General features: G+C 34.3%; 10 protein-coding genes and 1 long non-coding RNA gene across 16 annotated transcripts in view; 7 read left to right on the top strand and 4 right to left on the bottom strand.

The window, feature by feature from the left end:
- Positions 1-318, top strand: part of LOC140183647 (protein MAIN-LIKE 1-like) — a 402-nt gene extending 84 nt beyond the window's left edge. Inside the window, exon 1 of the mRNA XM_072232111.1 lies at positions 1-318. This exon is cut by the window's left edge and continues 84 nt beyond it. Within this exon, the coding sequence (XP_072088212.1) occupies positions 1-318 (318 nt within the window).
- A 21,597-nt stretch (positions 319-21,915) lies between these two features.
- LOC112734263 (thaumatin-like protein) lies at positions 21,916-23,330 on the top strand. Its single transcript, XM_025783513.3, has 2 exons — positions 21,916-22,207; positions 22,351-23,330. The coding sequence occupies exons 1-2, from the start codon at positions 22,153-22,155 to the stop codon at positions 23,034-23,036; spliced, it is 741 nt and encodes a 246-aa protein (XP_025639298.1). The 5' UTR covers positions 21,916-22,152; the 3' UTR covers positions 23,037-23,330.
- A 4,295-nt stretch (positions 23,331-27,625) lies between these two features.
- On the top strand, positions 27,626-58,495 carry LOC112734261 (probable calcium-binding protein CML26). Of its 3 annotated transcripts, XM_029291797.2 has the most exons (3): positions 27,626-28,194; positions 33,786-33,860; positions 58,177-58,495. In XM_029291797.2, the coding sequence occupies exons 1-2, from the start codon at positions 27,693-27,695 to the stop codon at positions 33,830-33,832; spliced, it is 549 nt and encodes a 182-aa protein (XP_029147630.1). In that variant the 5' UTR covers positions 27,626-27,692; the 3' UTR covers positions 33,833-33,860; positions 58,177-58,495. The 3 variants fall into 3 exon arrangements, with proteins under 3 accessions (XP_029147630.1, XP_072084496.1, XP_025639296.1); XM_072228395.1 differs by lacking the exon at positions 33,786-33,860; XM_025783511.3 differs by lacking the exons at positions 33,786-33,860; positions 58,177-58,495 and adding an exon at positions 29,463-29,607.
- A 6,414-nt stretch (positions 58,496-64,909) lies between these two features.
- LOC112734259 (ras-related protein RABA6a) lies at positions 64,910-68,353 on the top strand. The gene is made up of 2 exons (XM_025783507.3): positions 64,910-65,516; positions 67,693-68,353. The coding sequence occupies exons 1-2, from the start codon at positions 65,299-65,301 to the stop codon at positions 68,141-68,143; spliced, it is 669 nt and encodes a 222-aa protein (XP_025639292.1). The 5' UTR covers positions 64,910-65,298; the 3' UTR covers positions 68,144-68,353.
- A 583-nt stretch (positions 68,354-68,936) lies between these two features.
- Positions 68,937-75,261, top strand: LOC112734256 (golgin candidate 2). The gene is made up of 10 exons (XM_025783504.3): positions 68,937-69,623; positions 69,811-70,908; positions 71,161-71,271; positions 71,454-71,513; positions 71,992-72,049; positions 72,644-72,696; positions 72,942-73,031; positions 73,894-74,019; positions 74,284-74,331; positions 74,416-75,261. Exons 1-10 carry the CDS (start codon positions 69,570-69,572, stop codon positions 74,791-74,793), a joined length of 2,076 nt encoding a protein of 691 aa, XP_025639289.1. The 5' UTR covers positions 68,937-69,569; the 3' UTR covers positions 74,794-75,261.
- Positions 75,262-75,831: 570 nt separating this feature from the next.
- LOC112734258 (uncharacterized) lies at positions 75,832-79,132 on the bottom strand. Of its 2 annotated transcripts, none has more exons than XM_025783505.3 (10): positions 78,472-79,132; positions 78,323-78,392; positions 78,182-78,249; positions 78,039-78,100; positions 77,888-77,969; positions 77,574-77,807; positions 77,144-77,272; positions 77,000-77,061; positions 76,806-76,922; positions 75,832-76,332 (listed from the first exon to the last, which is right to left on the bottom strand). In XM_025783505.3, exons 1-10 carry the CDS (start codon positions 78,520-78,522, stop codon positions 76,284-76,286), a joined length of 924 nt encoding a protein of 307 aa, XP_025639290.1. In that variant the 5' UTR covers positions 78,523-79,132; the 3' UTR covers positions 75,832-76,283. The 2 variants fall into 2 exon arrangements, with proteins under 2 accessions (XP_025639290.1, XP_025639291.1); XM_025783506.3 differs by having other exon boundaries at positions 75,832-76,326.
- Positions 79,133-79,416: 284 nt separating this feature from the next.
- LOC112734255 (peptidyl-prolyl cis-trans isomerase FKBP17-2, chloroplastic) lies at positions 79,417-81,444 on the bottom strand. Its single transcript, XM_025783503.3, has 2 exons — positions 80,050-81,444; positions 79,417-79,972 (listed from the first exon to the last, which is right to left on the bottom strand). The coding sequence occupies exons 1-2, from the start codon at positions 80,433-80,435 to the stop codon at positions 79,627-79,629; spliced, it is 732 nt and encodes a 243-aa protein (XP_025639288.1). The 5' UTR covers positions 80,436-81,444; the 3' UTR covers positions 79,417-79,626.
- Positions 81,445-81,849: 405 nt separating this feature from the next.
- Positions 81,850-82,634, bottom strand: LOC140182241 (uncharacterized). The gene is made up of 2 exons (XR_011877967.1): positions 82,518-82,634; positions 81,850-82,399 (listed from the first exon to the last, which is right to left on the bottom strand). It is a non-coding gene; the product is annotated as an uncharacterized lncRNA (long non-coding RNA).
- Positions 82,456-86,759, top strand: LOC112734254 (mitogen-activated protein kinase 9). 3 transcript variants are annotated; one of them, XM_025783501.2, is made up of 11 exons: positions 82,456-83,236; positions 83,399-83,807; positions 83,901-84,028; positions 84,113-84,172; positions 84,307-84,456; positions 84,573-84,728; positions 84,829-84,966; positions 85,056-85,129; positions 85,663-85,764; positions 85,981-86,191; positions 86,415-86,759. In XM_025783501.2, exons 1-11 carry the CDS (start codon positions 82,925-82,927, stop codon positions 86,487-86,489), a joined length of 1,815 nt encoding a protein of 604 aa, XP_025639286.1. In that variant the 5' UTR covers positions 82,456-82,924; the 3' UTR covers positions 86,490-86,759. The 3 variants fall into 3 exon arrangements, with proteins under 3 accessions (XP_025639286.1, XP_072084477.1, XP_072084481.1); XM_072228376.1 differs by having other exon boundaries at positions 82,485-83,236; positions 85,663-85,755; positions 85,972-86,191; XM_072228380.1 differs by having other exon boundaries at positions 82,485-83,236; positions 85,663-85,768; positions 85,985-86,191.
- Positions 86,760-88,286: 1,527 nt separating this feature from the next.
- On the bottom strand, positions 88,287-92,681 carry LOC114925010 (uncharacterized). The gene is made up of 4 exons (XM_029291282.1): positions 92,655-92,681; positions 92,438-92,573; positions 91,678-92,344; positions 88,287-88,308 (listed from the first exon to the last, which is right to left on the bottom strand). The coding sequence occupies exons 1-4, from the start codon at positions 92,679-92,681 to the stop codon at positions 88,287-88,289; spliced, it is 852 nt and encodes a 283-aa protein (XP_029147115.1).
- A 2,662-nt stretch (positions 92,682-95,343) lies between these two features.
- LOC112734253 (uncharacterized GPI-anchored protein At4g28100) lies at positions 95,344-97,290 on the top strand. The gene is made up of 2 exons (XM_025783500.3): positions 95,344-96,236; positions 96,710-97,290. Exons 1-2 carry the CDS (start codon positions 95,676-95,678, stop codon positions 97,064-97,066), a joined length of 918 nt encoding a protein of 305 aa, XP_025639285.1. The 5' UTR covers positions 95,344-95,675; the 3' UTR covers positions 97,067-97,290.
- Positions 97,291-121,186: the final 23,896 nt, after the last annotated feature.

Raw genomic sequence — 121,186 nt, 5'->3', positions numbered from 1 at the left:
GAGCCTGTCAGTGGAACTCTAAGGTCATGGAGCAAGTTTCACCAGAGAGATATATGGCAATGGTGCCAAGAACTTATTGGTGATGTTCCAGTCGGGCATATAGGGACAACAAAGTTCAACATAAAGTTGAAGTGGCTCAGAACTCGTCTTCAACAGATGCCGCTTGACTTACCAGATAATTCTCTAATTCAATATACCCATTGTTACATTCTGTATTTGTTGGGTGGCATACTACTGCCGGACAAGACCAACAACACCGTCCACATTCGTTATCTTCCTCTTTTGGCCGATTTTGATGCCATCAGTACCTATAGTTAGGGAAGTGCATGTCTTTGTTGGTTATATCGAGCCATGTGCTTGGCAACTGATTACAACGTCGAAGGTATGGCTGGCTGTCATACATTTTTAATGTCATGGATATATTATAGGCTATCGTTCTGGGAACCCGATGTGGTGGCGCTGTATAGTTTTCCATTAGCTACAAGGTGTGGTATCGTAAGGCATATCATGTTTAATGTTGTTACATCCTAAATTTTGCTTTATTGTTGTATATACACCTTATTTGTGCCTTATGATTTTTCATCAGGTGGGCAGGTAAGAAGGGACATAATGACTACGCTGAACAAAGCGGTTGGGTTTCGGGTACCACTTATGCTTCTCCACTGTCATCTTCAATCTCATCGTCATCAAAAGTGTCTACCATCCCATCAACATTACCTTGTGGGGATCCAACACGGTTGGAAGGGGAGGTCCGTGCATGATGATTTCCTATATTTTATCCTCGAGTCACAAAGGTGTTAAAGGTGGGACTATGAGTTCTAACAATTTCCTGAACGGGTATGACATCTGCCAACCCGAAATTTCTAGCCTGCTCCACATTATTAGAACTAGAGGAGCTTCCACCAACATCTTGGAGATTCACATACAGTTCCAACGAGTAGATACTTCCAATGCTGCGATGATAAGAAAATATCATCAAAACATGTTGGTCAGATTTTATCTGTATTTTCTGATATGTAAACGAGTTGGTAACTGCTACTAGCATCCTGTAAGTCAGCTTCGTGATTTCCTTCTTTCCAACCATACCAGTATTCATCAAAATCAAAACTTTCAGTTCCTGCAATGGTGTTTGGGACGGGATCATTATCCAGAGTGGATCGCCACAAACAAATGTAATGCCTTCATATGTATGAGAAATTTCTCTATTTGGATATATCATGACATAGATATTTTTCGAAGCCATAGACACAACAAACTACAAACTACCGTATTTTTTGAATGAAAGTGAAGAGATGGGAGAGAGATTTTAGAGGTAGAATACACCTAAGCATAACAATGAATTCCAAGTATGGTTGTACTCTGGCTACCACGGCCATTTATATAGCGAAATCCAGACACCATTTCACGAGTAGTACAACTGAGTTAATCCATTTCGTGTGGAGTACAACTGATTTGGGTCCAATTCGTGTTTGACCCCTAGGTTTACCATGTTGCTCAATTTCATGTGTACTGCAGGGGTAATGGTCCAACTCGTGTCCGCTGTCCATGAGAAGCCCATTTCGTGGGCGCCATACACTTATTGGGTTACCTACACTATTTCGTGGGCACCAACAATGATTTGGTGACTTTTTCCATTTCGTGTGCGCTTCATTAGATATGGTGCTGCACATTTTCGTTAACATTTTCAACCATACGTATTTAGAAAAATAATATTTTTTCTTTATTTATTTATATAAAAAAGCCCATTTCATCATAAGAAGACTCAAATAAAAAATTATAAATATTTATTCAAATTGTAGAACTCTCAACTTTACTGAGGATTAGATGTAAACATTATTAACTGAACAAATGTATTTCTTCTTAACATTATCTTTTTATATTTATCTTATTTATATTGTCTATATATCTTAAAAATTATTTTAAAAAATTAATCTAAAATACTTTTATACCTCAAAAGTCACTCTCTCAATATATTTTAACCTTTTTTTTCTTCTGAAAATACATTTATCTTACACTGCTTTCAAGTTAAAAAAACTTAATAAGCTTCTTTATATTTGTTTTTTTTTATAATAATTATAAATATGATTCAGCCTCATTTTTTGTGTATAGTCATCTCACATAACAAAAAATGAGAATCTAAAAAATTTGTTTGGGTTAATTTTTTTTAAAATATATTTTAAGTGATCTTTTTTACTATGAAATTTGTGACCATTGTTAAATTAAGGCTCCTTTAACAAAAATGCAAACTAAAATTCAAAGAATAATATAATAGATTGGAGGCTTTCATGAATTAATGCATTAAAAATCTCATTTATATCTAAATTCATTTTTAAGTGAAACAAAGATATTGTTACTCTAATCACCAAAAAAAGATAGTGTTAATCTCTTTTTTCAAAAAAGAAATTAAAATTAAAATTTTTGCTCTCTTATTAAGGATAAGTATTGTTTTGGTCTCTAATATTGAGGGTCAGAATCGAAACCGCCCTTAATATAATTTTTTTATCTATCCTTAAAGTTGCATTTCATTTTAAAATCGTCATTTCTAATAATTTTTTTTATAAAAGACGAAACTACCATTTTTTATAAATCGTTATTTTAAATTAAAAAATATATAATTAAAAAAAAAAGACATGAGGGGAGGGGAGAAAGGGAAAAAGACCGGGGGGAGGAAAAGGGGAAGGGGCGGGGAGGAGGGGGACGGCGCCGGTGAAGTTTGGAGCTGCCGTCACCGTCGCCGTTGCCATCGCGAGCCAGGGAGAGAGCTTCTGTTTCTGCACCACTACTCCTCACCGTCGCGTTCTCGCCGCTGCATCTTGCCGCCGCTCCTCGCCACCTCACCGCTTCTGCTTCTTGCTTCGGCCTTTGTTTCTGCTTCATCTTCTGGTTTGTCTTCTACTTTTTCTGGGTCTGCTTGAGTGCTTCTGCTTCGTTTTCTGCTTTTTTGCTTCTGCTTCTGTATCTTCTGCTTCGTCTTCTGCTTTCTGCTTCTGCTTCTGCATCTTCTGGGTCTGCTTTGGCTAATTTTGATTTGTTATTTTCTGATTTTATCGTTGTTGTGTGTTGATTTGTTGAATCTGAAATTAAATAATGGATTTGTTCATTATAACCCCTAATTCCCTAATTTTTATTGTTGGTTTTATTTTTGTTCTGATTTTTGGATTACTGTTACTTTTTTTGTTTTTGGATTTTTTGTTTCTTCCTAATTTTTTGTCTTGTTCTTGTATTTGATTTCTTAGTAATTAAATTTTTGGTCTTGTTCTTATATTTGGTTTCTGCACAAATCTCACATACGATAAGCATTTCGTCATCATCCAGAAGCTCTATGTACTCGGTTTTGGGGACAACAAAGACTGGTCCTTATGACGAAGGTGTTAATGAAGATGGAAGGCAAAGAACGGTTTTTGATGATGATGAGCCTTCGATGGTGCTTTGAGAAGTGATGAAGGAGGACATGATGGCCTCTTGTAACTGCAATCTATGAGCATACTTGTCATCGGATATAGGAACGAGGTTACCTTCTTCCTTCTGTAATTAAATTTATAAATTTTTTATTTTTATAATTGAAGATGGATTTGAGTATTTTTAATTATTGTAATCGGATGTTGTTAACTATATTTAAAAATTTAAAATTTTGAGTTTTGTTAATAGAAGAAGAATGTTCTTCTGGAAGAAGAAGAACAAAGAGAATTTGTTCTCCTGGAAGAAGAAGAAGAACAAGAAGAATGAAATGGTGGAAAAAATAGTATTTTTGTCATTTAGAAAAAAATTTTATTAGAAAGGACGATTTTAAAATGAAATGTAACATTAAGGACAATTCTAAATAAAAAATACTATTAGGGACGGTTTCGATTCTGACCCTCAACGTTAGGGATCAAAACAATACTTATCCCTATTATTGACGGTGTTATTTGTTCAATATGACTGAACGACTTTTTTTATTTAGTATTTATGACTAAACAACTTTGATCTATATTTTTTTTTAAAATTAAAAGTCAGACTCAAATTTGAGATTTTTAGATAAAAATAAAAAAATTATATCATTTGAACTATAACTTTTTAGAAAATTTGATCTATATGTTACTAAAGGCTGCACTTTAATTTATAATGAGCACTACTCGATTTAGCAGTGTTAAGATTTGGGGAAAAAAAATAAAAAAGAAAGAAGAAGAAAGAAAGAACATTGGGCTGCGAAAACATTGATTGGCAAATTGGCATGAACATGAGCTCGGTTAACAGCAATTGGGCCCATGGGACGTGGGAGTGCACTTCTTGCAGGCTTTATGCACCATTTTTTTTTTGGTGACGCTTTATGCACCATTTAGTTGCCCTCTAACTTAACCTTATATATTTTTTTTTTACAAAAAATATGAGACTCGAACCCGCAACCTTTTAATTGAGTATGGGAAGACTATGCTATTTAAACTATTACTCATTGACAACTTAACTTTATATTTGATTCTTCTAAATTTTAAATTTTTATTTTAGAGAATAAAATATAATTTTTCACTTTTGAATAATTTTTTTTTATATTTTTTGTCTAATCTATAAAATAAATAGTGAAAGATAACACTTTTCTCTTTAAAATAAAATTCAAATTTTAAAAGATTCAAATTCTATTTAATTAATTAAGAATCATGTCAATCATGATTATGTTAAGGTGTGTGCTATGGTACTTATATATATTTACCTAATTTACTAAAAAAAAGAAAAATTAATATTTAAATTAAAAAATATAAAAATAAATAATTTTTTAATATTTAAAACTTATCATAAAAAACAATTTTAATCATTTCAACACCAAAATTAGAAGCACCACAGAATTTGCCTTATGTTAAACACCCCATGTTTTAATTTCAATACGACAAAAATTCCAGTAGAATCTAATCTTCTGTTGAGTCTCTGCGTCGCAACTCAATATTCCTCCCACAAGTGGATCCTGATAACTGGAATATCCAACGAAAATCCAGTTGTGTGAAAAAAAAAAAAAAACCGCTCAATTCAATCATGCATCATCCCAGTTATATTTATTTTTCACTTAGATATGAACGAAATATAAGCGATTAAACCTCTACCACAAACTCAACCCAATTTAATAAAAGACAAGGTAGGTGTTACAAGATTTTTTTTTAAGTATGTGTTATTTGTTATAAACTGATACTTTAATCCAATTAGTGAAAAATTTACAATGACTCATGACACCACAAATCACACAAAATAGGTTTTCTTAATTTTTTTTAATTTTCTTATAAAATGTATTTTTTATTATTTAATATTTTTTATTATATATTTTTTAATTATACTTAAAAATATATATATATATATATATATATATATATATATATATATATAAATTTATATTTTATAAGAAAATAAAAAAATTAAAAAGATCTATTTTTTATAAAATTTTACTATACATTCAAGTTTTTTTTAATAACTAAGTCCAACTAATGCTACATATTCAAGTCTTTTTGACAACTAAGTCTAAAAAACCAGTTTCGTGAGAGCGTTTCTTCTTCTTGGCGTTTTTTCTTCTTCTTTATGCTCCTCCTCCTTCCTCTTCATGTAGTTGTTGTAATATGTATTTTTTTTTCTTTTCTTATTGGATTTTTTTTCTTCTTATGATGATGAGGAGGAAGAAGAGAAGGAGGAAGAGGACGATGATGCTATATAAAGACACCAAACTCTAGCCTACGATAAGAATCACACTGAATTTAAATCAAAATAACACTGAAATTTTAAATAGTGACACTAGAAAAAAACTGAACTCCAACACAAGTAAAGAAACATGAATCATATTGAATCTAACTCATGATAATATCGAAATTTAGAAAGGATGACACCAGAAAACTCATCAATATGGTTTAAATCGCATAAAAAACACTACAACTACATATAGATTTCAAATCCAAGCCTATAACAAGAATTATACTAAATTTAAAACAAAATAATACCTACTGTGGAATAAATAAATAAGAAAGAAGTAACAAATATAAAATAAAAATATAATTATATAACTCTAATAGTAATATTCACCACAATTATTATCACAATATAATTAATATATTTACTAATATTGAGAGAATAGTATAAGAGAGTGAAGAATGTTTTATTACTATCAGTTATGTGTATGTTACGTGAGGATTTGTCCTCTATTTATAGATACAGAAATTTAAACATTCAACCTTCATTAATTCTCAATTTGTATTGAGAAGTTAAGCTTTGAAAAGCTCAGCCGCCTACATTAATAGACATCCATTGTTATCATAACACTCCCCCTTGGATGTCTATTTAAAAATATGCCTCATTAAAACCTTACTAGAGGAAAACCCTGTAGAAAAAAACCTTAGTGAAGGAACAAGAGTACAATATCCTTTGTGATGGGGACTGCCTCATTAAAAATCTTGTTAAGAAAAACCCAATAGAAAAAAACCTGACTAAGGATAAAAGAGTACAGTCTCCCCCTCTTGTCGACATCATTTAATATCTCGAAATCGGCGCATCCCAATCTCATGCACCAATCTTTTAAAGGAGGATTTTGGGAGTGACTTTGTGAATAAATCTGCCAGATTGTCACTTAAGCGGATCTGTTGGATATCAATTGTCCCTTGATTTTGAAGATCATGAGGGAAGAAGAATTTGAGAGAAATATGCTTTGTTCTATCGCCTTTGATATATCCACCCTTAAATTGAGCAATGCATGCTGTATTATCTTCAAACAGGACAGTTGGAGCTATCTTATGATCCGTCAGTCCACATGATGATAGAATATATTGGATCAAACTCCTGAGCCAAAAACACTCGCGACTAGCTTCATGTATCGCTAGTATTTCAGCATGATTAGAGGATGTTGCTGCAATTGTCTATTTTGTGGACCTCCATGAGATCGCTGTACCACCATATGTGAATAGGTATCCTGTTTAAGATCTCCTTTTATGTGGATCAGACAAGTATCCAGCATCTGCATAGCCAACTAATAGTGACTTGGATACATAGGGATAAAACAATCCCATATCAACTGTTCCATAAAAATATCGAAAGATTTGTTTGATTCCACTCCAATGTCTTCTGGTTGGAGAGGAACTATACCTTGCTAGTAAGTTCACAGCAAATGATATATTGGGTCTTGTATTATTAGCAAGATACATTAGTGCTCCAATTGCACTGAGATATGGTACTTCAAGACCAAGGATATATTCATTTTCATCTTTAGGACAGAATTGATCATTTTCCACATTCAAAGATCTTACGATCATTGGGGTACTTAATGGATGTGACTTATCCATATAAAATCTCTTCAAGATCTTCTCTGTGTATGTTGTTTGATGAATAAATATCCCATTTTTTATATGCTCGATCTGCAGGCTGAGACAAAATTTAGTCCTTCCAAGATATTTCATCTCAAACTCTTCTTTTAGAGTTTTTATAATTGTTGGGATCTCTTCAGAAGTCCCAATGATATTTAAATCATCAACGTACACAGCAATATCCAGATGCAGATTTTTTTATGAAAACACATGGACAGATATCATTATTCTTGAATCTATTTTTGGCCAGATACTCAGTAAGACAATTATACCACATTTGTCCAGATTGCTTTAGACCATATAAAGATATTTACAATTTGACTGAGTATAACACTTTGGAATATTCATTGGATGGTTTAGATATCTTTAGTCCTTCAGGAACTTTATAGATATCCCAATCTAATGAGCCGTATAAATAGGCTGTTACCACATCCATTAAATGCATATGCAGTCTATGATATGCGGATAAACTGACCAAATAACGCAATGTTATTGCATCCACTACAGGGGAATATGTTTCCTCATAATCTATACCGGGCCTTTGTGAAAAACCTTGTGCCACAAGTCGGACTTTGTAGCGCACAACTTCATTTTTCTCATTTCGTTTTTTCACAAATACCCATCGGTATGCAACATATTTTACATCTTCAGGTGTACGGACTACAGGTCCAAAGACTTCACGTTTTGCAAGTGAGTCTAATTCAGCCTTCATGACTTCTTCCCATTTTGGCCAATCATTTCTTTATCGATATTCTTCGACTGATCTTGACTCAAGATCCTTACTTTCATGCATGATATTTAATGCCACATTATATGCAAATATTTCATTGATATTTGTCTTATTTCGATCCCATTTCTCTCTTGTAAAGACATAATTTATCAAGATCTCGTCATTTTCACAATTTTCATGTACCTGAACGTTTTCTATCGTTAAAATTATATCAGAATTTTGGACAACTGCAGGTGTCTTTACTGTGTCTTTTTCAACAGGAATAGTATTTGCCTCTTTTCTTTTACGATGATTTTTGTCTTTGGAACCGACAGGCCTATCACGCTTCTAGCGTGTATTTACTTCGGTGGTAATTTATCCAACTGGGACATCAATTTGAATTGGGACATTTTTCGCTGGTCTATAAGATTTGGTTATCCTCTTTGTATCGAAAAATGCATCAGGCAATTCATTTGCTATTCTTTGAAAATGTATAATCTTTTGAACTTCTAGTTCACATTGCCCTGATCGAGGATCTAAATGCATCAACGATAATGCATTCCAATTAAGTTCCTTTTCAGGAAGCTTATTCTCTCTCCCTAATGTTAGAAATTTTGATTCATCAAAATGACAATCCGCAAACCGGGTTTTAAATACATCTCCAGTTTGTATCTCAAGATACCTCACTATAGAGGGAGAATCATATCCAACATATATCCCCAATTTTCTTTGCGGTCCCATTTTGGTGCGATTAGGTGGTGCAATGGGAACATATATCGCACATCCGAATATTCTTAAATGGGAAACATTTGGCTGTTGGCCAAAAGCTAATTGCATAGGAGAGAACTAATGGTAACTCGTTGGCCTCAAACGAATAAGTGCTGCGACATGTAAAATAGCATGCCCCAAACCGAGGTCGGAAGATTTGTTCTCATAAGTAAGGGTCTAGCAATTAATTGGAGACGTTTAATAAGTGATTCTGCTAACCCATTTTGTGTGTGAACATGAGTTACTGGATGTTCAACACTTATTCCATTAACCATACAATAAGTATTAAAAGCTTGAGAAGTAAATTCACTAGCATTATCAAGACGAATTGCTTTGATTGGATTTTTTAAAAATTGTGCTTTTAATGGAATAATTTGAGCCAGTAATCTCGCAAACACCAGGTTGCGAGAAGACAATAAGCACACATGTGACCATCTCGAAGATGCGTCTATCAGGACCATAAAATATCTAAAAGATCCACATGGTGGATGAATAAGTCCACATATATCAGCTTGAATCCTTTCTAGGAATTCAGGGGACTCAAATCCAATCTTTACTGGTGATGGCCTTAAAATTAACTTCCCTTGAGAACATGCAACACAACAAAATTCACTAGATTTAAGAATCTTCTGGTTCTTTAGTGAATGTCCATGAGAGTTTTCAATAATTTTCCGCATCATGGTTGTTCCCGAATGACCTAATCGATCATGCCAAATTATGAATTCATTTGGGCTAGTAAACTTCTGGTTTACAATGGTTTACAATGGCATGTGATTCAATTGCACTAATTTTGGTATAATATAACCCAGATGAAAGTGAGGGCAACTTTTCTAATATAACCTTTTTATTTAAATCATGAGTTGTGATATATAAGTACTCATGATTTCCTTCATTTATAGTCTCAATATGATATCCATTTCGGCGAATATCTTTAAAGCTCAACAAGTTTCTTAGAGACTTGGTAGACAATAGTGCATTATTTATTATGAATTTTGTTCCTCTGGAAAACAAAATTATAATTTTTTCGGAGTCTTCAATCACATTGCCTGAGCCAATAATAGTATTAACGTATTCTTCTTTTGGTACAAGATGGGTAAAATATATATTGCTTTTGAGAATGATGTGCGAACTTGCACTATCCGCAAGGCAAACATCTTCACTATATGTCCTTGCCATTCTCTTCAAAGACAAATAATAATAAAATGAGTAGTATACACAGTTAAATTGAATACTTGATCGAAATTATTTTTCTAAGAAACACTGCACATAATGTCATATACTAAAATTTTATTTTAAAACTTGACACATTTAATGATTTCAAAATTCATAAATATTAATATTTCATTATTTATATACATCATATTTAAAACTTAAATACATAGAAAATAAAACTTAACAATAAGTTCTTTACATTATCTATTTACATGGATACTTAACAATTTCACATATTAAACTATTCCATCATTGATCAAATGACCAATATTTTTTTCAGGATCCTCAAAAAAATCAGATACATCACAATGAGTGGTGAAATTTTCAACAACATCATTTGAAACGAAATTTGATTCTTTTCCTTTGTCGTCCTTTTTCAAAGATGCTTGATAAAGATCGACTAGGTGCCTTGGGGTACGACAGGTACGTGACCAATGACCTTTTCCACCACAACGAAAACACTTATCCTCTGTTGATTTATTTTACCCAATATTTCTTTCTTTATCCCACTTCTGGTGAGATCCTCTCTTTTGAACATATTCATTTTCCTTCCATAATTTTTTTTGTTGCCAAAACCTTGCCATTTACCTATTCTAGGGTAATGATTTGCCGCATTTACTTCAGAAAATAGGGCGGCGCCAGCTGGGCGCGCTCCGTGATTCTTTAAGAGCAACTCATTGTTGCGTTCAGCAACAAGAAGGCAAAAAATTAATTCAGAATATTTTTTAAATCCTTTTTCTCGATACTGCTACTGTAGGAGCACATTCGAGGCATGAAAGGTCGAGAAAGTTTTCTCTAACATATCATTATCAGTTATCTTTTTCTCACATAATTTCATTCGTGAGGTGATTCGAATCATTGCTGAATTATATTCATTTATGGATTTAAAATCCTGTAGACGCAAGTGCGCCCATTCATATCGGGTTTGAGGAAGTATCACCGTCTTTTGATGATTGTACCTTTTTTCAAGGTCTTTCCAAAGATCTACAGGATCTTTTAATGTGAGATATTCATTTTTCAATCCTTCGTCAATATGACGACGAAGTAAAATCATGGCTTTGCTTTATCCTTTTGGGATGCATTATTTTCAGCCTTAATGGTATCTCCAAGATCCATTGAATCAAGATGGATTTCAGCATCTAATATCTATGATAAATAATTATTTCCAGATATATCAAGAGCATTAAATTCAAGATGAGAGAATTTCGACATAATAAAAATTTGTTACCTTGAGTCTTCCTAAATTTTGATCATAATTTCGTGCTGATAACGTGTTATGGAATAAATAAATAAGGAAGAGGTAATAAATATAAAATAAAAGTATAATTATATAACTCTAATAGTAATATTCATCACAATTATTATCACAATATAATTAATATATTTACTAATATTGTAGTAAAGAATATACGAGAGAGAGAATAGTATAAGAGAGTGAAGAATGTTTTATTACTAGCAGTTATGTGTATGTTACGTGAGGATTTGTCCTCTATAAAATAGATACAAAAATTCAAATATTCAACCTTCATTAATTCTCAATTTGTATTGAGAAGTTAAACTTTGAAAAGCTCAGCCGCCCACATTAATAGACATCCATTGTTATCATAACAATACCGACATTTTAAAATAATGACAAAAAAAAAAAAGAAAACTAAACTCAAAACAAACATAGAAACATGAATCACAATTAATCTAAATAATAATAATAATATCAAAACATGAAAATGATGATACAAAAAAATTTATAATATCGCTTAAATCACATAAAAAATACTATAATTATATAGAGATTCTAAATTCAGGTATATGACAAGAATCATAATGATGATAGAAAAGAAAAAAAAAACGAAAAAAAAAAATAAATGAAAAATAAGAGAGAAGAAGAGGAGTAGATGGCTTTGGTAGTAGTAACAACAATAATCAACGACGACAATAACAAAAACAAAAAAGATGAATAAAAAGGAGGAGAAGAAGAAGAAACAGCAGCTGATAGCAACATGCGGAAGAAGAAGACAAGAAAAAAAAGAAGAATACAATTTAGTTGGACTTAATTGGATAAACAATTTCATTATAGTTTTTTTTTTCTTTTTCATATAACATGCGATTGGAAGGTAGGCATTACGGTAGTATTTGGTGGAGAAATAGAGACGGAAAGACTAAGACGGAGAGACAGAGACTAAGGCTGCATTTGTTTACAGAGACAGGATATTGAGCCAAGGACACAGATATAAAATCGTGTTTGACATAAGAGACATGGACAGAGACAATGTGTCCAGGGATACTGAATTAATGTATTTTGTCCATCCTGACAGGAAGGACACAGAAACACTAACAAATGACACAACTTATTTTTCATTTTTTCTTTTATTATTCTTGTTAAATTTTTATAATTATATTTTTTATTATTATATTTTTTGTCTCAAAATTTTTGAATGAAAAAAAGAGAGAATAAATTAGATTTTTATAATTTGTTTTAGTTTATCACCAAACAGGATATAAGAACACAAAATTTTGTGTTTCTGTCCTTTATGTCTTGTTCTCAGTGTCTTATCTTGTCGTATTCTCAAAAATAAATGCAGCCTAGTATTAATGAGAGACAAAAATTGAAATAAGAATGAAATTCTAATTTAATTTGCACAAAAAATAAAATTAGAATTAATTAATTAAAATAAAGATATTTTAAGTATAAAATATTATTAAAATTTTGGTCTCCATTTCTAAAAATTATAGTCTCCTATATCCTTATTTTTTTAAAAATACTAAAATACTAAAATTTTAGAGACTCAATTTCTCAATCTCTATCTAAATATTTCAAAACTAACACTGCCTATAAGATGTTACAATAATAGTAAATGTATGGTTTGTTGTGATAAGGATTCTATCACACCTTACGTGGATGCCCATTTTCCATGAGGTGTAGTTTCTCAAGGATGACTTAGAAGACCACATTTAATATGAACTTGAAAAGCTTTCTCTTGTACGTGTATAAATAGAGGCTTAAGCCTCTGAATGGAAATACACTACAGCAATAACAAATATTCTCACCTTTCTCTTCTTTCATATATTATAAAGTCTATTTTCATTTCCATTTCTCTCTCTCTCTTTACAGTAATAAAACAAATGCAATTCTCTCTCCCTTTACTTTTAATACTTCTTTCTATCTTTACATATATATGCATATTACAACATATAATATTAATGTATATATACAAATTATTATTGAGCTAATTATATTAATGCTAGAGTCTTCTATTTACATATTTTATTTTATATTTACATCTTCCTTATTTATTTAGTTGTTTTACAACACGTTATCAGTACGAGACTCTGATCAAATTTTTAGGAAGACTCCAGGTAACAAATTTTTATTATGTCGAAACTCTTTAATCTTGAATATAATGCTCTTGATATATTTGGAAATAATCATTTATCATGAATATAGATGTTGAAATCCATCTTGATTCAATGGATCTTGAAGATACCATTGAGGCTGAAAATAATACATCCCAGAAGGATAAAAGTCAAGGCCATGATTTTCCTTCGTCGTCATCTTGACGTATGATTGAAAAATGAATATCCCACATTAAAAGATCCTGCAGATCTGTAAAAAGACCTTGAAGAAAGGTACAATCATGTGATACTTCCTCAAGCCCGATATGTTAGAGAAAATTTTCTCAACTTCCATGTCTCGAATGTGCTCCTGCAGCAGCAGTATCGAGAGAAAGGGTTTAAAAAATATTCTGAGTTAATTTCTTGCCTTCTTGTTGCTGAACACAACAATGAGTTGTTATTGAAAAATCATGAAGCGCGCCCAGCTGGCGCTGCCCCATTTCCTGAAGTAAATGTGGCAAATTACCCCAGAAGAAGTAAATGGCAAGATTTTAATAATAAGAAAAATTATGGAAGGAAAAAGAATTATGTTCAAAAGAGAGGATCTCACCAGAAGTGGGATAGAGAAAAGAATATCGGGTAGAATAAATCAACCGAGGAGAAGTGTTTCCGCTGTGGTGGAAAGGGCCATTGGTCTCGTACCTGTCGTACCCCAAGGCACCTAGTCGATCTTTACCAGGCATCTTTGAAAAAGAACGACAAAGAAAAGGAAACAAATTTTGTTTCAAATGATGCTGAGAACTCCACCACTCATTATGATGTATCTGATTTTTTTGAGGATCTTGAAGGAAATATTGGTCATTTGATCAATGATGGAATAGTTTGATATATGTATGTATTTGTTAAGTATTCAGGTGAATAATTTTACTGTGCATGTACTTCTACTCATTTTATTATTATCATTTGTTTTTTAAGAAAAATGGCAAGAACATATTCTGAAGATATTTGCCTTGCGGATAGTGCAAGTTCGCACACTATTCTCAAAAGTGATATATATTTTACCCATCTTGTGCCAAAAGAGGAATATGTTAATACTATTATTGGCTCAGACAATGTGATAGAAGGCTCCGGAAGAGCTATAATTTTGTTTCCTGGAGGAACAAAATTTATAATAAATAATGCACTATTATCTACCAAGTCTCTGAGAAACTTGTTGAGTTTCAAAGATATTCGCCGAAATGGATATCATGTTGAGACGATGAATGAGGGAAATCATGAGTATTTATGTATAACAACTCATGATTTAAATAAGAAAGTTATATTAGAAAAATTACCCTCACTTTCATCTGGGTTGTATTATACCAAGATTAGTGCAATTGAATCACATGCCACTGTAAACCAGAAGTTTACTAGCTCAAATGAGTTCATAACTTGGCACGACCGATTGGGTCATCCGGGAACAACCATGATGAGGAGAATTATTGAAAACTCTCATGGACATTCACTAAAGAACCAGAAGATTCTTAAATATAGTGAATTTTGTTGTGCTGCATGTTCTCAAGGGAAGTTAATTTTAAGGCCATCACCAGTAAAGATTGGATTTGAGTCCCCTGAATTCCTAGAAAGGATTCAAGGTGATATATATAAGACCTATTCATCCACCATGTGGATCTTTTAGATATTTTATGGTCCTAATAGACGCATCTTCGAGATGGTCACATGTGTGCTTATTATCTTCTCGCAACCTGGCGTTTGCGAGATTACTGGCTCAAATTATTCGATTAAAAGCACAATTTTCAGAAATCCAATCAAAGCAATTCGTCTTGATAATGCTGGTGAATTTACTTCCCAAGCTTTTGATGCTTATTGCATGGCTAATGGAATAAGTGTTGAGCATCCAGTAGCTTATGTTCACACACAAAATGGGTTAGCAGAATCACTTATTAAGCGCCTCCAATTAATTGCTAGACCCTTGCTTATGAGAACAAATCTCCCAACCTCGGTTTGGAGGCATGCAGTTTTACATGCCGCAGCACTTATTCGTTTGAGGCCAACGAGTTATCATCAATTCTCTCCTATGCAATTAACTTTTGGCCAGCAGCCAAATGTTTCCCATTTAAGAATATTTGGGTGTGCGATATATGTTCCCATTGCGCCACCTAATCGCACCAAAATGGGACCCCAAAGAAAATTGGGGATATATGTTGGATATGATTCTCCCTCTATAGTGAGGTATCTTGAGATACAAACTGGTGATGTGTTTAAAGCCCGGTTTGCAGATTGTCATTTTGATGAATCAAAATTTCCAACATTAGGGGGAGAGAATAAGTTTCCTGAAAAGGAACTTAATTGGAATGCATCATCGTTGATGCATTTAGATCCTCGATCAGCGCAATGTGAACTAGAAGTTCAAAAGATTATACATTTGCAAAGAATAGCAAATGAATTGCCTGATGCATTTTCCGATACAAAGAGGATAACCAAATCTTATATACCAGCGGAAAATGCCCCAATTCGAATTGATGTCCCAGTAGGACAAGTAGCCACTGAAGCAAATTCACGCCAGAAGCGTGGCAGGGCGGAAAATGCCCCAATTCGAATTGATGTCCCAGTTGGACAAACTGCCACTGAAGCAAATACACGCCAGAAGCGTGGCAGGCCTGTCGGTTCCAAAGATAAAAATCCTCGAAAGAGAAAAGAGGTAAATACGATTCCTGTTGAAAAAGACATAGTAAAGACACCTGCAGTTGTCCAAAATTCTGATATAACGCCAGAAGACGTTCAGGTACCTGAAAATTGTGAAAATGACGAGATCTCGATAAATTATGTCTTTACAGGAGAGAAATTGGACCGAAATAAGACAATTGTCAATGAAATATTTGCATACAATGTGGCATTAGATATCATGCATGAAAGTAAGGATCTTGAGCCAAGATCAGTCGAAGAATGTCGACAAAGAAATGATTGGCCAAAATGGGAAGCAGCCATGAAGGCTGAATTAGACTCACTTGCAAAACGTGAAGTCTTTGGACCTGTAGTCCGTACACCAGAAGATGTAAAACCTGTTGGATACAAATGGGTATTTGTGAGAAAACGAAATGAGAAAAATGAAGTTGTGCGCTACAAAGCCCGACTTGTGGCACAAGGTTTTTCACAAAGGCCCGGTATAGATTATGAAGAAACGTATTCCCCCGTAGTGGATGCGATAACATTGCGTTATTTGGTCAGCCTATCTGCATATCATAAACTGCATATGCATTTAATGGATGTGGTAACAGCCTATTTATACGGCTCATTAGATCGTGATATCTATATGAAAGTCCCTGAAGGACTAAAGATATCTAAACCATCCAATGAATATTCGCAAGGGTTATACTCAGTCAAATTGCAAAGATCTTTATATGGTCTAAAGCAATCTGGACGAATGTGGTATAATCGTCTTACTGAGTATCTGGCCATAAACGGATTCAAGAATGATGATATCTGCCCGTGTGTTTTCATAAAGAAATCTGCATCCGGATTCATTATAATTGCTGTGTACGTTGATGATTTAAATATCATTGGGACTCCTGAAAAGATTCCAACAATTATAAAAACTCTAAAAGAAGAGTTTGAGATGAAAGATCTTGGAAAGACTAAGTTTTGTCTCGGCCTACAGATCGAGCATATAAAAAGTGGGATCTTTATTCATCAAACAACATACACAGAAAAGATCTTGAAAAGATTTTACATGGATAAGTCACATCCATTAAGTACCCCAATGATTGTAAGATCTTTAGATGTGAAAAAGGATCAATTCCGTCCTAAAGAAGAAAATGAAGATATCCTTGGTCCTGAAGTACCATATCTTAGTGCCATTGGAGCGCTAATGTATCTTGCTAATAATACGCGACCTGACATATCATTCGCGGTGAATTTACTAGCAAGGTATAGTTCCTCTCCAACCAGAAGACATTGGAGTGGAATCAAACAAATTTTTCGATATCTTCATGGAACGGTTGATATGGGATTGTTTTATCCCTATGGATCCAAGTCACAACTAGTTGGCTATGCAGATGCCGGATACCTGTCTGATCCACATAAAGGGAGGTCTCAAACAGGATACCTATTCACATATGGTGGTACAGCTATATCATGGAGGTCCACGAAACAGACGATAGCAGCAACCTCCTCTAATCATACTGAAATACTGGCGATTCATGAAGCTAGTCGCGAGTGTTTTTGGCTGAGGAGTCTGATTCAATATATTCTGTCATCATGTGGACTAATTGATCATAAGATAGCTCCAACTGTCCTGTTTGAAGATAATACAGCATGCATTGCTCAACTTAAGGGTGGATACATCAAAGGTGATAGAACAAAGCATATTTCTCCCAAATTCTTCTTCACTCATGATCTTCAAAATCAAGGGACAATTGATGTCCAACAGATCCGTTCAAGTGACAATCTGGCAGATTTATTTACAAAGTCACTCCCAAAATCCTCCTTTGAAAGATTGGTACATAAGATTGGGATGCGCCGATTTCGAGACATTAAATGATGTCGGCAAGAGGGGGAGATTGTACTCTTTTTTCCTTGGTCAAGTTTTTTTTTCCCATTGGGTTTTTCTTGACAAGGTTTTTAATGAGGCAGCCCCATCATTAAAGGATATTGTACTCTTTTTCCTTCACTAAGGTTTTTTTCCCACTGGATTTTTCTTTAGTAAGGTTTTAACGAGGCAATAATCCTAAATGGTCATCCAAGGGGAGTGTTGTGATAAGGATTCTATCACACCTTACGTGGATGCCCATTTTCCATGAGGTGTAGTTTCTCAAGGATGACTTAGAAGACCACATTTAATATGAACTTGAAAAGCTTTCTCATGTACGTGTATAAATAGAGGCTTAAGCCTCTGAATGGAAATACACTACAGCAATAACAAATATTCTCACCTTTCTCTTCTTTCATATATTATAAAGTCTATTTTCATTTCCATTTCTCTCTCTCTCTTTACAGTAATAAAACAAATGCAATTCTCTCTCCCTTTACTTTTAATACTTCTTTCTATCTTTACATATATATACATATTACAACATATAATATTAATGTATATATACAAATTATTATTGAACTAATTATATTAATGCTAGAGTCTTCTATTTACATATTTTATTTTATATTTACATCTTCCTTATTTATTTAGTTGTTTTACAACATGGTTCTCAATTCTCATTGCCGTTGTGCTCTTTCTTCACGAACAATGCTCATCCTAGCCGTAAATAGTGCCACCTTTCTACCAATCCATCATTTCAGTTTGATAATGTTATGTGTACGCGCTCACCAGCGAGTGAGCTTCCTGATTTTACAACGCGAGACACGAGACTGTTCTTGGTTGGCATTTTATGCACTCTCAAAAAACTGATTCCAATTTCCATGTGAAGCATTCTGTTGCGCGTTTATACAAGAAGGAAAGCAAGCAAATAATTAGCTCATTGGTTAGCTTAGGTTAAATATTCAAATTCAGTAAAATTTTAAATAAAGTTGAAATTCGTGAATATAAAAAAATTTGAGAAGAACAATTTTTCATTTTTCTTTCTTAAAGTAAAAATTTTCAAACAAATAAAAATATCGACATTATTCTCTTTATTTCACCGTATGTGTTTTATTTTTGTTTCTAAACTTGTAAATATTTATTCTATGTATACTATTTAAGGTTTTGTATATTATATCCGTGATTTAATCTATAACCCTTTATGTGATTTTAAAATACTCAATAAGTAGTGTGGTATTAATTACCCTTTTTCATACAATATTAAGATATTTGTAATGTAGAAAACGGAAATGGAAATTGGCACCTTGTGTAAGAGTGGAGGGATGCAAAACCTATTCTCATCAGGTGCAGGTACAGGGAAATTTGAGGGGGCAGAAAAGATTCCATGGAATTATTGAGTGGTGACTCGTTATTGTTAATTTGTTATGATGTTTAAAAAATAGTATTTAATTTAATAAAAAATTAAAAATTAATATTTTATTTAAAAAAGATAAGAATAAATAATTTTTAAATATCTAAAATTTATTATAACACATAAGTTAGCAAAAATTAAATACCATAGAATTCACCCTCTTGAGATTTATGCGGAAATTGATATGCGTTGTTGGTGGAAGGGGGGAGTGTTTCCCAGTTTGCATTTTGGTTGGTGTGATAGTGGAGTGCGGCAGAGTGATTCTCTCGTGAATTGACCGTGAACAATGAAAGAGAACTGTGGGAAAAAAAAAAGAAACGAAGAGAAAAGATGATAAATAAATAGATAAAGATTTGGTTATTTGATATCTTAAAAATATATTTTAAGAATATAATAAAAAGAATATATCTAATATTTTTAAAATATTTTCTTAAAATATATATTAACAATGTACAATAAATACTTATAATCAATTATAATCGTACAATAATAAGGATTTGGCCAGATTTTTTTAAATAAATAAAATAAATATTTTAATTATGTATATACATATTTTTTTAAAGCATTTATGTATTTGCACAATATGTCTTATCTTGTTTATACTTTAAATGAGATAAATCACGCACACACATCAATGTATCACATTTATAAACACGTTATGACACGTGTACATTCAGATAAGGTACATTGACGTTTATAAATAGAATTCGTTATATTTTATTGATATTTTTGAATTTTCGGGACGTTATGACACGTAACCCGAACATCAATCGCTTGAATGCTAGTTGACACATTACGGGAGTTATCGACTTTGAGATTGGTGTTATCTTTTATTGTTCAAATTAATAATTATTTGCGATTTACTTAACTAATGAATAGACCGAATGATATTTAGGTAATATAGAGTAGGTTAGTTGACAAATAGAAATTAAGACATTTATAAGTATTTAAGTTTGTTCATAGTGAAGGCTAAACAACTAATAAGTTTGAGTTGATTTGTTAATTTAAAGTTTTTAGTAGTTACTTTTATTGTTTTGAATTTGGGAAGGATTTTTAAGTACTTTTTTTTTATGCTTTTTATTATGTTGTGATGTTTATCTGAGTTGCACTTTATATTTTTTAAAATAGTTTTGAATATGCTAGAGAAGTTAGTTTAAAGTTTTGTACTTATAATTTTTTTTTTAAACAAAGGCCTCGCCTTTTATTGCTTAGGCGGATTAGTCACACACTTGCACCTCCGAACTCCATCGTCGTTTATCTGAGGGAAGTTGGGTTTGGCGACACGGTGCAGCTCAGGGACTCTGTGTTTGACAACTTTCTGATCACTGCATTTGTGGAGCGGTGGCGTCCGGAGACCCACACTTTTCACCTGTCATGGGGTGAGTGCACCATCACCCTACAAGATGTTGTATACCACCTTGGGAGAGTCAGTCGGTGGGTGCCTGCGTGACTTCCAGACTTGGCACTAACGACCAACATGGAAGTACGTGGAGGAGCTCTTAGGTGCCAAACCGCCCCTTCCAGTGCAGCAGGGTGTGCAGAGGAAGTAGTCGTTTAGCATCAAGATGACCTGACTCAGGAACCAAGTTCGGCACATGCTAGCGACTCCTATTGTACGATTCCTCCCAATCACCATATATATATATACACACACACACACGACAACTTAAATTGATAGCTCAGGGACCAAGGGTTTGCTGATATTTTTATAGATATTTAATTTTTGTCCTATTATATCTTGTTTATTGTGTAAACGAGTTGAATTGTCACTTATCTCGTTTACATATGCATTACCCGTCTTTTCGCATGTGTCACGTTTACAAATGTGATATATTGAGGGGTGTGTCTTATCTTGTTTACACGGTAAACAAGAGACTGTAAATGAGATAAGACACATTGTGTAAATACACAAATACTCTAAAAAATATGTATATGCGTAATTAAAATATTTATTTTATTTATTTAAAAAAAATTCGAATTTAGTCTCTAGGACTGTGTTTGTTTATGAGAACAGAACAAGATAAAACACTAAAAATAAAACATAAAAGTCAGAAACATAAAATTTAATGTTCTTATATTCTATTTGATGATAAAATAGAACAAATTATAAAAGTCTAATTTATTTTTATGTTTTTTCATTTAAAAAATTTTAAAAAAATAATAAAAAATATAATTATAAAAAATTAATAAAAAATAAAAAAATAAATTATATTTTTATTAATATTTTTATATTTTTTATCAGAATAAATATAAAATATATTAATTTAATATTTCTAAATATCATGTCTCTTACTATATATACGGTTTTATATTTTTATATATCTTTCCAATATCCCATTTCTATAAACAAACGTTGCCTAATGGAATTTGTTGCTATGCTCATTTACTTGTTCCAACATGCGGACAACTATGTCCTTCACCACCGGCTCTCTGACAATCCCTCCCTCTGGACCTGAGCGGCTGACCCCTCAACAATGTCACTCCCACACTTTTTAAACCAATAAACGCTATTACATCCCGTATAAGATAGTAAAATGAAGTAGATAGATATTATTCTCAAACAACGGAGTGATAGCGGTAAGGCGGTAACATGTATGTGGGGTTGAGAAAAGAAGCTTTTACAGCAAATAGAAGTTGATTTTAACACTTCAATTTCAAAATCAATATTACTACTTTATTAGTGACTACAGTATATATGAGTATGGCCCGCATTCCAAGAAAATGAATGAAACGGAATTATTCCTTCAGTCGATGTGAATTTTGCCCAACCCTCGTGATTTAGCTCGGTTTATTTGTGGTAATGTGGTTATCATTGCGGCATAAGTCCATATAATACCATTGCAAGGCCTGGACTGCAACTCATTCTGCTCTCTTTTAACTAACATCAATGGCCTCAATACTGAGACTCCTCTTCGTTTTCCTCTTCGTCTTCCACATTTCAGGTATCTACCCTCCTTTCTCTCCATTACAATGCCGCTTTCATGCTTACATTTTAAGGAGCATTTTATACACTATTATACTTGAAACTAAAGAACAGTGTATGTGACTGGTTTTTTGCTTGTTTGTTGTTCATGCCAACTAACAGTGCTCAAGGCTTCAGGGGCATCAATAATATTCTACAACAAGTGCCCCCACCCAGTGTGGCCCGGCATCCAGCCCAGCTCAGGAAAGCCCGTTCTGGCCCGCGGGGGCTTCAAACTCCCACCAAACAAGGCCTACTCCCTCCAACTCCCTGCTCTCTGGTCGGGCCGCTTCTGGGGCCGCCACGGCTGCGCCTTCGACGGCTCCGGACGGGGCCGCTGCGCCACCGGCGACTGCGGCGGGTCCCTGTTCTGCAACGGCATCGGCGGAACTCCGCCGGCGACCCTAGCAGAGTTCACGCTGGGAAACGAGCAGGATTTCTACGACGTGAGCCTGGTGGACGGTTACAACCTTCCAATCTCGATCACACCGTTCAAGGGATCTGGAAAGTGCAGCTACGCTGGGTGCGTGAGCGACCTCAACATGATGTGCCCCGTGGGACTGCAGGTGCGCTCACGCGACAAGAAGCGCGTGGTGGCCTGCAAGAGTGCCTGCTCCGCCTTCAACTCCCCTCGCTACTGCTGCACGGGTACCTATGGAAGCCCACAGGCCTGCAAGCCCACTGCCTACTCCAGGATCTTCAAGACCGCATGCCCAAAGGCCTACTCCTACGCTTACGACGACCCCACCAGCATCGCCACTTGCACTCGCGCTAACTACTTGCTCACTTTCTGCCCTCGCCGCCGCTGATCTCAAGCTCACTACTCCTTAATTCCTTACTAGTTAATACTTAATAGTTACTACTATTCTCTTTGGCCTAGCTCTTTCTACTATTACCATTATTATCATCATTATCATTATCATTATTATGTCATAACAATTTGCATTTGCATTAGTACTACCCAATACTACCCAATACTCTCTTATTTCGTTACTTTAGTACGTTAATGTGTACTAGCTAAGTCTTCTGTATTAATTCATATTACAATTACTACTACCGCGTGCCTGCGTGTGATCTGCTTGGTTTGTCAGGTGTTTTGCTTCCATTGTTGTCATTTATGGCCATGTTTTTATCTTGGAGTAAAAAAGTAGGTTATTTCATACTAGCAAGTAGCAAGCGCTTGTTAGATACATTTCTCATCGCTAATGGGTTTGCGGATTTGTCTACTATTCCAATTCCACTGAGCAATCAATTCGTCTATTTGGTTTCCAGCCTGATATTGATATACTGTACACCCTAAAAAGCATATTCGCCACACAACCAATGAGAAATTGGATTCACAAACGTCACTCTCTTTTTTAAGTAATCCTTGTCTGTTTAGACCTTGGACAATAGTCTATATTTTTTTTTTGGTGACGGACAATAGTCTATATTGCTTCATATGATGTTTATCTTGCCTTCCTTTGCAATGAAATTAGACAATGAAACAATTACATATTTCCCCGCCCATCCCCAATTTTATAGGAATTTGCGTGTGAACTACTATATTTAATATTTTACTTTAAACACCATTTAACTTGTTTCCATATAGTTTGAAGGGAAAAGGGAGGGGAGGAAGGGGTTGACAGGGTGGATAGCAGTAGAACGTCCGAAAAAGCTTGTCCTGTTTGGTTAACGTTGGAAATTCTTTATAGTTTTTCATGGACTATTCTTTATTTTCCTTTTGCATGATTTTCTTCCTATTTTTGCTGCGCTAAGTCGCTAACATTATTGATTATCTACATGCTCGTTTTCCTTTTCGAAAGATGCAATAAAATTTGAATGAACAAAGATTAGAAGGGGAAAAAAAATAGTTAATTATTAACGGGAATTTTTTTTTTCTCAATTTCTAGAAAACAAGGAAATACAACTATACAAGCATGTCTTACTACTACGGTATTACCTAAGCTATTGATTGTTTTTCTTTTTTTTTTTCTTTCTTTTTGTGTTCATCACAACTTTTGTTTTGGGCTGAAGTACTCCCAAGTTTCATAACAAAAAGAAACATAGGCCAATACAGTCAAAGCCCATCATAGTCCTACAGTTTTTGGTGCCAACTCTCTGGATTTTGGGTATTGATCCCAGGCCCATCTATTGGGGATTTTGTAACATCATAGCACTTTTACTAAGAAGGGACACACGGACTAGGACTAAAAACAAAAGAAGAGAAAGGTCAAAAGATGTGCCTAGCATTAGAAATAAAATTGGGCCTGTTAGGTTGAGTCCCAAAGATAAAAAGATTTCCATGAAAAAAAAAAAGATAAAGATGCGGATGCAGATCCATATGTCATAAATTACACGTGTTCCCTGTTCCATCCCATGATTGTAACGAATAATACTTTTCCCTCCCTTTTCCCTTCCTTAAAGCAACGAATAATACTTTTTCCTATTTAAACGTAAAAAGTCATATGCATTACACTCTCCACGTGACAACAAATCCAAAAGGACGAGGCTAAGGCTAAAACTCACCATTCTTCTTGATTCAGCAATTTCTCATTTCTTTCTTTCTTTCTTTAAAGTCACGAGCGTGTCCAACCCGCGTTCATTTACGCGTGTCCCACAAAGAGTGTATTCCTTTGTCCTTAATCAACGCGTCTTACAAATGTAGTAAAACTATTCCTACACCACTACTGTTATAACGTAATGCTTTTTGTTTTTAGCAAATTTACTTTTCAGAAATTTAATTTTAATAGTGTGAAAAACTTTGTTTGTAACACTATATTATTAAAAATAATTAATATTTTATTAATTATATAAATAGTCATCTAAAAGTTAAGCATTTTATTTTTATTATATAATTATATAAAATATTTATATTTAATATAGCAAAATTAAATTTAACTTTTAATTAGAAAATTTGATAATTTGGTGTCTGATTTTATAGTATTAAACATTTTATTTTATTATAAAATAAAAATACAAATGATTTTTTTATTTTTTAAATAAATGTAAATAAATGTTTATTTTTCTTAAAAAATATTATTGATGGATTATATTATCTAAAACTAAACATCAGAAATTAATTTATCTTATATTTAAGAAATAAAAATTTATTTTGTTAAAAAAAGTATTATTGATGTAATATATCCTCTAAAATTTTAAAACATAAGAAATTAGTTTATCTTATATTTAAGAAAATAAAAATTATTTTATCAATTAAAATATAATTTATTTATTAAAAAATGTAGTAGATATCAGCTTCAATATTTCTTTTGCATAGGAGATATGCAAGCATTATAATTCATCCATATTAACACATGCCACATGCCACATGCCACATGCCATTTTCATCCACCTTTTTTCCTGCCCCTTCTTCCCTAATCCTTAGGAGTTGTTATTCATCCATTTGTGTGTATTTATGATTAACTTATGAGTTGTATTTATGACAAGAATATTTATGTATTTTTTATTTTGTTCCTTAAGTAATTTAGTATTTATTTGTTTATTTATGATTAATTAATTTATTTATTTGTTTCTCATACTCACCTACAAAATTACAGATTTAAATTTCATTCCTAATTAAAAAAAAAAAAGTTATGATCTATCGGGCCTAAATTTCACTTTTAGATTATCTATTTATTAGGTCTTATTTAGTATATATTATTTAAAATCTCATAAGCACAGGTGTTGTGCAGTAAATATAAAGGACAAAAGTTGTTTGTACATGTATCATATGAATTATTTGTTTTTCAGAACATTTTTTTAACATTTGATTAGGCTATATGAAAAGTATATGTTTTAATTTTAAACATATTATTTGTGTTTAGGTAAAAATATAGAAGAACAAAATCATCATTTGAAGTACAAAAGATCGGCCTTTTAGAGAAAAAGTGAAACTTGATAAAAGAGAATAATATTCCAAACTTATATTACATTTTACAGCGTTTTTAATTTGACACTTAATTCTTACAAAATTGTTATTGTTAAATTCATTTACAATAGTTGTTATGTTAGATAAATAATGTTTTACGTCATATTATTCAATTATAAATTAATAAATTTAGTTAAATTAGTCACTATTTCAGACATGAAAGAAAGTCTGATTTTTTTAATATTGAATTAATTTTTTTATATAGACAAATTTTATTAATTTCTAATAAAAATGAGACATAAATGTTAATTTTTCTAATAAAATAAAAAATTGATAATTAATATGATCATTATAATTATTTTAAAAAATAAGTTATTAGACCAAATTTTTTTGTAACATAAATATTAATTTGTCTAATAAAATAAAAAAATTAGTAATTAATATTATTATTAGAATTCTTTAAAAAATAAATTATTAGACTGATTTTTTTAAGATTTATTTAAGATATTTTTAAATAATAGAACAAAAAATATATAATTATAAACTATTACTAAATCATGCTTTATTAAAAATAATTTTATTCTTAATAAATTAAAGATCATTTTAATTAATTATTAACGATGAAGCATGAATATTTTGTGGAATTTTAATTTTCTTGTCTATGTTACACACATTTATAATGCCCACCGATTTGACATTTACTTGTGTCTTTCTTTCTTAACTGGGTCTTCTTTATTCTTGAATTATATATTTGTTTTTTTTTTTTTTTTTTACCAAAAATAAGAACACTCAAATTTATAATTTTTTAGATGAGTATAAAGAAACTATGTGTCTATGTCATTTGAATTATAATTCATTAATAAATTATATTTTTGTTAATGAGTTAAAAAAATAATATTTATTATTTGTTATCAATAATATTTTTTTATATCATTTAACAAATCATTAAAATATTATAAAGTTAATTTGTATATTAAATTAATAAATATCAAATATATTATAATTTATTAATAAAATTCTTTGTATTAGATATATATTGATCGTGTCGACCAAATGTTTTGATATAAGATGATGCCTAATTTGTGTAGTATTCTGAATATTGTATGTGTGTTTTTTAAATGTAAAATAAAATTTGAATGTTATTAAAATTATTTAGAGATTTTTTTTATGAGTACATAATGAATTTATATATTTGTGAATATAATTATGTTAACGAGTCTCTTAGATATTGTTTAAATATTAGTTATATATTTTAATGCTTTTTAAAAATTTAGCTCTTTATATTTCAATTCTTTTTTTATCTATTGACAAATGAATATCATACTTACACAGATTGATTGATGAGTACTAATATTCATGTTAGTAAAATAATATAAACTAAATGATAATATCTAGACAAATAGTTACAAGATGTTATTTTAGTAATAATTTTTTAAAATAATAAAATTAAAAAAATTATTAATTAAATATTAAATGTTTTATCCAAGAAATTAAAAATAAATTTATTTAATAATCCAAAATAAATCAGTATAAAACCATAGGCAGACACGGTGTTCCATGTCTCACCATTTGTGATTCAACTTTTCATCATACTCAAAATATCAGTTTAACACTAATGGCGACACCCATCACTGCCGACACAAACCCTAGCTCCAAATCCACAAACTCTAACCTTATCTACCTCCAGGACATGGACGAGTTCAAGAGAGTCTTCAGTCGCTTTGACTCTAACGGCGATGGCAAGATCTCGGTTAATGAGCTCGACAACGTCCTTAGCACCCTAGGCTCTGGTGTTCCACCGGATGAACTCCAGCGCGTCATGGACGATCTCGATACCGATCATGATGGTTTCATAAGCCTTCATGAGTTTGCCGTCTTCTGCCGATCTGATACCACCGACGGAGGTGCCACTGAGCTCCGCGACGCCTTCAACCTATATGACCAGGACAAGAACGGCCTCATCTCTTCCGCCGAGCTCCATCTTGTCCTGAACCGCCTAGGGTTGAAGTGCTCTGTGGAGGAATGTCACAACATGATCAAGTCTGTGGATTCTGACGGAGATGGCAACGTGAACTTTGAGGAGTTTAAGCAGATGATGAGCAACAATCGTGTAAATGGTAATGTTAATGGATCTATCCTATAGAAAAGAAATATGCAAGTTTTTATGCATTTTTTCACTTTATCTTGGTAGATCTGTGTTTGTATTTTGTTGTACTTCTTCGTATAAATAACAAAAACTAACAATAATTTTTATGTGAGATCTATTGTGTTTATTTTTCCCCTTTCTTACTTATCAATGTATTGGGTGGTTTTATTTGTTAATGTTCAACTTCTTTAGAGAGCCACACTTAAAACAGACAATATGTTAGTCTCTGTTCTCTGTTTTGAAATTCCTTAAACTTTTGATTGCAAAAAAAAAAAAAAAAATCATTTGGATTTGTTGCTACTATATTACATGGCTACAATTTTTGTTTCTATAGGCTATTCTTATCCGTTGATAGTTGATAAGATTGGTTCTAATTTTTTTAATGAGTTTAATAACATTTAGTCATTTAGTATTATATAAAATATTTTTCATATAAGGATCTCTTTAACAATCAAACCACAGAATAAAAATAAAAAAAAATCTTTTATTACATACAATAAAAAATATTTGCAGTATGATTTTAATTGATTTAGATCATGTTGATTTTATTTTTATTTTTTAATTTAATTTATTTTAATTTAATCAATTTAAAATTTTTAAATTATTAGAAAGAAATAATTTAATTTACAAACTTTTAAAATTTTAAACAAAAGTAAAAGTAATATTATCATTTTTCAAATTTAAATGAATAGTTTTCATATGTACTCATATAACAAGTTTTTTAATTTATTTTTTTAATTTAAAATTGAATTTAAATATACAATATTCATCTTTTTTTTACTCATATAACAAGTTTGGTATTGATTTTTTAAATTTTAAAAATTTTATAATTTAAATTTTATTTATCTAAAAATTGAATATAAATAGATAATATTTATTGATATGATGTACTCATATAGCATATTTGGTATTACTTTTTAAATTTTAAAAATTTTATAATATAAATTATATTTATTTATATGTTAAATTATAAATTTTATAATTTTTTAAAATGTTATTTTTGTATAATAAATTTGGTATTGATTTAATTTTTTAAATGACTAAATCTTAATTTCAAATTGAACTAAATTAAAGGATAAAATCAAACCTGTAACACCCGCTTAAGTCCTAAGACAGAGGTAATGAGGTATTACTATCTCTAGGAGTAAAATTATATATATAGTATGAGAATGGATCCTCTCAATTTTTCTTTAACAATTGAGGGAGTAAAGTATAATCTCTCACCATTCATTTTTACAGGTGGGACCAAGAGAAAACATGAGAGAGAGAGCATTTAAGGGTTATAGATCACACTTTACCCTCTCAATTTCTTTTAATGATTCAGAGGATCCATCCCAATATAGTATAAGTGAAAAATGGTGTTATCTAGGAGCCTTTTGAACTATGATGCACGGACATACCGACACGCGAATTTTAAAATCTTATACGATACAGGGACACACATACATATAAAATATAAAATATTTTTTAGATAAATCGTAATGATATTTTGATATTTTATTGATATTAAAATATAAATTAATTTTTTAAATTATTTTTAATATTTTATTTTAATTATATCAAGTATTTAAATTATTTTTTGTTTTAATAAATAATAATATATACTATATCTAAATTTATTTCAAGAATATATGTTAAGAATAAGACAGGACATGCTGGCACGTGATGGTATTTAGGTGTGTCCAAGCGTGTCCGGAGAAGAATTTTTTACTTTTTTTATTAAGACACGGTTGGACACAGCAAACACGCGTGTCGAACGAGTGTCGATAAGTGTCGTGTCCGAAATATGTCCGACACGTGGACACGGCAACTCAGCGAAGTGTCCGTGCTTCATAGCTTTTGAAAAAAAGTTAAAAGCGAGGCGTTAAACAGAAAAGCGCATCACTCACGCAAGCGGTAAACGTAAACCAGATAGTATAAGAGTATAGCGACATAAATACATATATACATACAGTCATACATAATAGAAGACTTCCAAGGATACAGATAACAAAACTCTTGACTCGGCTCGCTAAGTTTAAACCGGCCAGAGCATTCATATATATATATATATATATATATATATATATATATATATAAAATAAACTCAAAATGCCCAACATACAGCTTATAGAACCTGTTTCTCCAAATCAACTTTTAAGAAGGATAAACATAACATACATATGCAGTGGATATATAAGAGTATCTACATATATACATCATAAACTAAGATAAAGTCCCAAAACACAAAAATCCTTCGCTTTCAGAAGCTCCCAGTATGTCTCAGCGAGGTGTCTCACATCTTACATCTGAAAACCACAAAATATATATGGGTTGAGAACTAGAGGTTATTAGCATGGTAACAGTGCCCACATAACTAACATATAAGGTCTCGAGAAAGCCAGAGGCAATCCAAGAACTCCGACACTCATATTATAATACTTAAAGGTTTAAAACAGAAACCATAAATAGGGGTGGTTCTCTAAGGTTCCTAAACTTAACCGAATTCTAATCAAAACCCTCAATCTATGTCTTCCTTCAATCCTCCAACTCCAGTGGAACCACACAGACAAACAAATAGACAAGGTAAACATAAGTAGAATACAATTACAGCAGGTAGCAAATTTAGCAAGTAAGCATAATAATCACATAGGCAAGCCCAATTAATGCACAATTAAATATGATATATGTCTATCCTACTGGCCGTGAGCTCACGTGTCGGTTATATCGCCAGAACCCGACACATCCGGCAGCTAACCCGGATATCGTCTCTCTGACATGCCTCCACACTCTTGGGATATAGTGTCTGTCACACTCTCGGGATGTAGTGCCTGCCACACTCATGGGATATAGTGCCCGTCGCATTTCCTAGGTTAAAAGTGCTCCCACACTCTTGGGATATAGCGCCAGCCACACTCTCAGGATATAGTGTCCGTCACACTCATGGGATATAGTGTCCGACACACTTCCCAGGGTGAAGTGCTCCTACACTTAGTGTCCGTCACACTCATGGGATATAGTGTCCGACACACTTCCCAGGGTAAAGTGCTCCCACACTCTTGGGATATAGTGCTCGACACACTCATGCGATATAGTACCCGACACACTTTACAACAGAGAGAAAACTCAAACATACTCATCATCAACAATCTCATTCAGACTTCAATTATCATATTCATTCATCATCATTCATATTCATTTATTCAATATTGTATAGCCAGAATTCGTCAATTATATAGCACTTTCGCACTTCCTCAATCATAATCCATCATACCCCAAACTTTCTTCACTAACAAGTTTCCTTCCTCAGAGCCCTAATTATACTCCACTACCCAAAATCCACCTACCAGGCTTTAAACAAGAGTGACAAGGGTTTTGAAAGCTGGAGGAATGCTTTTAAAAATAAAACGTCATGTTTTGGAAAAACAGGGATCCTCGTACGCGTCCCCATACCCGCGTACGCGGAGGTGCATTTTCCCCCCGCTCGCGTACGCATGCATCCTCTCGCGTACGCGGGACATCAACCCGAACAGAATGCCCGCGTTGCGTGTGAGGCTCGCGTATATGAGTTATGCAGGGTGGTCAAAATTGTAAGTGCTGCAGAATTTCAATTTTACACACCGAACTTTTGACGTACATAATTTTTTCGTTTTAAAATATTTTTCATCCATTCTTCGAACGGTATAAATCTCTCATACCAAATTTTCATTCTAGACAAGTTTGATAAAAATCGGAGGTTCAAAGGCCGAGTTATGGCTCATCAAAGTTGGCCAAAAATCAAAGATTTAATTAAATTTACAAACCTCAACTTTCAAAATATTTAAATCCAAACCCCTATTAAAACTTACCAAATATGTCTCCAACCAAGTTCAACCCTTCGTAACACCCCTTATCTTCTTCATACATACCAATTTACAATTATATTTTTATTTCAACACAATAATCTATATCCAAAGCAACATTATATAAAATCATCAACAACATGCATATACACTTCATCAATCTCCACAAAATTTACATTATTTCACCAACAACAACCTTAATTTGCCAAACCTCATAAATACCAACCAATCCTAAATCATCAACAATATTAATATCTCAATAAACATCATCATTATCATTCTTCACTCTTCACATATAATAAATTAATTACACATCACAACATCATAACCTCAACCACAATCTCAGTATTGCTAACACTAATACATACCCACCAATTTCAATCATCAACATCATAAATAATTCAAGTTTATCCTACAGTCAACTAACCTAAGTTTTCACGACACATTATATTTTAGTTACGAGAAACTGAAACTATACCTTAGCCAATTTTCTCGTTAATGCCTGGAACACCTCACAACTCAGCATTTTTCAAGCTTCCAAGACTCCAAGACCTCACCAAACAGCCCTCTAGCCACCAAAGCTTGATCTCTTGTTTCCAAATCCTCACTTTGACTCCAACCTACAATCAATCTTAATCTAACAATACAATTATCACCACAATCAATATAAAGTTCACTAATTCAACGTTACACATTGAAGGTGCTTACCTGACTTACAACTCAAGTGAGCTAAACCTGACAATACCCACAAGTTAATTCGAACCTAAATACCGAAATCATACAAAATTCAACATAATTACACATTGAATTTTGAAATTTGGAGAGGAGATAATTGAAATTGAGAAGTAGATTTCTTACCAAATTAGTTACCGAATTTTGTAGAACTCATCACGCTAGTCACGTGGCTACAAACGGTGTGGCAATCGGAACTCAGAGTAAAAAGTTATATGGAATTAAAGATTTGGTGATGATTTGGGTCTTCCTTCATGTTCTTTCCCTTGGCCGAACAAGTTCAGTGTGTTTCTAATTTTTTTTAAATAATAATTAATTTATTGATTAATCATTTATTAATTTTACGGGTTTTACAAAACTAATATAATTTAAATTATAAAAAATTATATTCATTTTATTTTCTAAATTAATATGGATAACTAAATTCTTACTTATCTAGTTTATAACATGTGTTTTTTTCTATTTTCTCTATAAATGAGATTTGTAATAAAAATATATTTTTTAAAAAATTATTTATATTAACAAACATTTTATTTACATATAAAAAATGCTAGGAGAAATTAAAAAAATGTATAAAAAACTACCCACATTTCATTTCTCAAAAAAAAAAATATAGTTTCACGCACACAGTCTTTCCTAGGGTGGCAAACGGGAAGCCCATCTCGTCGCGTCAGACGATCCTAAATTTCTTTTTGGTTTTGCTTAATTTTTTTATAAATTATTAAATATGAAATAATATATATAATTTTACAATTATTTTCATAAATTTATAATTTCTAAAGACATAAAAAAATTATAATTTTTAAATTCACAAATATTAAAGTCTTTATAATTATAAATATGTAATAAATATAATCATAAATCAAGTATTTTGAAACAAAATAATAAAATTAATATTGTCCAAAACGAACATGATCCAAAACATATAATTCAATTAAACATAAAATATAATCTAAAATATAATTTAGAATATTTTCAATTATCATTTTCATTCTCTTGTATGACACAGGATTTGGTTGGGATATGACAAAATACACAAACCTGTCTCATTCCTAAGATTTCTGATGCAAAGGATATGACACAGGTTAGACCCATCAGCCTTTCCTCATAAGATTATTTCTAAAGTACTAGTCCATTGGCAACATAAATTTATGACTTTGCTGATCAACCCTAATCAGAGTGCCATCATTAATGGTAGATTGATTTCAGACAATACCTTAGTCGCTAATAAATGTATGCACTATCTAAAGACAAAGAAAAAGGACCTATTGACTGAAATGGCTGTTAAATTGGATATGAGTAAAGCTTGTTGAGTGGCATTTTCTTTAGTTCATTCTGGAGAATAGGATTTGAATCTAGGTGGATTAGTTGGATACAGGAGGTGGTGACTACAGTTTCTTATTTTGTCGTTGTTGAAGGTCAACCTTTTGATTTTTTTAAACCAAATAGAGATATCCATTAAGGAGATCCTCTATCTCCCTACCTTTTTCTTTTCTGTGGAGAAGGATTATCCTTTTTGCTAAACAAGGCAGAGAAAAACGGTGTATTCAGATCAACCGAAGATGTTCTACCATTAATCATTTATTGTTTGCGGATGACTCAATCCTTTTTTGCAAAGCAACAGAAAATAATTGTGAAAATATTCTCAATCTTCTTCAATCATACGAGGGGTTCAGTGGCCAAAAAGTTAATTTGTATAAATCAACTTATTCTTTAGTAATAATATTTCTCCTGTTGCTCGATTACTATTGGCTCGAAAATTGAAAATTGCTCCTATTGGTGTACATAATAAATATTTGGGTCTTCCATCTACAGTCTAAAAATAAAAAAAGACCACCTTTTGAGAAATCAAGGACAAGGTGAGGAAGCGAGTTCAAGGGTGGAAAAGAAAACTTCTCTCCTCTGCAGGCAGGCATGTTCTAATCAAAGCTGTTGGGGAGGCTATCCCAATTTATTCATTATCATGTTTTCGTCTTCTTTACACTTTAATTAGGGAGATTCACATACTCTCCCAATTTTAGTAGGGATAAAAAATGTACAGAACAAAAAATGGCATGAGTTAGTTGGGATATTATAACAAGACCGAAATTAGAAGGTGGATTAGGTTTTAAGGACCTAGGGGATCAGAATTTGGCGCTATTAGCAAAATAATGTTGGAAAGTTGTCTCTCAACCACAATCACTCCTATCTAGACTCTTCAAAGGTAAATATTTTCGATACTACTCCATAATGAATGCAGAGATCAGAACAATACCTTCGTGGGGTGGCATAGCATATTAGAAGGGCATAAGGTTGTTGAAAAGGGGTTGGTTTTGCTAGTTGGTGATGAGTCCAGTATCTGAATTTTCAGCAATCCTTGGCTTACTCCTCCACATCCTTGTGTTGTCCCTCCATCTGAAATTTTCAATATGCAAAATCAATCACTATTGATGGTCAAGGACTTAATACTTTCTAATGGTCTGTGGAATCAAACTCTAATTAAAAGTTTTTTTTTTGAGGGGACTAGTCAGTGTGTGCTAGGAACAACAATTGGCGGTGAAAAAGATAAAATTTATTGGGCCCTTAATAAAAGTGGTTTGTATGAAGTGAGTATTGGGTACCGTATGGTTTATGGGTTCTCGCATCCTCTCATTGAATTTTGCCCAAAAATTATGAGACAATGAAATTTGTGGCGAGAACTGTGAAAGCTGAAAATTCTGAAAATTCCAACAAAGATTAAGATTTTTCTCTGGAGGAGCTTTCATGAAAATCTTCTAGTGCTACAAAAGCTTCATCATCGCATCCCATCGATTCAATCCACCTGCCGAAAATGCTTACAATTTTTAGAAACAATCAATCATTGTATCTTTTATTGTGAGAAATCAAAGAAGATCTGGTAAAAAATGGGTTTACCGGCTGCTAGAAGGGACACCGAAGACTCTGATTTTATGTTGAGTGGAACTTGAGAATCGGATCTTGCGTACCCGACCCAATAGCTCCTCTCAAAGGATGATGATGGTGATTTTGAGATGGTCTTTATGGAAGGCTAGAAACAGGTTCATCTTTGATAATGTATCAACTAGTGTGGAAGAGATAATAGCGTCGACTTTGAAGCTGCAGAAGGAGCTTCAACAAATCTCCAATTCCTAAATGATGAGTACTTTACTTTCTTTTATTTCTCTTAGATTAGTATATGATGTTACCTCTATAGTAGAGCATTGGGAGTCTCCCGTTTCTTTTGCTTGTCCCATATATGGACACCTATATGTTTCTTTTATTTCATAAATTGAATTATTTGACTTTGAAAAAAAAATCTTCATCCTCTTGCGGATCAATAGCATTGTAAAAATTTGTAAAAAAATGACCGTGACAAAAAAAATATTTGGCCCGCCGGAGAAGCCCATCCTGTTCCGCCAAAGCCCGTTAAAGCCACGGATTAGGGTGTGTGGGTTAGGCAGACTTTTTAAGTTTGACAGTCTCAAATTTTCAGTCCAACCCCTTTTTTGACGGTTACACGGGTTGACTCGACGAGTTTCGACCTGTTTGCCGACTCTACTCTTCCCTTCCCTTCTTCTTTTCTGATCCCAATAAATTCATTATCCACAGTTTTTGAATTTAGGAGCATGTTACCACTTCATCTAAATTTTTGTCCAAATTTATGCACAACACTAAAATAAGGACATAGAAATACAAAATAATATTTGAGAGATGAGGCATACACAATGACATTGTGTCCAAAGTTATAACTTATTTTTTATTTTTATTTTATTTTTTATGAATTTTTTATAATGATATTTTTTATTATTATATTTTTCTTTTCAGATTTTTTGAATGAAAAAAATCAGAATAAATTTAACTTTTATAATTTATTTTACTTTATCGCCAAAATATAAAAATATTAATTTTTGTGCCTCTATTATTTGTATCTCATTTTTATGTCTTATCTTATTCTATTTTTTTTTGGATCAAAATCTTATTCTATTTTCAAAATTAAAGACAGTGTTCCCCTATTTCTGTTTAGTATAATTTTCTTTTGTTTTTTTATCCTCTAACCCTTTATAACATCTAATATAATTTGACTATCTTCATCACCAAAACCAAAACAATCTTTAAATTTATTATCATTTATTATCAAATCCAAAAGCTTTTGGGCCTGATTTACGAGAATGGTGCAAATGTACTCAGCTGTCCAGAGAAAAAAACTCTAATAATAATTTTGTTAATAAATTATTCACTTAGTTTAAGTTTTTTTTTTTAATTTAAATAATTTTTTTATTAACTAGTATACATCATCATACAAAAATTTATTAATTTATATATTTAATAATATTTTAACAAACATAAAATATAAAAATTAAATTGCAATACTTTTTTATGATTATAGCCGTAAAAATATAAAAAAATTTGAACTCTTATCTTTGCTAATAGTACCAGCCAAAATACAATAGCATCTACCAGAAGCTTGCAAGTGAATGTAAGGGAAACGCAATTTTATTTTTGAAAATACAACCTCTTAAAAATGTGTGAAACTAACGATGTATGAATCAATTTCACTGATGTTATTAATTTTTACAATTCAAAATTTTCATTTCAGTACAGATTATTTGTTCTTACAAAAATTAGATTATATTTTTTCTGATGGTTCTACTTGAACTTGAGAAGGGGGTTGAATCAAGTTGGCTTAAAATTTTGAGTTTCAAACTCTGTTTCAATGGAAGCTTAAGTTGCAGGAGATTATTTCATTTTGTCTCACGCACAGAACAAGTAAAGAGTAGGGAAGAGAAGATGAAGACCAGCATGTATCCTGATTCGAATTCTTTGTGCAATGAATCCTACGTCCAGTCTCTACCACAAACCACGGTAGAATTTTCACTAATCATTCACAGATTACATACACCAATACTATTGAATTACTCCCTAATTCAACTAGTATCTACCCCTAAACTTTCATCACCAAAACTTAGCTTCCCATAGTGCTGTCCCAACTAGGAAGGGGAATCAAACAGATTCAATCTCACCAAGTGCTAACCCAACTTGGCAAGGAGAAGTAATCCTAGTTCATAAACCCAAATTACATCAGAAATCAGTGGCTCTTTTGCATCACTCTTGCATTTTCACTCTTTGGCTTTTCCAACCTCACAAGATTAGCCTTTTCTCAAAACGGAAAATGACACAAGATAGCCATAACAAAAAGATCAGAAATTAAGCTTGAGTAGAAGAAAAAGATTCCAGCTCTATCTTAGAGATGGTGCTATGAGTGTGTGCTCTCTTTTTCTTGCTTTCAAATGATGGAATGACTGAATGAGGCTTCTTATATGTCTTCAGCTTGCCTTCATTTTTGCCTCTTCCATTTCCTTGTACCAGCTGGCCGTTGGAGCTGTCACAGCTAGCAAGTAGTCCTTTTTCATCATGCTCCACTACCTCTGCTGGATGAGGAGCTCGACCACTACCTCTACTGTCCTTTGTTTTTCTTTCTTCCTTGGCATGCTCTCCTTTTTCATTTTGCTCCATAACCCCTGCTGCTGCTGCTATGTGCAAGTTGTGTTTTTGCTTACCCACTACCCGAAGGTTGCTCTTCTGATGTTCTTGAATTAGTGGAGATGTCCTTGTGTCCTTTCTAGCTTTTACAGAACCACACCTGTCCTCGCATGATCCAGCTGTCCTCTTATAACATTTAGCAAAACATATTCATTCAATTTGCTGAACGGTGCTTTGAGAAGCATTGGGCTTGTTTATTATTACTTGGAGCACTAAGGAGCATATGCTGGTTTGGGCTGGTGCAGCATGAATCTTGAACAATTGGGCCTGCAACAATTAAAACACCCATTAAACAGCATTTGGGCTTCCAACCCAAAGAAATGTTTGTCATCATTTGTAAACCCAAAATCAACTTAGACTTAACAATCTTCCCCTTGATGACAAACATGATAAGAGAGGATAGTAGAATTTAAAATTGATTGAAATGGGTTAAGAGCACTTCCCTTTGATGACCGTCCGAAGTATGTGCTACTCCCCCTCAATGTTAGCAGTTCTCTCCCCCTTAATTATGGCTTACATCTTTACCTGGACAAAGCTTAAAAACATACAGGTCAAATTTTTCCAGGCAATATATCACAGTAATAATGACTCAATTTACACAACACAGGACGAAATTAAAGTAAGTTTGTCATAGTAATAAACATAATCATGTGTCATTGTCCTTAACCCCTAAGCCAATGCTAACAATCTTTTTCTTTTCTCCCCCTTTTGTCATAAAGGAGGGAAAGAAAAACCTACACAAAATTTGTTAGTGGCCAGTTCATAGAGTATAAGTAGCAGAGTGTTTAAAGTCTTTACAGGCATCCAAAAAATAAACAAGTTCAAAAAGAAACAGAATCATAGTCACAGATGAGATAACAAGGAGCTAGGCATTAGAGTTGGATTCATCAGAGGTTCCGTTGTCCTCCCCCTAATTGTCAGAAGTTGTGAGGCCAACCTCGACATCCTCCACAAAGTCCCTCAGAATCCGAATTCTCCCTTTGGTCTTTTTGAGAGCATTTTCCTCCATAACTTGGTTCCTCTTGCGCTCATCACCATGAGTGAGAAGAAGGTCTGTCAGATTGATGAACTCTTCAAGCACATTTTTCAGAATGCGGGTCATGACCTTGATCATAGTGGAGGTGGAAGGGGGAATCAGAGGATCCTCGTCAACAGAGGGAACATCAGTGCTGTCATTAGTTCGACGACGCCTGGGAGCTGTTTTCTTTACTGCACCACCGCCTTTGATATATGAGTTACAATCTTTTGAAATTTCAGCCCCAAAATCAATATTGTAATATTAAAAAAATTTCGTAAAAAGCATGTCATAGGTAAAGCATTTTTGGTACTGACACAAGCATGCATATGTCTCACAAGCAAGTAAGCAAAAGAAATGGGAATTTTTGAAAGAAGTGCATACAAAACCAGTGTGTCACAAAATGAGACGCGTTGAAAAGAGATGCTCTGAGGCAAAATGATGTGATTTACAATCCTATGCAGCTGGGCACAGACTGGACCAAGAGACTTATGAGTAGGAGTGTTACCTTCTAGGAGAGGGATATTGATGCAGACAGTGCTTAGGGCATCAAAGTAAGAAACATTGAGCGTCTCGTCCCACTTACCCGATGTGTAGACATTAGGTCCCCGGTCTTGATAATCTAGGACTTTGCCTAGGTGATACTTGTCAAGAATGATCACTTTATCTTTAACAAAAGAAGCGATTCTCCCTTCTTTGTAGGACAAGTTGCTATAGAACTGCTTTACCAAATCAGGGTAAATTTTCTCTTTAATGGACAAGATGGGTGTCCAACCTTGACATGCAAACATTGGGGGTAAAGTTCAAGCCTTTCCTACGGAGTTTGTCAAGATTGACAAGCTTAGAGGGACAGAGAGTACGCTTGTAAATATCTTTGCAGAAAAATAGGTAGTTCATGAGAGATTGAAAACGACGACGATCAAAAGACTCATCGGAAAAACCAGCATAAAAGGACTTGTAAGCAATAGGATTTGAGAGTCTAGGTTCAGCAACAGGATGAAGATGAAATTCAATGACTGTACCGAAAGTATGGTGAGTCTGAGTGGGGGGATTCTATTCGTCTTCGTGAAGAGGCCTCTTACCTTTGGAGGAACTGGGTTTGGATGAACTTGGCTGAGAGGTATTTGGAAGAGGAGGAGTAGGGCGAGGAGCGACCGCAGGGCAGCGAGCAGTGGTCTTAGTGCGAGCCATGTCAGGATAAGGGTTTGATGGTGAGGGAGGTGAAGAATGAGTGGGAGATGGTGATGGAGAAGAGTGTGTGTGATCAGAACGACGGGTGCCATTATGAGGGCCTCTGCGGAAAGCTCTTTTATTTTGTGCCATATTTATAGATCACTGGTTTGAAGAAGATGAAGGAGTGGAGAGTGTAGTGTGAATGGATGCATGTAGTGAGGAGTTAATATAAGCTTGGAGGAGTGGAAAGGTTGAGTTTTGGAAAGATGATAAAAATGCAAACTTTGAAAAGCATTGAAAATTACAGCTGTAACCTTTGTACGTTTAAAATAAAAGACAAAAGGAAAAAAATTGATTTAAAAAGAAATTTAAATGAGGCCCAAAAAGTGTGAAAAGCTTATTGCCAAAAAAATTAGAGAAAGCAACAATGAAATGGGCCCAATGGATTCAGTAAAGAAAGCCCATATGTTGTGAACTTCTCCAGCACGTGAGGTCCATCATTCCTTATGGTCAGAGCGATTTATGAGACAAAACACAAAAGATCTCATCATCAGAGTCATTAAGAAAACAAAGATGAAGCAAGAATGCCCAGTTCAGTCCGTAACTTGCAGAACCTCCCCTCTATCAATGGTTTGGTAAAAATATCAGCTAGCTGACCTTCAGAGTTAACAAACTGAATATCTAAATTTCTATTTTGCACATGTTCTCTTATAGAATGAAATCGAACTTCAATGTGCTTTGTTATTGAGTACAAAACAGGGTTTTTGGAAATATTTATAGCACTCATGTTGTCACAAAATAATGGAATATTAGAGACATTCAGTTTATAGTCAGCTAATTGAGTTTTCAGCCATAATAATTGAGAACAACAAGAGGAGGCTGCAATATACTCAGCTTCGGCTGTTGAAAGTGCCACTGTAGCTTGCTTCTTGCTTGACCAAACAACGAGTGATTTCCCAAGAAAGCAACACATGCCACTAGTGCTTCTTCTATCAATTCTGTCCCCAGTAAAATCTGCATAACAGAAACCCACTAATTAAAAGGAATCAGTCTTAGGAAACCATAAACCATAATCAGTGGTACCAAGCACATATCGGATGATCCTCTTGACAGCAGAGAGATGGGATTCCTTAGCTTTTGATTGAAATCTTGAGTACACTCCAACACTTTGGATGATATAAGGCCTTGAGGAGGTCAAATACATCAAGGATCCAATCATCCCTCTATAGCATGTCTCATCAACATCTCTAGCATGTTCATCCTTATCAAGTTTGATATTAGGATGCATGAGGGTTCCCATTGGCTTAGCACAGTTCAGCCCAAATTTCTTGACAAGTTCCTTAGCATATTTTTCTTGATGAATGAATATGCCTTCAGCAGTTTGTTTTATTTGCAGGCCTAGAAAGAAGTTGAGCTCTCCCATCATGCTCATATCAAATTCATTGGTCATAAGCTTAGCAAAATCTGCACATAAATCCTTATTAGCCGAACCAAAGATAATATCATCAACATAAACTTGCACAAGAATAAAATGATCATGATAATTCTTAATAAATAAAGTGGTATCCGTGGCTCCTCTTTGAAATTTGTTTATCAATAAAAATGAGCTAAGCCTCTTATACCAAGCTCTAAGAGCATGTCTTAAACCATATAAGGCTTTAGCTAGTTTGAAAACATGGTTAGGGAAAGTTTTATTTTCAAATCCAGGTGGTTGAGCCACATAAACCTCTCTATCTATTATGCCATTAAGGAAAATACACTTTACGTCCATTTGGAATCGCTTGAAGCCACAGTGAGCTGCATAAGCAAGGAGCAATTTGATGGCTTCCATTCGAGCTACAGGTGCAAAGGATTCATCGAAATCAATCCCTTCCTCTTGATCATATCCTTGAGCAACCAATCTAGCTTTGTTTCAAATGATGGTTCCATCTTCACCCAATTTGTTTCTAAAAATCTATTTAGTGCCAGTGACTCTCTTTCCATTTGAGTGAGGCACTAATGTCCAGACCTGATTTTTCTCAAACTGCTGCAATTCCTCCTCCATAGCTAACACCCAAGATGGATCAGCAAGTGCTTCTTGGATGTTTTGAGGTTCAATCTTTGATATAAGAGCTAAGTTGTTGGATTTAGCTCTTTTCAAAGATGACCTAGTTGATGTACCTTTGGAAGGATCACCAATTATGAATTTCTCAAGATAGTTCTTTAGAAACTTCCATTCCCTGGGCCTTTTGGTTTGAGTTGAGGATTCAGGTTCCTCTTGATTAACAATAGCCTCTGCATCATTATTTTCAGCTGCGACAGAAGATAATTTCAAATTGTCTCCTGCAGAATTGGAATTTTTGCTGCTAACAGGAGCAACTTCATGAGAACTTGGATTTAGAGGAACTGGATCAGTAGTCTTGGATAATTCAGCTTCAAAACCTGGACTATCATCAATGCAAACACTGGGAACATTGTTAGACTCATAGAATGTGACATGCATGGTTTCTTCAATAGTTTTGGAGTTCTTGTTATAAACTCTATAAGCCTTACTAAGAGTGGAATAACCCAGAAAAATGCCTTCATGTGTTTTAGGATCAAATTTTCCTAAATTTTCTTTGATATTCAGTATGAAACACTTGCAGCCAAACAGATGAAAATAACTAAGATTGGGAGGATGCCCTTTCCAAAGTTCATATGGGGTTTTCTTCAAAAACTTCCTAATGATGGTTCTATTCAAAACATAGCAAGCTGTATTCACAACTTCAGCCCATAAGAACTTGGGAATTTCATATTCACATAACATAGCTCTAGCCATTTCTTGTAAACTTCTATTTCTTCTTTCTATAACACCATTTTGTTGAAGTGTTATAAGACAAGAGAAGTTATGTGATATGCCTAGTTCATCACAAAAAGATTCAAACTATTGATTTTCAAATTCTTTACCATGGTCACTTCTAATTGAAATTTTTTTTAAACCTTTTTCATTTTGAATCTTTTTGCTGAATTTTTCAAAAACAGAAAAAGCCTCATGTTTATGAGTAAGAAAGAACACCCAACCAAATCTAATATAGTCATCCACAATTACCATGCCATAACTCTTTCCTTCAAGACTTTGAGTCCTAGTTGGTCCAAACAGATCAAGATGCAACAACTCCAATCGTTTCTTAGTTGAGACATCTTCCTTGGGTTTGAAATAGCTTTTTATTTGTTTACCCATTTGACAAGCATCACAAATGATGTCCTTATCAAATTTTATATTAGGAAGACCTCTAACTAAGCCTCTCTTTACAAGCTTAGAGATTTGGAACATGCTAGCATGTCCTAACCTCTTATGCCACATCCATTTTTCAGATTCCATTTAAGAGAAACAAGTTACATTTTGAACTTTTAGATCATCTAGTGTAATACCATAAATATTGTCACTTCTTTTGGCAACAAATAAAATAGCCCCTGTTTTCTCATTTATGACTCTACAATCAGATTTCCTAAAGGTTACAGCATATCCAAGGTCACACAATTGACTTATGCTCAATAGATTATGCTTTAACCCATCAACTAAAAAGACACTATCAATGCAAGTAGAAAGATCTTTGCCAACCTTACCAATGGCAATTATTTTACCTTTACCATTATCTCCGAAAGTGACAAATCCTCCATCATACTTGTTGAGTTTAATGAAGAAATTATCCCTTCCGGTCATATGCCTTGAACATCCACTATTAAGATACCACATGTCCATTTTCTTCTTGGATGTAAGGCAAACCTGCATGTTCTTCAACTAACCTTAGGTATCCAAATCCATTTGGATCCTTTGATGTGAAATCTTCTTGGTTGCCCAAGAGCATTAAAATCATGAACAACTTTATATAATTTACTATCATTACCAAAAGACTTAAGAAAGATGAAACATTGAGGAGGATCATGACCATTTCTATTGCACTTGTAGCAATGATTCTTGCCCACTGATTTCTGAGATTTGCTGAATCCTTTTGGTTTGAAAAACTTGGAAGAGGAGGCTTCAGATTTTTGAAAGTTTTGTTTGAAAACAGATTTATTTTCCTCTTTGAATCCAAGTCCAGATTTTTCAGACCCAAACCTTTGACAAGCAAGCAGTTTGTTCAGATTTTGAGAACCTTGAACAAACTTTGCTAAGTCTTTATTCAAATTTTTTTTTTGTTCATTCAGCTTTTTGTTTTCAGAAATCAAATCAGTGGAAGCGGTAACTTCATGCTTGATTTTGAATTTCTCTAATTCAGCTCGCAAAACTCTATTTTCTTCTTTTAAAAAATTTTCATTACCAGTTTCGGTAGCCTTAACCTTTTTCAAAAGAAGATCATTTTTTGTCCTCAATGCCTCGTTTTCTTTCTTACATTTTGCATACTTATCCAAGACTTTCTTAGAATTCACAGAAATGTCTTTGATAATGTATTGCATTTGATAATGTATTGCAGTTCATCAATAGATAAGTCAGAGAGATCTACCTCATCTTCATCATCATGACCTGCCATCAGACATAGTTGAGCCTCTTGATCTAAGCTCTCTGAGCTGGTGTTGTTTTCCAAGTCCTCCCATGTTGCCATCATCACCTTCTTTTTGTCTTTCTTGGATTTTTCGCCTTTCTTAAGTTGAGGACAATCTGACTTGAAGTGACCGGGTTTCTTGCAGTGATGACATGTGAACTTGACTTGATTTTTCTTGAAGTCTTTGGATGAAGAGCTTCCTTTGCCTTTGCTTTTGTATCTCAGTAGTCTTCTCATTTTTCTTACAAAGAGCACCATTTCTTCATATGAGAAACTGTCATCAGATTCTTCTTCTTTGGCTGTCATTCTTAATTTTAGTGCTATACTTTTCTTTTTGTCATCTTTGTCTTGAGACATGTGTGTGATTTCATAGGCCAGCAGCTTGCCTCTTAGCTCATCATAGGTGATTTTGATCAAATCATTCCTTTCAGAGATAGCTGTGCTTTTTTACTTCCCATTTCTTAGTAAGACTTCTCAGAATCTTTCTTACTAAAGTTTCTTCAGAGTAGTTCCTTCCCATGGCGTCCAGATTGTTGATGATTATTGAGAACTTTTCGAACATTTAATCGATGCTCTCATTCTCCTTCATACTGAATATTTCATACTCCTTCATCAGCATGTCAATTCTGGTCTCCCTCACTTGCTTAGTGCCTTCATGAGTGAGTCTGAGCTTGTCCCATATTTCTTTAGCCATTTTGCACCTTGACACTTTTCTGAACTCTTCAAAACTGATTGCACAGTGCATCAGGTTGATTGCCTTGGCATTGAGTTCAACATTCTTCTTTTCTTCATCTGTCCACATGCTGTCTTCTTTTGCCACAACTTCTCCATCAGCATTCTGTTTAGTGAGAACGTCTGGTCCATTGAGAATGATCTTCCATATGTTGTAGTCAATTAACTGCACGAAGATTCTCATTCTTTCTTTCTAGTAAGAATAGTTGCTGCCATTGAAGTAGGGAGGTCTATTATTAGACAGCCCTTCCGTGAGAGTGAAAGCCACGATGTTGGGACTCATATTGTTGGCCATGGATCTTTACTCCAAGCTATGAAGCTTGACTCCTTGAGACCTTGCTCCTGATACCAATTGATGGTTTTACTTGAACTTGAGAAGGGGGTTGAATCAAGTTGGCTTAAAATTTTGAGTTTCAAACTCTGTTTCAGTGGAAGCTTAAGTTGCAGGAGATTATTTCATTTTGTCTCACGCGCAGAACAAGTAAAGAGTAGGGAAGAGAAGATGAAGACCAGCATGTATCCTGGTTCGGATTCTTTGTGCAATGAATCCTACGTCCAGTCTCCACCACAAACCATGGTGGAATTTTCACTAATCATTCACAGATTACATACACCAATACTATTGAATTACTCCTTAATTCAACTAGTATCTACCCCTAAGCTTTCATCACCAAAGCTTAGCTTCCCATAGTGCTGTCCCAACTAGGAAGGGGAATCAAACAGATTCAATCTCACCAAGTGCTAACCCAACTTGGCAAGGGGAACTAATCCTAGTTCATAAACCCAAATTACATCAGAAATAAGTGGCTCTTTTGCATCACTCTTGCCTTTTCACTATTTAGCTTTTCCAACCTCACAAGATTAGCCTTTTCTCAAAACAGAAAATGACACAAGATAGCCATAACAAAAAGATCAGAAATTAAGCTTGAGTAGAAGAAAAAGATTCCAGCTCTATGTTAGAGATGGTGCTCTGAGTGTGTGCTCTCTTTTTCTTGCTTTCAAATGATGGAATGAGGCTTCTTATATGTCTTCAGCTTGCCTTCATTTTTGCCTCTTCCATTTTCTTGTACTAGCTGGCCGTTGGAGCTGTCACAACTAGCAAGTAGTCATTTTTCATCATGCTCCACTACCTCTGCTAGATGAGGAGCTCGACCACTACCTCTACTGTCCTTTGTTTTTCTTTCTTCCTTGGCATGCTCTCCTTTTTCATTTGCCTCCATAACCCCTGCTACTGCTGCTATGTGCAAGTTGTGTTTTTGCTTACCCACTACCCGAAAGTTGCTCTTCTGATGTCCTTGAATTAGTGGAGATATTCTTGTGTCCTTTCTAGCTTTTACAGAACCACACATGTCCTCGCATGATCCAGCTGTCCTCTTATAACATTTAGCAAAACATATTCATTCAATTTGCTGAATGGTGCTTTGAGAAGCATTGAGCTTGTTTATTATTACTTGGAGCACTAAAGAGTGTATGCTGGTTTGGACTAGTGCAGCATGAATCTTGAACAATTGGGCCTACAATAATTAAAACATCCATTAAATAGCATTTAGGCTTCAAATCCAAAGAAATGTTTGTCATCATTTGTAAACCCAAATTCAACATAGACCTAACATTTTCTTTTAGGTATAAAGTTATATCCTACTCAATAAAATGGTTAGAATAACAACAACAAAAAAAGAAACATTAAATCTAAAACCTTTTTATTGGAATTTAAATATTAAATACTTATTATTTTACTAATTTGACTAATTTTATATTTATTATTATAGATATTTGATTTATAAAAAATAATTAATACAATCATGATGTTTTAAATCATTCAATATTTAAACATTCTTTCCTGAAAATACTTAAAATAAAATCTCATTACTATTGCTTAAAAATGAATGAAAGCAACATTGGTGTTAGAAACTCTTGAACATTTGTGATTTGATAAATAAATCTTATTGTTATTGAATTTTCGCTTGCAATTTATGTATAAATAGGCCAATGAATTATAACTCAAATGACATAGTCTCCTCCATATTCAAAAGTTGTGAGTTTGAGTCTCTCTATCTTAAAAAAAATTATGCATAATTAGCAAAAATAAGAGTTTAAATTTTTTCACTAAAAACATTGTATCCTAAATATATAATAGTGTTAGCATAAAAGTTCGAAAGCTTTTGACTATGATACATAATTATTGACACAGAAGTACTTTGGTCAATTAAGTATAATCTGAGTGGAAAGAAAATGCATAAGGTAACACTAATCAAAGTGTAAATAACAAATAGAAAATAGATTAATTGTTAATAGAGATGAATGTGAAGGATATTACTTGACTATCAAAATACAGTAAAAATGTTGGTGGATAAATTTAGAGAATAAATAAAACAAAATCGTGGATAAGAGACTAATAACCATCCACACATGTTTCTTCTGTATAAATAAGAGGGTCAAAAAATTTTAAAAAGGCTTTCATATGTCAGATCACACTAAATCTCTTTTTGGTTGACATAAAGGAAGGATACAGAGTACTAAGTATATGTGAGTACCAGTACATGTGAGGGTGTAAACTCTGAAATCATTTTATTTTCATTATTTATTTATGTACTTTTATTTTTCAATTTACTTTTATTCTTTATTTAATGTTCATTTATCTGAGTTTGTTAATTAATTTGCATTCTTATATATCTTAAAATATTTTAATGGCATTCTCTAAAGTTCTTTTAGTTTAACGCTAATTTATAGAATTTCATTGTTATTTGTTTAAGACTCCTATTACTTTATTTTATTTTTTTTACCAAAGATATAAGACTTGAATCCGCAACCTCTTAATTGAATATTCGGAGACTATGCCATTTGAACTATTACTCATTGGCAGACTCCTATTACTTCATTGCTTGCAAAATTATTTTCAATGCGATAATTCTCGAGTCAAACTTATTTTTATAGAAAAATTGTATCTATTTTTTGAATTGAAATTCTTGATACAAATTTAATACACACTATATCGATATTAAATAAAAATCAAGCGAAACAATTTGTAAATAGGATATTTTTTATTTAAATGAAGGGCAAAGTATACTTTTTGTCCATGAAGTTTGACAAAAGTTTCAAAAATATCCCTAAGTTTTATTTTGTTTCAATTTTGTCCCAAAAGTTTTCGATTTGCATCAAATATACCCTTAGTGGTTAATTTTTCAAAAAATTTAAGACCAATTCAACAACAATTTCATAAAAATAACCCTCAACACAAGCAAATTAAGTATCATTTTCATGCATTATTGTTAGATTAGTCTTAAATTTTTTGAAAATTTAGCCGTCGGAGGTATATTTGATGCAAATCGAAAACTTCTGGGACAAAATTGAAACAAAATAAAACTTAAGGATATTTTTGAAACTTTTGCCAAACTTTAGGGACAAAAAATATACTTTACCCTTAAATGAAAAAATCCTTAGTTTTTGGTTATTTCGGGTCACAATTTCAAATTATGATAAAGTAATTAAATTTTTAGTGGGTGAAAATTTTCGTGCAGAAATTTCATGCTAATCCAATTAAAACATAGTTTAATTGTTAAATAACATTCGATCTCTATCACGAGAAATGAATTTGAATTCTTCAAAATTGAATCTGCGAATCATCAAGTCTATAAATTATAAGGTAGATTGCAAGTGACATAGACATTTATTATGACAAAAAAATTTGTGTTGTGTTTCTCAGCTTTCTCTATTTAAGTTTGAATCCAGAAAATACAAAATAGAATAACCTGTTAAGCTTGTCAAACAATAATTTAACCTTAGGTGAGTCTCACCTTTGAGCTTGGTATTGCTATTCTTGACTTGCCTTTCAGAAGTTACTTATTTTTTTTTCCATTTTTTTTAAATTATAGTAGCTATATTTAATAAAATAAAAAATACTTTCAATAAATAAAAGTTATAACAATAATGTTTGATGTGTTTTTAAAAAAATTATATTTATTAATATATAAAATTATATTTATTTTTTTCTTAAATTTATTTTATAAAACTAACCTTAAAAATTATCCATATCTAACTTCTAAAAACTAAAGTACAAACTACAAACACAATAACTCTTTTATTTATGAAAAATAAAATATTAATATATACTCATGGTACTACTAGAACTTGAGAAGGGGATTTGAATCAAGTTGAATTCAAAGATGAAGTTCTTTTATTCTATTTTTGTAGAAGTTGATTATACAGAAAAAAATTTTCTTTTGTCTCTAAAAGTAGAAATAAACAGAGAAGAGAAGAAGAGAATGGGGCTAGTATGTATCCTGGTTCAGTTTTTTAGTGCCATGAAACTTACATCCAGTCTCCACCACAACCATGGTGAAATTTTCACTATAATCAAACTGATTACATACACCAATACTAATGAATTACAACCTAATTCATCTAGTATCAACCACTAAGTTTCTACCCAAGTCTAACCACCACCAAGTACGGTTCCAACTTGGCAAGAAAAACTAAACCTTAGTTCAACTAAAACAATTACACAGAAAATTCTTTTGACTTTTCTATGCTTCTTTCTTGCCTCTTTTCTCTCATGGCTTTTTCAATTTTTTTCTCACCATGAATGGCCTTTTTCTCAATTACAAAAAGATAACATTAGATAGCCATAACACTAAAATTTTAAATGAAGCAAAAAATTGAAGGAAAATATTTCAGCTCAAGTGTATGAGATGATACTCAAGTGTTACTCTATTTTTCCTTGTTTTCAAATGTTGATGTGAGGCTAGCTTTATAGTATGAGTCTCTCCCTTCAAATTGCTTCATTGCCTCTTCATTTTCCTTGCTCATTCTGCCCGTTGCTGCTGTCTTCCTTGGCATGCAGTCCTTTTTCATTTTGGTCCACTAACTCTGCTATTCGAGGAGCTACTCCACCGTCTCTGCTCTTTTGAATTTGTTCTACTATTTTTCTGCTATTCTTTGCATGTTGTATTTGCTCTCCCAACTTCTGAATTTCTTTGATCTTCTGTTGTCCTTGTGTCCTTGATAGTGTCCCAATTGTCCCTCATTCTCCACAATGATGCCAAATATCCTTCTTGCTTTTTCTTTTTCCTTTTGGCAAATAGCATAACCTTTTTTCTTTATGTTTTTGGTTCTAATTTATTTTCATAGGTATTTGGGCTGGAGCCTCAATTTAGTGTATTGGTGATTTGTTGAAACAACATAAATTTGGACTGAGAGATAAAGTATTGGACTTGCACCACTAACACACACATTAAATCAAGTTTGGACTTTTAATCCAATAAATATTTGTCATCATATATGTGCCAATAATCACTTCTAACTCAACAATCTCCTCCTTAATGACAAACATGATAAAAGAGGATAAATAAATTTAAAATTTAATTTAAATGAGTTGAGAACACTTCTCTTTTATAATCATCCGAACTGTATGTGAATGAGTAGTGCTCCCCCTCAATGTTAGCATTGCTCCCCCTTTAATCATGACTTCCCCTCAGAATGGAGAATACTCAAAATAGTCAATAACTAGTAACATAGCAATGTAGCATAGCAACAATATTACAGAGCAAATATTCAATGGATGTAGCGAGAAAATGAACTCATGAACACATAAGACAAAATATGCATTAAACATTTAAAGCCTAAGTCTCTTTTTCTTTTTCTCCCCTTTTTGTCATCAAGGAGGAAAAACAAAGAACCTGCAAAAGAGTGTTAGAGTCACAGCAGTAGCAGTCATAAGTGGCAGTCAATGCAAAGTATTAAGGTGCATATAGTCATCCAATATAAGCAAAATGAAGAAAGCCTAACAAGTCTCTAAACGAAGTTAGAGATAGTTTGAAATGGCTAGATCAGATATGAGATAATCTAGGCATCAGAGTTGGAGTCATCTAAGGCATCATCATCCTCATTGTCAGTAGTGTTGGAACCAACCTCAACATAATTTTTGAGAATGCGAATGCAACCTTTGGTCTTCTTGAGTGTCGTTTCTTCTATTCCATCAGCTCTTTTTCTTTCAGCCCCAAAGTTAATGAGAATATCAGTCAGATTCACAAACTCTTGAAGCACATCCTTCATGATACTAGTTGAGATTTAGATTTTGGCAAAGTTTGATTTTGGAATCAGGGGAACATTTCTCTATTTTGGATCTTCAGTCTCCTCATTAGTGCTTCGACGCTTGCTTGCTATTCTTTTTACTGCACCACCCTCTTTTATGTAAGAATTAAACTCTCTAGAAATTTTAGCCCCAAAATCAACATTATAATATTGAAAAAATTTTAGTGAGCAGTATGGTATAAGGTAAAGCATTTTTCGAACGAACACATTCATGCATGTGCCTTAACAAAAGATAAGCAAATGAAATGGAAATTTTAGATAGAAGAGCAAATATAACCAGTGTATCGTAGAATGAAACGCGTTGAAAATAGGCAGAATAATGTGATTCACAATCCTGTGCAATTGAGCACGAACTGGACCAAGTGACTTGTCTTCAAGAAGAGGAATATTGACACAGACAGCCCCTAGGGCTTCAAAATAGGACACATTGATTCCCTTTTCCTGGTAATCTAGGACTTTGAAGCAAATGAAGCAATCCTTTTTTCTTTGTTGGACATGTTACTATAGAACTGTCTCACAAGATCAGGGTAGACATTTTCACGAATAGAGATGACGGGAATCCATCATTGAAAAGCAAATATAGACATAAAGTTCAGACCATTTTGACGAAGATCATCAAGATTGACAAGTTTAGGAGGACAGATAAGTCGATCAATGATGTCTTTGTAGAAAAACATATGGTTTATGGAGTTGTAATGACAGAAATCATAGGAAACTTTTGGAAAATCATCATAAAAAGATTTGTAGGCAATGCGATTTGGAAGCCTTGGTTAAGAAATAGGACGAAGTAGAAAATCATTTACTGTACCACGACTAGGGTGAGTAGAAGAGGGAGAAAGCTCTTCTTCTTCCTTGCTAATGGGCCGTTTGCCACGAGAGAAACTTGGCTGAGATGGAGTTGGTCTAGGAGCCACTCTAGGGTGACGAGCAGTGGTTTTGGTGCGAGCCATTCTTTCAGGATCACTGTTAGGAGGAGAAGATAAAAGAGAGTCGTTTGGAGAGGGAGATGAATAGGAGTTGATGAAAATGGTAGTGGAGGGAGAATAACGAGAAGTTTGAGCACCACTATGAGTACCTTTACGAACGACTCTCTTCTTGCGAGTCATTCTTATAAATCACTGGTCAGTTTGCAGAAAGAGGAGAGTGGGGAGTATGAATAGAGAGAGGTATGAGTGAAATGGTGCATGTAGTGGTGCATTAATATAGACCTAGAATAGTACAAAGGTCTCAGTTTAAAAATATTGAAAATTTGAAAAGAATTGATTTTTACAACTGTAACCAAATGAACCATATTTTAGAAAATGCATTTAAAAGATATAATAGTGAAAGCAAGTGCTTTTTTTTTTAATGCAAGTCCAAAGTAGGTCCAATAAAATCAAACACATATGGCTTATTCAAGAATAGAGAAACAAACACAAGGAGTCCACAAAATCTGATATGTTCACAAGGGTTCTAAGTAGTGACAACTTAAATAATGAAGCCCACTCATCATCTGCCTAGAATTATCTCATATCGACCTGTGAGATAAAACATTCAACCAGATCATTAGAAAGATCAAGAGAATTTTGATGAATCAATAATATCCAATATAGTGTGCAATTTACAGAATCTCTCTTCAATCAATGGTTTAGTGAAAATATATGCTAGTTGATGTTCTGATTTAACAAATTAAATGTCTAAATTTCTATTTTACACATGTTCTCTTATAGAGTGAAATATAATTTCAATGTGCTTTGTTCTAGAGTGAAGAACAGAATTTTTTGAAAGATTTATATCACTCATATTGTCACAAAATAATGGAATATTAGAAGCATTCAACTTGTAATAAGCCAATTGAGTTTTCAACCACAATAATTGAGAGCAACATGAAGAGGTTGCAATGTACTCAGCTTCGACAATGGACAAAGCAACGGTTGCTTGCTTCTTGCTTGACCATACATTGAGAGATTTTTCAAGAAAGCAACAAATGCCACTAGTGCTTCTTCTATCAATTTTATTTCCAACAAAATCTGCATCACAATAACTCACTAATTGAAAGGAATCAGTTTTGGGATATCATAAACCATAATTAGTGGTACCAAGTACATATTAGATGATTCTTTTCACAGCAAGAAATTAGATTCCTTAGGCTTTGATTGGAATCTTGAGCGTTGGAATCTTAAGCACACACTAACACTTTGAATGATATCAGGACTTGAGAAAGTAAGATACATTAAGGAATCAATCATTTCTCTATATCTTGTCTCATCTATATCTCTAGCATGTTCATCTTTGTCTAGCTTGAAGTTTGGATGCATAGGAGTTCCCATAGGTTTAGCACAGTCCAGCCCAAACTTCTTGACAAGTTCTTTGGCATACTTTTTTTATGAACAAAGATGTCCTCTGCAGTTTGCTTAATTTGCAACCCTAGAAAAAAAGTGAGTTCTCCCATCATGTTCATGTCAAATTTACTAGTCATAAGCTTAGCGAAATTTGCACATAAATCTTCATTAGCAGAACAAAAAATGATATCATCAACATACACTTGCACAAGAATAAAATGATCATTGGAATTTCTAATAAATAGAGTGGTATCAGTGGCTCTTCTTTAAAAATTATTTTTCAATAAAAATGAGTTTAGCCCCTCATACTAAGCTTTAGGAGCTTGTCTCAAACCATACAAGACTTTAGCTAGTTTGAAAATATAATTTAAAAAGTTTTTATTTTCAAATCCAGCAGGTTGAGCCACATAGACTTCTTTATCTATTATTCCATTTAGAAATGTACACTTTACGTCTATTTGGAATAGCTTGAAGCCACAATGAGCCACATAGGTTAAGAGCAATCTGATGGCATCCATTCGAGCTACAGGTGCAAATGATTCATCAAAATCAATACCCTCCTCTTGATCATAACCTTGAGCAACTAATCTTGTTTTGTTTCGGTTAATGGTTTTATCTTCACCCAATTTGTTTCTGAAGATCCATTTTATACCCATGACTTTCTTTCCATTCAAATCAGGCACAAGGGTATAGACTTTATTCTTTTCAAATTACTATAATTTCTCCTCCATAGCCAAAATTCAAGATGGATCTACAAGAGATTTTTGTATATTTTGAGGTTCAATTTTAAGATGAGGGCTATATTATTTGATTTGGCTCTTTTTAAGGATGATCTTATTGTCATTTCTTTGGAGGGATAACCAATTATGAATTTCTCTGATAGTTTTTCAGAAATTTTCATTCTCTTGACCTTTTTCAGCTATGACAGGAGATAACTGCAAATTTTCTCCTGCAGAATTGTCATTCTTAATGCTTTCAGGTGCTGCTTCTTGTGAGCTTGAGTTTAAATGTTCTAACTCAGCAGTCTTGGTCACTTCAATTTCAATTTCTGGACTTTCATCAATGCAAACACTAGGAATAATGTTAGATTCATAGAATGAGATATGTATAGTCTCCTCAACAGTCTTAGAGTTCTTGTTATAGACTCTATAGGCCTTGTTATTTGTGAAATAACTAAAAAAATACCTTCATGTGTTTTAGGATCAAATTTCTCTAAAAATTTTTTTATGTTCAGTATAAAACACTTGCAACCAAACACACGAAAATACTTGATATTAGGAGAGAGTGTCATTTCCAAAGTTTATAGGGTGTTTTCTTCAAAAACTTTCTTATGAGAGTTTGCTTTAAAACGTAACAAGCTTTATTTACAAATTCAGCCCATAAGAATTTGGGAACATCATATTCACAAAATATAGCTATAGCTATTTCTTGTAAATTTCTATTTCTCCTTTCCACAATCCTATTTTGTTGTGGTGTTCTAGGACAAGAGAAGTTGTGTGATATGCCTTGTTTATCACAAAAAGATTCAAAATGTTAGTTTTCAAACTCTTTACCATGATCATTTTTAATTGAAACAATTTTTAGATCTATTTTGAATTTTCTTGCTGAATTTTTCAAAAACATAAAATATTTCATCCTTATGAGTTAGGAAGAACACCCAACTAAACCTAATATATTCATCCATAATAACCATTCCATAGCCTTTTCCTTCAAGACTGAGTCCTAGTTGGTCTAAACAGGTTAAGATGCAATAATTCCAATTATTTCTTAATAGAGACATCTTCTTTGGGTTTGAAAGAAGTTTTTGTTTATTTACCCATTTGACAAGAATTACATATGATATTTTTATCAAACTTAATGTTAGGAAGACCTCTTACAAAGCATCTTTTAACAAGTTTAGAGATTCGGAACATGCTAGTGTAAACCCCGCGAAATAAATAAATAATTAGCCAATAAATTAATTATTATTCAAAAAAATTAAGAAATTAAATTTTATAGTTTACGAAAGTAGAAATATTAAAAATACAAATTTTGACACTAATTTTAAAGATTTTGCCTCAAAATTGGGCCAACGAATCGAAACGGTCGAACCGGCCCAAACCGGGCCCAAGGCCCACCAAACAAATATAAGAGCTCAGCCTCTTGTCCCTTCTCTTTCATTTTTACATGAAGGGAAGAAGAGTAACGTTAAAAACCTAAACCTAACGTCTCCGAAAATTCAATCGTCCATAACTTTCAATTTGGAGCTCCGATTGACGAGCCGTCAGCGACCACGTGTTCGTCTCAAAATTCGCTTTAATTCTATTCAAACAAAGTGATAAGAAATTTGTGTTTCTTTTCCAGTTATTTCTCTCCTCAATTTTTTGGGTTTTGAGTTTGGGTATTGAAGAATTGAATGATTTTTATAGTTTAGGTGAACTCTAGCAGCGGATAATCACTGAGTTTTGTCCAATTGATCCGTGAGTAAGGTAAAAACCTGTTGAACCCTTATGAATCATTGAATTAATGAACCCTATTATGATTATAGTGATATTGTGTGAATTAGATTGTGTTATGGTTGATTTGGAGTTCAATTTGGCGGCTTGGAATGAAATTCGAGTGATTAAGCTTGAGGGATTGACGTTTGAAAACTTGGAGCTTATAAAAGGAGAGGTTTTTGAGGTGTTTCGAGTTTAGAGAGGAATCAAATAAGGTATGATTTTGGTTTTTCGTAGTTAATATTTAATGTCACGTGAAAACTTAGGCTCTGAGACCTTAAGATAGGAATGAATTGAATGAATTATTGATGAATTGTGAATATGGTTTATGATGTGTGTATAAAGGATGAATAAATTTGTATGTGTTGGATTATGACTTTGATGGGTATAAAATAATGACGATTGTTGATGTGTTGAGGATTGATGGTGAGTTTGTGAAATTGAATTGAATGGATTGGTTGAGAGATGTGAGAGTCGATTTTTTAAGCAGTTTGCTAGTGAAGTTAGTTGGTTTTTGAAAAAGATTTAATATTGAAATTGGTTTGATTTTAAAATAATTTGATATTAGGAATGATTTGAATGACTGAGAGGTGTTTGGTTTGGTGGTTGAGACCTTTGAAGGGTGGCAGAAGTTTGAATTTTAGAGGAGATGTTACCGAAATTTCTATAAAAATTGAAGATTTGAAATATTATTTTAAAAAAAGAAAAGATCATTATGTGGCTTATATATTTTGAGACATTGTTGACCCTCTATCGCAAGAAGTGACCAGACACTTTAACTTTCCGGGTTCCCCATGGGCATGCATATATATAAATTTGAGTTTGAGATTTTTCCATGAAATTATATTATTGAGCTTGAAGTTTGAATCCATGGAATATTATTGAGCTTGGAGTTTGACTGCATGGAATATTATATTATTGAGTTTGGAGTTTGACTCTATGGAATATTATTGAGCTTGGAGTTTGAATCCATGAAATATTATATTTGAGCTTGGAGTTTGACTTCATGGATATTATTTTTGAGCTTGGGGATGCACGCACAGAGGGACTGTCTAATGGTTAGCTACCAAGACATGTCAGGTTAACTATATAACTGACAGATGAGACTCATCAGCCACAGGACAAGTATTACATCATGTGCATTTGTATGTTTTGCTTGGGTGTGCATTGTTTTAGTTTGCTTAATTGCTTAACTCTGCTTATCTGCTACTTGCTTTACTTGTTGTAATTTCACCTCTATCTGTATTTTTCTTGTTTGAATTGTATGTGTATATTTTCTGAGAAATCCCTCTTAGCGAAGGTGTGAGGGGGTTGTTCCACTGGTGATTCAGAGGATTAGAGGAGATAGAAAGAGACGTGTTAAGTTAAAGTTAGATTTAGAACTTGAAATATCTTAGATAACATACTTAATTTCTGGTTTAGTTGGATCTTTAAGCTGAAATCTGAGTGTCATAGTTCTAGAAATGCCTTTGGCTTTTTCGGGACCTATTATATTAACTATGCGGACACCTTTACCATGCTGAGAATTCTCAATTTTTATTCCATACATATTTCTGTTGTTTTTCAAATGCAGGTCAAGAGGCACCTCGCTGAATGTCTAGAGTTCCCTGTGCAAGCGAAGTTTGGTTTTTCTGGGATGCTGTACTTTGTATTTATGCTATGTATATATGTATATAGATTCTTCTCTGTATATATTTTATGTTTGTCCCTCCTAGAGGTTGACTTAGAGAAACAGGTATTTATTCTGTATTTTGAGTCATATTTTGAGTTGTATATATATATAATTAAATACTCTGGTCGGCCTTAGCTTTGCAGGTCGGGTCTGGAGCTTGATATCTGTATTTTGAAACTATGATCTGTATATTATATTTTTAGCCTTCTTTTGATTTTACCTATCCGTTTTACGATTAACCATGCGAGTGTGACATGATTTTCTGTTTTCCCTTTTGCTTAGCTTTTTCTTCAAGGCTCCTAATTATAAATCCTTTCAACTATATTTATATACGTCTTTTCTTTTAGAGGTCGTAATACCTCGTCACCTCTACTTTACGACTTAAGCGTAAGGCTCTGTGTGGTAGGATGTTGCACTAGCATGTCCTAATTTCTTATGCCACATCCATTTTTCAGAATGAGATCATAGACATTGTTACATCTTTTTGCAATAAACAAAACAGCCTCGGATTTTTCATTTATGACTCTACAATCTAATTTCCTAAAAGTTACTAAATATCCAATGTCACATAATTGACTTATGCTCAATAGATTATGCTTTAACTCATCTATTAGAAAGACACTATCTATGCAAGTAAAAAAATCTTTGCCAACCTTATCAATTGCAATTCTTTTACCTTTACCATCATCTCCAAAAGTGACAAATCCTCAATCATATTTGTTGAGTTTTATGAAGAAGGTAGCATTTCTGGTCATATGTCTTAAACATCTACTATCAAGATACCACATATCCCTTTTTTTCTTGGATGTAAGGCAAACATGCATGTTCTTCAACTAACCTTAGGTATCCAAATCTATTTGGATCCTCTTATGCGAAATCTTTTTGGTTGCCAAAGAGCATTATAATCATAAATAACTTTATACAATTTGTTATCACCAAAAGACCTTAGAAAAATGAAGAATTATTGAGGAACATGACCATTTCTATTGCATTTATAGCAATGGTTCCTATTTGCTGATTTTGAGGCTTGCTGAAAATTTTGGGCTTAACATTCCTGGAAGAAGAAGCTTTAGATTTTTTAAAAGTTTGTTTAAAAAACACACTTGATTTCTTTTTGAATCCAAGTCCAGATTTTTCAAAACTAGATCTTTGACAAGCAAGTAATTTGTCAATATTTTGTAAACTTTGAACAAATTTTGCTAGGTCTCCATTAAGATTCTTAATTTTTTGATTCACTCTTTCATTTTTAGCAATTAAATCAGTAGAGGCTGAGATCAAATGCTTGAGTTTGAATTTGTTTAATTCATCTCTTAAAGCATTATTTTCTTCTTTCAAAGATTTTTTATACAAGCTTCAGTTGCCTTTATCATTTCTAATAAAAATTCATTTTCACCTCTCAATACCTCATTATCTTTCTTGCACTTAATATATTTATCAAAAAGTTTCTTTGAGTTCATTGTAAAATCTTTGATAATATAGTGCAGTTTATTAATGGATAAATCAGAGAGATCTATCTCATCCATGTCCGTGTGATCAGCCATCAAGCACATTTGAGCCTTATGATAATAATTTTCTTCATCTTCTAAATCAAAATCATTTTCCAAATCTTTTCTTGTTGTCATCATCACCTTCTTCTTGTCCTTCCTTAATTTTTTGCCTTTCTTCAATTGAGGATAGTCGGAGTTGAAGTGACCCGACTCCTTGCAGTGGTGACAAGTAAACTTGAATTGATTCTTCTTGAAATCTTTAGATGAAGTAGTTCCTTTGCCTTTACTTTTAAATCTCATTAATCTTCTCATTTTTCTTGCAAAAAGTACCATCTCTTCATCTAAAATGCTGTCATCATATTCCTCTTCTTTGGTTATCATTCTTGACTTCAATGGTATATTTTTTTTGTCATCTCTATCTTAAGACATGTGAGTAGTTTCATAGACTAGCAACTTGCTTCTTAGCTCATCATAGGTGATTTTAATCAAATTATTCCTTTTCGAGATGGATGTACTTTTCACTTCCTACTTCTTTGTGAGACTCCTCAAGATCTTTCTTACTAATGTTTCTTCTGAATAGCTCTTTCCCATGACATCCAAGTTGTTGATGATTATTGAGAACCTTTCGAACATCTGATCAATGCTTTCATTCTTCTTCATGATGAACATCTCGTATTCCTTCATCAGCATGTCTATTCTTGTCTCTCACTTGTTTGGTTCCTTCATAGGTGAGTTTTAACTTGTCGCATATTTTTTTGACAGTTTTGCACCTTTAAACGTTTTTGTACTCATCAAAACTTATCACACAGTGCATTAAGTTGATTTTCTTGGTATTGAGTTCAACATTCTTCTTCTCTTCCTTTGTCCACTCATTGTCTTCCTTTGACATCACATCTCCATCAACATTTTGCTTTGTTGGAATATCAGGTCTATTGACAATAATCTTTCAGAAGTTGTAATCGATTGATTGCACGAAGATTCTCATTTTCTCTTTCCAGTATGAGTAGTTGCTGCTGTTGAAGTAAGGAGGTCTATTGTTAGACTGTCCTTCGGTGAGCGTTTATGCCATGATGCTAGCACTCATGTTGTTGGCCATGGATCTTTACTTCAAGCTGTGGAGCTTGACTTCTTGAGACTAGACTCTTGATACCAATTGATGATACTGCTAGAACTTAAAAATGGGGTTGAATCAAGTTGAATTTAGAAATGAAGTTCTTTTACTCTGTTTTTTGCAAAAGCTGGTTATGCAGGATATTTTTTTCTTTTTGTCTCCTACACCAAAAATAAACAGAGAAGAGAAGAAGAGAATGAGGCCATCATGTATCTTAGTTCGATTTTCTAGTGCCATAAAATTCACATCCAGTCTCCACCACAACCATGATAGAATTTTCACTATAATCAAACTGATTACATACACCAATACCAATAAATTATAACCTAATTCATATAGTATCAACCACTAAACTTTTATCCAAACCTAGCCACCATCAAGTGCTATCCCAACTTAGCAAGGGAAACTAAACCTTAGTTCAACTAAAGCAATTACACAGAAAATTCTTTTGGCTTTTCTATGCTTCTCTCTTGCCTCTTTTCTCTCATGGCTTTTTCAATTTTCTTCTCACTGTGGATAACCTTTTTTTCAATTATAGAAAGATAATATTAGATAACCATAACACTGAAATTTCAAATGAAGCATAAATTTGAAGAAAAATATTTTAGCTCAAATATATGAGATGATGCTTAAGTGTCACTCTATTTTCTCTTGTATTCAAATGTTGATGTGAGGCTAGCTTATGAGTCTCTCCCTTCAAATTGCTTCATTACCTATTCATTTTCTTTACTCATTCTGTCTGTCGTTGGTGTCTTCCTTAATATGCAGGTTTTTTTCATTTTACTCCACTAATTCTACTATCTGAAGAGATGTTCCACCACCTCTGTTCTTTTAAATTTGTTCTACTGTTTTTCTGTTGTTCTTTGCATGTTATATTTGTTCTCCTAACTTTTGAATTTTTTTGATCCTCTACTGTCTTTGTGTCCTTGATATTGTCTCAGTTATTTCTCATTCTTCAAAATGATGCCAAATATTCTTTTTTTTGGGCAAATAATAGAACCTTCTTTTTTTTTATGTTTTTGGTTCTAATTTATCTTCATAAACATTTGGACTGAACAATTTAATGTATTGGTAGTTTGCTGAAACAACATAAATTTGAGCTGAAAGATAAAGTATTAAACCTATACCACTAACACACACATTAAATTAAATTTGGACTTTTAATCCAATCAATATTTGTCATCATATATATACCAATAATCACTTCTAACTCAACATATACTTTTTGAAAAGTATATAAAGTTCCCTATATCCGATTTACCAAACTCCAAAGAGGCATATACAGCAATCAACTGATCTACAATGATTGTTTATTATTAACCCTAACATCTTGAGCTTTAATTTAATGGCAAACCCGTTGTAAATAAATAATTAAATATGATGATGGCAATTGCATCCAACCGCAAACATACATGATCACATGTAAACCTATAATTTTTTGGAAGTGAAAGATAATTTGGAATCATTACCCCACTTAAGCAAATTTTTTAACCGCGAGCCAATGGCAGCGAGTATTGACTATTGAATGATGTGAACATACTTAAAAGGTAGAGAGAGGCCAATGGCAAATGGACACGTAAGCATGGAAGTGTCCAATTTTTAAATTAAAAAAAAAAACTAAAGACCATAAAAAATTTATTATTTTTGACATCGCTTAATGTGATAATCTAATAAGATACTTTATGTAATATTTGATTGATATTTATGTCTCATTGAAATATAGATATAATAACATTTGCGATTTGATTTGATAAGATACAGAAATTTTTTAAGAATATAGAAGGATACGAATAGACATAAAGACACTAAATTTATGTACTTTTAATTTAGTAAGACACTAAAATATAACTTGTAAAACACTAATTTTTTACTTTTTTACTATTATTCAATTTTTAAATTTTCAAAATTTGTCCTCTTATCTCTTTAAATTTTTCTTTTTTTTCTTTCTCTTTTAGATCCTACAACCAACTCTTCCTTTCTTACTTATTACAATCCTCCTCCTTCTGTCTTCCTCAACTCCACCAATAGAAACTCAATTGTTGTCTCTTCCTTTTTCTCTGACGTTGCCGTCCAATTTGTTGTTCGTCGCCGCATTACTCCACCTATTCATGGACGTGCATTTCTCTGCATTCTGCCTCATCGTCATCGTCGAGGCTGCCCCACCGTACTCCCCTCTTCCTATCTCTCTTCCACACTGTCCTTATCCAGGCTCTACCTTCTAGATCTACTATGTCTTTCTCTCTTTCTCTCAATTTGTCTTTTTTGATTCTACTTCCATCTATTTTTCTCTAAGTAGTTTTCTTTGTCGTTCTCTTTTTTGCTACTTTCTTCTTCTAGTTTTTTGCTTCTTTCTTGCAATTATCTTCTTCTTCTTCCTCTCTTCTTTTGGGCTCTGGTTTTTTGTTTTCTTTTGAAAAAAATGCACATTTAGTTTTTTGTTTATGTGAATTTTGATTAATCTTTGATAAATTTTGGGATTTGATTTTTTATTTTTTTAAAAATAATTATATATTTAATATTTGAATGATAATTTGAGATGATATTGGACGAAACAAAAAATTACTCGAAGAAATAAAAATTCAATGGTGATGACATGTAGTGTCTGGAGTGATGGGTGTGTAGTAGTGATGGTAAAATTTGTGGTTGAATGAAGGATAATTCAATCTTTTTATTTGTATGTCTTGTTCATTATTCTTGCCTAACACAATACACAAACACAAATATTTTATGCCTATGTCTTTAATGTTTGCGTCTTTGTGTCTATATCTTATCCTATATATCAATCAAATAGAGCCTTATCTCATATTTTTAAACATGAGTAAACTACCATTTCTATCCACAAAAGTTGAAAACGCTGACATATCTACTCATAAAAGAAGAAAATTACCATATGTACCCATGAGATATGGGTTCTGCACAACAAAATTATCAAAACACTAAAAAATCACCCAAAATCCCTAAATTACCCTTATATTCACCACTTTTCTTATCTCAAATTCCACCACCACCCAAACTCTTCTTCACCATCACTCTCATCCCCAACTACCACCATCACTGCCGCCATCCAAAATCCACAAGCTTCCCATACGACCTCCCTCCACGCAGCCTCTCTCTCTTGACCCTCCCTTCTCTCAGTCACAGAAGCAGCCTCACTCACCATAATCAAAACATTCAGAAACAAAAACTCCAAATTTACAATTAGAGCTTCTGGATCTGGTACCAACCTCCCTAGATGCAGAATCAAGCTCTCTGGACAAAGACGGTTATGGGTGGCATAAAATAGACTCAGCTGAAGAAGCCGACGATAGAACCCCTTTGAATACCAGTGTCGCGCGACGAACGGCCAGCAACAATGTCGTCGTAAAGGAGAAGTGGAGCAAATAATGCGAAAACAAGTTCTATTTACCTTGATGGAGCAGTAATGGGGAAGGGCAAACATCTCGGATCCGTGGGTTCCGACGCAAACTTCTAATCGTGGCTATGCTACCACCACTCAACGGCGGCCTTTTCTTAGGGCCGGAAAGAAGAGACGCGAGGCCACGGATGACGACGACGCCACCAGAGAGAACAATAGCCCGTAAGAGAGAGAGAGAGAGAGAGAGAGAGAGAGAGAGAGAGAGAGAGAGAGAGAGAGAGAGAGAGAGAGAGAGAGAGAGGAAAAGGGGGAGGTTGGCTCTTTGGAACATATTTTGGTTTGAAAAGGGGTGAAAAGGAAGAGGGGAGAAGACGATGGTAGTAGTGGAGACTGGAGAGAAGGGTAGTTTAGGAATTTCATTTAATTTTTTAAGGTTTGGATAATTTTGCTTGCAAAAACTATTTTTTATGGTACAAATGGTAATTTTCGTCTTCGATGGATAGATATGTCAACGTCTTCAACTTTTATGAATAAAAATGGTAATTTACTCTTTAAACATTGAATGTTAACTCACTTAATGATAGCGGTATTTTTCGTTAAAAAATGATGGGGACATGTGGAAGAACACCATTGGACCTTGTTTGGAGAAGAAGGCAAGCATGTATTATGGCAGGCAGGCTCTTCCCACATAGCTAAAGACGGATCCATGATCCATCCACGAGACAGTATCAAGGACTAGTAATCATTCAAGTGTAACTGTGTAAGTAAATAATAATAATAATAATAATAATAATAATAATACCATCCAAAGAAAGGATTGCGTCTTGGCCCCTCCCAGTTTTGTAATCTTAATTAATTATAACATTACATAAGTGTGATCATGACCTTGCACCCTGTAGCTTTCTCCTTTCATATCCAACAATAATTCTTATTTTCGGTTTGGTTTTATTTCCACCTCCTCACTAGTCACTAGGTTTGTTCCTTTAGAATTTCCAATAAAGGCATATACATAGATAGATAGAAGGGTGAAAGTGAAAGCAGGTGGAGAGGTTAATTAACAAGATAGATATATGGCTGATGCATTTGATGAGGAGTGTGATTATCTGTTCAAAGCTGTTCTGATTGGGGACTCAGGGGTTGGGAAATCAAATCTGCTATCAAGGTTTGCAAAAGATGAATTCCGGTTTGATTCAAAGCCCACTATAGGAGTCGAGTTTGCTTACCGCAACATCAAAATTGCAGACAAACTCATCAAAGCACAGATATGGGACACTGCCGGCCAAGAACGGTAACATGTTTTCCTTCCTTATTTATTAGTATTCTAATGTCGAACGAAATGCATAAGCCCTGTTTTGAGTTTATAGATCAGAATTAAGCTGCAACAATATATCTCTCTGTTTCAATTCACCATCAAATTAAGGGAACATCTATACAACTTGGATTTCATCAATCATCAGTAGTAGTCTTGTGGTTTGTAAGCAAAGTAAACCAGCCAACTTCTGGTGTTTCCTGTTATTTACTGATCTAATGAACTTAGAGAAGAATAACAGGTTTAGAGAAAAACAAAAATAAATTAAGCATTTCTAACCGTGTATTGCTCGTCCGTGACTAGCACAAGCAATTGTTATTTAAGTTTCTTCTATTAAAGATGCACTCAAACAAAATACGAAATTAATCATTAACTTCCGACCCGTGAGTATCCGTAAATTTGTGCTTAGTCATTTGAAGAGGCTAGCTGCTAAATGCCAGTTGAGTACATAATAGCTTGCATTATAGAAAGAAATTACAAGGAAATTAAAGTAAAAGTATGAGTAAATTTTCAATAAATTTTAGATTCGATATTTTAATTTTTAATTAATTTTTATTCGTTGGGAGTTTCTGAATTTTTTTATTTGCGTATTGAACAAATAATTTTTAAAAAAAAAATTATTAACAATAATTAAGTTCAAAAATTATTATTATAATAACACGAATTAATCACTTAAAAACGAAAAAAAAATTACTATGTAATTCTCATAAACTTCCACAAACCAATTTAATTGTTTATTTTAAAAAATAATTTCCCTTTTAAAGTTTAAATTTCATTATGTGGCCAGTGGGTCCCTACTGCAGTATTCACGAAAACGAATGCTGCATAGTGCATACCTTTCAACAATCGAAGAGGCGTTTTTCCTCATGGTAATTTACTAATTTCATCCACCCTCCTTTAATTTTCATGTTTTACTTTGGTTATTTCCAACTTAAAAAGAGAAATATCTTTTGATTGAAGAACTCACAGTCCACGTTTCATATTTCATATTTCATATTTTACGTTTCACTAGCTAGGATGACCTTTTTTTTTTATTCCCTAAAACAAAAATTACATACATCAATTTTTTATAACGCAAATGAATCTTTCTTTTTCTTTGTCATCCCATTCCGTAAATAAAGAGTTTCACTATTTTTTTATACAAAAATATTTGATAAAAAATTAGTTAAAATTAATCAAAATTTACCTTATTTAGCATGTATTAATTATTACAGCAGATAATTATAATAATTAATAAATATTAAATAAGAAAAATTTTTATTTTTATTTTTTTGTCTAACATTATATACGCACAATCTCCCAATTTACCCTTCTTTCACTTGCAGCATCTTCGTAAGGAGAAAGCAAAACTCTCTCCTCCACCCTCTTGTCTTCTTCATCTCAAATAAGCTAAGCAATCTGCATCATGATCATAAATTGATGGGATTGACATGCATATATAATTGAACTCAAAGAGTGGCGGTCACTCTACTCTCAAGGTTGGGAAAGAGTAGAAATTACGTTTTAATTTCCTAAGCTTTTCCCCTTCTCCTTTAATGGAGTGAAATTATAAAGGCGTAATATTGGGTGAGTCGGGTCCACTCCACTCCAATCCAATCCAAGATGTGAACTTGTTCACTTTAAAGCCTAGATATATGTATGTCACATAGATTAAGGGAAAGTGATTGAAAGTCCAACCAGGCAATCACTGCATCACGTGAGCTGCTAATGAAGGTTTCGGTGGGAAGTGACCAACCAACCACACAAGACACAACCAAAGCAATTAGGTATTGTGGAAGAAGAATGTCTCTTATGGCTTATTTTGATTTTAATAATTGAAACTCAAAATAGCTAGCGACATTACTTACACATGGTCTCTGATGATTAATTGATAGATAGGATTGGTTATTCTAGACCAGAATGACTAGAATCATATTATATTGTCTATTGAGGACAATTATATTCCTGTGGATTCTATCATATCTCTAGTTAAAAATAGAAGTAATAATATTTTATATTTTAATAATATTTTTATTTTAAATTAAAAATATTGTTAAAAAAATTATTTTAAATTTAATTAAATTTTTTAAGTATAGTTAAAATTGTATAACTATGGTAACTATAGATACTATAACCTACATCTTATATATTATAACTATATAGAATGTGGGTGCAGGTTTAGAGCAATCACAAGCTCATATTACCGAGGAGCATTAGGGGCATTGCTAGTGTATGACATAACAAGGCGATCTAGTTTTGAGAACGCGAGAAAATGGATGGTGGAGTTGAGAGAGTTTGGAGGGAAAGACATGGTGGTTATTCTGGTGGGGAACAAGTGCGATCTGGAACAAACAAGGGAAGTGGAGGAAGAAGAAGCAAAAGGGTTTGCAGAGAGAGAAGGATTATGCTTCATGGAAACCTCTGCTCTCAAGAATCTGAATGTGGACCAAGTTTTCCTGCAAATGATCACAAGGATTCATGACAGCACAAGCCACAAGAGTTTGGACGTCAAAGCGGATCAAGATAAACAAATCACTCTTTCCGATGCCAAGGAGATACACATAGATGCTGCTAATGAAGTCACTGCAACTAAACAAACTTCTTATTATTACTGCTGTTCAACATGAGACATGCATCACACTTTTCCTTCAAACATGTTCAACTTCATCGCTTATGTCTCGTTAGGGTTAGGATGATATATGCTTAAAAGATAAAAGAAAGTTAGAATACCAATACTTTTTTGTTAGTGAGTATTCGCCTTATATTTGATTTAATAGGGCCTCTTTAACATTTACTTTTTATTTAAATTTTTATATCATACATGGATTTCTCTTAAACTCTTAAAAATGACACTCACAGAAACAATTACTGTCTTTCATTAGCACATTTGCCGTCTCTTCAACCTGATGAAAAATATCCCCATATGAAAGTGAACCCGTCACGTGTCTCTTTCCTAGTAGCTCGGCGCTCATATAGTCATATAGCCATCCTAGCTAATCACGTTAAACACAAAAGCCATCAGAAATGACACCTATTTTCTTAGAGTTAGTTTTAAATTTTATATACACAAAATGATTACATTCAGAAAATAAATAAGACGAAAAAATGTTAAGAGAGAATATCGATATTTTTTCCGAATATTTAGGGAAAAAAAAGGCAATCATCACTCGATTAAAAAAATAGAGACAAATTATATGGCAAAAGGATTTTTTTTTTCCAAAGTGAATCTTTTGTTTTTTTCTCATTTATCTTGTCAAGTTTAATATCTCATAAAAAGCTTTTACTCGTATATTTTTATTTTACTTACAAATTATGTGACTGTACAATGAAAAAGTACACCTTTTATATTATAAGCTGGAAGACGTCCCACAAAAGCACCTTGTACTAAACTTGCAACGAATTCTTTGTACTATTTTTATAGAGGAAGAATTGAACCATTCCCAATCTTAGACATTAAGTCGAATACTCAAACACACATTTAAGATTCAAATGCAACATATTTAGCCACTTAACCAAACCATCACTGCAACAGTCTTGATTATTTGTTGAGGTTTGTGGTCAAAGGAGCGCATCGGTACCTCTTGAACGGTATAGCTTGGGCCGTTTGATGTCGAATGGAATTGAGTTGGATTACAACCATATTTTGAGCCTTATGAATAAGAAACCCAAATTGAAGCCCATCAAGTTCGCTGTTCGGTCGTTGTCGGGTGAAAGATGATTGGGTAACGCTCAGTGTCTGTAGGACCCAAACGAAGCTGTGTGCCTCACTCAAATTTATTAGGCCCAAACGTTGTGAAACATGTTTCTGTGCCATCCTCCTCCTCCTTCTTCGTCTTCTTTACCATACATCATCATCTCTCTCATCCTCTCACATAATCAACCAACGTATACTCTTCTCTTATGCAATCCCCAGAACGTGCTCAAATTCCCGCCTTCCGCTAATCATGCACCAATTTGGGCTCTTAACCGTTTCCTTTGTCGGTTCACGCGCTGATTCTCTCTTCTTTCGACAGTCGCAGAATTAGCAGCAGCTCAAACTTAGAAGGCAACTCAATGGCCAATTGGATCTCCTCCAAGCTCAAAGTCGCCGAGAACATTCTCCATCAGGCAAATTATACTATTCCAACAATGATGCCTTCTCATTTTACTACATTTTTTGAATTCTTTGTCATGGTCAATTAATTATCCAAATCTAGGGAATAGCAATTTCTCCATGTTAATTTGATTAACAGCATGTTTATAATCTTTTTTTTCCTCTATTGCATTTTTGGGAATTTCGTAACGGGCGGTTCAGATCGACCAGCAAGCTGCTGAATCTCTTCGCAAGAACGAGAGGCTTGGACTCGGTGAACCCAGTGCCATTGACGTTGCTCCTGCCAAATCAGGGGCTTCCGTGTCTCTCAAGGATCAATTGAAGAAGAAACCACTGGAGAACAACGACTACCATGGAAAGCTGCGTAGCGATCCCAATTTTAGCAAGCCAGCTCCACTTAACGCAGCTAAGCCCTCGTCTAAACCTAATCCTAACCCTGCACTCACTGATGGTGATTGGACCGAACTCCTCAGCTCTCCAACTCAGCCTACGGCTCCTGGGAGCAGCCAGGGTAATGGGGTACCTTCACCTCGTTCTTTGACCAAAAATAATAGGAAGCACAAGAGTTTGTCGTCGGGGTTATCGGTTTCAGATGTCAAGAGGAACCCAAAAAGTGTTAATGGTGCTTCAAGTTCTTTGCAGAGGCTGGACTCTGTTAAACAAGTTAAACCGAGTGGGAAAGCTAGTGATGATGGGAAGGAGTCTACCTCATCTGGTTCATCAGAGAGGCATTCCAATGTGGAATCTGAGACTGATAATAAATGGATGAGAGGACAAGAATATACTAGTAATAACGACACTGCCAATAAGGTTGTGGTCGAGACAGATGGCAAGGAAAATGAACAGAATCATCATGGTTTTAGTTATAGGAGCCTTTCTCAGCCACAATCTTTGCAGGCCAATGACAAAGTGGATGCAGAAACAATACCTGAGGTGGACAAAGGTAAGATTGCTGGAGATGTTGATCAAGGTCAATTGAGAAGTGCAATAAAAGAAAGGGATGGGCCTCAAGTAGTCTTGGGACATCCAACATCTGATCATTTGCAAAGGGGTTCTTCCATGGCAAGTGATGATGGGAGTTCTGATTCAGATACAGATTCTGACTCAACATCTGATTCTGAAAGTGAACGCGAGAGGGAGGAACGGAGAAAGAAGAGGGAGAGGATCCTTGCCGAGAAAGCCGAAGCTAAAGCCTTGAATACCATCAAGGAACTCGAGAATATGGTGGCCAAATTAGAGGGGGAGAAGCAAAGTATAGAGAAAATACTAGAGGAGCGAGCTAAACAACAAGCACAGGAGGTAATCTTACCACAGTTATTAAAATTGTTCTTTATTATTATTACTGTCAAATCTTGGCAAAATCATTGTAGTTTCTCCTGCTTGGTATTCTTGGTGCTATGACAGGAGAAATAAATTGACTTTTCCAGATTCAGTATAGGAATTTCTTCTAACGAGCTTAAAATTGATTTAAAGATAACTAGATGACCGATTGTTGGTAGTGTTTTTATTTGTATTGCTTATTTGTCTAAAACTCATTTTTCCTTCATTCAGGCTTCACAGCTTCAGACCAGCATGATGGAAACAATGGAAGCTGCTGAGTTAGAAAAGCAGAAACATAATAATACCAGAATGGAAGTTCTTGCACGATTAGCTAAACTGGAGGCATGTTAATTTAATTAGTTTAAGGATTAAGCCATTTTATTTATATCAATTGGAAATGGTAATGTTCATATGATGTATAACTGGCTACACCTTTGGTGAATAATTTATAATGATGTTTAAGCTCCACAGATATCTAGATAAGCTTATTGTTGATAAAGTTTGGACTGGTTGCATTGTTGCAGACTGCTAATGCTGATCTTGCGAAATCCCTTGCAGCAGTGCAGTGGAACCTTGAAGTAGAGGTGTGTTTAAATTTAGATCACTTTCTACCACCAAATATTATCCGCAGAATTATAAGCTTTGTAGCTAGTATTGATAAAATGTGTAAATTTGTGATTAAAATCAGACCTGCTGCTAATTATCACAAGGATTTTTATTTGATTACTAATATTTTGATTTGAGTATTAATATTGTGTATGAAAGCTGCTAAGAGGCAAATATCCTAGGATCTTATACCCTCTTACAGGGTTTAGAAAATTTCCCAAGTTGTTAGTTGGACTGGAAATATAAAGCCAAATGAAGTTGATTAGTCCAATTCCTAAAGATGATGTAGCTGCAAGTGTAACTGATTTTAGAATTAGAATGAGAATGTTGTATTGGAATTTAATCAACTAAACAGTGTGCTTTGCTTGAATTCATATATGATTTTTATCCCCGAGTCATTCTTATCACTGGGCAACAATGCTGAATGGGTATTAACTACTAAACGTTTTGGACCAGGTTAAACAAGTGGCTGAACTAAGACAGCAAATTGCATTTAAAGAGTCGGTTCATGAAGGTACTGCCCCTTTGCAAATTCATCAACTCATTATGTGATACATTATTTCCTTACAACATATACTAGTGTTTTTCACTGGACTTATTGACTACCAACGTTTTGTACCCTGCTTTGAACATTTATTAAAATCTTGAAGATTATAAGAATTTTTAGTAAGGTTTGCAAAAGATTAATTTAGGCCTATAAGGTTAATTTCAAGCTTATTGAATATCATATACATATTACTTTGGGCATATTCTGTTATCAAGAGACTGGTGAATATTCATGATTCAAAAGTACTAAATGCTTTGGACAGAATAGGTGGTTAGTATACAATCAAAGGACTTCATTTAGGTGTGAAGCAAAGTTATGCTAGGCTACTATACGATACAGGCCCTTCATGTCTTCAAGTAGATTGTTCTTTAACCTTGCCTAGGAGTATGTTGATGTAGAATATGTATTGATACTGGATTTCTATTTGCAAGGCATGGTCAGTAAAAGATTAAATTTTTTACACATGGTTTCACTCTGATTTATTAGGCTCCTAGCTTAGTCAAAATTATGTTGAAATGAGCTGGTCTACTAATAGGTTGATGATGTTTTAAACTTTTGTAGAGCTCAAAAGGAGCACGAGCAATCTTCATCAAGCTGTAGCTTCACAAAATCAAGTAAGTTATGCTATTGTTTTCTGATTTGGGTGCGTAAATATTTTGATTACTTTTGTTTACTTTTCCTGAGCATGGGTGTCTTGAGAGGGAGTCTCTGTTATTTTATTTCTATTGATCCTAATCCTATCATATTTTTCTTTAAAACTGTTATAGTCACTGGCTTTTAGTTGGATTGCCTTGAGTCTTGGCAGCTGTTTAACATTTATACTGATTCCTGAATCTGTTTAATTATGCTGATGTTGTAGATGTCTTCAAAAGGAGTTGAGTTTGAAAGAGAAATTCTTGAGGCAGAGCACTCTATAATTGGTGATAAAGTTACACAATTACAAGAAAAGGTAAGCTTTGGAACTTTTCAACTGATCTATATTTGATTTTTCCCCCTTGAAGAGCATTTGTCTTTCAAATGCTGTATGTTTCATTATTTATAGTATCTGTTCTTGAATAGTCTTCTATATATCCCATTTCCTCTAGTTTGTGGTATCTATATCTTAACTCGGCCTATGTTTACATAGTCTCTCCCGAACCCGGAAAAACAAGAAAGGTTGTGTTAAGCTTGCGACAACCGACGTAAAACTTTGTTGCATTCCTATGCATGACCACAACGCAATGACGTTGTTGGATCCATATAGAGTTGTGTTAGGTTTGCGACAACTAACATAAAAGCGTTGTCGCATTCCAGACTCATATAGTCGACCCCACCTAATGGAAAAAAGCTTTGTTAAGAGTGGTATTCTACGTCTTGGATTTTTTTAATGTGTCTGTGTTCTTGCTTTTAAAATTTAACCAAGTCATGTTTCATTATTGGAGAAAAGGTGTTTACCCATATGGGGTTCAAATTTTACTTTGCATGGACTGAAATGCGTGCTTAACAATAAATGAGATGCGAGGAAAATTGTCATATTTAACAGAGTTACAAGGGCTCACCCCTTACAAAGTTCCTACTTTTATGGAACATTTTGGAGTTTTTTACTTCTAAACGAATTGCAGTATTTTGTTAAGTTTTCATTTAAATTTGAAATGTAAGTTTTCATATTTTGTATTTATATTATTATTTTTTGTACCTGCACTGCCAACTGCTGCTCTGCTACTATTTAACACTACTTTGTAATTTTCACATCGAGCATTCCTGGTGAATGGCTTCGATTTTGCCGTGGAATAATTTCATCTGCATATTCGATATACTTTTGTACGTCATAGGCGCGGAAGCTGGAAGCTGACATTGAAATGACAAGGAAGGAGATAGAAGAACCAACGGAAGTTGAAGTTGAGCTCAAGCGTAGGCTTCAACAGATGACTGATCATTTAATACAGAAACAAGCCAAGGTGCATCTCTTGTCCATTTGTCTGTAATATTTTTACAATTACTCATGACTCCCTGTCTCCAAACAAAACTTGACTAACCAGTCCGAGTTTATCCAATTGGTAGTCAACAAAACCCTCCTTACCTGGTTCTTAGAATTCAGCTTATTAAAAATGAATAGAAAAGTGTTAATTTTTGGATATTTTCATTCAAATACCTTGTTAGGACTTCATAAACTTGCTTGTTCCGGACCACTTTACATTCAAACAAATTCTTCTTGTCAACAGGTTGAGTCACTCTCCTCTGAGAAGGCAAGTCTCGTATTCAGAATTGAGGTATGCTTTCTGTTGAGGCCATGGTTCTAATTCTTGGAAATGGTCATCTACTCGAGTTACAATTTTATGAATAAAAATTTGCAGGCAGTGTCAAGGTTGCTAGATGAGAATATGTCGGCATCAGGTGCACCAGATATGAATTCTGCCTCCTCATCTAGCGACTTAGAATCAGGAATTTGGGAGCTCTCCAATTCAAAGCTGAAGCCAATCTTAAAAGCCAGAATTCATTCTGGCAAGAAACAATTGGGCTCTCTGCTTCAACAATTAGATTATATATTTGTCACGGGTGCAGTCTTTTTGAGAAGGAACTCGACTGCAAAATTATGGGCACTGGTTTACCTTGTTTGCCTTCATTTCTGGGTGATATATATCCTAATGTCACATTCAGGTTCAGGGCCATCCAATGAGGCTAAGTCGGGAGCTGTGATCTCATTGGATAATATTAATAACACTGGGGGATAGTCATCATATGTCTTTACTTATTTACATCAGCTTTTAGGAGGTCTTCTGGTATTGGTTACCCTGAATATATTCTTTGATTTTACCCTATACTACATCAAGCACTCACAATGCGTGTAATGAATGTTACAGTAGGTCAGTACCACTATGGCCATGAAATTTAATACACCAATGAAGCATTACCCCAGACCGCTATGTCCTGTCATGTGTTGGAAAAGATGGGCGAATAGGCCTTGAATCTTGAATCTTCAATTCCTTTAACAATGATTGGAGTTGGTGGTGGTTGTGACCTTAATATGGGGATTTTTTTTTATCATTTTTTTAATGTACAGTGCAGCAGAAGATGTGGTCACAGAATTAGCCCTCTGCCCCCTAGTATGTTTGGAGAGGCTTGATTGTGCAACTCGTAAGTTGATAACATTACTAACTTTAATATTATCTCAAGTCAACAGCTTTACGCTATTTTTTTCACCCGTTTTGTTATCATTTCCTATTCGTATGATGGTATGACGCGTGTACATTAATAATTCGAATAAAACTGCGGCTTCGCTATAATGTATAGTAAGTTGAAAGAGATGGCAATGCCATGTGATAACTATACTTTTGATGATCGATTTGCATCAAACAGAATGTAACTGCAATATAACAAATAAGATGAAATAGTTGCGGTACGCTTTACGCACCTCATATTGTGTGTAGTGTACATATCCAAATTAAAAGGCCAGAAAAAGAATAAAAGAAAACTAGGGCTGCACATTGATCAGATCAAATCGGATATAGCCTAAAATTCTATCTAATCCGCATTGCACTCATCGGATCGGATACGATATCCGCATTTTTTCAGGCTCGATCCGTCCGATCCGCAAGTATGTGGATCGGATCGGATATCGGGTATATCCGCATAATTCAAAAAAACTATTTTAAGATTTTGTTTGGCTGCTTTTACAAAAAAAAATCCAGAAAATTCATTTTTCACCTGTTTAAGCCTATTTACTTCTAAAATATTATCAATAAAAGTTTTATTGAATAACAAAAACAAAATAATAACACAAGATTTAAGTTTAATTACTCTAAGTTGAAGTACAACATAAAAAATTAAAAACAAGATATCATAAAATTCATAAAATAACACACTAAAATTCATATCACATTAGGATTTACTTTCTTAAACTATGCTATTTATATGAGATGTGCGGATATGCGGATTTGCGGATCGGATCCGCGGATATCACTGCCAAATCCGCAATCCGATCTTACCAAAGTGCGGATCGGATCGGATCTGATCCGATCCGATGACTCTGCGGATCGGATAATATCCGCAAAATTTAGATCGGATACGGATATGCGGATATTATCCGATCCATGTGCAACCCTAAAGAAAAGAACCTATGAGAACAAACACGAAGATGGCAACTACAACCTTGGTAATTGGTATGGTGTATCATTACAATGCATACCAACAAAAGAATCGCATAAGTTGAAAGAAGCAAGTGCTAGTCAATTTTCTGAGCATTGCTGCTTTCCCCGCTGCTTGTTCTACACCTTACAAAGACAGTAAATAGTTTAGTAACACTTATCATTGACACCAACTATAAAGCCTTTGCAAATCATTCATTCAGAGCAAACAGAAAGTGAAACTTGTAAACAAGTCCGCATCAGAAGACAATGTAGCCAAGCAAGGTTCTCAACAAAGTTAATAGTTAGAAGACTGGCTCTCAGGTCTCAGAGTTGTTACGGGATTCTGGGAATGTTTAAGGCTTTTGCATGCAATAACAAACAAGCTTAGAAAATATCATCTAGTTTCGAGCATAATCTAGCGCTTTTGAATAATATCCTAGTTACAAATGTCAATAACTCTTTTCGAACTTTTCATTAGACACTACATGATACATCAGGAACACAATCCTGAATGTTACTCAAGATAAGTATGACACACCCACGCTCATGAATCCTACCATGGCAGAATAGATTTTTGCACAAAGTGTCATGCAAGTGGAATTAGAATTGCTGCTCACCAGTCTAGTCCTTCTTGTGGAAGATTACGACTGTAGAGTGGTAATTCAAAGAGGAAAGTTGTTCTGAACCACGAGGGCAAGTTTCCATAGATTGGTGGTGGCAACGGGATTAAAGGGCTGAAACATTGAATTGGCTTAGTGTTATCTCTCAAATGTACACTGAAAATAAATAACATTGAGGAGGTGAAACAAACCTAGTCCTCCGTTTGTATATCCTGTATCCATCTACATTTCCAAACTTCTTATCTGCTGAATCCTGCTTACATTATGCAATTAATCATCGGCAAAGGCAAAAAAAGGTGGCAGCGTAGTTTCGACCAAATCGGGTAAGAACAAACCTCAAGCATTGGAATGCCACTGACAAAAAGAAGCAACAAAGTGAGAAATATTGGTCCAATGATTACCAACCATTCAGCTCCCTTCAGTATTGGTGTGGATGCCACAAAAATTCCCCACCAAAGCAACATCTGAGTTAAGTATTCATGAAGCTCCATTAATTCTTGACTAGAGGTTTAAATAAAAGAAGAAATACTATTTAGGGATAAACCAAGAGAGAGAGAATAAATGGAACTCATTCCAATTCTCATTAATTTTCAAAAAGATTTTCCACAGTAAACGATTGCTTATGCAGGGGGAAGAAGAATATAATAAGCTACAGAGCAATATTATAATCACAGAAAGAAGAAGATAACATAATCATGTAGTAGAGTAAACATAAACATGGACTTTTCAAAGTTTGATTGAAATCAATAAGATGAAAGGACTAACCTCACCAAAGTAGTTTGGATGGCGAGAATATTTCCAGAGACCAGAATTGCACCACTTGCCTCTATTTTCTGGAGACTGTTTAAAGCGCAGCTTCTGATGATCCGCTGTCCCTTCAAGTATAAAACCCACAGCCCACAAAATCCATCCTATCACATCCTGAGGCTGTATGAAAGGATTTCGGTTGCTTGCATTAACCACTGTAACAGGTAAACTCACTGTCCACACCCACACAGCCTGCAATATTTGAAATTAAATCAAACACAAACACAAGCTCCCAATTTGCATATGCAAGGTAGAGAGAAATTCTTCCAAACCTGAAATGTCCAGAATATGGCCAATTTTCCCAAATTATTCCGCATTTCGTCAAAGCGTCGATCCTCTCCCCACTTCAGAATCCTGATGACGGGGTAATCAGAAGTTACAATGGTACTTTACTGTATTAATATAAATTATTTGTAGGGTTACCTGAATAAGAGAAAAAGGCCGAGGCGAAGACCCCATAATACAACAAAGAAAGAGAGGATTATCTGTGAAGGTAGCATTTGAATAAGCGAGCGACGATACAAAAGAGAAAGGAGATGGAAATAGAATGTAATTGGCATAGGTACCTGTCGAAAATACCATGATCCCTTGAGCAGGAGGGTCAACACAGCAATTATTATGAAATTGGTACTTCCTTCAAAGGAAAAAAAAAAGGGTGAAGAAGACGGTAGGAGGAAGAATGAAAGAGAAGTGTGAATGAATTATACCGGCAAAATCAGTAACTTTGTCAAATTTGAGGAGGGCAGTGATGATGAAAAACACAAACTGATACCCAATCTACAAAAAAGCGAAATGAATATCTTGAATATTTTGTTGAAGAAAATAAGCAGCATGCATGTAGAGAGAGAATAAATACAGTGATGATGGCAGTGAGAGCCAAGAAGTGAGAGTCAATCACAGTTCCCATAGCTAAGCTGCCTGTTGCCTGTCGCTCTGCAGTCTGCACTGCGCTCAATTCATAATCGGATACTATTATGTGGTTCACCTTTGGACACCATGTTATTCTTCTAATCTTTTTCAAAAGACCAAAACAACTCACAAATTAAATCAAATTAGAAAATAATTTCTTTTATTTATGAATTCATTTAAAATTTTATTATGAGACTCTTTTTGTATAAAGGTATTGATACTTGTGATTTAGTTATCTATTTAAGATTCTTTCATAACAATTCTTTTAATTTTAAAAATTAATTTTAACTAATAAAATCCGTAACAATTTCTCAACTATACACATTAGAAGAAAATCTACGTAATAAAATATAGGTAGATATTCTATAATTTAATACAGTATTCTAATAAGTTTCATTAATTTAATAATAATAATTTGCATGCTTTTTAAATTGAAATTAAATTGTTTGAAGTGAGTCAATATTATCTCTTATTAAAATTTTGATTAGAATAAATATAAATATATATACATATATATAAAGACAACGAGTTATAATTCAAATGACATTATCTATTCTCTTCGTCTAAAGATTTTAGATTTGAGTCTCACTTCCAATTTAAAAAAAAAAGCTATATAAAAAAATATTATTGAAAATAAATTTATTTTTTCTTTTAATAGTTGTCAAACTAAAATAAATGATGAAATAACGAAAAATTAGTCAAATAATTTGTAGAATCTAAATTGTGTAACTGATTTTTAAACTCATTACTTAATAAATTTTCTAAAATCTAATTGAATAAGAATAACTATATAAAAGTAAAACTCTATGAAAAGTTGGAAACTCGTACATCATCCAAGTGAAGTAAAAATAAAGTAAATACATTTGGAGTCGTGTTATTCTTAAATTCTGTATTTGGACAAAAAATTGGTATACATTGAATCAAATTGCAATCATTTGATATACATAACAGAAGGTGGAAGTAGTACAAAGAGTAATATATTTATGAGGAGTGCTACCACAAGCAACTTTTGTGACTTGTAATTATCAAATAGTCATTAATGATATCTTTTACTGTCCAAAATTTAATAAAATTGTTGGACTCTAAATTTTTCATATATTTATTAAGCAGGTGCAATGGAGACTCTTTCAACTTCAACAATGTAATCAAGTGTTGCAAGTGGAGGTATCTCAGTAGTGCCAAAATCAGCACCACTTTCTCCAAACCCTAGTGAAGGAGGCACGATCACTCTCCTCTTACCACCTGCCTTCATTGTTCTTAGCACATATTCTATGCCTTCACACACTCCCTTGCTATATGGCCTTGACCCCATCACCAGTGCCAGTGGCTTCTTCTCTCTTGTGTCCACAAACACTTGTCCACTGCCTTCCACTCTTCCAACTATGTCAATCACAACTAGATCCCCTGGTTTTGGTGAAGCTCCACCTCCAACTTTCAATTCTGTGTACCTGGCCAGAGACAAGTATCATTCAGAAAATGAATATGACTAAGAAAAGATACAATGTGAATGAAGAAGCAACCTAACCTTATGCCATTGGGGAGGAGCACCTCTTGTTCTTTGTCAACGGTCCTTGTGTTGGCCTGCTGCTGAGAAACCTCAAAGCGAGTCTTAATCTGTTCAGAGATGACCCCAAAAGCAAGAAAGCCAACCCAAGCAAGGCCAGCTCCGAGACCAAATCGTCTTGTGAGGGAAGTGGCTATCCAATCTGTGGATTCAATCTTAGTGGGTTTGATAGGCTTCTGCTGTTGTGATTTGGTAGAGACTTGCAGTATTTCCTGGTTGTCATTACCAGTTGTGCTGGAGGGCTGAGGTGGTGGAGGTGGCGGTGGTGTTTGTGATGAGTGGATATGGTGATGAGTTCTGGAGGGGAGGGCAGAGAAGACCGGTGGGAAGTTAAAGAAGGTAGCCATGTATGTGTTTAGATTATAGGTGTATGGCTCAAACACAATTAGGTTGCTTCATACAAAGATCACAAGTTTGGTCTGGTCCCACCTTATCCTTTTCTTAGGTATTTGGTTAGGGGGTGAAACAGTGCTATTGAGACTTAGTATTATGTTTGATAATTGGATATTGAACTAAAATTTGAGTCATTGTCTTTAAAATTTCAATTTTTGGAGTATATCTATAAAGTAATTTTTAAAATGGAAACTAAAATTTTAATAATATTTATTTTTAAAAATATTTTAATTTAACTTTTTAAATTTTAAATTTATCCACAATTTTTAAGTTTATTTTAAATTAAATATAATATTAAATTATAATTTCGTCTAATATATTTTATACTAAATACAATACAAAAATTTAATTTAATTTTAGTCTTTTAGTATCACTATCTCTTCGAAATACAGTCTTAAGGTCTCTGTTTTAAGTGGTAGCTCAAAAAATCTCAAAAGCAACAAAATTGACATGTTTTATAATTCAGATTTTATTTTGTTATTCAGTTTTAATAGTTAACTATAAGGATAAGTATAGATCACACTAATTAGCAAATAAAATGTTGTGTATCGCAAATAAAAGATCTCTCTTTCTACTATTTGGACTTCATGCGTGACAAACGAGTAGTGCTAGGGAGTCAATGGCCTAAGTGTACAATGGGCTAAATCTTTGGTTTATGAATAAAATGAACATCACCTATACTATGCAGAATAACCATCTGAATACGGTTCACCAAGGTTCGAACTCTTGACCTTCTGAATCTGAAACTCTAATACCATGTCCTGAAACCACTCATCCCAAAAACGTCCTAAAACCACTTATCCCAAAAGCGTAACTTGACAGGACAATGTAACACTAATAATTATATTTCTAATACTTTCTAAACCTTCATTGTACACATTGTACATTTAGGTTATTGGCTCCCTATACTTTCTCGTAACAAACTTAGTTTAAATATGTTAAAAAAAAAAAACAATAGAAGAGGCCAGGCAAAGCTACATATTGGCCAACAACCTACAACTTGTTTGTAATTTGTATGATAAAGTCATTATGTTTTAAGATAATTTAAGAGAAATTGATTTCAAAATAGTAAAAATTTAATAAATCATTCACCGTGATAATTTGTGAAGTCACTTATTTTTTCTCACTATGATTGCTTTAAAGGATACTTTTTTGATAAAATGCTTTAATGGATAATGGATAATTAAACTTGGCAATTAAAGTTTCACATAAACTACACAGATATATATTACCGGTAGTACAATGTACACCAATAAGATGAAATTCCATTTTGATGAGGTTTTTTATTTTCTTCTCTCTCTTCTCCTCTTCTTTTTTGTTGTTTGTTTGTGCCAACTTCCTTAGTACCCAAAATTTATAAACTTATAATTGCATGCACGAATTGGTAACACTTGTCATATATGTAACACAACTTTAATCAAATTTGACTTATTCAGGTCAAATTGGTAAGAGTAGTTACTAAACTAGAAAACTTCAACCATAATTATACCTAATAATAAGGCCCCGAGCTTAAAAGCAGACCGGTAAAAGTTACAGACTACAAAGAGAACTAACAAACTCAAGTACAACAATTCACATTATATAACGTCCCAAAACAAAAACAGAAGCATACTTAACCATAACCTTCAACTCGTGCTGAGTTACTGAACATGCAACGGGAAATCTAAAATGGGAGCCAAATCATGTACTTCACTTATTGACACATACTCTGAATGAAAAACGAATAATTCGCCAACACCTCGGTGATCCCCGCCAAAATGACGGTATGGCACTGAAGCTAGTTGCAGCTGCCACCTCCTGCATCATGGCCACAACTAAAACTGCAATAGGGCCATAGGGGTCCAATACTCATATGTTAGGAACGCCAAACTGAGAAATGACGGAAGCGACACCTCATGCTTCGTGAGCTGATAGATGCCTAGTAAATAGTAATACATTAAAAAGAAGAAAAAAAAGAAAGAAAAGTATAAAGGTAGACAAGATATCATGCGGGAAAGAAATGAAAAAAGAAGCATCACAACATCACTAGCACGTACCTGTCAACCGCGTAAAAAATAAACTAAATTAGCAATGACAAAACGTGAGAGAAGTGCGATCACTGACCCATATGGCAACAGCTCATTCGCACTTGACGTTACAATAATCAACATCCTTAAATAAATAAATAAATTATTCCATCAATCAAGTAGCAAGCAGTATTAGGGAAGCAACAATTATCTAACACGGATAACTACTACCACTTAACATTTAGAACTTGGTAAATTGACTAAATTCCCCTCCCCTTACTAATAAGAATTTGACCTACCTCTCTCTGATTCTGCTGAGTGCCTGGATTCTCCGCATCGCTCGCGTTATCATAGGAGAACAAAAAAGAATCCAAGTAAGAGAGAGAAGGAGAAATGGTGGATTGGAGTGGCAGAGTATTCTAAGCGAAGTAGACAGGATGGGTGGTGGTGGTGGTGGAACGCTCGTGGAAGGGATTCGACGCTTATTCCAAAGACGTGCTTCTTCAGCTATTAAAGGGGACGATCGTATTATTATCGATAATAATAATAATAATAATAACAATAATAATAATAATAGGAGCGATGTGTTGTTGGTGAGAGATTTGCGGGCACAATTGGCCTCTATTCCCACTAGCAATCAAGAAACTGAACTCACCATTGACGATGACTTTGATATCTCTGGATTGAAGCCCCTCAAAGTCCCTACCCAGATCTTCTTCAAACACTCTTCCATGGATCCCCACAAAAAGGTCCCAGATCTCAAACCTTTCTTCTCGAGATTGTAATTGTAATTTTAATTGTAATTGTAATTGTCATTCCCGATCACAGCATTGCCATTGGCATTGCCAGTGTGTACTGTTCTCCCCTTCCCTAGACTCTAGACCCTAATGGATTTTCTGCTTATCAAACAGGGTTCTGCAGAAGCTGAGTTTTTCACTGAGTATGGAGAGGCAAGCCGATACCAAATCCACGAAGTCATCGGGAAAGGAAGTTATGGCGTCGTGGGCTCTGCCCTCGACACTCATACTGGGGAAAAAGTTGCAATCAAGAAAATCAATGATGTTTTTGAACATGTATCGGATGCTACAAGAATCTTAAGAGAAATTAAGCTCCTGCGCTTGCTTCGCCATCCTGATATAGTAGAAATTAAACATGTTATGCTTCCTCCTTCCCGTCGAGAGTTCAAGGATATCTACGTCGTCTTTGAGTTGATGGAATCTGACCTTCATCAAGTAATCAAGGCAAACGATGATCTTACACCTGAGCATCACCAATTTTTCTTGTACCAACTTCTTCGAGGCCTCAAATATATACATACAGGTATTATTAGGTTTCTTAATTTCTTATAATTAGTTCATACTGCCATCGCATTTATACTCATATATATATATATATACACTGTTTATCTCTCAGCAAATGTTTTTCATCGTGACTTAAAGCCCAAAAATATTCTCGCCAATGCTGATTGCAAACTAAAGATATGTGATTTTGGACTTGCTCGAGTTTCTTTTAATGATGCTCCATCAGCTATATTCTGGACTGTAAGTGTACTATTGTGCATGCCATGTCAATCTGTTACTTGTTTACCAACCTCTTGCTGACTTAATTTACTTACTCTTACTAAGGACTATGTTGCAACTCGGTGGTACCGGGCACCTGAATTATGTGGTTCTTTTTTCTCTAAAGTAAGCTTCTCTCTACTTTGACAATACCTCTGGGTTGCTTCTGCAAGATACAACAACTTGAGTTTGCTTAAAAGTAATGGAATGGAATATCTATGTAAATGTAAATGTAAATTTTTAATCCTTGTGTTTTGCAGTATACCCCCGCAATTGATATCTGGAGCATTGGATGCATATTTGCAGAAATGCTCAATGGAAAGCCATTGTTTCCGGGTAAAAATGTGGTGCACCAATTGGATCTCATGACCGATTTGCTTGGCAGTCCTCCACCTGAGTCCATTGCAAGGGTTAGTTTTTCAAAGTCTAGTTTGATATCCAACCATATGACATGCCGCAATCATATCACTAAATTTGACTGTTCCTTCTGTCTTTGGAAATATCATTGTTAATCCTAATTTCACAGATTCGAAATGAGAAAGCTAGAAGATATCTTAGTGGCATGCGAAAGAAGCAACGAGTTCCGTTATCTCAAAAATTTCCAACTTCAGATCCATTGGCTCTTCGATTACTGGAGCGCTTACTTGCATTTGATCCTAAAGATCGTCCAACAGCTGAAGAGGTTATTTTCCATTTCCATTATCTATATAGTTACAAATGTGAAATTTTATTGGTAGTCACCAAGGGAGAAATTTCAATACCTCTGATGCTTGTGATTGCAGGCTTTATCCGATCCTTATTTTCGAGGATTGTCGAATGTGGATCGTGAGCCATCCACTCAACCCATTTCAAAACTTGAGTTTGAGTTTGAGAGAAGGAAATTGACCAAAGATGATGTTAGAGAGTTGATTTATCGAGAGGTACAACTATGCATTTCAGTCACTCTTGCTTCTATTTATTGTCGCTTCTTTATTGTGATAGTAACTAATTATACTATTGAAGCAAACAGATTTTGGAGTATCATCCCCAGATGCTCCAGGAATATCTTCGTGGAGGAGAACAAACCAGCTTCATGTATCCAAGGTAGATGTGCCGATATGCTTAATAGTTTATTGATTGCTTGATGCATATATCAAAATCAGACAGGCATGGACAGCCTGTCTGTTCTTTTCACAAGGCACGGTCTTTCATTATTGAAATATAATGTATTAACTCACCTGCTACTGTATACTTCTCACGATTCATAGTAATTTATAGCTACGATCAGGAGCCCTTGTACACACTTATTATTGTTGCACTGATATTTTGCTGGAATGCTGGGATTTTTTTTCTGGAATCCCAAAAAGTTCTATTTAGAACTAGATCCTCCAGTAGCAAAACACCAACATACTTGTTTTATTTGTTACACTAGTATCATCATAATCCCTTGGTAGTATCTATTCTTGCTGATGTTTATCCTTATATTAGTTAGATTTTTTTATTCCTATGAAATTACGATGGTAATTTTCTGTGATTCAAGTCATCTAGGAGCTAATATGTAACGAGGGTTCTTTGAAATTTCAAGCATTACATGCTTTAGTTTTTAGTTAGTAATTCTATATTATTTTGTTGCATAGTGGGGTTGATCGGTTCAAGCGACAGTTTGCACATCTTGAGGAACATTATGGCAAGGGTGAGCGAAGCACTCCTTTGCAGAGACAGCATGCCTCCTTACCCAGGCAAGTGTTCGTTAAACATCTGGGGGAGCTTGGCAGCGTGCAGCCTTTTCATCTAGTTCTCTTCCACATTTAATTCTATTTTGTTGCCCTTATATAATTTTAATCCAGATATGTTTGTTTAAAGATAAAATCTGGTTGGCAGAAATGCCTGTGTTTCTTTTTCCTCTGGTGTTTTCTATGTTATGTGTATTGACTATGCTATTCAACGTTTTCCAGAGAGCGAGTTTGTGTTCCAAAGGATGAGAAAAACAAAAATGATGAAAGACCCAGCGGTTCAAATTTGTCTAATCCTCGAGAGTCTGATGCTGCTGGAAACACCAATGCAGAAAATGGGCCCTCAAAGCCAAACAACAGCACACGTTGCCTCTTGAAAAGTGCCAGCATTAGCGGTTCAAGGAGTTATGAGAAACCAAGTAAAGAACCAGAGGTACTAACAATATCCTTGCATGCGCAATATGGTTCTTCAACCACTTTTCTGTTCCAGATCCAAAAAAAAAACTACTTTTCTGCCCTTTTCTTTTGGTTTGTCTGGCTTATTTCATGGTTGTAAGCATGCACAGTTAGATGATCTCTAATATTTGCATTCAAATTTGTACTCGATGAAATACATTTCTCTAGCGCTTGTGTTGAATGTATTTGTTTTGCTTTAGGAGGAACCAATCGCGGAGGTCAATGAGGATATGGTAGATGGATTGACAGAGAAAGTTGCTGCTATAAATGTTTAGATAGGCATCTTCCTTCCCCGTCAACTTGTGTTGTGATCTCGAAAACAAGCGATGTGAATTACTACTACTGATCTGTAGTGGAGTATTTATACATGTATGAAAATGCATTGTGTACTATCCATGATTTATTATAAAACTTCGGGAATGGGCAGTTCTAGTTATGTTAGTTTCTTTCTTGTAACATTAGCAAAACCTGCCCCTCAATTGGCTTCGCATGTCTTGTAAGGTTAGGTTCCAGATACAATATACAAAACGTTGATGTTCGAGAAAGGTGAAGACTTGTTGAAAACTTACTACAATATACCTTTATAAAATGCACGAACTAACTACATAACATGGAATAATGCAAATGAGATCTCTATAGATCATACATGAATCAAGAAAGGGGAGGGCGAATAATGGTTCACTGTAATCTGTTAATTTTTCCAACCATAATAATGGGAGGGTGCAGTGGCAGATATAGAGTGAGTAAGAAATCAGAATTACAAATAAGATCATTGGAATATCGTTCACCTTCATTCTTGCTCGCATACAGAATTTATTAAGCTACAAAGTGATTGAATGGAAAGAAGGACAACACCTTAAATGTAGAGATGTTTTGCTAAATGAACAAAAATGAGTAAAATTAGATGAGCCACAACCACATTTGCATCAAAGTGATCAAACCGTTTTATGGGAGATGGGTATCCATGAATAATTGAATATACCGATTTGCCATTCCACAAAAAACCAAGTAACCAATTTGAAGAAAGGGTATATTGGTGACGGGCTTACCTGCTTCAAGGCCTTCCCAGGAAGTTGGGAGGGAGCATGCAATCATCAAGGGCAATGAGACCTGACTCTCGCATAATTCTGCCTTTTTTTTTTTCATCAAATAGATTGAATATCTTTTAATCTTTAAGTATTATAACATCACAAACTCATTCACGGTCACGAGTTTAATACATGCCTTAACTTTGGCTAACCGGTGAGCATAAGAAGTTATTTGGCTCACCAATCCTATGGAGCTACTTTCCACCCGGATATTATCTAATAGAGGAGGACCATGGAAGGATATCTGTCAGCTACAGATTAAGAACCAACATGTAAGAGATAAGATGATCACAGGACTTACCATGAAGGTTGGTGATGGTAGAAGAACCCGGTTCTGGGAGGATCTTTGGCTATGTGGCGGTGCTCTAAAGGATAGGTTTCCAAGACTTTTCTCGGTTTCAATCCAAAAAGGATCGGTCATTGGGGACTGTGGGTTCTGGGATGGGTTAGAGTGGATATGAAACTTCCAATAGAGGCGTGAGCTGTTCCAATGGGAGTTGGAAAGTGTGAATCAGTTACACGACGCTCTGAGAGTGGTTAAACTAGCGGCTGATAGAGATGATAGGCTTGTATGGAAGTTTGACAAACAAGGTGTTTTTACTACTAACTCATTTGTGCAGGTGTTGCAGGAGGAAACACTACCAGAGGACATAACAAGTTATAGCTTCATCAAGACTATCTGGAAAAGCTTAGTACCTCCAAGAATGGAGCTGCTTGCTTGGTTTGTCTTGATTGGCAGGGTGCATACGAAAGAAAGATTGTGCCGGTTTGGGATAATTAATCAGGAAGATAATCTGTGTGCTCTATGTAAAAAGGACGTTGAAAATGTTCATCACTTATTTTTTGGATGTGAATTTACTTTGCAGGTTTGGTGCGTTTGGTTAGTTCATCTCGGGCGGAAATGGTACATTCCTGGTACTGTGAAGGAACACTTTTAAAGCTGGACAGGCGCTACTGGTAGCAAGGGGGAGTCCAGAAATTGGTTCATTTGCTATTTTGCGATAGTCTGAAATGTGTAGGTAGAAAGGAACAGGAGGATATTTCATAATAAAGAAAAAGGCGTTGAAGACATTATTGATATGTCCTTTCTTAGTTACCAGGAGTGGAGATATAAAGACCCTTTGTGTTGTTGATGGCTATGTTAAAGATGACATTGGGGTTGGTTAGTTCTGTAAGCTAATAGCTAATTTCTATTTGTGTTAGTCTTTCTTGTTACTGTCTTACTCTATTTCGATGTTGAACTCTCTTATTTAAAAAAAAAAAGTATATTCACTCAATCTAATGATTAATCTTGTACTAATAACATATTATCAATTTATGGTATTTTTTTTGGTGACTAAATAGAAAAGAAAGAAAAAAAAAAGATACAAAACCAAATTAATTGGCTAGGGTCATATCTAAATCTATTAGATGTTGAAGCTCACTCCATGGTTGGCTCCAATTCGAGTGAATGTCCGCGACAGAAGCAGCTGCTTTAGCCATACAATCTGCAACACTATTTGCAGTCCTCTGAATTAAAAGAATAGAGACTCTCCAATTCCAATTCATAACCTCCTGTATATGCTTTGCCAAATCCCATTCCGGAATATCCTTACCAAGCATTCTTTGGTTTACCAAGAAAAGAGCTTCTAAACAGTCTGTTTCACAAATAACCTCACGAAATCCACTCTCCCAAGCAAGAAGTAAACCTCTCCAAATTGCATACAATTCAGCAAAAAGAACACTGCACACTTTGACTTTCCCAGTGCAACCTTTCAACCAACATCCATCAGGATTGCGAATGATACAACCAAAACCAGCATAGCCAGAAGGAGCAAACCAACTAGCATCACAATTCAATTTAACAGAATAAACTGGAGGTGGAACCCAATGAAAACAAAGTGAAGGAGGAGACAGAGATTGATGCATAGCAAAAATAGTGTGAAACTCCCTTACTGAACTACGAATCAAACTCACCACTTTACTAGCACTCCATGAATCATCTATATTAAATAAGTCCTGATTCCTGCTTCTCCAAATCCACCAGATGGTCGAAAAGAAAAGAAGAACATTTTCACTCCTTGCACCTCTGTAGAGCCAATCATGTAAATTCGAGTTATTTGAATACAGGCCTAAAAGGTTCCAGACCTCCTTGGTACTAGGGCACTCCCGAAGACAATGAAGAATTGATTCAGAACCATTCTGACACCGATGACAGGTGCTAGATAAAGCTAAACCACGACCCAAACGAAACTCTGCCGTAGGAATAGCATTATGAAGACTGAGCCAAATCAAGAACTTGTACTTCTCAGGAATATGCAGTCGCCATACCCACAACCAATTATCATGCTCATTCCAGTCAAACTTTCTTTTGGCTAGCCAACTGTACCCACTCCTAGCTGAGTAAAGTCTAGAAGATGCCACACCCCACGACCAACCCGAACTCTCTCCAGCATTCAAATCCGGATTATAAGCATTCAAACGCTGTTTGACATCTTCTGGAATGGTAGAGAAAATATCATGGAGATTCCATTGACCATCTTTCCAAACGTCTCTAATAGTTAAATCAGAGTCAGATATATGTACAAAAGGGACATCTTGAGCAATTGGACCCTCAATACTCCAATTGTCAAACCAAAAAGATTGATCAAGTGACCCAACGCACCAAGAGAAGGCATCCTTAAGAGCACCAAAAGCCTTTGAGATACTCTTCCAAACATGAGAAGCATTGCAAGGGACAGGGCCATTTAAAACTCCCTCATTCCTCAGATACTTCGCCCTCAATAGAGCAACCCAAGGCTTGTCCTGACAATGAAAAAGTTGCCACACCAATTTACCAAGTAAAGATATATTAACACACGCAGGATCTCTAACACCCAGGCCACCAAATTTTTTTGGAGTGATCACGGTCCTCCAATTAACAAGAGAAAGACCTTTACCATCAACTTGACCCTTCCAAAGGAACTGTCTCATCATAGAAGATAATTTATCGCAAACCCAATTTGGAAAAAAAGATACCTGCATATGATAGACAGGAATGGATGTAGCAACAGAATTGATCAAGCAAAGTCTCCCTGCTTTATTTAGAAGCCTTCCTTTCCAATTAGCTAATCTTCCCCTCACCTTTTCAATCACCGAATGAAAAGAAGCCCTACTGGTACGGGAATGATTAAGGTTAACTCCAAGATATCTTCCTAAGTCCAAAGCAAAACGTATTGAAGAAACACTAGTAAAAATATCTCTTCTACGAGCAGTCACATTTTTAGAACAAAAAGCTTTAGACTTTTCAAGATTCACTTTCATGCCAGATGCCTTGCAAAAAATGTTAAGAGAATGCATGACCATTTGGACCTGACTCTTTGTAGCCTGACAGAAGAGTAAGAGATCATCTGCAAACATCAAATGAGAAAATTTTGGGCCACCCCTAGTGATAGAAACTGGTTTCCACACACCCTCAACCACCTTATGAGATATATAGCAAGCAAGTCTTTCCATACAAAGCACAAATAAGTAAGGAGACATTGGATCGCCCTGTCTAAGCCCCCTTCTAGGAGTAAAACTATCCAATCTATTCCCATTCCACATAATAGAAAGAGATGATGCACGGACACAAGTCATAATCAAATTAACAGTGATGATAGGAAAACCAAAAGCAATGAGAGTACTCTCCAAAAACCTCCAATCCACCCTATCATAAGCTTTTTCAAGATCAATTTTAAAAGCAAGAGTACCTTTCTTGGATTTTGTGTGCTTCATGAAATTCAGAATTTCTTGGGCCACAATAATATTATCAGGAGCACCACGACCTGGAATAAAACCTCCTTGTAAAGGACTAACAATATCTGGAAGAAAAGGCCGAAGTCGGTTAGTCAATACTTTGGTGATAATTTTATAAACAACATTACACAAGCTAATAGGCCTGAAATCCTTCATAAAGGTAGGGTTATCAATTTTAGGAATAAGCACAATCAGAGTTTCCATGATGCTAGGATTTAAGAACTCTCCCAAAAAAGCGCTCCGGACAATATTCCAAATCTCAGTGCCTACTATCTCCCAATATTCTTTAAAAAAATAAGCTTGAAAGCCATCTGGACCAGGAGCCTTAAAAGGGCTCATACTGAATACTGCTGACTTGACTTCCGCAAAAGAGACAGGGTCAATTAACCTAGCACAAGCCTCAGTGCTTAGAGTGGGCATCGGAACATCCCCTAAACAATCAACCTCAACCTCTTCCGTTGTACCAAAGAGATTCTTGTAAAAAGAGAGGGCTTCTTCCTGGAGAATATCTGGATCAGTAGACCAAGACCCATCTTTAACATATAATCCATGTACTCTATTATGGTTTCTACGCACCAAAGTCTGAAGATGAAAGAATTTAGTGTTTCTATCCCCATACTTGACCCACTGCTCTCTAGATTTTTGGTACCAAAAAAGTTCCTCTTGCAACAAAAGCTTATTGTAATCTTCCCTCAGTTCAGCTTCTTTAATTCTCAGAGATAACACATCGGTAACCTCTAAACGCCGTTGAATCTGATCAATCTGATATTCCAGCTTATTTTTTCGCACAAAAATATTTCCAAAAATCTTTGAGTTGAAGTCCAAAGAAGCCTGTTGAACCATCTTAAGCCTTTCGGTAACGCCTCCAAACTCTTGATTCCAAGCCTTACTAATAACATGTTTATAAGAAGGATGTGTTGCCCACGCAGCTTGGAACCTAAAAGGACGTGAACCTTTCACTCTGGGGCTACCATGACAACGAACTAAAATAGGACAATGATCAGAATGAAGCCTGCTAAGAATTTCAGAATAACCCTCAGGAAACATTGTCATCCACGCCTCATTAACTATAGCTCTATCCAACCTTTTAGCCAAGTCCCTGCCAGCCTGAACTGCTCTATACCAAGTATATCTCCTACCAGTCACTTTAAGATCAAAGAGCTCACAGTCATCTAGAGTAGTAGCTAATAGACTAGCTCTGTGAGAAGAAAAATAAGCACCTGTACTCTCATCTGGTGCCACAATCTCATTAAAATCACCAACTGCCATCCATGGTCTATTATGGCCTGAATTAATAGAACGCAAATGATCCCAAAGCATACATCTTTTTTCGAATTGAGGACTCCCATATACTGCACTACAAAGCCAAACTAAGTTACCCACACTCACTTTCACTGTGATACATTGGTCAATTTGATCAATAACCACACAAGAAGCATTAGCAATAGAAGATAGAAACCAAATGCCACCCCTGTGTCCTACTGCTTCCTCAATACCAACACAATGAAAACCCAACTTATCCCAAAAATTCTTCAAATTATTAAACATGGTATGAGTCTCAAAGAGAAAGAAAAAAGATGGTTTATATATTCTCACCAAATTTTTGCAATGCACACGGGCCATCTTGTTAGACGCACCCCTCACATTCCAGGCTATGATATTGAAACTATCCATAAAATAACAAAAAGGGAGCTCCAATAACAAACCCGAGACTCAACATGATGTCCCTGTCTTCGACGATCCTGCCTTTAATGGACTCTCAAGTTGCAGCCCAATTTTCTCCGTCGAAACTTGCACCATACCCGCCGTCGATGCTCCATCCTTATCTACTGGTGAATTCTGCAAAGAGTTTGGGCGAGGACGCTTTCGCACAGTGCCATTTGTTGTCTCACCTTGCTGCTGATGATGAACATTGTGCCGGGTCCCCGAAGAAGCCACACTAACCGGTTTTCCAATATTGATGCCCCTGCTTAATTTTGCTTTGGATCCAGTAGCATGTGTTGTACGTTGGTGATTAGGCCTTGTCCAAGTATTGGTAGCCTTGTTAAGAGTCTTCTTTACTTTTGGTTGGACCTGATGGGTGCTAAGAGAAGGCTTTTGACCCATTTTATACTTTCCTTTCCTAATCACTTGAGTCCAACCTTCCAAATCCTCATGTTGTGCATGGTCTATATGAACAGCATGCAAATCACTCTCCACCAAATCCGGGACAGTAACTTTTACAGTCTCATCTCCAAGATTCTTGCCAAAATGAAAACTTGTCTTTTCTACATGTACTGGATTTTTTGAATTTGAGCTTTCTGGCTGCTTTGCTACATCGCTGATCACCTTGGCATTAGTTCCTCCTCCTGCATTGCTGTCAGTCTTGCACACCTTCATATCATGACCAAACTTGAGACAGGAGCCACAAATAAGGTGAAGACTTTCATATTCAACCTCATATTCAACACCTTCAACAAGAATCTTCTTAGTCACTGGCAATCCTAAATCTATCTGAACACATGCTCGAGCATATCGTCCTCTTTCAGCTAATTTTGTTGCCAAATCAACCTTAACGGGAATGCCAACTGCAGCCGCAACACGGAGCATTGCATCTTCTTAGTAGCACCAGATTGGTAATCCAGAAATTCTAATCCACACTAAAGTTGCTCCAAAACAGTTTTCACTTAATCTAAACTCTTGATCCCAAGGCTTATATATGGTATAAGATTGATTATTAGATTGAGTGAATATATATCCAATAGCTTATATTCAAAAAATACACTTGTGACTCAAATAATTTTTTATACTTACCACTTAGCCAAAGTTGAGGCGTATACCAAATTTGTGTCCAAGAACGGATCCAAGGGAGAGCAAGCATAGGCCTTGGCCCCTCCCCCAACTTTTTTTAATAAAGTTAACATTATAAGAATATAAAGTTATTATATATTATATAATTTTATTTAAAAAATAGCGTAAATAATTATTTTAGATAAATAATTAAATTAGTAAATTTAAAAATAATTAATAATTTTTAAATTGAAAAAAATATTATTACCAATCACTTTTCGATTAAATAAATTTCTAAATCTTTAAACATTTAAACTTTTTTTTTAAAATATTTTTTTCCTTAATTTTTCACCTATTATCATATAAAAATACTTTAATATTTATAATAACTAAAAAAATCTTTATATATTATAATACATAACGAAAGTAAATTACTTTAAAATTTATTTATTTTTCTCATGATATTATATTAATAACATGCATATTAAGTAAATTTATTAAAATAATTATATTTTATATATTTTGTTCACGAATATATTTTAAATACATATAATAAAATTATTAGAACAATTTATTTATATTATTTTATAGTATGTTTTTTATGATATGAAACATAGAAATATAATTTACTGTCACAATAATATTCAACAAAATATGCTAATAAAAAATAAATAATTTTTATATTTTATCAAATCTAAAATAAAAAAATATAAAAATTAAGATAAATTTTTTTATAACAAACACTTATTAATATTTTTTAATCAAAAAATATTAATTATGTTTATATATATTAATAAATATATAATATTAAATTTAATTATATAATATTTTAATTTTCGACCTGTCGTCGCTAAATTCCTAAATTCTCCCTGTTTGTGTCCCTCATTCACTACATACACAAAATATTTAAGGAATTTCATTTACTACTTCACCTTTTCAAATTAATCCGAATGCAATATATTAAAACGCACCGGGATTTATTACTTTAACTGAAGCTTCAGTTGCGTTCTGCTGTTTGTTCATATCCACTCTTGATGCAGGGCAGTACTAAAGGGACCGGGTTCACGTGACAGCCACTACCACGAAGGCCTAATTAAGGGTGTTAGTTAGATAAGGAAAATGATATAGTGGCAACAGCTGGCTCTTCTTTTTTTTTTTCTTTTTTTCTTTTTTGCCACTTGTTGGGATTAACGGTCAAAAGTCAAAACACTTTCTCATATTCAAGTATAGTTATAACTAATACAAGTGATTAACCTGCTTGGTAAACACAGAGCCATTCAAACTACTAGTGCTAGGACACGGCTCCATGAATTCTATTACAAGGATTACTTGGGATTTTTCAAATTTTCGACGCAGTTGCTGAACTTTGTACATCCGGAATACCCTTGTTAAATAGAATCAATGATCACTTTATTTATTTACTATATGCTAAAATCCGTAATGAGGGCACGTGACATGATCCCGAAGCCAAAATTTTGTTGCATGACAATTGACAAGACCAATTTATTAGGCCTTCGTGTTTGGGTAGATAAATCTGTGTCAAAGTTCATGAGGAATTCTTATCAGCGTAGACTAAACTCATAAACCTGGGTCCATCCATCATATTAGGTGAGTAAAGATAGAAGAATAACTTTGTAGTGTAGTGTAGTGCAGTGTAGTATTGTCAAATAATTGATATAATTGTCTTCACACACTGTCCACTCATTAAAAATTCCACAGATGTGATGAGATAGGAGTTAATAAACACAGCAAGGAATAAGAGAGGGGTAATTAATAATCAAAGCAAGAAAATGAGGTAGCAATATCATAGTGCCAAACTCTGATAAACCCCAGCATCTCTTCAATAGTATGAAGAAGAGACTTGCCCTTGTGTTGTTGCTGTGCGCTGTGGTTCCATGCTATGTGATAAGCGATGCATCAACAGCAACAATACCCGCATTCCCTGAAGAGGAAAACGTTGAGGGGTGCTCTCTGAGTTTCTCCGACGAGCACTACCAAGGGATCAAGAATGCCTGTGGATCCAGCCTGGACCGCAGCAGGTGCTGCCCCGTGTTGGCTGCCTGGCTTTACTCTGCCTACTCCTCAACGGCACTGAAGCATGCTGCTGCTGATGCTGATGCTGATGCTGCTTCATCATATTCATATGATATGCCCTTGTTGCCGGATGACTCGGAAACGTGCGTTGCTGGTTTAGGTAAGGCCCTCAAAGGCAGGGGAATCCAGCTGATGCAACCCAACGACACCTGCGATGTTGTCTACTGCTACTGCGGGATCAGGCTGCACCCCTTCACCTGCCCTCATCAAAGTTTTCACACCCTCCAAAATTTGAACTTGGAGAACCGTTGTCTCACTCCAACTGCTTTCCCGCCTCTTTCTTCATGCTCCAACTGCTTGCATACCCTCTACTCTGTAAGTGTTCTTTTTCTTAGCCTGTCCACTTGCAATTACTCTCAATTATTCAACTATTTCCTGACACAATTCACATTTCCAACTACTACTTGCACAGACCTTGTCGCATGTGCGGTGATGCCCTTGCACTTAATTTTCATTTCATGTTCAAAACATAAATATCTATCTATTCTTCAGAATCTTATTGTTGTTTTTTTTATTAATATGCATGTTGCATTTGATTCTTGTTGTTGCTAACAAATAAAAATAAAATAAAATAATCATAGCATAATTTGACACTGCAAAAATGTCAAGCCTCCATTTAGTTTTCTGAAAGAAAACAAAGAAAGCCGAATCTTTTTTTATAACAGTAGTGCATGCAATTTTGATTATTTGTGCAAGTGAGTGAATGTTACACCAACCAATGCGTAAGCGCAATTTACTAATTTTAATGTTTGGTAGTCTAATATGAAGTATTAATTGTTTCTACACAGCTTAAAAAGAAGGCTTCTTCAAATTCAAGCAAAGCATCAGAGAACAGGACCACCAAGATCCACAACAAAGATTGTGAGCTCATGGGGTTGACATGGCTTCTGGCCAGGAACACGACAGCATACATTCACACAGTTTCCGCGGTTCTTCGGGCTTTGATGCTCAGTGCTGACGGATCGGACCCTCAATCCTGCACTCTGAACAGCGAAGGAAAGCCTCTCGCCGTCGATTCTTCCGAGATGTCTGATACTTCCTCATCAGCCATCCTGCAAGCCCCAACCCTCCTTTCTTTGTTACTTGTTTATTTGATAACGCTACTTGGTATGCAGCATGTCATTGTCATTTTATTATACACCTAATTCAAAAACAAATAAAATATATATCTCCAACATGGCAACTTTGTAAATTTGAATGTCTGTTTTTGGTTGATGCATGTGTTTGATACAAAAATCATGGGGTGGGACATGTATTGCCATGTGGTAATAGTGACCAATGCCCGGATTTGGAGGGACAAAATTTGGATGTAGCGTCACTTGTTGCGCTGGCATTATTTTAAATATTGTGTTTCCTTCTTCATGGCCAATTTTTATTCTATTCATCACTTGTGGAAGGGTTAAGTTAAAGAATGCAACATCATCATCATCATCACTATTACACACCTAAAGCTTCATAATTCATATACAATAAATTAATGCTTGTTTTATCAAAAAACGCACTGTTGGGCTAACCATGGGACACTACATCCACCTCAAAACCTTAAAAGAGTAAATTAATGGATCTCTCATCTTATAAATTTCTCACTCTTCCTTTGCTTTTTTTGATATGAGACTAACTTCAACACTCTTCGTACTTGTGACATTAACACGCACCTCCTCTCTGAATTACCTCTTCTCAAGCTTCTCCCTTTGCCATTGATCTTTATCAGCATGACTTGTTCCATCATCTCTTCCAAATTTCAAGTCCTTACCATTTTAATAGAGATCCAGGATTCAAAACAAGATTTAGCATCTCCCGGCCAATGAAAATTCAAAACAAGATTTGTCGAAGGTTAAGTTGTGCATACACCGAAAAGGAATTAGTTGCCCCATCACAAACTTCAACATGCCTCATCCAAAAAGAAAGGCCTTCTTCGCCATGAAAGTTGAAAATGATACCCTTCCCATTAGCAATGGGGATAAGTTTGGGTTTCGTTGCTTATATAACACTTATTGCAGTTGTAAAACAATTCTACGTTGTTATAATGATATTTAATCAAGTTTAATTATACGTTCATCTGATAACATTCGACCCTTTAAACTACTTTTTACGTGGTAGAAATAAAATGTAGTTATTTTTAAAGACAGTAAATAATTAAATTTACATGTAAAATTTTTTTATAACTACCGTAAATCGTCTCAATTTTCTTAAGAAAAAATATAGACAAATAATTTTTAATCAGTTAATTTTAAATAACTAAAGTTAATAATTATTAATTTGTATTTTTTTAAAAATTAAATTTAAAAAATTATTAATTAATAATAATTAATTAATATAAAATACAATTCAAAAATATTTGTTAATTACTTCCTACGAAAAGATTCTTGTGGTAATGATTCAGTACTGAACACGCTGGGATGAGACGAGGAGTTTGAGATGTTGTGGTCCATTACCATGCCTTGGCCCTAGGCCTAGTAACAAGTCTTGAAGAAACTAACTTCCTGTTTTCGGTTATATGATTGGGCAGAGATCGCCAAGTGGGTTGGTTCTATTAAAACATAAGGGAGGGCCGAATCTTATCTGGGGGAGAGTCCATCTCCACATCTTATCATGGAGTATCATGAATTGAATATTGTTCTGTAAATCAATTTGGGTTAATAGTTTGGTCTAATAATTCTATTAGTTAATGATAAATTTTTAAATAAAAATTTAATAATTTATAGTGAATTAGTTCTTGATATATTGACTTAAAAATATTAGCAAATAAATAATAGTAGTTTTCAAATTAACTTGAGTTGACAATCTAATCATTTGCTTAACTATAATTCAAATTCTTAACAGATTAATCTTTTAATATCACATTGAGATATATCCTGAAATATCAAATAATAGTAGCTTTGAAAGTGCATGTTCGTAGTTTTGGTTCTCCATTAACATATTACAATGTTAAGAAGATAATAATATAACATCAATAATTCTTTTTTTGTATTTAACATTTACAATTTTATAGAGTTTTGTTATACATCTAAATATTTTTATCAATCAATTTAATTCAAACTTAACAAAAAATCACTAACACAGTAAATTACGCATTTTTTCTTTTTTATGTTCTTTTTTTTCTTTTCACGTATTTTTTCGCTTTGTCGTTCTTCCATTACTTAGCAATTTTTTTATATTTCTTTTCCTCTTTCTCTTTTTAATGTTATTATAGTATTTTTTTCTTCTCTTTTTTTTTGTTTTTGTCTTTTTAAGACGGTGAAAATAAGAAAAATTATAAAAAAATAAAATAAAAAAGAGAATATGAAGAAGAAAAAGAAGATGATAACGATGATAAAGAAGAAAAAAGAGGAAAGTTTTGAATTGTGTTTGATTTATCAGAAAAATAGTATCGAAAAATTTAAAGCTTGACATAAAAATTTTCTGAATTTGACATCGAAATTTTTAAATGGTAACACAGAAAATTTCTTAACTAATTAGAAGTTATCAGAAACAAAAATAGCATCGAAATTTCTTAAAAATAACATTAATTTTTTTTAGCCGTGACACCGAAATTTCTCCCAACATATCTTCTTTTTCTATTTTTTTCTTCATACTTTATCCTTTTTTTTCTCAACAAGTTCTTTTTCTTCTTTTTCATATTTTGTTATTAATACAAAAAAATTTTTATATCTTATGCTTTACTTAAAAAATAGAGAATTTTATCTAAAAAAATTTGTTTTAAGGTTAACTTGTATATTCCTAAGTCTTAAATAACAAACTATCTTGTAATGTGGCGTTGATTTCAATTCAAATTCTGTATTTATTGTAGTAAAATTTTTGTATTTTATATAAAAAATTTAGGTGTCATTTTTATTTTATTTTTGTATGTTGGATAAAAAATTTTGGTGTCATTCATCATTATCATCATCTTTAATTTTTGTATTTTTTTTTCTTTCATAAAATTTTTAAAAATATACAAACAAATAAACAAACAAAAATAAATAAAATCAAGAAAAAATGTATAAGAAGAAGAAAAAAATGATCATGGTGGTAATGATGATGATAATGATGGAAGAGAAAGAAGAGAAAAAGAATAAAAAATCAAATGAAAAAAAAAACAAAAAACAAAAAAAAATATACGTACGTCGTATCATAATTTAGTTGGATTTAATTACATAAAAATTTTGATTATCTAAAATTAATAAATTACTAAATTTTATATATGTAACATCTACAATTATACATTTATTATATTTAATATTAAGCATTTGTTCTAGTGGTAATTGTAGAAAATTTAACCTACTTTTTTATTAGTCATGAACACATATATATACAACTTTTGATATGAAATTATATCAAATATTTCCTATTAAAATGAACGTAACGAAAAACAAAGAAAACTTCTTTTTCCAAGTCAAATAGTTTCCATCCTTTTTACCCAAAAGGATGTCCGACAAACACACATTTTCGACTACGGCTGGCAAATTTGTTCCGTTGCCTATTCTGATTTTGAACATAATACAAAGAGCCAAAAACCCGTAAGTGCTCATAACTTGAAATTGTTAAATGAAAAATCTCATACGGAGTCTTGCCCTTCAGTACTGAGGATGGCGTACTATTAATTAAATAGCCAGCAGTTAAGACACATTCTCCCTAAAACTGAATAGGAAGATTGCCTTGAAACCGTAATAATCTAGCAACATTGAGAATATGTCGAAGTTTGCACTTCACTCGTCTATTTGTTGCGGTGTATTAATACATGACGATTGGTGAACAATGCCTTATTGTAGGAAGTATTGTTTTAAACACACGAATTTCGTTCCATTATCACCATTTTAACATATTTGTTATATTGGTGTTCAATCAAAGTGAAAATTTTTTTCAATGTGATTGATACCTCAACCTTTTTTTTCAACAAATATATCCAAATCGCTCGTGAACAATCGTCCACAATAGTTAAGAAATATGAAGCACCACACGAGGAGGGAGTTCTATAGGGTCCTACAAGTCACAATGGATTAAATAAAAAATATTGGAAACACTTAAAAAAAACTTATCTCTTGTTTGCTTAGATTTTTTACAAATTTCACAAATCTCATTAGTTGTATATTTTTCACTTACATTACGGAGTATTTGCATAATTTGAAATGATGGATGCCCTAATCTCTTATGCCAAAGTGCTAGTTGATTCTCTATTCTGGTATGACAAGCTTGAATCATGTGTGCCCCCACGATACCAATAAAGCCCATCCTTTTGCTCACCCGCTCCAATCAGCATTCTCGAAGTGCGGTCCTGTATGACACAAAATTTATTAGTGAATTGTACTAGACAGTGTTCTTCATCTGTTAATTGAGAAACTGAGAGTAAGTTGTATTTTAATTGAGGTATATAGAGAACATTTTTCAATTCAAGTCCTCCTTCAAGTATCACTGCTCCTTGCTTGCGCGTTATCACCTGCTCTCCATCCGGTAAACCTACTGGACACCCGCGTATAGTTTTTTTTTTCACATAAATTTTTTAGGATTCTAGTCATGTGATTGGAAGCTCCACTATCAATGATCCATAAATAAAAAATTCTCTTACCTGTCATTTTCTTGGAGTCATTTGGTTTTTGCTTGTTTATCATATCTACCAATACTTGCCATTGTTCATTGGTCAATCCTAACATCTCACGTCTCGTTTCTTCTATGTTGGTAGCATGCCTACCACTTCCATCAGTGTGTGCCACATGTGCACGCGCTGGAATTCCTCGAGTACGCATGCCTTGTCGTTCGTAACCTTTGCCACCGTATCTTACTTCATTCCTTGGTCGATTGCCCCACCATTTTGGATATCTTACAATCTGAAAGCATCCTTTAACATCATGCCCACTTTTGACACCGTCAGAGCATATTGTTGATTTTTGTCTAGGATCTCCTCGTCCCTTCGTCCTATTTATTGCCTGCATTGCGAGTCCTACAACCAACCCTCTCTCTTCTGATGCCTTAGGCATCATCTTTACTCTCTCCTCTTGGACTAGCATTGCGTACACACGATTTAGCAATGGCAAAGGATCGGTTGCAGAATATTTGACCGCACTATTCCGTAACATGCGTCATCTAGGCCCATCAAAAATTGGTGGACCATCTCTTCTTCCCTTCGCTTCTCAAGTTGAGATCAAATCCCCTACTTACATCCACCACACGTGCATTTGGGAATTTGCTCTCACTGTGCTAATTCATCCACAGTACTTTCAATTTCCCATAATATGCCGTCATGGTCATTCCTTCCTGCTTACATCTCGTCAAATCTGACTTCAGTTATTGTATTCGTGGTCCGTTCACAGCGAAAAACCGCTCTTTGATATCTTTCCACAGTGTCCGTGCGTTCTCTACATACGCAACGGTCGACCTTAGACTTGGTTCAATCGTGTTCAAGATCCATGATATAATCATGGATTGGACTATCCACCAATCCTCAAGATTAGATGCAACTTGTTCTGGTTCCGTGAGAGTTCCATCGATGAATCCCCATTTTTTTGAGGCCGAAGTGATATTTTCACAACTCTAGCCCATTCCTCATGATTTTCTCCACGCAACTGCACTTGCATGATTACATTTCCTGGGTTGTCACTCGCATTGAGGTCATATGGCGAGTAAGTTTTTTTAGTTCCTTTTTCTAAGTTTCTGGTACATTTACAGAGTTCTTTTCTGATTCTGCTGCCATGGTTATGCAGCTAGGTTCCTTTTGTGTTTGTCGATACTAGAGTATGCTCTGATACCATATAGAAAATTCAACCTACTTTTTCTATTAGTCATGAACACATATATATACAACTTTTGATATGAAACTATATCAAATATTTCTTATCTTAAAAAGTATAATTTACAATCCTAATAAATTAGAGTGGATAATTTTCTATCCTAGTAAAGATATACATGAGAGTATTTATATTTAAATTATAGAAATATTATTAATATAATATTTCTATGTATATCTAAATTATCCATTAATAATAATCAACGAATACAAACAAAAACAAAATTATGATTACCTTTGACTCCAAACATTTTCGATTGCTAAAATATGCTTTAACATTATTCATAACAACTCTTTTTTATTTATAATACTCTAAAATCGTGTAAAATAAAATAAAGTGATTAATTATAAATGAAAATAGGTGTCAAAAAAAATATTAAAAAAAAAGCTACTAATATAAACATGCAGCTTGATGATTTGATACATAAAAAATATTAATATGGCTTTTTTTTTCTTTTAGATTATGAATTAGTTTGATAAATTTTTTATTTTTTAAAAATAATTTATCAAATATATTTTAGAAGATAGTCTTTTAAAAATGGTACTATATATGTTTTGGTAAGTCAAATAAAAATGACTCAAGCAATAACAATTATATTTGATAAAATAATTTTTAAGATTTAAAAATACTATTGGATATAACTATAAGAATAAATTAAAAATTTATTAATGTATGAAATTATATAAGACTTTTTTAATTTTGATAAGTATAAATTAATTTTAAATTTTTTTATTTTAAATACTTTTAAAAGCACTCATATCATTTAAAAACTATAAACGTAATTACGTAAAAAAATTTTATTTACTAAACACAAAATGAAGAGCTTACATATTTAAAAAATACATATTTTTCTTCAAAAAATTTTAACATACTTAATTAATTATCTTATTATTATAGAATAGAATTTAACTTTAACTTTAAATATGAATCATGGTTTAACTATTCTAGTAATAAATTAATAGTTTTAATAAATATAAAAAAGAGTTCATTTTATGACTATTTCTTTAAAAAGCAGTAATTATTCTTCCAAGGGAATATAGAAAATGAATAGTTAATATAGCCTATTCACCGCGGTAGGAAATTGAAGAAATATAAGCAATGGTTTCTTGTTAACATGTTTAGGGTTTAGGCAATAAAAAAATAAATAAAAAGAAGAATTTTCTAATTAAGGTTTATAATATGTTTGGAAAATTATCTTTCATAAAAGTAAAAGTAAAAGTAAAAGTAAAAGTAAAATTACATTTAAAATGAACAAAGAAAATATATGGTTCCATAGTATAGCCCATTGTTGATTTAATCAATTTTGTTTTGGGAGAAGGGTTCAGCAATATCAATACTTTTGTTCCGTAGTCCCCCTGTTCAATCTCGAGTTTTAACTTTTAACACTTTCCTTGGCCACATTAGCAGGTTCAATGTTGTCATACTGGACGGCTTCTTGCGTTACTAGTTACTATGCTTGTCTTTTCAGTTAACATGTGTTTTTAGACACAATATAAACTAAAGCATTGAAAATATTACATATATCATCTAAAATAAAAAATGTTACGCTATTTATTTTTATTGGTATTTTTATGTAAATTAAATTGAAATTTTTCGAATTACAAATTTTAATAATAAATCAAATGAGGTCATATCGATTTACTAAGTTATATGGTAAAACAATTCAAATAGTTTCGATTTATGATTGATGAGACTTTTAATAAATCGAATTAGTACCGTTCAATTTACTCTATGATATCATTAATTAAGTAAATCGATTGAGAATGCTTCAATTTACATGGACGTGATACGTAAACTGTTAATAAATCGATACTATACAATTCGATTTATTATGTTTTTATTAAGATATATAAATAGATGCAAATTAATTTGATTTACTATGGTGTAAATATATAAGAGTCTAATAATATATTTAATAATACCCATAATGAATACAATAAAAAATATATTTAATAATAAATTAAAAAATAACAATTATAAATATTTTCTATAAATTATTAAATTTTTTTATTATAAATTATAAATAATTATTTATAATTATGTTGATCTTTTAGCATCTTTAAAAAAATACTAAGAATTAATATTTTTTCATCAATATTAGTTAATATTTTGAGTTAATAACTTATCTTTTATTATTAAAATTTATAATTTAAAATTTATAATTTATAATTTAGTTTTTAATATTTAAAATTAGTAAAATATTTGCTAAAAATATTATATTTTATTGGTCAGTTAGTTAACATATTGAATTCATTGACCACGATAATATTCAGATCTTTAATATTTAAAATTTAAGTGTATTAAAAAATTAAATTTTTTATATTTTAATAAAAAAATTTTATTTTTAATATTCATATATGCTCTAAAAATACATATTAGACAAACTCATATTAATATATAAGGGTATTTATTTTTCCAGTTTTTAATTATTGAGTAAAATAATATTTTAGTCCTAAAATTTAGATTAAATTTTAATTTTGTCTTTAATGTTTGATATTTTATTTTTATTTTTATTTCATTTTATTTTATTTCACTACATGAAATTACCGGAATACCGATCGATTTAGCGATCGATTTCGGTGGTCACTAAAATCATGGTCGCTAATAAAAAAATAGTGACCAACTTCGGTCGCGATCGATTTGTTAACAAGGCCACCAAACCTTCATCAAAGAGTATCGGTCATTAAACAAATAGGTCGCTAAATTGTGACCAAATTTTACGTCGCTAAATCGGTTTCTGAGTAAATCGGTCGCTAAATAGCAACCCACTTTTCAGTCGCTAAATCGGTCACTAATTTGCTACTAGTGTTTTGGTCTCTAATTCGTGACCGTTATTTCGATCGCTAAATCGGTCGCTAATTTGTAACCAACATTTCAGTCTCTAATTTGGTCGCTAAGTGTAAACCTATATTTTAGCAACCAAGCATTTTAGTCTATCATAATTGTTTAATTATAATTTTTTTACTAAATTTATATTTATGCCATCAAATATTGAAAAATTATCAACAAAAAACCTACACTTTAACACATAAAAGTAAATAACACTTAAACAATAACCAAAATAACATAACACACTTAAACAATAACTAAAATAACTCATCAATTCAATATTATAGACAACAATAATAAGTATGCAACACTCTCATATTACTAATTACATCATTTAAAGTCTATTAACTAACTAGCATCACAACTACTAATCACTCTTCAGACATACGTTCACCATCTTCATCCTCTCTTATATTTGTTTCTCCACCTTCTAGTTGAGGAATCGAAATTTTAAAATTAAGCTTTTTCATCATTTCTTGAAGCATATGGTTAATGAGTTCAAGTCTTCTTTCTGTCTTTTTGATACGAGCCCATTAACAGCTGCTACTCCCGGCCCAATACAGCAAACTGAAAGTGATGAAATAGTAATTGGGCCAGATAAACCAGTAGCTGAGCAGAGGGACAAACAGGTGAAGAAACAGCCAGCGTGGATGAAGGATTATGAACTTTAAAATAAGCGCGCAGTAGAGTAATAAAATTAGAGGTAGTATTGAGTTAGTTACGTAACAACTTAGAGTGAGAAAAGGATAAAAAGGAAGGCAAAGAATAGAGGAGTGGTAAGAAATTATGAATTGTTATCATTGAGGAGTGTGTCCCTCACTCGAAAGGGGAAATTATTGTTCATTCCATTCAGATTACATACACATTGATATTTGATTTTTACTTCATTCTGAACTGCATGATTTCCTTGATCATTTTGTGGTTGATATACTGCTGCTTGAACTTAAATTGCTGAACAGGACTAACAATTGGTGCTTTCATTGAGAGATACCCAAGATGACGGAAGGAACTCGATTATCCCGACTAGAAGAATTAACACTCTCCAATAAGCATGAGGTAGCGACGCTGAGCCGTGGTTTGGTGGAGGCGAACGAACAGATAGCAGGGACGCAACAGCAACTTATAGCGATGGATTCATCACTGCGTGCTATTGAAAAGCTGCTCCGTGAGGGTATGAAACTGAAGGCAGCTAGTGGCGATCCCAGCTTTGCTAGAGATGATGTGGTGGAAGGCTCGGGATCTGTTAATTTGGATGGAGAACCACAATGGCCCCGGAAATTGAAGGTGGCCGACCTTCCTATGTTCGAAGGAGATGGAGTAGAGGATTGGGTTTTCCGGGCAAGGCAATACTTGGAGACCTTCAACATTCCAATTGAACAAAGGATTCGGGTACTATCCTTCCATCTGGTGGGTGCCGCCTATGCATGGTATCGCTGGGGAGTCAACAACAATATTGCGTACACCTGGGACTCATTCCTTGAGGCGCTGAATGCTCGCTTTGGCAAGAACGTGTTCTATGATCCAAGAACAGCCCTCAAGGAATTGAAGCAAGGTGGGTCGGTGGAAGAGTATCAGTGTCAATTCGAAGAACTGAGCAACCGTGTGACAGGGCTGAGTGAAGAGTGGATTGTGGCTCTGTTTACCGCTGGGCTCCAAGAGCACCTGAAGTGCGAGCTACTGCTGGCCCGACCCAATTCCTATATCCAAGCTGTCTCTCTTGCCAAACTGTATGAGCAGAAACATGCAGTAACATTGGGCCTCACAAAAAACAATAGCAGCAAATAAAATTCCTCATTTGGGCCACCGAATCGGTTTGCACCCAACCGAACTCTACACCCGGTTTCCTAACTTCAGAAACCCATCACTCACACCGTCACCTCTTCAAACCTTTCGTTCCCCCCCGCCCCACCCCTTCAACCAATTCTTCTCCCACCGCACCACAAACCCCACCGGTCAAGAGACTCACCAGCGCCGATATACGTGCACGCCGGAAAAAAGGACTTTGTTATTATTGTGACGACAAGTACAGCCCCGGTCACCGCTGCAAATCATCATTGCAACTCCTAGTGGGGGAAGAGGAATTATGGGAACTGATGCAAGAGCCTCATACGACAGTGGTAGAGCCAGAATCTGATTCCGACGACGCTGGGGAAAGGGATGAACAACCACCTAAGATTAGTTTGAATGCCCTCGCAGGGGAATTTCACCCGGAAACGCTCAGAGTCCGTGGTACCCACTCTAACCGACAATTGATGATCCTCATTGATGGTGGAAGTACTCATAACTTTGTAAAAGGGTCTGTAGCCAAGAAGTTGAATTTGTCGCTCAGTCCAACTCTTGCTCTACAAGTGATGGTGGGTAACGATGATTCTATCCATTGCGGAGCAATGTGCAAGAACTTGGCACTAACAGTTCAAGGGTATAATTTTGCGGTTGATACTTATGTACTGGACTTAAAGGGTGCTGATGTTGTCTTGGGGGTGCACTGGATGATGCGGTTAGGGACAATTAGGATTAACTACATGGAATTATTCATGAAGTTTAAAATCATGGGTAAATGGGTAGTGTTCCAAGGTGAGCGGCTACTGAAGGATGCTAATCTTCATTTCAGAGAGCTTAAGAAGCTTAATGCGAGCAACGCTATTGTCTCCATGTTCCATTTAGAGGTTACCAATACTGATTCCACACCACAAGCTGCCTTGGAAGATGAAAGTGTTCAAGGGGTTCTTACTGAATTCTCAGAAGTCTTTGAGGAGCCCATCAAATTGCCGCCGCAACGCGAAGTCGATCACCATATTCATCTAATTCCTGGCTCTGCACCGGTGAGTATATGACCGTACCGTTATCCCCACTTCCAGAAAGAAGAAATGGAGAGGCTTGTGGAAGAAATGCTGAGTACAGGGATTATTCGCAATAGCCAAAGCGCTTTCTCTAGTCCAGTACTGCTAGTCAGGAAGAAGGATGGAGGGTGGCGTTTCTGTATCGATTACCGAGCTCTCAACTCCATTACAGTAAAAGATAAGTTTCCTATCCCTACTATTGATGAAATCTTAGATGAACTGCACGGTGCCATCTATTTCTCTAAGATTGACCTGCGCAGTGGCTACCACCAGATTCGCATGAAGGAGGAGGACATTGATAAAACTGCCTTTCGAACGCACATTGGCCATTACGAGTTTGTGGTAATGCCATTTGGACTTACGAATGCACCTTCCACCTTTCAGGAAACCATGAATCATATTTTTCAGCCATTCTTGAGGCGTTTCGTTGCAGTATTTTTTGATGACATATTGGTATATAGCAGGAGTAAGGAGGAACATCTAGAGCACTTGTCCCTCACTTTACAAGTGCTGCGTGAGAACCAGCTCTTTGCTAAACAATCCAAATGTTCCTTTGCCCAACAACAAGTAGAATATTTGGGCCATGTGATCACAGGGGAAGGAGTGAAAGTGGATCCAGCGAAAATTGAGGCTATTCTTGCTTGGCCAGAACCCACGAATCTGAAACAATTGCACGGATTCCTGGGGTTGACAGGGTATTATCGGAAGTTTGTGGCAAGGTATGCCCAGTTAGATTTCCCACTGACGGAGCTGTTGAAAAAGAATGCCTTCCAGTGGACAGTTGCTGCAGATCAAGCATTCCATCAGTTGAAAAACATTATGACGCACACTCCCGTACTCGCACTCCCTGATTTTTCCAAAGAATTTGTGGTAGAAACGGATGCGTCAGGCACCGGCATAGGGGCAGTTCTATCACAAGGAGGCCATCCTATAGCGTATTTCAGTAAGAAAATGGGGTTACGCATGGCACAGGCTTCGGCTTATGTGCGAGAGCTATATGCTGTGACACAGGCAGTAGCGAAATGGCGGCATTATCTTTTAGGCCGCAAGTTCACTATTAAAACAGATCATCAAGGTCTTCGGGAGCTTATGACGCAGGTAATCCTCACCCCCGAACAGCAACACTACCTCTCCAAATTACTGGGTTACGATTTTGACATCGAATATAGACCTGGAAAATTTAACAATGCAGCAGACGCGCTATCAAGGCAGCAAGAAGAAATGGATAGAGTCCAATTCCAAGCCTTCACTACTATTCAAGCCTCAATCATTCCAGCCCTCTTGAAGGCCAACCAAGAAGTGGAAGAACTGTTAATCCTAAAGGAGCAATTGCACACGGGTGACATCTCCTCGGACTATACCTTCCGAGATGGTCTTCTTTTATATCGTGGTAAGATTTGGGTTCCCCAAATTGATAACCTCAGAGACCTTCTTCTACACCAATTTCATACAACGGTGACAGCCGGGCATGGGGGAATATTAAAGACATATAAGGGGTTAGGTGAGCTCTTCTTTTGGCCGGGAATGCGGCAAGATGTGATTCAATTTGTGAATCATTGCCCGGATTGTCAATGTACTAAATATATCACTGCAAAGCCGCAAGGGTTGTTACAGCCACTCCCAGTGCCGATGAGACCATGGGAACACATTAGCATGGATTTCATCACCCGGTTACCTCCTTCTGCTGGGTTTACAGCGTTACTGGTTGTGGTTGATAGGTTCAGCAAAATAGCTCGCATAGCTCCCTTAAAGACCGGATTCACAGCCAAGATGGTGGCCCAGAAATTTATAAATGTGGTGGTACGACTTCATGGGTTTCCTGCGACGATTGTATCCGATCGTGACCCACTATTTTTTAGCCGATTTTGGAAGCAATTACTTCAGAACTGTGGAACCAAACTTCTATTTAGCACGGCTTACCACCCACAAACGGATGGTCAGACTGAGGTAGTTAATCGCACTATTGAGCAGTATTTACGTGTGTTCTCTCACTCTTACCCTTCTAAGTGGTCTGCTTACCTTGCCTGGGCTGAATACTGTTACAACACATCTTTTCATTCCACCATTGGGATGTCACCCCATGAGGCTTTGTATGGTTTTGCTACTCGTCCCATTCCAGGTTACATAAACCACACTGCAACTGTTCAGGATGTTGAGGACATGTTGCGTGCGAGAGAAATTCTCGATATGGAACTTCATTATCACTTGAAGGTTGCCCAGGATCGCATGAAACGCCAAGCTGATAAACATAGGCGCGAGAAGAGTTTCAATGTCGGTGATTGGGTCCTCCTCAAGCTCCAACCATATCGCCAAGGTTCAGTAATTAACCGTGGAAATTTGAAGCTTGGAAAGCGGTTCTATGGACCTTTCAAGGTGCTACAAAAAGTAGGTGTGGTTGCTTACAAACTGGAACTTCCTGCTGGTAGCGCAATTCATCCTGTTTTTCATGTATCTTTGTTGAAGGAGTACAAGGGCGAGGTCTCTAGTGATACGAGCATCCATCAGCTACCCCCATCATTACCGTTTGAACCTGTGCCTGCTGCCATTATTGATAGTCGTGTCTCCCAATCAGACGAAAATGTTAGAGAAGTGCAAGTGCTTGTAGAATGGGAAGGTACCTCGAGAGAGGAAGCTACTTGGGTGAATTGGGTCGAACTTACCAAAATGTTTCCTAATGAAGAACTTGAGGACAAGGTCATTGTCATGGGGGGAGTAATTGATACGAGCCCATTAACAGCTGCTACTCCCGGCCCAATACAGCAAACTGAAAGTGATGAGATAGTAATTGGGCCAGATAAACCAGCAGCTGAGCAGAGGGACAAACGGGTGAAGAAACAGCCAGCGTGGATGAAGGATTATGAACTTTAAAATAAGGGCGCAGTAGAGTAATAAAATTAGAGGTAGTATTGAGTTAGTTACGTAACAACTTAGAGAGAGAAAAGGATAAAAAGGAAGGCAAAGAATAGAGGAGTGGTAAGAAATTATGAATTGTTATCATTGAGGAGTGTGTCCCTCACTCGAAAGGGGAAATTATTATTCATTCCATTCAGATTACATACACATTGATATTTGATTTTTACTTCATTCTGAACTGCATGATTTCCTTGATCATTTTGTGGTTGATATACTGCTGCTTGAACTTAAATTGCTGAACAGGACTAACACTTTTCCAACCTAGTTTTCAAGTCAACGTTCTCTTCTTGCATTTTCTTCATTATTTCTTCATGTTCTTACTTTTGCAACCAATCAGATGACCGAGAACTGAAACCATGATAACTAGGTCTTTTGTCAATTGCAGTGAATTCTATTCCAAGTCTATAAATTCTCCCCTTTTTAACTCTGGCTATTTCACATCACACATTCATCTCATTTGGTGCATTACTTCCTTCTTCAGATACTTTTTGCGTAACCTGTTCTATAGCATTTTTAAAATCATCCTGCCATGCATGCAGAAAATTAAAATATATGTTAACTGCTTCTTTAAAAACTAAAATAAAAGCATGTTAAATAATAATTAGAAAGTTCAAAGACTCAATGAACTTGACAAACTATTATCAATGATCCAATCCAAAACTTTTTACACTAAAAATCCCAAGTCAAGTCCAAACTACTCTCTAAAAATATTATCAATGGTCCCTAAAAGAAAGTAAATTTGGTTGAAAGTCCTTACAGTTGGACACCCTGGTCCTTGGTCAGATAATAATCATTGTTTTATCTAATACATAGGTTACATGTTGTCTAAATTTACTAAAGATCACTGATATATAACTAGTCAAAAGAGTAATAAACCCAAAAATATTTTTAACCTTATTTAATTTTATATCAGCAGAAACAAAGGAACCATTTCACATTAGCATAATATTATTCTTAATTATTGCATCTTACTTGGTTTCATATATCTTTAGCTTGGGTCATTACCAACTAACATTGTAGCATATATGTATATATAGACGGCTTCAACGGTAACGCTTACTAAGAAATATGAACGTGTTCATAACTGCTTTGTAATAATTTCTGTGTACAATCACAATGAACATATATAATAATAAACTTTGTCAAAATTTATAAGAACAGGTGTCAAATGAGAACATTTCGTAATGGAGAAATAGTGTAGGAACACAAAAAGTAACTTGGATTATTCTCTAGCTATAGTATATATGAACAAGATGGATTTTGATTAATATAGACTCACTTTAACATACTTTAATTTTTTATCTATCCATATCTCATTCTTGTATTTGTGGGTCTTTATAAACAATTTTAATTGTATTGAAATCCTCTTTAATAATTTTTTTATCAAACATATAAATTAAAAAACTTATGAGTATCAACTATCAGTTAAAGTGTATAAAATTATTATAAAAGATCTAAATTTTTTTATAATATCACCATATTAATTTTGTGTTAGGTAACGAAAATTGAGCCAATAATATGAAGAGCAGTTTCAAATTCGCTACTTGCCTTGCGCACTCTTTCGTAAAAATCTAGCATCAGTATTTCAATAAGCACAGAGAGCATCCCACACAACCTCTCCTATCTATTGAGGTTTGACACGACTTGCACGAGTTTTTTCCAACAAATTTTTTAGTAAAATCGCATCGCTTCTCAAAATTTTTTCGAGCCCAATGAAGATCTGGAGGAAAAAACTAATATTTGCTCTGGATAATCAACACAAGTAAGAATAGTTATAAATTGATATATATTAAAATTTTTAAACTTAGAACTAATTCTTAGTCTACCAAAGATTAAATGTTTTTCTAAAACCTACTTCAAACGTTTTTCACCAAAATTTTATAGTAGCATCTGGTATTCTTTTTCTACGAAGGTCACGGCTGAGAGTAATGCCCTTTAATAATGTCTGAAATTGCATGAGTCACGGTAGGTGAAGGTAAACTTAAAATAATAAAGCCCGGTTCTAACAGTAAAAACAAAATAAATTTATCCTAAATCCAAAAAATTTGTTAAGGAAATAAATATATCCCCACAAAACATAAAACAAAATTTGTTAATGACAACAGATCAAGCACCAAATGAGTGAAATCTTCTTATAATGGACATCAATAAATTAAAACCAAACTTCTTTTATAAGATGTAGTGAACAATTACAAGTAGTTTGTGATTCATAAATTAATATATTTCCGGTATGATAACTTATGCAATTACAAGTAGTTAAGACTCTCGAATGAGATTAATTAAAACTTCTTATAGTGCTCAACATTATCCAGTATGAAATCTCCTGCAATCTCTCTTGTGATCCCCAAATTATCAAGTAGTATTTCTAACTCCCTATTTTCCATGTGATAATTTTACTGTGCCAGCCAACATGTAAATAATTGAACAAAAGGCATGGTGGAATAATCAAGGTCTAAATCACCAAGAAAAAAAACCAAACTGAAAGGAATTAGAAGAAAAAAAAAACGAAACTACATATCAAGCTGATTACAGAACGAAAATTCCCATAAATTCACCAACACCAAAATAAAATAACCGAGCTAAAGAAATTAGAAAAAAGCAATTACCTTTACAAAATTAAAACAGTAAAAGGGAAGAAGCTTCGAGAAGGTTCCACGATCCGTGCCCGGAAACCTAATCGAAAGACCTTTATGACGGTATTAGAGAAAGAGAGAGAGAGAGGTTCATATAATAGGACAAGGTGTGTGTGGAGCACTTGATTTCTTTCTCTTGAAAGGCTTGTAGTATCAGATCAGAGCAAAGAAATAAAAAACAAAGAACAAAAAAACACTTGAAAACAGATCTGATTTGAGAAAAAGAACGTTTTTATTTACCTCTTTGAAACAGGTCTGATTTTCTTCTTCCTTCATGAGCTGGCCTCAATGCAAACGACAAAAAGCGATAATTAGAGAAAGAATTCAAAAAGTCAGAGTGTGTGTGTGTGAACCTGGCCGGAGCAGGTGGAGAAGGCGGTAGGGGTGTCCGCGTATCGGATTGGATCGGATATGGCCGAAAATTCAATCCAATCCGCACAATTTTCATCGGATCGGATCGGATATGATATCCGCGCTTTTTAGTGCAAGATCCGATCCGATCCGCAAATGTGCGGATCGGATATCGGATATATCCGCATAATTAAACATTCTCTTTTTAATCATATTTCTATGTAAAAAATTCAATAAAAATATTTCTTTTATACTTTTAAACTTATTTATTCCTAAAATATTTTTAATCAAACTCTTTCTAAATAACAAAAATAAAATAATACAATATATGAATAATAAGTACTAACTAAAACATACAAACAAGTAAATATAATACCAAACATATATATTTATTTATTTTTAATTATTATTGTGCGGATCTGCGGATCCGCGGATCGGATACGCAGATGTAGAGCAGATATCCGCGATCTGATTCGCAAAGGGTGCGGATCAGATCGGATCCGCAAAGGGTGTGGATCGGATTGGATCCGATCCGATCAATTTGCGGATCGGATCGTATCCACAATTTTTGGATCGGATGCGGATATTTACCGCGGATCTGCGGATACGATCCGATCCATGAACACCCCTAGGAGGCGACGATTTTCGTGGGAGGAAGAAGACAACGAGGAGACCTCAAGAGATGGCGCCGCAACCGGAGAAGACGTCGTCGATGGGACTTCAAGAGACGGTGGCGAGAAGCGTGCAGAAGACGGCGGCGAAAAAGACGACAACACGAGTAGAAGATTGGAGGAGATGAGAATGGTGTGGCTGGCTTAGGATTAGGTTGGGTAATTTAGATAATATCATTTTTTTAACTTAGCAACCGCTTTTGTGACTGATTAATTTATAAAATTGGTTGCTAATTTAAAAATTGGCGACCGATTTAGTGACCATAATTTTAGCGACTGAATTAGTAACCAACCACGCTATTCTATTTACCTGAAAATCGGTCGCTAAATTCCGATTTTGTGACCAAGAGTCTCAAGGACATTCTTTCTTTTGTTTTGGTTGCTAATTCGGTCGCTAAATTAAAAAATAGCGACTGATCTTAGCGACCGTTTATATTCTAGTTGTATAAAACTAGTCAGTCGCTAATTCGGTGGCTATTAGTGACCGATTATGTTGGTCACTAAAATCAGTCGCTAAATTAACAATTAGCAACCAATTTAGCGACTGAATTAGCGACCAAACAATTGTTCACCCTATTTCACTATTAGTTGCAAAATCGGTCGCTAAAATAAAAATAGCGACCGCTTTTGTCACCAACGGTTCTAAAGACATTATTTCTGTTTTGGTTGCTAAACCGGTCGCTACATAAAAAATAGCGACCCATTTTAGTGACCGATTTTTATTTTGGTTATATTTAAAATTTATCGGTTGCTAATTTGATTGCTATTAGCGACCGAATTTATTAGTCGCTAAAATCAGTCGCTGAATGTAATTTAGCGACCAATATTGATTTGGTCCTAAAAATTCTGTATCGGTCGCTAAATTGTTCGCAATAGAAACTAATTTTTTTGGTCGCTATTCCAGTACCTTTTTGTAGTGTTTCTCTGACTAAAATTAATTTTATTTTCTTAAAAAAATTCTTTATTATTATTTTTTTATATAGGAGTAAAAATTGTAATTATATAGTCATAGACAAAATTAATAGAAAAATAAAATAAAAAAATAACTTTTTTGGTAAGAAAAAGATTAATTTCAACTATAAAATAAAATAAAATATTTAGAATAAAAATATAACATTTTAAACATTAAAGATAAAATTAGAATTTAACCAAAATAATATTAAAGGTTAAAATAATTCTTCGTCCATAATTTATTTTCTTAAAAAAAAATACATATATTACAATGTTTTTTCCTTTTTTCTAATTAGCATTCTACGTTTTGTTGTTGTTCGGTAAATTTCTTTGAGATATAACTCATCCTGATGAAGTTGAATTTATTTCTTTAATTGATGAGATATTTTTCGGTAACAAAAGAACACAAAACCGAGGTAAGCAAAAGACACTTCGACATTTCATGTAGCAAAAGAAAAATATAATTTTGTGAAATATAATTTATAGAAAAAAAATTCTCTTCACCCCCTTAAAACTTCCTTGTTTTTATAAATTTATTACTAGATTATTTATCCAAATCTTTAGTTATCAAATTATATATAAATATATAATAATTATTTTTAAATATTAATTTTAATAAATAAATAATATTTTTGTAAATCATTATAATGAGGATAAGAGGCTCACTATTTTTTCAAATGATAATATACATGTCCATTACTTTAGGATTATTTATGGTTATGACCTAATTATAATGCTAAGGCTATAACATTTAAATCAGATTGGAAAGATGAGAGAGAGAGAGTGTGAGGGAGGGAAACATTGAGTGGGGTAGAACTAGGGACTTACAGATAAAGGATTTTAGGATTTGAAATCGAGAAGAGTATCAACGATTGGAAAACGATTTTTTCTCTGTTTTTGGCAAGATTTTTCGAAGAAGGAATTATTTCATTTATTCCATTGGATGGGGCGAATCAATGATATCTATCTAGCCCGAAAGCTGAAGGATGGAAAAGTATACCTATTTGCGTTTGTACGATATACGATGAAAGGAGGGGCGATACAGGCTATAGCAAAAATGAATAATATTATTTTGGGTAAAGTATACTTTTTGTCCCTGAAGTTTATTAAAAGTTTCAAAATTACCCCTAAGTTTCAATTTGTTTTAATTTTATCCTTTAAGTTAACGCCGTTTAAATTACTCACAGACGTTAGTGATATGGCAAAGTATAGTGTGTGATGTGGCAAGAAATGTGAAACCCCCAAAATACCCATGGCTGAGTTATACCAAGTAAACCAATTGGCATCCTTTTTCAAACATAACCCGTTTGTCTTCCCTTTGCCAGTAAGGAACATCGCTAGAGAAACAGAGTCACAGGAGGAAGGTTGGTGGGTGGTTAGACGTCGCACCGTCAACTACAGTCCGCCACAGCGACGTGCAGGACGGCGCATGTTGTGACGCCGTCGAGACTGAGGGAGGAGTCTGGGATAGCATTCAGTCATCAACCATTCAAACGTGGATAGCGCCATTCTGATTAAGGTTTCTGACGAGGTAGGCCACCATTCTAGTCAATTTTGCTACTGCATGTCTGAACGGTTAGGATTTAGGGTTTTTTTTTAATCACTGTTGATTGCTGTTAGGATTCTATTGCATTGAGGGATTGAGGGATTTCTGTTCTGTTTTAGTGAAAAATATAACTTTGAGGTGGTCTATATTTTTTAATGATTAGTTACTCTGTTCTTTGGTCTGAACATCTTTTTATAACGGCAGGATGGATGATTTCAGTGTTAGAGTTCATCACAGGGGTAGGTTTTGTAGTGATAAGGAAAAAAATGAGTATATTGATGGTGAGGTGACAACGGTTGACTGGTGTGACAGAGATAGATGGAGTGTTATAGAAGCTTATGATGTGGTTGGAAAACTTGGGTACATTGCTGAAAACATTGGGGTTCTGTGGTATAAAGATACTGAATTAGGATTAGAAGGGTTGAAGTTGTTGAAAGGTGATGAAGAAGCAATGGAAATGGCAAATATAGGAGTTGAAAAAAAGGTAGTTGATTTGTATGTGGTGCATAAGGCCTCAATCCCTGATGATTTTTGTTACGACATTGGTTATTTAGATGTTGGGGGTGGCAGCAAAGTTGTTGAGGAGGAGTGTGTGGATGCTGATAGTGGGCCAAGTGATATTAGACAGGCCCAAAATATTCAAGCAGAAGCCCAAGGTGGAGGGGTGGATATGGAGGCCCAAATGCAGGGATTAGTTGATGCCCATTTATCTGCTGAAGAAGTGCTACAGAATATTGGTGATGGGGACAATAGTGAAGAAGAGGATGACACTGATGACCCAGATTATGAGGCTGATTCTGATCTGCATTTTAGTGATAGTGAAGATGATTATTGTGGTGATGATGGTTTATTTGATGTTGATATAACTCTTGGGGAGATGCACCAAGATATAAGAAAGTCTAAGAAAAGTAAGAGTGCTGTCGAGAAGTTAAAGAAAACTCAAAAGATGGCTGCTGGGAAGAGAAAGAGCTCTCGTTTAAGCGATGATGAAGGATTGAACAGTGATGAATTAGAGGAGGTATCGAGTGAGGATGATGAAGCCAGCAAGAAGAAATTTCCCGTTCACAAGGAGTTGAAGGATATGAGTAAGTATAAGTGGGAGGCTGGAACTCTCTATGCAACAAGAGAGGAGTTCAAGGAAGCTGTGACATCATATGCTGTTCATACTGGGAGAAACATAAAATTTCCAGTGGTGGACAATGTCCGGGTGAGGGCTAAGTGTGGAGATGGTTGTGAATGGTTTGCATATGCAGTGAAGATGGCCAATGAAGATAGTTGGCAGCTAAGAACAGTTAATGATCATCATTCTTGTAATACTGTATTTGACATAAAAGTGATGAAGTCGAAGTGGCTGGCGAAGGTCTTCAGGAGAAAAGTAGAAGAGAATCCGAAGTTGAAGCTGGGCACCATACAAAGTAGGACTCTTAGGAAGTGGAATGTGCAGATTTCAAGAGCAAAGGCATTTCGGGCCAAGCAGATTGCACTGGTTGACATTAATGGAACTTTTAGGGAGCAGTATAGAAGACTTTACGACTATTGCCATGAGTTGCTGCGCACCAATCCTGGTTCATCTGTGAAGCTGCATGTTCAATTACCTCCAGCAGCCCAAACTGAGCACCCCGATACAACAGTCGACTTAAGTCCACGATTTCATAGGATTTATATTTGCTTAAAGGCTTGCAAGGAGAGTTTCATGAAGTGTAGGCCTATGATAGGGCTTGATGGTTGCTTTTTGAAGACACCATATGGAGGATGGCTATTGGTTGCTTTGGGGTGGGATCCGAATGACCAGATGCTACCTATAGCATATGCGGTCGTGGAGGCTGAGACAAAAGATTCATGGACGTGGTTCCTCTCAAACCTAATTGATGATATAGGAGCGGATAAATTATTACGTAGCACGTTCATGTCTGACCAACAAAAGGTAATTTAGTAACCTGTATTTTAGTGTAATTAAGATTTTGCACTATATTTTTATGTCTAGTTATAATTAGTTAATGTTAATGTTATTGTTCTTATAATTAGCTAGTCATGTGGCTTATGCACTATATGTAATGTTCTTTTATAATTAGTTAGTAATTGCTGTACCTATATGTTAATGTTCTTGTAATTGACTTTTATAATTAGTTATAAATTGCTGTGAATTAGCTAGTCATGTGGCTTCTGCACTATATGTTAATGTAATTGTAATGTTCTTTTATAATTAGTTAGTAATTGCTGTACCTATATGTTAATGTTCTTGTAATTGACTTTTATAATTAGTTATAAATTGCTGTGAATTAGCTAGTCATGTGGCTTCTGCACTATATGTTAATGTAATTGTAATGTTCTTTTATAATTAGTTATAAATTGCTGTACCTATATGTTAATGTTCTTGTAATGTTCTTTTATAATTAGTTATAAATTGCTGTTAATTAGTTAGTCATGTGGCTTCTGCACTATATCTTGCTGTTCTTGTAATGTTCAACATATAATTAGTTATATGTTGCTGTTATAAATTGCTGTGAATTAGCTAGTCATGTGGAGAGCTGCACTATATGTTAATGTTCTTGTAATGTTCTTTTATATATAGTTATAAATTGCTGTGAATTAGTTAGTCATGTGGCTTCTGCACTAAACTAATTATTTGATCATTATATTAAAATTGTGCACTTTGCACCAACAGGACCTGGTGCCAACGTTTGATGAATTACTTCCAGGTGTTGATCACAGATTCTGTGTGAGACACCTTTATGCCAACTTCAAAAAAAAAAATTTCCAGGGCTGAATCTTAAGAAAAGGATGTGGAGAGCTGCAAAATGTACATATCTAGCAGCATGGGAAAAGGAGTTGATGGAAATCCGAGCCATTAGTGAGGGTGCTTATCGACACTTGATAGGAATTCGTCCAAAGTATTGGACTAAATCAAGGTTTGAATTCTATCCTAAATGTGACGCTTTTGTCAATAATATGTGTGAAAGCTTTAACTCTGCAATTGTTAAATCAAGGGAAAAACCAATATTGACAATGCTAGAAGATATTAGAGTTTATTTGATGAAGAGATGGGCTGAAAATAGGGTACTTATTGAGAAGTATAAGGATGATATTCTTCCTAGGATTAAGCTTAAGTTACAAAAGGAAATAGATGCTTCTAGGTGGTGGTTTCCGGTTGCTGCCGGTATTTCAAAATTTGAAGTCATAAGAGGCAGGGACAAATTTGTAGTGGATCTTCTGAAGAAAGAGTGTACTTGTAGAAAGTTTCAAATGACAGGTTTACCTTGTCCGCATGCAATTAGTGCAATTAATTGTGCTAAGGATGATATTCGAAAATATGTTTCAAGCTGTTACACTAAAGCTGCTTATGTGGCTTGTTATACCCCCATGATTAACCCTTGTAATGGACATACAATGTGGGAGAGAACTACCCACCCAGATGTGATGCCTCCACCACATAGAGTGCCAATTGGGAGGCCTAAGAAGAAAAGAGCAAGGGGGGAGGGTGAAGAACCACAGGGCCCAAGCACATCTAGGCTGGGGTTACAACAAAAATGCTCTCGTTGTCTGAAATTGGGTCACAACAAGCGAGGCTACCCTCTTAGAAGGCCAAACGTGAGTACTTGTCTAGTAAATATAGTTTTATACATAACACTGTTTCTTATGCTGTTTACCTCTTTATAACTGTAACTTGTTGCTGTTTTTTGTTCATGTCCATCATAGGAAACAACTGCTGCCCCATCCTCAGCATCGCCAGCCCAAAACAATAATGCTGGAACTGCTACAACATCACCAGT

This window comes from Arachis hypogaea, chromosome 3 (genome assembly GCF_003086295.3).
Source record: "Arachis hypogaea cultivar Tifrunner chromosome 3, arahy.Tifrunner.gnm2.J5K5, whole genome shotgun sequence".
Taxonomy (NCBI): domain Eukaryota; kingdom Viridiplantae; phylum Streptophyta; class Magnoliopsida; order Fabales; family Fabaceae; genus Arachis; species Arachis hypogaea.
The sequence above is the reverse complement of the archived record's forward strand: the minus strand, read 5'-3'. Positions and strand labels throughout refer to the sequence as shown.

What these genes read in the sequence shown, in the direction of transcription:
- LOC112734263 (XM_025783513.3), top strand. Translation starts at nt 22,153, where the DNA reads ATGGCCTCAATACTGAGACTCCTCTTCGTTTTCCTCTTCGTCTTCCAC. An exon ending in CTTCGTCTTCCACATTTCAG is followed by an intron (nt 22,208 to 22,350) that starts GTATCTACCCTC and finishes GCCAACTAACAG; the next exon opens with TGCTCAAGGCTTCAGGGGCA.
- LOC112734261 (XM_029291797.2), top strand. Translation starts at nt 27,693, where the DNA reads ATGGCGACACCCATCACTGCCGACACAAACCCTAGCTCCAAATCCACA. An exon ending in GAGCAACAATCGTGTAAATG is followed by an intron (nt 28,195 to 33,785) that starts GTAATGTTAATG and finishes TGTATGACACAG; the next exon opens with GATTTGGTTGGGATATGACA.
- LOC112734259 (XM_025783507.3), top strand. Translation starts at nt 65,299, where the DNA reads ATGGCTGATGCATTTGATGAGGAGTGTGATTATCTGTTCAAAGCTGTT. An exon ending in GACACTGCCGGCCAAGAACG is followed by an intron (nt 65,517 to 67,692) that starts GTAACATGTTTT and finishes ATGTGGGTGCAG; the next exon opens with GTTTAGAGCAATCACAAGCT.
- LOC112734256 (XM_025783504.3), top strand. Translation starts at nt 69,570, where the DNA reads ATGGCCAATTGGATCTCCTCCAAGCTCAAAGTCGCCGAGAACATTCTC. An exon ending in CTGTAGCTTCACAAAATCAA is followed by an intron (nt 72,697 to 72,941) that starts GTAAGTTATGCT and finishes CTGATGTTGTAG; the next exon opens with ATGTCTTCAAAAGGAGTTGA. An exon ending in TAATACAGAAACAAGCCAAG is followed by an intron (nt 74,020 to 74,283) that starts GTGCATCTCTTG and finishes TCTTGTCAACAG; the next exon opens with GTTGAGTCACTCTCCTCTGA.
- LOC112734258 (XM_025783505.3), bottom strand. Translation starts at nt 78,522, where the DNA reads ATGGGAACTGTGATTGACTCTCACTTCTTGGCTCTCACTGCCATCATC. An exon ending in GATCATGGTATTTTCGACAG is followed by an intron (nt 78,101 to 78,181) that starts GTACCTATGCCA and finishes CTACCTTCACAG; the next exon opens with ATAATCCTCTCTTTCTTTGT. An exon ending in GTGGCATTCCAATGCTTGAG is followed by an intron (nt 77,062 to 77,143) that starts GTTTGTTCTTAC and finishes TAATGTAAGCAG; the next exon opens with GATTCAGCAGATAAGAAGTT.
- LOC112734255 (XM_025783503.3), bottom strand. Translation starts at nt 80,435, where the DNA reads ATGGCTACCTTCTTTAACTTCCCACCGGTCTTCTCTGCCCTCCCCTCC. An exon ending in CTCCTCCCCAATGGCATAAG is followed by an intron (nt 79,973 to 80,049) that starts GTTAGGTTGCTT and finishes GTCTCTGGCCAG; the next exon opens with GTACACAGAATTGAAAGTTG.
- LOC112734254 (XM_025783501.2), top strand. Translation starts at nt 82,925, where the DNA reads ATGGGTGGTGGTGGTGGTGGAACGCTCGTGGAAGGGATTCGACGCTTA. An exon ending in CATCAGCTATATTCTGGACT is followed by an intron (nt 84,029 to 84,112) that starts GTAAGTGTACTA and finishes ACTCTTACTAAG; the next exon opens with GACTATGTTGCAACTCGGTG. An exon ending in GTGGTTCTTTTTTCTCTAAA is followed by an intron (nt 84,173 to 84,306) that starts GTAAGCTTCTCT and finishes TGTGTTTTGCAG; the next exon opens with TATACCCCCGCAATTGATAT.
- LOC114925010 (XM_029291282.1), bottom strand. Translation starts at nt 92,681, where the DNA reads ATGGCCCGTGTGCATTGCAAAAATTTG. An exon ending in CACAGTGAAAGTGAGTGTGG is followed by an intron (nt 92,345 to 92,437) that starts GTAACTTAGTTT and finishes CTATTAATTCAG; the next exon opens with GCCATAATAGACCATGGATG. An exon ending in TCTAGAGAGCAGTGGGTCAA is followed by an intron (nt 88,309 to 91,677) that starts GTATGGGGATAG and finishes TACACATTTCAG; the next exon opens with ACTATCGCAAAATAGCAAAT.
- LOC112734253 (XM_025783500.3), top strand. Translation starts at nt 95,676, where the DNA reads ATGAAGAAGAGACTTGCCCTTGTGTTGTTGCTGTGCGCTGTGGTTCCA. An exon ending in GCTTGCATACCCTCTACTCT is followed by an intron (nt 96,237 to 96,709) that starts GTAAGTGTTCTT and finishes GTTTCTACACAG; the next exon opens with CTTAAAAAGAAGGCTTCTTC.